The sequence below is a fragment of the Cryptomeria japonica genome, chromosome 5 (genome assembly GCF_030272615.1).
Source record: "Cryptomeria japonica chromosome 5, Sugi_1.0, whole genome shotgun sequence".
NCBI classification, from domain to species: domain Eukaryota; kingdom Viridiplantae; phylum Streptophyta; class Pinopsida; order Cupressales; family Cupressaceae; genus Cryptomeria; species Cryptomeria japonica.
This window is the reverse complement of record NC_081409.1, coordinates 105,290,592-105,434,770: the sequence shown is the minus strand read 5'-3', so window position 1 is coordinate 105,434,770 and position 144,179 is coordinate 105,290,592. Positions and strand designations below refer to the sequence as shown.

The window sequence follows — 144,179 nt, the reverse complement described above, 5'->3', positions numbered from 1 at the left end:
AAAAAATTTGAAATCTCACAATGAATCGCAAATAATGTGATGTCAAATTATGACCCTTTCAAATCAACTTGATTCTTTATTTTTCGATTAGCAAAATACAAATTTCAATCTATGAATTCAAATCCACATCCAATGAGAATTAATCTAACCTTTTTTTTGCTAGAGACCCTAGTCTATTTTGAAAAAACTAATTTCATCAAATTCATTCAAAAATTTGTTTGTTCTCCAAGCATACTCCTGCACTACAACTTATTCTTCTTCAAATTCTCTCATGTGTTATCAACACATTCTTTCTTTCAATTCCACATCCCACTATAACTTAGCAAAAATTGTTCTTTTTAAATCTTCTTTTTTTATAAATATTTTAAATGAATATGCATTTTTATATTAAATAGTATAAAATAATATACATTAATATTAATATTTTTTATAATTCAATAATAATTTAAATTTGGACTATCATATATTAATAAAAAAGAACCATTATAGAGCAAGAAGAACACCAGTCCAAGAATAACTTACAACCAACTTGAAAGTGCCAACCCAAAGAGATCTTAAGACGACCCAAAAATTAATTAGACATGTCTTTGAAAACAAAATTCTCTAAATCTTGCAAATACTCCATGGGTATTTGACCCCATTCACTAACATTCCACCCTCCCAAATGATCAAAAGCCCATTTAACCAAGCAATCTACTACTTTGCTCCATTCTCGCGAAATTTGAGACAAGTAAATAAATTCGAAAGAACCACTTAGACTAAGGATTTGTTTGACCAATGAGGGCAAATTCCAATTAACTCCATTCAAATTCTGAATATCCAACATATCTACTATAGTGTGAGAATATAACTCACAAATAATCTTGATCTAGCTTAAACCACAACCTCTTTCCAAAGCGAGGAGAATATCAAGAGCCTCCATCAAGTTATTAGTTTATTGTCCTTTATATATAGAAAAGAAAAATTGGACAACTCTATGATTATCTCTACCAATACCTCTAATCCGAACATGTCCAAGATTTCCCCTAGAAGAGTCATTTGTATTAATATTTAGGACTCCTTTAAGAGGGAGAGACCCCCCCCCCTCCCTAGATCTTTCTTTTAGCATGCATACACATCTTCTATGAGGAAAAATTTGTACCACAACCAATTAATTTCAAATTCTGAATTATATCCAAGTCATCAGAGTCCATAGGAATAGAAAAGTTATACTTTGCAGATAAGGTTTCCTGAATCATATTAGCAATGGACCCCTAAATTCTTGGTCTAAAAAATCTTGCAATTTATTTCTAACCAAATTTGCCAGATAATGAAAGTGGGGTTGACATCCCAATCAACATGAAGAAAGGGAGTCTTAGTTGGGAGTCTCCCCAAACCACTCCAAAGCTCCACCATAAAAGTAGCATGAACAAAAAACCTATTTTCAAGCCCCCACCAAAAGTACAAAATCTCTCTAGCAAGGGCACATTGAAAGAAGATATGTGAGACACATTCCTCATTATCGTTGCAAAGAACATAGAGGGAAAGACCTTGGAATTCATGCTTCCATAAATTCTCCCAGTTAAGATACCTATTTTATGTGGTCAACCACATTAAAAAAATGCATTTAGGCCAAGAAAACTTGTTCCACACTTGTTTACACCAGGGAACATCAACTCTCCCTTTGATCTACCACTTTATTTCTTGATACACTAAAGCAATCGTGAACTTGCCTTTTGGATCAAGATCCCAAGAAAGAACATCCCTTCCCCTCAATGAACTACTCACTCTTTTAATGAAGATCCTAGCAAGCTCCAAACGAACCTCCTCTAAACCTCCTAGAGGCCAATCATCTGATTCTTTCCATCTAAAAATATCCACTTGATTCAAGGCCTGGACTATTTTAAAGTCCCCAATTCTACTTCATCTAGCTTCAGCAAATCTATTATAAAGAGATTGTAAATGATGATACATATAAATGATAGGGGGTGACCATCACATGCATCAAACCACAAGAGAGTGTCATAGCCCCTATTACAAATCCAAAACAATCCCTTCTCGATTAAATTAGCACAAGTCCCTTAAGATTATTCCAATTCATAGAACCCTTACCCACAAGGTTGAACTGGGGAACATCTTCCCTATCTGCCTCGCGTAGATACTTAAAAGTAATGATCCTACCCCGTTCTTGATCCTGATTAGAGAACCTCCACTAATAAAGCTTCACAACCAACACTTTTCTACTAACGCTATCCCAATGAAGGATAAGACCAAACTCCCTCTTCATCCTACATACAGACTCCCATTTCACTAAGATCCACTTTGTTGAGAACAAATTTCCAGCCGATAGAAATTAACGAGAGAGAGCCTAAATCTCTTTAATGAAACTTAGAGGAGCAATCGAAATGAAGAATCTCTAGAGAGGGAGGGCCTAAACCATATATTTCAAGAGTGTAACTCTCTTATCAATCAAGAGCCTTCTACAAGTCCAATGTCACACCCTCTTGTGAAACTCATCCAACACATCCTACCACAACCTTCTAGTTAGAGATCTCACATCAAGAGGAATATGAAGACAAACAAATGACAAAGAGATAATATGAAATCTCAAAATATGAGAAATCCTATTATGTATGAGTCATATGACATTAAAAAATAAAATAGATGACTCGTCCTCATTAATCCTTTAATCAAAAGAAGCTAAGGAAATGTCCAAAGTGTTTCTTAAGTTAAGTGCCTCATTAACTCTAGCTAAACTTATTAAGCAATATCATCCACAAACTATAAATGAGAGTGAGGAGGCAAACTACTACCCCAACTCCACCCATCAATCAAACCTTGTGTAACATGAGACTTAATAAATCTCCCAAATCCTTTAGCCACTAAAATAAACAAATTAGGAGAAACGAGATCACTTTATCGAAGGCCCCTGAAAGATCCAAATTATTTTTAAGGCTCATTGTTGATAATAATTGAGAAAGAAGAGGTGACACAACTAATAAACCACTTAATCCACTCATTGTCAAACCCAGAAGCCAAAAGAACTTGATGTAAAAAATCTCATTTTATATGGTCATTAGCCATGACCATATCCAACCTAATGAGCATAACCTTCTCCTTAGAATTTTCCATCGAATGGATAGCCTAAGAAGTGACCACAATATCATCCAAAATATACCTACCAAAAACAAAGACCCCTACTCCTCAAAAATTAAACTATTAAGCCATGGATTGAGTCTCTCTCTAATCAATTTAGTAATTATTTTATAGACCACGTTATAGAGAGCTATAGATATAAAGAGATATAGAGAATTGGACCCCTATCTTTTAGGAACAAGGGCATGGAATGTAGAGTTCATGGCTCTCACATTTTGTTTTTCCTTGTGACTCTTGCACAACCTCCAAAAGATCAAGTTTGATATTTTCCCTAAAATCTTGGTAAAACTCTATAGGAAAATCATTAGGGCCAAGGGCTTTCCCTTTTTTCATTTGGATGACAATTCCCTCCAACTCATCCAAGGAGATAGGTCTAACAATGGTCTCATTCATCTCATTAGAAATCAAAGAAGGAATGCAACTCAAAACAAGATTTTCCTAAACTTTAGTAGGAGTAGAAACTTAAAAAAACAAAAACAAAAGTTGAAAAGAATCAAGTAGCCTCCCTATAAATTTCACTACGAGATGAGAGTTGAATCCCCTTAGAGGATAAGAGAGAAGAGATTGAATTCTCATGTCTCTCGTGCTTAACTAATTTATGAAAAAAGGTAGTGATTTTGTCCCCTTCTTGAAGCCAGCCAATGCAAAAATTTTGCTTCTAGAATATCTCTTCATGTAACTCCCATTCCTCTACCTCCTTATTGGTTGCAAACTCCTCTCGATATGGTCACAAATCTAGAGAGTAATGGTATCTAGATGAGATTGAGCATTCACTTTAACCAAAAAAGATTACTATAACATTAATTGTTCCACCTTCTAAGCTTGTATTTAACAAACTACAATCTCTTAACAAAAGAATACATTGCAATACCAAAAGAAGGCCTCCCTTGTCACCATCACTCCATCATGATATCATGGAGAGAAGACCCCCATTGCCACACAAGTTAAAATTTAAAAGAGGGATTCCTAGAATTTTGAAGATATAGCAGAAAATATGATTGGCTAGTGATCAAAACCTCTCCAGTAAAAAAATCTAAACTTGTAGCTTAGTTATCACCAACCTAAAAATAGGAAACTAGAAACCTATCTAACCTTTCAAAGATGACATCCTCTCCACATCTCCTATTGTTCCAAGTAAACATGCTATTAAATGACATTATGTCCACCAACTTCAATAAGCTTATATTACCTCTTAGAAGCCTAGAGGAAGGTTCAAGCCTACAATTGCCACCCCTTTTCTCCTCTAAAATGGAGATAGTATCGAAATCTATATCTAGAATCTAAAGAAGAAATGGAGCAGTAGGACAAACATATTTGATATACGATCATAACAAGGATTTTCCTATAAACTTGATCAGAGCATAAATGTTGGATAAAAGAGTAACTTCCCTAGATTCCAAGCTTGAGCTAGCCATAAAAATAGAAGATCTACTAGAGATCCACCAAAGTGGAACAACTTTGCGATGATCCTAGAGGCAGCCAACCCCGCCTAAATTATGTTGAGTCCCAATACACTAGCACTGACCTCTTACCCAAATTCTAGAAGCCATATTAAGCATAGTACCAATAGATAGTTTGGTCTATCAGATAAATACAATAATAGGAGACTAAGTTGTAATAAGTTCATAAATAGCCTTTTGTTTAGGGATTCTATGCATACCCCTTGCGTTCCATTAGAAAATAATCGTCTAGAAGAGAAGTGCAAATCAATAATTTACACATATCTTGATGAACTACCAATGTCTCTCCAGCTAATTTCACCTTATCTTGATCTTTCTTATGACCCACCTTGGGGGGATTACCTAAAGCTCCCTTTTTTAGGGACTTTTCTAGAGTTCCAAAGTAAGCGAGGCCCACTACCTCTTCTAGAAACCAATACTCCCTTCTCTAGAAGAGGAACAACAATAATCAAAATTGAACCATCCCTTGAATCTTTAATTTTATGTATTTATGATTCTCCAATAATATTAATAGTTTGATTTGTTTCCATTTGTGTATCTTGGGAATCCACTTGAAGCATGTTATTGCTGTCAACCTATCTAAGATTTAATAATCTACTTCTAAGGAATCAATCCTAGGAAGCAAGTCAACTGGAATCTCATCCTCTTAAACTAAATCTTCTAGGGCATCAAACTGATTGAAGATCCCATCTTCCTATCTATCTCTAAGGGTTCTCTTTAGTCCTTTAGTATGCAGTTTCATTAGAATGAAGCCCTCATTGTCTGCAGTCCTTTCCATAGTAGGGATTTCTAGATTTATCAACCTTTGGTGCAAAATGAGAAGGACCCTTGGTTTAATTAGTTGAGTGGTTGAATATCGATCATTTCCTTTACAAATGACCTTAATCATGGCACATCCAACATCAAAATAGAAGGGTTTCGTAGTCAAGTTGTTGAGTCCAAGAAGATGACCCAAGACAAATTTCCATAGAATCTGGTAGTTGGTTATTCGAACCAATCTTAAAACAAACTCAGCATAAGAGATTAAATTTTTGTCAAGCATCTATTGCAATGGGCCTATTGGCTTCCCAAGCAAGAGACAAATCATGTGGAAATATCATTCCTCCAAAACTCAAGTGGAAGACGCACCTAGATGAACACTTGTGAATTAAAATCCACATGCTAAGGTTCAATGAAAAGACCAACCTCATTGTAAAAACAATGACCACCCTCAAAAGCCCTATTTCTATCCACCAAGCATGAAAATATTACCATAAAAAGATTATTTGCAACCAACGTAATCTTGATATCTCCCACTAGATTCAATGTCCTATGAACCCACAATTCTAAGAATGGAAGGGATTCTCAAAATATCATGAACTTACAAATAAGTGCACAATTGATTAGATAGTTGACATCCTCTACAATAGACTTTGGTTGAATCACCAAGACCATATTATCCAAGCTCCTCTCAAAATAATGATTCGCTTTCAACAATCTTAACCCCTCCTTCACAAAAGAGCCTTCACTAATCAAATTCTTATTCAACTAATCCAAAGCTTTTGCATGTAATTAAGGAGATGAATATGTCTATATCAAGGCCTCGAGAAATGCCATGGTTGGATTGAGTCCAAGCACTACCATTGGAAACAAGACAATAGAAAGAATAACTAAAAACTCACTTGAAAAAGTCCTCTCTAACCAAAGTTGGGGTAGATCGAAATAAAAACCTCACAAGATTCTAAAAACACTCAAAATTGGCTAATAACCCACAAATCCTCCCCCAACATGCGTAGGAGAAATCCTCGAACTGCCCCTCCCCCCCCCCTCGAGAAAGTTCCACACTATGCAACAAATACTCCCCCACACCAAGCAAACATCACAACAAGATGATAGAAAGCTTTTGGCTAGGGTTGAGAAGCCCTAGCTCATGATAAAACACCCTATGAAGACTCTCATTCACATCATCATAAATGTAATCCATCCACCTCTTTGAAGGACCATTAAATTGTATATTAGATGTTATTCTAATATATTAATAAATATATATTTTGATATAATAAATATTATATTACATTTAAAAAATCCACTATACTAAACTAATAATATAAATTTTATTTTTTTTATCGATAAGGAGTTGTAGCCGAGATTTGTATTTTATTTAAATATTTTTGGGATTTAATCGTGGCTCGAACCAGATGGGGCTTCAATCCGGGAACCATCTCCCCAAATAAAAAATTTCCAAAAGTCAAAGACCCATTCATAGGTCATACCCAGGTTATCGACTAACTCCACATGAGATGAGGGGGAAAGTTGATTGAATAAGTGAGTCCCCCTTCATTGTTCACTTGTTCTTCTTCCCAATAACCTCTATCCACCCATCCTCATTCTCAATTACATCTTGAGATGCCTTTACAGATTCACAAGAGGAAGCCACATTTCCTTTCCTCTCATGAGATGTGTCATCAATCCAACTTCCCCAAGTTAGTCCACAACCCACCAGCTCATTATTTTTGAATGTAGGCTTTGATTCCCCTGAAACCTTAGATGCCTTGCTCAATTTTTTTCTCCCAGACTTAACAATAGTTGACTTTGTTGCATCCTAGCTTAGCTTATCCTTAAAAGATTTTCTGGAATCCTTATCCTCAATAGTTTTTCCAGAATCCTGCATGATCTCTCCCACTTGAATGTTGTCATTATTTTTCATCACATAATGGTGGGGGGAGACTACCTTCCACCAAGTGGCCACCTCATTTGATTTATTCTTGGCACAATTAACTGCCAAATGACTAGTTTGGAAACACCTTATGCATCTAAAAGGAATGTTTTCAAAATCTACTGTCTGCGCCCATGACCCTTTTGCAAGCTTTAAAGACAACTCAGCAGGAGGTGCTTTGGAGAAATCCATCTCAACTAGAATGTGTGCATAAGTAGTATGGAAATAATCCAAATAACCTCGATCCACTCCCAAAAACTTCCCTAAAGCATTACCTATGGCTTTGAAACAAGCTTTGAACCATAGTTGTAAAGGCAAACTAGGAAGCCTCACCCATACTAGGATTTTATCAAAAGACTCAGTATTAGAGTTAAAAATAGGATACCAGGGTTTCAGAAGTAGCATGTGCTTTTATTTCCAGCTCCAGAGCTGCTCATAGAGGACTTTCTTCTTGTCCTGCATGCTGTCAAAGACCACTACAAAAAAACCCCGAGCACCAGGGTAAATCTGGACAACACCTATCAATATGGTTTTCCAACATTCAGTAATCCATTTGTTTAAATCAACCAAGCTTGGCCAAAACCCTTGAAACCGCCCAATCAACCCCATTTCTACAAAATATTGTTCATTCTCCTTCACCTCTTCAAAGATATATGCATCAAAGTTCACCATTGGCCTCTCAGGAGCCGAATGTTCTGGAGAGAGGGACAACATTGATGCATTGGATCCTCCCACATCGAGGCTCCCTACAAACATAAACCTCTCATTCACTTCAAATGCTTGTTTATCCTGAGAACCCTTACCAAAGATCCACTTCCTAGGCTGTGATTTCGCCTTAAAAGAGATGCAAAATTTGTTTCCCCTCAGTGAATATCGTTCTTTCCGGCAGGGATGGAGGAAACACGAGAAGATCCATTGTCTCCGCGCTCATCAAATCCCAAGTCCCTATAAGTCAAGACCCTAGAGGAGGTACCAATTGAGGCCGAAGCAAGAGCGTTGTCTGAAACCCTAGCATACGAAACAAAGCACAGTGACTACATCACGAGTTTTATTGCTAGACTTATATTAATTAATATTTAAACAAGTACATAAATTGTTATATATTATTTCATTTATCTACTAGATAACAAATATTATCAATACTTGTCGTTAGGCTAGTATATCAATTTATTAAGTAATTAGTGATTAAAATTATTTGTTTGGACCAATTACAATTTAGTATATAGTTTTTGTTATAAATTTAATATTTTTCTACGGTCTAAATGTAGTTTTTAAAAGTTTATCATTTTTTTAATATTACATATTCGAATTTATCATTTTTTTTAATATTACATATTTGAATTTATTACATCAAATGTCAAATCATCTTAACTACAATTTATTTTATCGTGTGAAGAGATTACCATGTACGACAAGAAAACACATTTAATATTTATACTAAATACTAAATATGCTGAGAGGTACTTTTATTTGTAATGTTAATTTAAATTAAAATATTTCGACTAATATTTCAAACCTGGATTGAATGGAGCGGTTGCAATGATCAAGAAGGGTAGGTTTTCGTAGACACCAGGGCTTGGATTACAATGGTCAATCCAGATGGGGATGGCCTTTCAATCGAAGGAATCAACCTCGATTCCAAATCTTTACATGGAAACACATGAATGGTGTTGGAAAGGTCCCAGTTATTGGCGATCAGGCTTTTTCAGTGACGACCAGGGATGGTAGGAGATGGGATAACTATCAACAGAAGATTCAACTTCACAGGGGGCTATTTTTGGTTCAGAGGGACTTTAACTTCTAGTAGATTGTAAAGAAGTTTTGGCGCCCTAAAACCCAGACCATTTCTGCAAATGAAACCCAAAAGGTGAGTGAGAATGTGGTGTGTGCTAGGGCTTCTTCTTTGTTAGTTAATAACAAGCAATGGAGTGATTCCATTTCCTTCTTAGAAGAAAAGGCTTTTGTCATGAAATGGGTGGGTCCAATAAAATAAGGAAGTGGTGTAATGAACAATGGGGAAAGGACTGCACTCTGAAAACTCTGGCTAATGGGTTTTATCTAGTTACTTGCTCCTCAAAACATGACAAGGATTGGATCCTTAATAGTGGACCACACCTAATAGATGGTAAAGGACTCTATCTAAAGGATTGGGCTCCAAACTTCGACCCCATTAAAGAGAATATCAAGGAGGTCCCCATCTGGATTAAGCTCCATAATCTTCCACAGTAATATTAGGATGTGGAAACACTTAAATTGATAGGGGATATGATACCTGAACCTTTGTTAATTCTGAGGATGTTGTGGATCAACAATATTTTTTAGTGTGTCCGAGGATCTTGGTGCTATGGCAAGAATGCAACCAGCTACCAGACTATATTGTTCTAGGTTCTGAGAAAGGGGAGTGGAGGCAACCTCTTGTAGTCGATATAGGTGAGGAAGTAATTCTAAATGAGAATCACAATGTTTTAGATAATATGGATAAGGGTAAGGGTTTAGAATCTAATCGGCTAGCAGGTGAAATTATTAAGAATACTAAAAGATGTGATGGTAATGGCAACGTGGATTACAATTTCTGGGAACCCAAGATGTGATGCAAGCTTGGAATGAAGGCCAGATGAAGGAGATTACACAACTCTTCTCACTGGGCATGAATAGTTGGGCTAAAGCAAGTGAAGAAAGCAGCTCTGTCCAAATGGTGGAGGAGACTCCTTTCTCTGAGAATGAAATTTTGAGGTGAATGCAATTGGGGAAGGAAATGATGAAATTTTCAGTTTGGATGGACCTAAGGAAAATGAAGTTTTGAATAAATTTATCGACATAAGGGAAAGGATGGGACAAGTGGTTCAATCTTATGAAGCCAAGGAACAAAGTGGAGTGATAGTGGTAGAGGTAATTCTAGATTCTTTACAAGTTATTGATTCAGTTGTAAACTGTGGTGAAAATCAGAAGTGGAGTGACAGAGTTTTTAAACTGGTGGAGGAATCGGATTTAAATTTCCAGATGGCTAATGGGGTGACTCTTTCATCAGCCTTGGAAGTAGAGGATTCCTTGTATAAGGATATTCAATTCTCGCCTATAAGAAATTTAGACAACTCCTTTGATGGTGTAAGGGACAGTGGGGGCAATATAATCGCGTGTGATTCAGATTATGGCTCTCAGGAGGAAGGAGGGGATGAGGATGATTTGGGCTTATTTGACAACCTTGGCATCATGGAGACAAGAACATTGGAGCATACCCCCTTTGCTCTAACTAAACCTAAGATAGGGGAGAAAAGGAGATGATGCAGAAGCATCCCCGATTCATAGCAATCTTGTGTCAACCAAAAATATTTCCTTTCTGTTTTGCTTTTTGTTTGCAGTTTCAACATTTATTTCTTTGTGTCCCAGATTTGGCTCACTGGAACCTGTGGAGTTGTATTTTGCTTGAAGACCTGATCATCTTCCTTATTTCCAAATCATGGAGCATTTGGATCATTTTTCGGCAAGTTATCGCTATCAGTTTCCGAGATAGTTTTCTATTACTAGTTGCTTGGACCTATTTGCATTGGTGATCTATCGGATCTCTTTCGTAGCTTGCGGAGCCCTGAGCGTTGATTCTAATGTTCCTTAGCATGTGACTAACCTTTTCCCATGATATACACTTCATCCTTTGGATTTTTCAAAAGAATTTCTTTGGCGGAGGCCAACCTTGTTGGTTTTGCACATTAGGTCTTGTTCTTCGGGTTTTGATCCTTTTTTTGGGCCGATCGAATCCCCTTGGATCGTATAAATAATTTAATAGAGCTTTAGAATGTAACCGAGAAGCTAGACTAAGCATAGAAGATAGATCTTAAGATTTAAGGTCTCGGTTGTGACATGTTTTGTATTTTGAGCATGTTTTAGCAAGCCTATGAGCCGGTTTATGTAACCCGATTGTTACCGGTTGGTTGTGATCAATTTTTATGATATAATTCAATTTGTTCTACATTGCTTCCATCATGTCCTTGTGTTTCCATTGTGTTTACTCTTGCTAACCAGTCTAGACTGATCTCTTTGAGGTCCCTCCTAGCCAGTGACTGCTTCAAGTGGTATTAGAGCGAGTTTTCATTCCGGAGATTATGTTGTCTTGAGAATTTTGTTGTAGGGTGGCAGACTGTGGATCTGACCTACAACTGTAGAGGACTGGCATAAAGATGGTGTGAAGAGGAACTGGGAATGGTGGAGCACGTGGGAATGTAGACCCTGCTATGATGGAAATGTTGTGAGGAATAACAGCCTGGTTGGAAGTCGTGGAGATAGCCCAGAGAAGAGGCTGACACATTGAAGATGTAAGTGAAGATGAAGGAGAAGAAACCCCTGCAGCATAAGTAAACCCACCAGCGATTGATCCGAATGAGGAAAGGTTTTTTAGGGTTTTGAGTAGGGCGAATACTAAACCTCATTTTATCCCACTGGAATATGATGGAAAGTTGGATTCAGATGAATTGATGGATTGGATCTCAGAGATGGAGAAATATTTTGATTTTGAAAACACTGCAGAAGAAAGGAAGGTGAAATATGCCTGTTCCCGGTTGAAAGGTCATGCATCTCTTTGGTGGGAGCATTTGCAGGTTGATAGACAAAGGTAAAGAGAAGAGCAAGACATGGGATCAGATGGTTGCTAAGTTGAAATAATAAATTTTGCCAATTGATTATCAAGTGAATCTATTCTGGAAGTTGTAGAATTTGAGACAGAAGGAATCTAGTGTGAATGAATACACCGAAGCATTTTACAAGTTGAATATCAAATCCGAACATGTTGACGATGAAGTTGAACAAGTTGCAAGATATTTGAATGGATTGTGTGTGTCTATACATGATGAACTCAGTTTGATCAAATTACAGAGTGTGGAAGAGGCTTACCAGTATGCCCTGAAGGCAAAAGAGAGGCTAAACAAAAGACATGAGCAGAGGCAGAGGTGGAAGGTTTTTCAGAGGAAGATTTCAAGGAGGAAGAGGATATATCGGAGGTAGAGGAATTTGTATAGACTGGAACAAGGACAAAGAAGCGAACAAAGAAGGTAATTCATATCGGAAAGATGATAGAAATTTCTACTGGAGGAGAGAACCAGATGGCTACTAGAATGAAAATTTTGGAAGAGATGATAGAAGACAAGATGAGAGAGTATTTAGATGAACTTGATATAAGCGTGGAGGAGAAGGACATCATGCTTTTGAGTGCAAGAAGACAAAGAATACCAAAAGAGCAGCGGTGGTGGAAGAAAACCTCACCGGATCAGATAACAAACCAGAAGATGAAGAACTGTTGATGATAAGGAGAGCTTTGTGTCATACTAGGAGAGATGAAGAGCCCTTGCAGAGAAAGAATTTGTTCAAGACCAGATGTAAGGTATCTAGTAAGTGTTGTAAACTTGTTATTGATAGTGGTATTTTAGATAATACATAAGAGATGGTGAATAAGTTGAATTTGACTAATCAGATAGCATGGATTCGGGATGAACATAAGTTGTTAGTAAGTGAGCAATGTTTGGTGAAATTGAAAATTGAGAATTATCATGATGAAGTCTTGTGTGATATTATGCCTATGGATATTTGTCATCTTTTGTTGGGTAGACCTTGGCAGTTTGGTAGATAGGCAATACATGATGGGAGGAAGAATAAATACACTATTGTGGCCAATGGGATGAAGCAAACCTTGTTGGCCTTGGAGGAACCTTTGAAGAATGAAGTCTGTACGAATACTATAATCTGTTTGGTGGATGGAAGGAAATTCTTGGATGGATTGAGACATGAGAATGCGTGTTTTGCCTTAGTTCCTAAGAAGACTGAGAATCTGAAGCATGAAGAAGAACAATCTGAAGAGATAAAAGATTTGTTGACAGAATATGAAGACATCATTTCAGATAATGTGCCTGATGGATTGCCACATGTGAGAAGTATCAGTCATTGCGTGGACCTGGTTCCCGGAGCTAGCTTACCTGACAAAGTTGCACATCAGATGACACTGACAGAGAATGAAGAGTTGAATAGACAAGTGTAGGAGTTGTTGAAGAAAGGTTTGATCAGAGAAAGTTTGAGTCCTTGTGCAGTACCCACAGTATTAGCACCTAAGAAGAATGGAGAATGGAGAATGTGTACCGATTCTAGAGAAATAAACAAGATTACAGTGAAATACCGGTTTCCTTTGTCTAGGATGGATGACATAATGGATTGTTTGTGTGGAGCCAAATAATTTACAAAGATAGACTTGAAGAGTGGATATCATCATATCATGATTAGAGAAGGAGATGAGTGGAAGACAACATTCAAGACAAATGAAGGACTGTATGAATGGTTGGTGATGCCTTTTGGGTTAGCTAATGCACCGAGTACTTTCATGAGGCTGATGAATGAGGTATCGAAGAAATTATTGGGTAAGTTTGTTATTGTATATTTAGATGACATTCTGATTTTCAGTAAGACAAAAGAGGAGCATTTGTTGCATTTGAGGCAAGTTTTGCAGAGGCTGAGGGAAGAAAAGTTGCTAATAAATCTTAAGAAGTGTACTTTCATGAAGGAAGAATTAGTCTATTTGGGATTTGTGATATTTGAGGATGGTTTGAAGATGGACCCTGAGAAAGTAAAAGCAATTGTTGAGTGGCCTACACTGAAAAGCATTGGAGAGGTAAGATCATTTCATGGATTGGCTAGTTTCTACCAGAAGTTCATCAGAAATTTCAGTTCATTTTGTAATCCTATGAATGAGACCATGAGGAGAGCTCATAAGGAATTCAAGTGGACCACCAGAGAAAACAAAAGTTTTGAACTATTGAAATGGAAGGTGATTGAGCAGCTTGTGTTGGCTTTACCAGATTTCAATAAAGTATTTCAAGTGGATTGTGATGCAAGTGGAACAACAACAGAAGCAGTCTTGAGTCAGGAAGGGAGAGCAATTGCTTATTTCAGTGAGAAATTGAATGATGCCCAGAGGAGATCTTCAGTGTATGATCAAGAGTTTTATGCCATAATTCAAGCCTTGAAGAAGTGGAGATATTACCTATTGCCTAAAGAGTTTGTGTTGTACACGGATCATCAAGCCTTGCAGTATTTGAACAGTCGGAGTAAGTTGAATCAAAGAGATATGAGATGGGTAGAATTTTGCAGAGTTACACCTTTGTGTTGAAGCATAGAAGTGGGAAATCAAACAAAGTTGTTGATGCATTGAGTAGGAGAAGGAATTTACTGACAGAGCTGAGAGTGACACTATTAGGATTTGCGGAATTGAAGACCTTGTATGATGATGACCTGGATTTTGTAGAACCTTGGAGAGCATGTAGAGAACCGGTTACGGTAGATAGAAGCAAGCGGTTGGATTACTTCATTCAGGATGGGATGTTATTCAAAGGAGTTTAGTTATGCATACCTAAGAGTTGTATGAGGGAGAATCTGATAGAGGAGAAACGCAGCGGAGGATTAGCCGAACACTTTGGTATTGACAAAACAATGGCATTGGTGAGTGAGCATTACTTTTGGCCCCATATTCATAAGGATGTTAGGAGATATGTGCAAATTTGTAGAGTTTGTCAAGTTGCAAAGGGTAGTAGTCAAAATGTGGGATTGTATAAACCTTTGATAGTACCGATAAGACCTTGGGAGAATATAAGCATGGATTTCATACTTGGATTGCCTAAAACACCGAGAGGGAATGATTCTATATGTGTGGTAGTAGATAGATTATCGAAGATGGCTCATTTCATTCCTTGTAAGAAGACATTAGATGCATTACATGTAGCAGACCTATTTTTTAAGGGAGTAGTGAGATTGCATGGATTACCTAAGACCATAGTTTCAGACAGAGACACTAAGTTTGTTGGCTATTTTGGAGAACACTTTGGAAGAAGATGAAGACATATTTGAAGTTCACTTCTACTTTTCATCCACAGACTAATGGACAGACATAAGTAGTTAACCGGAGCTTGGGAAATTTGTTGAGATTTTTAGTTGGAGATAAAACTGGAAGTTGGGATTTGATTCTTGCGCACACAGAGTTTGCCTACAATAATTTAGTAAACAGGAGTATCGAAAGAACACCTTTTGAGATTGTTATCGAAAGAACACCTTTTGAGTTTACTCTTGTTGTCCGGTTTGGATTGATCTCTTTGAGGTCCCTCCTAGCTGATGACTACTTCAGGAAAAGAGGTGTTAGGACCACTAGAATGAAGCTAGTGATTGCAGGTAGTGCATCAGATCAAAGAAAACTTTTGAGATCGCGAAAAGGCTATGCCTTTTCCTAGCAGTCATGAAGGTCCTATCGTGGAATGTCGGGGGTAGAAATGCCCCTTACAAGATTTGCCTGATCAAGAGATGTCTTGATTAGGCTAGGTCGGATGTAGTTTTTTGACAAGAAACTAAAATCAAAGGTGATGATGTGGATACTTTCATAAGATCCTTTAACAGATGGAATGGGACCTTTGTTGGTTCGGAAGGTGCTTCAGGGGGATTACGTGTCCTTTGGAACGAGACTACAGTGGAAGTGCAACTTATTGATCACGGTAGCAACTGGAAATGGATCGAGATTAGTTCAAAACAATTATTCTCAGTCTTTTGTTCTTTGAATGTTTACGACCCAATAATCCATCTTCAAAGAGAGTCTTATGGCAGGAACTATCCAATAGTTTTAGCAACAATGGGGATGATCTGTTTCTCGTTGGGGGGGGGGGGGCTTTAATGCTATTCTCAACCCTGCGAAGAAGAAACGTGGCCTAGGGTGGGCTGCTTAGAGCCAAAGGGATTTTGCTGATTTTATTTGTGCTAATGGTTTGGTGGACTTGGAACTTCCTAATGGGGATTTCACTTGGACAAACCATAGAAGTGGCTTTCATAATATTGCAGAGAAACTAGATAGGTTTTTATTGGTTGGACATTGGGAAGTAAAGGATTGTTTTTGCACTGCAAAAATCTTACCTTTTCTGGTTCAGATCATTATCCAATTTGTGTAAGAATTCAAGAGGACTCTACACCCGATCGGGCTCCTTTTAAATTTAAAGCCATGTGGTTGCGAGTTGATAATTTTATGGACAAGATTTCTCATTGGTGGTTGGTAGGCCCACAAAGGTCAGGTAATAAGGTTTTTATCTTTTTCAAAAAACTACAATTTGTCAGGGAACAACTCAAAATATGGAATAGAGAGGAGTTTAAGAATATTTTTGCTGAAAATTTAAAGATTGAAAATAGTCTGCCTGAGATGAATTCTAGAGTGATAGCATATGGTATGGGAGTGAAGGAGTATGTCATTGAGAAAGAGTGGTCTAAGCAATATGTTGAAGTGCTGGTTAGAGGAAGTTTTTTGGCAACAAAAGTCTAGAGAGACCTGGTTGAGAGAAGGGGATAGAAACACAAAATATTTCCACAACTCGGTCAAGGTGAAGAGGTCTCAAAATAGGATCTTTTCCATACAAGATGCAAATGGTAATACCCTTCAAGATGCGAAGGCTATTAATAGGGAAGCGATGAGCTACTTCTCCAATATCTTTTCAGTGGATCTTGCAAATCCTAATATAGATTTGAGTATTCTAGATGTCATTACGAGTTGCATTTTTGAAGCACAAAATGTTGCTCTAATGAGACTAGTCTCTATGGATGAAGTCAAACATGCTCTTTTTGATCTTGGAGGGGATAAGGCCCCTAGGCCGGATGGCTTTCCCACTATCTTTTTTTCAGTAAGCTTGGGATATTGTCGGAAAGGAGATGTGGGAAGTGGTTGAGGAGTCAAGAGCTAGTGGTTTTTTTTAATCTTGAAGGACTTTAATAACACCTTCATTGCCTTCATCCCCAAAAAGGCTGAAAGAGTGACCTTTGATGACTACTGACCGATTTCCTTATGCAATACTATATATAAGGTTATTGCTAAGGTGATGGAAAACAAACTTCAACATGTTTTAAACTCTCTTATTTCTTCAGAACAAAGTGGGATTGCACCTAATTGATCAATCCATGAAGGTGTGATTGTCGCTCATGAGGACATTCACTCAATAAGACCTAAAATGACTGAGAGAATGATGATTAAATTGGATATTAAAAATGCATATGATAATGTGAATTGTGATTTCTTGTTGAAGGTTCTAGAGAGATTTGGTTTTTGTGTTGATTGGATCAAGTGGATTGAGGGATGCATAAAGACACCAAGGCTTTTGGTGATGGTGAATGGGAGCCCATAGGGTTTTTTTGAGTCAAACAAAGGTATAAGGCAAGGGGACCCAATATCTCCCTTCTTGTTTATCATTATGACGGAAGTGCTAGGAAGGTTGATCTCAAGCAAAAGGATGGATGGCCAGTGGAAAGGAATTAAAGTGGCAGAGGGCATTGATCCTTTATCCCACTTACAATTTGTTGATGATACATATTTGTTGGGGGAAGCCTCTATTCAGGAAGCTAGAACCATCAAAGCAACGATAGATAGATATAGTGATGCTTTGGGTCAGAGTGTGAATCGGCATAAGTCTACAGTATATTTTTTCAATACGAATGTTAAAAAATAGAGACACATCTACGAAATTTTAGGCATGAAAATGGGGAAACTACCAAGTAAATATCTTGGCATTCCTTTGTTTGAGGGGGCTTGTAGATCAAATCTATGGAAAGATTTAACTGATAGTTGTGTTAAAAGGTTGGAAGGGTGGAAGAGTGAATGTTTGACTTTGGCAGGAAGGATTCTCATGTTGCAATCTGTCATTTCTGCCATCCCAATTTTTTCTATGAGTTGTCTTAAGATCCCTAAGAAGATAATTAGATATTTGGAGCAAAGAATGAAGGATTTTTTTTTGGAATGGAGCTAACGACGAGGACAAGATTCCTTTACTGGTGCAGGATAAAATCTGCAAAGCAAAGGTGTGTGGGGGTGTTGGTATTAGGAATTGGCATATTATGAATATGGCGTTGGGAGTCAAGTTGGTTTGGAGTATTTCCACAAACCCAGATATGTTATGGGTCAAAATACTTAAGGCAAAATACCTAGACTCTGAAGACCGGGAGAGGATTCTAACAATTAGAAACCTACCAAAAGGATCTACAATGTGGAATTTCATCATTGAATATCAAAAGATTGTTACTGATCATTTGACTTGGAAAGTTGGCAATGGAAGGAAGGCCTCCTTTTGGAATGATTTATGGAATGGTTGTCCAACTATTAAAGATAGAACAAAGTTTCATGATTTGAAGAATTTGTTTTTGGATAGATGGGGGGATAGAATTTGCGATTGCATGGAATTGAAACAGACCCAATTCGGTCAACAATGGGGCTAGAAGAGTGTAGCAAATATGGGACTCTCAGAATAACAATCAAAATTAATGCATGACCTTTTTCAGAGCAGGGAGTTTATAGTGACAGGTAATGAGGATAGTCTAATTTGGTGTGCTGTGAAGCTCGGATATCAAATTATGGATAGAGCGAATGACATGAGGGGATGGCCAATCAAACTCTGTTGGGGGAGGGACTGCCTACCCAAGGATGAATCCTTTGCTTGATTAGCAATTAAGGGGAGAATCTTAACAGGTGAACACAAGAAAAAGTATGGCTTCATAGGTCCTACTAAGTGTGTTTTATGTGGGAGTGCAATGGAAGATGTTGATCATTTGCTACTACAATGTGAATTTACTAGGGAATGTTGGGTGATGTTGAGGTCCAAGTTGGGATGGTCTGGGTTACTGCAAAATACAGTGAAAGAGGTCTTTATTAGCTGGCCAACTGATCAGAGGAGGTCAGTGTTATCAAAAGTTTGGCATATTAGTCTTTCAATTGTGATTTGGGAGTATGAAAGGAGTGTAATCGTAGGATTTTTCAAGATAAAATGGAGCCCCTAGAAAGGATCAAGGTAATAATTAACAACTCAATTGAGGAGGTGATGGGTGTTGCCATAGCACATTTAAATCCAAGTGTTCCCTATACTACAGATGATAAGCATATTCAATTTGAGTGGCCAGGGATCAAGATTAGATTTGAGAACAATGGGAATCATAAAGTAATCCAGGGAAAGTGGAGGGAGGAGGTTAAATGGGAAATGCCTGAGTTTGGATGGATTAAACTTAATTTTGATGGGGATGTGAAAGGTAATCTTGGGCCATCGGGAGCAGGGGCTATAGTGCGCGATTGGCTGGGAAACATATTGTTTTTGCAATGCAAAGACTGAAAGAGGGAACAAATAATATGGCGGAGGCAAAGGCAACCCTTCTAGCTCTCTAGGTGGGTAGGTTCTTAAATTTGAATAAGATTCATATTGAAGGTGATTCTCAAATTATAGTACAAGCAATCTAGAAAGGTGAAACTTAGGCTTGGCCTCTACAAAATGCTATCAATGCTATGAGGGAGCTGCTATCTTTTTTTTGAGGAGTTCAAGATTAGTCATGTGAGGGGGAGTGGCAATATGGAGGTTGATAAGCTGTCGAAATGGGTAGTTACCTTTGAGAAGGAGAATGAAACAAGAGTGGAGGACTTGCATTTTTTGCATTTAAATTGTTAATAGTTTTCAAAATTATTTTTAGGAAGCATCGCCAAAGCTTTTGATGTGATGCCAGGGTTGTGGCGAGAAAATTTCTTGGGTGTGTTTTTTGAAGAAAAGGGACAATAGTAATGTTTTTTTTGGATGTTGACATAATGCAAAGTGTAGGGTAATGAATCCCTGACTTGTTGTGGCTTCGGTGGAATGACCGAGAATGTAGTGGTGGATGGCGGGCGCGAGCAAGTTGCTGAAGAATGCTTGGAACGATCGGGGTGTGTGTTGAAGCCTCTCAAGCTCCTTTTGATTTCGATATAATTTGGGTTTTCTAGCCATTAAAGGGCTATGTAAGGACTCTTGTCTATAGGAGAATAGTTGGTGTCTTAGGTGGGTGACAACTTTATGTGTCTTCATTCCATAAGTGGTTTATAGTGGATAGATGGGAGGGCTTTGGCTGTTTATGAATTATGATGACACTTTATTGTAAATCTAATGTAAACTTTTTTTATTATTATTAATAAAATTTTCACTGTTATCGATAAAAATAAATAAAAATATTTGGACTAATTAAGGATATGTAAAGTAACAATAAGTATAAATATTAATATATTAAGTGCTCGCCACTTTTTGTTTAAAAAAAGAAAAGTATAAATATTCAATGAGTAGACATTATATTTAGTTATAAAATTGGACGTTATATTTAATTGTAAAATTAATTCAAATTAAATAAATTCATGAGTATAAATACTAAATAATGGGTGGATTAACCAAGAACATATAAAATAAAATATTTAAATTAATTACAATATAATATAGATATAAATATAAATAACATATTAAGTTATATAAGTGTAAAATAGTAAATGAGTGGAAGATAGATAAACTAAAGATATATAAACTAACAAATTATAGGGTGTTGGTTAAATTGTGTTGTGGTCCTTGTCATCAATGGTCTTTGGTTTATGGTCTTGTCTTATTGTCCCATGGTTAAAGATCACATTAAGTATAATATTAGGGTGTTGGTTAAATGTCTTGTGGTCCTCGTCATCAATGGTCTTTGGTTTGTTCCCATCTTATTGTCTCATAGTTAAAGATCATATTAAGTATAATATTTATTAAACACTAAATATACATTATCTTTTAATTTTTCGGATGTGAAAATTATGAGTAAATACAAAAAAATAATATTTTAACTAAATTCAACAATTGATATACTTAATTAAAAAACATCATACCAAATGCTTTTTAGTTTTCTACTCTAAACTAACCACACTATTGAGATCTTGCCCCCCCTCTCGCTCTTTGTCCATCTATATTTTTTTATATCTAGTTCTCTATCTCTCCCCCCCTTCCCCTCTTTCTATATCTCCTTACATCTCTATCTCTCTATCATTCTATCTCATAATATATATCTCTCTATCTCTCTCTCTCTCTCTCCCTCTCCCTCTCCCTCTCCCTCTATCTCCCTTTCTCTCTTTGTCCTCATCTCTCATTATCCCTCTCCCTCTATCTCTATTTATTTATATCCTTCTATATTCCTCTCTCCCCTTCTATCTCTAGACATTTCTCTGTTACTCTATCCAAACGTTTTTTTTCCTACTCTAAACTAACCACACTATAGACACTCTATTGACAGGATGCATTGTCTCTCTTGTTTTTTAAAAAATAGAATATTTTAAAGATATTAAATATAATTATAATTCATTGCTTTTATATTTAATAATTATTAAAATAAATATTTTAATTATGTCTTATGTTTAAAAAAAATCATACTAATATTATATTATCTTTTTGTCTTATGTTATAATAAAAAATGTGGAGTTGTAATTTATTTTGATAATTGTTGGTAATTATCATGGATAATTCCATGACTAACTCCTCAACGCAAATTTTACAATAAGACAAATTAGTTGAGTTGTTTCTTTGTTTCTTTTTTTATTTTTATCGGTGAACACTTTTGATTGGAGCTATGAACCAGTGAGGTCACAACGAGAGACCCCATCCCCAAGAACATTTGAGGCATTAACACCTTCGTTCAACGAATTGTTGTGGGTTTCTTCTTTTTGCCTATCATCCTCCATGCACCTTCTTCTCCCTCTGGTCTCTGCACTGGCCATATTGGCTCTCGCCACATCTCTGACCACCACCTTCTATTTCCTACCCTTCTCTACTCTCCGTACTCCATCTTCCACCTCCAACCTCCAACCTCCAACCTTCGTTCTCCATCCTTTACCAACCATCTTCCATCTTTTGTCCTCTGTGTTACCCTCAACCGTCTTTTTCCTCTCCTTCCTCTCCATCCCATTCTCCATACATCCTTACTTTCTGCACTATCTCCAGTCACTGTTATCAACTCTCACACTCCTATCATCATCATTGTTGTTGTCGTTCAAACCTCCTACAGACACATTCTCTCTCTTCAATCTTCTTGCACTCTCTTCCATCACATATCTTCCCCTGAGCACCTCATCTTCTTCCTCTTATCTTCCTATATCTTCTAGCCTCCAACCTTCATGCCTATCCATGTCTCTTGTCATGTCGGTCCTCTCCTCTATCGCCCATCACTTCTGTGACATCCTCCCTTAGCTTTGCACTCTGTTTCTGTCTTCAACCTCCACCCTCCATCAACCAACTTTCGTCTTTGTCGCAACTCCGCCAAACAATGGCTCTAAAGGGATTCAAACCTCGGAAGCAATATCAACACCACTCTTACAACTGTTGTTGCACTACGAGGCCAACCCCTAATTGAGATGTTTATTGCTCCTATCTGATTGTTCATTATTTTAGGATTTGCAAACCAATTAATCAATCTATAAAGCCACTCTTCTAACAAGTCATTTGACTATCAATATTTAAAAGTACTTTAAATCAACTAATCAATCTAGTATGAAGGTTTTTTAACTAAAAAATCACTCATTCATCAAAATTTAACAAATACTTGTTCTTAGAAAATGTTTGACTACTAGTCATAATTATTCCTTGTGTGAATCCAATTTTAACCCAATGATAAACATAATAACTATAGTTTTCATCAACCCAATAAAATTATGATATACACAAGTTACAAGAATCCATTGCTTTCAAAGTATTATTTTTTATGGGCTTGAATTAGTACTCTATAACTCATTTATCAACTAGCCATCAAATAATATTAATGCAATACTACCTTCTTGGCTGGCAAGTTTTTTATTAACTTTTACTCCATTAATTGCAGTTATAACCACTTTGCACGATACTAACTTAAGTTGTCCATTACATGGTACATCTCAAGACTAGTCTCACCTCAACTTGCTCCAAATGGATATTGGCTAGAATACCCAAGTTGACTCAAAAAAAAAAAAAAATGTACTTGCCACTATGAAATGTACCCAAGTTGATTTAAAAATAAATAAAAATGAAATGTACTAGTCATAGTTGTGCCTAGTATGAATCCAATTTTAACTCAATGATAAACCTAATAACTATAGTTTTCATCAACCTAATAAAATTATGATACAACTTGCTTTCAAACTATTTTTTTTTATAGGCTTGAATTAGTATTTTGTCACTCGTCAAATACTATTAATACAATACTAACTTCTTGGTTGGCAAGATTTTTATTAACTTTTTACTCCTTTATTTTAATTACACACTGTGCACGATACTAACTTAGGTTATCCATTGCATGGTACATCTCAAGACTAGTCTCGCCTCAACTCACTCCAAGTGAATGTTGGCTAGAATACAAATTGAACACCCCCCCCCAAAACAAACAAACAAACAAACAAACAAACAAAAAAACAAGATGTACTTGCCACAATGTAATATTTGTTATTAGTACTTGTCATAGGCAATACTATTGCATTCAGTGAAGTTGTTTTATTCAATTAGTATGCACTAATCAAAAGTAATTATTATTTTTTCTTCAAAAAAAATAATTGGTTTTTGTAAAGTTAAGATTTATATATATTTTTTTGATTAGTAATTTTTGTAGTATATTAATTCAGAAATAAAAGATATACAACCACCAACATCCATAGGCCAAATTAAAAGCTGTAAACAATGGCCCAAAATATCCACAGTCATAACCTATTCTAAAGCCATTCGAATGTAAAAACAAAGGAGGAACCAGTCCTGTGCATCTCTTGCACCAAATATTACAGACATATGACTAAAAACAACTAATAAATAGTATATTAAAAGAGCATGAAAAAACAATGGCCACATTGCCACTCACTTGCTCTCGCTCTGGTTCACCTTCTCCCCGTCTACCTTGTCAGCCGTAGCTTTACCCTTTGCAGCTTCGCTTTTCATCTTTGGAATGCATTCCAAGCATCCAAAATCGGGGTCTCCTTCCAAACTTGCTAGCAATTGAACCACCCTCCCTTCCTCGAACCTATCTCGCAGCTCTCTCCCAACCTCCATCCGCACCACCACCTTTAGAGCCTTCAAGACTTCATTCGTCCTAACGAGTTTTACATAGAGCTTCATGGCTTCCCAACCAATGTGAGCTCGTTCACGACATTGGTCCTTTATGTCATCCTCTGGTCTGCAAACAAACGACAACAACTCCTCCTGGTCATCACTCTCCTTAATGCGAATACCTGTCCGAGGCACCACCCATTCCAGAATGGAGTTGAGGTTGATTAGGTACTCCCTGTCAATCAATTTTGTCAGAGTGAGTTTGATTTTCTCCACCTCCAGCTCAAACTCGCATGCCCATGCCAAAATTAGGGAATACACCTCCATGTTCGTCCGATAGTGGAAATGGATGTGCGACACCTCTTCTCCAAGCATCAGGCGCACCGCACTCCACAATTTCTCCTCCCTGTACCTGGAGAGCCCCTGCATCCTCTTCTCCGATACTGTGCCCAGGAATGACACCAACTTCTTCTCGGTTTGCAAAGTGAAATTTGCTTCCATGAAACTTGCACAAAGTATTTACTCCAACTTCTACAATACAAATGACATGAAAACCATTAAAATTACACTAAATACAAACTTAGCCACCAGCTTGCAAACCAAAGGAATTAAATTCCTCCACCGTCGTTTGAGATAGGTAATAAATGAAAGCGTGATGGGGTAAAGGCCATGAGATTTCACAACAAATTTGTTGCACTCCGCCATATTCTCTAAAACGTACTGTCTACCATGGACAACTGCAACTTTTAATGCAAACACCGGCTAGAAGATGTACTTGTCATAACGGGCTTCCTTGCGTGCATGTTGTTGGCTGCATATTTCTAGGACTACATTTAAGACCACTTCCACAATCTTCCTTCTCCATTCCACCACTTGGCCATGTGACTATTCATGTCGCAGCTTATATTGGAGAGTAGATCTGCCACTACATTTGCACCTTGTCTGACGTGGGAGACCCGAAATTCCTCAAAAGATTTGAGTTTCTCTCGAATGATAGCCACCTAGCGAGATAATTTCCAAGATGGGGTGTTGCCTTTAGTAATTGCATTGATGACCACCTGAGAGTCTCCTTCCAAATGCAACCGTTGGACTTTCATATTTAAGGCCAACTCAGTTGCCAAAAGTGTCGCTTGAGTCTCCACTTCGTTATTCGTACCATCCTGCAGACGGCGTGCTCCTTTGAAGATGATGGATCCTTTATCGTTCCTCGCCACTACCCCCACACCTGAGATTCCCGGGTTTACTCTAGAAGCACCATCAAAATTTATTTTTATCCATTCCTTGCTAGGTGGCTCCCATATGACCTCCCCTTTAACTGGTGTAGGATTAGCCCCCAAAGACCCATTAACAGGGTTAAGATTTATATTTTTAAATTTAAGATATTGTAAAAATTATTTATCTACACTATGATTGGTTTAAGAAATTTGGTGTTATAGGAGCAAATTTTTAGGGATGACAAATTTTTTAGGGTTTTTTTGGATTTCTTTGTATTTTAAAAACTTAAATGTATATTTTAAATAGTTTTTTTTATTTTTTATTTTTTATATTATTGTAAATAAAATATATTTTGTAAATAAACATATAAATTTTAATAATTATTTTTTAATCTCAAAATATAGATAATAAAACCAATTATAAGGATTTCATTCGGTTTAAATGAAAAATTAAATACAAATATTTCTATTAAAAAAATAAACCTAATTATTACATGTATTCTTTATAATTATATTTTATATATTTTTTGAAATCATTCTATTTTTAATACTTTTTTTAATCATAATTTTTTTAATCATTTTAATATATACAAAATAATTTAATAATTTTTAGTCATAAATTTAAATATTTTTCATTAAGTTATTTAAAAAATGTCTATTTTCACTTTTATAGTTATTGATAGTTATGTTATTAAAATTAATTATAATTAATATTACAAAAATAAAAATAATAATATAATATTATACTATAAATTAATAATTATATTTGAGATTAATTTAATTGTTATAATTATAATTATATAATTTTTAAAAATTAAATTAGGACTATGCTCTTAAGAAAAATATATATTTTCACTATAAAATTTGTATTATAATTTTTATGTTGAAGCATTCCCCATATGAAGTCAACCACCTACTTATTGAAATCAATGGTTTAAAATTGGGGAGAAGAATGAAGAGTGTAGAATTAATCACATAAATTTTATTAATTTTAAAAAAGAGACCTTTTATAATAAAAAATAAAATATATAAATTTTAATATCATTTATTAGGAGTTAATTTTTCATTAAGTTTAAAACTTATTTTAATTATTTATGTCTTTTAATAATATTTTTTTTTAATAATTTAATCTATAATTATTTGTCTTATTGATTTTTAATGATTTTATTGCTCAAAATAACGTAAGTACATAAGTGTAAAGAACAAAAACCTCCATACAACTAGATCAAAAATGCCTTTACGACTTCTACCTAAACCCATCCAAAAACCGACACAAGTCATCTACAAATACCTTCATGACCATCCACCTACAAATATATCCAGAAAAAACCCCAAACAACACATAACTACATAATAACCATATTTATAACCATTGTCATAACCATAAACATCCAAAAAAATGAATTACGGATAACCGCAGAGTTCAGATGAAGAAAATATTTCAAAAATATAAACTGATCACACCTCGATACACGGGTAATCCAAAAAAGAAATATGCAGTAGAATCAACCCCTGCACTACGAGCTCACCACACCACCCAAACCAAAGCCAACCTTAGCCTTTCGCAGACGGAATACGCGCCTTCTAGCTCCCGCCTCCTCTGCCTTCGCTTGTTTGATCACCATCTCTAGCTCTTTAATCTCGATCAATAGTTTCAGAGCTTCCCAGCCTCACCGTGCCTCCAAACTGCGATGATTTTTGCATTGCCCTCGTGCCCATCTCATAAATGGTTTAATTACCTGCTTAATGCCTTTGCCTTCTTGCTTAATTCCCTCCCCAATATCAAACCCAACTCCTGGGTCTACCCACTAAAGCAGTGAGTCCAATTCACCTAGATAGACTGCGAGAACTAAGGCTTCCATCACATGCCTCACCGTCTCTGTATTTTCTCCACTCTACAAACCCCAAGCCATCACTAGCGAATACACGTCCATCCTGGTTTTGTAACAATGCTTTATTCCTTCCAAAGCACTACCCACAATCAAACAAATGTATGGTACCAGGTATTGATCCTAGAATTTAAAAAATCTCTTCACCCTGCGAGTAGTTAGCTCTCCATGGAACAGGCATAGCTGTTTCTGAGTCTTGAGGGTGAAATTGGCTTCCATCTCCGCCCCTGCACTCCAAAACTCCTCCGCCACCTTCCTACAAATTCACCACCGTCTATCTCCTCTCTGCAACTACACCACTGCACTCTGCAAATTCTCCTCTGCACTCGAATATTACTTCAAATCCTCTACTATCGTCTCCTTTTTATGCGCATTAAATGGCATTAGGCAAGTAGTTAAATCTCCCCTGAGCATGGTTCACACTCCCTCTTTAAAACTCTGTGTGGCATTAAAATAACACCGCCTTCCAAGCTGTCCATCACCTGCATTCGTACTAAGCACCGTCTCGAGGTTCTAAATACTGCCTTCACCTGACATCATCCCCTTGTCCGTTAATCTTCAAATTTTAGTTGGCTCATGTCTTCAATTCTCACTTCACCTATTTCATTAAAACCCAACGCCCATTTAGATAAAACATCTGCTTCCATATTGCCTGACCTTTTAATATGACTCACTCTGAAATCCTCAAAATAATTTAAGTCTTCCACAATGTTAAGAATGTGATTTTGCAAATGTCACACCTCAATCGAACCCTTCGTGATTGCTTGTATGATCACCAACGAATCACCTTCAAGATGTAACTTCCTCACACCCAATTGCCTACAAAAGCTTACTGCCATCAAAGTTACATTTACTTCCGCTACAGTATTAGTTTCGGATTCAAGTTTTTCGCTCCTAAAAACAAAACCTTACCACACCAATCTCCAACAATAAAACTTGCCCCTAACGGTCCTGGATTACCCTTTGAGGCACCATCAAAATTAACCTTCACCCAACCTTCCGAAGGTTTTTCCCACAACACTTTAGGCTGCACCGAAGAACTGGATTGAACCTAGCCATGCCCATTAATGGGCCGGTCTTATTGAAATTTTAATAATGATAGAATAATTATATTTTGAATTAAAATCTTTCTTTTCTTACTATTTTCTTTTAATATTTTCTTCTTTTATTAGATATTCTATTATTTATTTATTCTAATTTTTCCACTTCTTTTAAGGGTTGACTTTTTATTAAGTTAAAATTGTATTCTAATTATTTGTGTTTTTTAATGAAATTACAAATAATAATTAAAAGATATTAGAATTTATACATTTTGTCTTATTTAAATTTTATTTATTATATAAGAATTATATTTGCGTTTTATTTTAATTTATATAATAAAATAAATTTCAACTTAACACTTAACTTAAATGTTTGGAGCGAGAGAGAAAGAAAGAGTATCTAACTTTTGATTACTCATTTCATGCCAATAATTTAAGGATACCATATGTCCTTGGGGAGTTATGCTGATGGTAGCATGTCATTTGATTATTATCTCCATCTCCATCTATCTCCTTTATCTATATCTCCATACCTCTCCCTATATCTCTCTCTTTTCCCCTTCTATCCTTCCCCACCCCCTCTCTCTCTCTCTCTCCCCCTTTTTATATCTCTCCACTTCTATATCATCTCTCTCCCTCTCCTCCCCTCTATTTTTTTGTATATCTTTCTTCCTCTTTATATCTATCTCTATATATCTTTTACTCACACACATTTTGTCTTACTCCCTCCTTATCTTTATATCTATATCTCTCTCACTCACATAAACACACACTCCAGCCTATTTCTCCTCCCTATCTCTATTCTATCTCACTATCTCTAAATATTACACACTCCTCTTCCTTCATCTCTCTCACTTTTTCCATATCCCTCACGACGTCTCCATATATCACTTCCTATATCATTATCTTTCTTTCTCTCTATCTCCCCCTCTCTAATTTTGACCATCTTTCTATCTTTATTTCTTCCTCTCCCCCTTTTTCTCTCCTTCCATCTCCCCCTCTTGCTCACCCCCTCTATATTTTACAAGTTATATTTACTCTCTAGATCCTTTCTATCCCTATATCTATCTCTTGCACAATATATCTTTTTCTGTATTTCTCTCCATCTCTTTTTGGCTTGTCTATCTATCTCTTTATATACATATACATACACACATACACACATAGATATATCAGTTTCCCCCACTCTCTCTCTGGGCCATCCCTCTCTTTACCTTACCCTCCTCTCTACTTCCTCCCATCTATCCCTCCCTCATTCCCTTCCTATCTCCCCCTTTATCTCTTTATCTCTACCTCTCTCCCTTTTTCTTCCTGTATATCTCTATATCTCTCTCTTTCTCTTCCAATACATATATATGTCCTGTATTTCTCTCACCCTCTCTCCAACTCTATTTGTCCATTTATTTATCTCTCTCTCTCTTCCCCTCTTTATATATCTCTAACTCTCTAGTTATATATATATATATATATATATATATATATATATATATATATATATATATATATATATATATATATATATATATATATATATATATATATATATATATATATATATATATATATATATATATATATAATCCCTCCCTCTTCCTTTATATCTCTCTCTATCTCTTCCTCTTTGTCTATCCCTCTCTATCTCCTCTCTTTCTATCTTTATCTCCCCCTCTCCCTTGCTATATCTTTTTTTCCATCCTCTTTTGCTCTATTTTCATCTCTACCTCTATCTTCATCTCTCCCCCTAATCTCTAGACATGCCTCCTTCTATCCATCCATCTCTCTCTTATTCTCCCTCTTTTTGGACCTCTATATCCATATCTCTTTTCCTCTCTATATCTATCTCTCCTTATCACTTCTTTCATCTCTCCCTCTATCTCTATCTCTCTCTACCATTATATATATATATATATATATCACTTCCTATCTCTATCTTTATCTTTCTATAGCTTCATCTTTCTCCAACTATTTATTTTTCTCTTCCATATCTATATATTTCTCTCCCATCTCTCTATCTCTCTCATATCTCTCTCCTTCTCTCCATCTTCCTCTCCCCATTCTCCATCTCTATCTTCGACTCCATCTATATCTTCATCTTCTTCTCTCACTCTTTATCTCTCTCACTCTTACCCCTCTATATATCCCTCTTTCTAGCCCTATCTCAACCTCACTCTTGCGTTCACCCTATGGCAAAGATAACATGAGTCCGTTGCTAATAAAACTTGATTATCTTCTCAATTCAAAGGTTTCATTTCAGTTATGATTGAATCCTTGTAAGTGGATGCATAGTTGATTTTAAGCTATCACCTCTCTATCAAGTCCTTTGTTGTACAAACAACATCATGGCCACAAATTGACCTCATGCACTTCACAAACTTATCCTAAAAATAGACTAGATTTTCTAGTTGACCTTCCACACCTCTTTGGCATACCCATTGCACATCAAAGTGCAATTGCTAGTTTATATTAATGTATTAAAATAAGAGATGTAGTTAATATTACATAAATATTATTATTCTAATATAATTTTAAAATAACAATAATTCAAAATTACAATAATTAAAAATTAGAACGAATATTTTTATTACGATACCATGATGACAAGTACTGGTCATACATGGCACTCGTTAATAAATACATTACTCATTTCAAATCTGAAAATATGCTTTTAAATATTCATATATGATTTAGATTTTAAAATTAGAGTTAAAAACGGTTAGCATTTTTTAGTTCCTATGCAAAACCTTTCGCCTTCTTTATTTTCCATTTCAGGTATGTAAGTTGCAAAATATGATCCTATTTATCCTTCTCGTCCTTCCAAATCAGATTTTTACTGCACGTGTCCAGCCCAATAAGTGACACATCACAACTTCATGACACGCATTCTTTATACACTGGTCTAAAAAAAATCAAGAAAATAATCGAGCAAAGCAGAAGCTAAACGAATCCAACACTCGAAGGATTTGAATCCTACCAGCTACAGAACACCTTGACGTAAAAAATGGGGGCTACTTCCTCCAGCAGGGAATTTTCTACAGAAGAAAGGGAGACAAAAGAGCTAGAAAGCTGTCTAGCTGGTTCAGGGGTTTTGTCGATGCTACAAACAGCATTCTTTACCTTGGCCGGATCTTCCGATAAAAATAGCACCAATTTCGCTAAAGCTAGCATTTCTGCTTCTGCCTTAGAGGTAACTAGCCTAAAAACCCTAATTTCCTACCAATGGATAAACTTGGCAGAAACTTGCATCCATCTTCCAGGTAATAAAAGTTAAACTTGTTATTATTGTTCTTTTGTATTACATTTATTGATTTCTATTTGTAATTTCAAAACAGGTTTTGGAAAAAATATCTACACCATACTTCAGGAGATTTTAAGATTCTTTTAAGTAATTATCGTTTAATATGTAATTTTGAAATACCCTGTTGAGCAATAAATAATATACAATATATGTAAAACAAATGCTTTCCTGGCATGCATCTCTCATACACATTAAATTGGCGTCTCCCTTGAAGCAAACTTGATTTTCATATTTTAATAAATAAATTTGTAGATAATTATTGAAGTCCAAGGGGTTGAGATCAAGGAGTTATCATTTTGGAGATTCAAGTGATGTTAATGCTTTTTAAGAAACTAAGCATTAGTATCAGTTGTCTTGTAAACTATCTTAAATATGGATTTTTTTTTTTCTAAATTCTTGTAACAGTAGCATTTGTTCCTATTAGGTTTCGTGGATCGCATTCATTATTTTTTACTTTTTAACTCCCTTGATATATATTATTAAATAAATTTTCCAATAATTATTGAAATTCTTGTAGCAGCAGCATTTTTTCTTAATGATTTTTGGATCGCATTCTTAATTTTTAACTTTCAAACTATCTTAATTTTTTATATTTAAACAAATAAATTTGTAAATAGTTATTGAAATTCTTTTCGTAGCAACATGCTTTTCTATTAGGCTATTGTAGGGATAGAAGGACTCCCTATGGACTAATTTGGAGATCTAAGATCCCCTAAATTAATATTGAATTAAAAATGATAAATGAAAAGAGGTTTGAAGATTGCTCAGCTCTTTTCTCGAATTGGTGTCAATGTTGAATATGTACCTGTATAATGCTTTAGAGAATCAGATCTAAGAATCTAGAATTGGATCTCTATTGTGAACTCAATCACAGACGTGTCTCTAACCTTTGCCCTGAATCTAGATGCTATTTGTACTGTTAGAAGTTCATCCTCTGTTACTGCAGCCTTTTGTGACATGTTTGCCTGCAGCTTTTGGGACCAATGTGGCATTGAGAAGTGCCTTTGGAGATTTGCTATGAGAGGATTGGAGTATGAAACTTCCTTTGCTCTAAGTCAAACCTTGTTTCCAATCTACAAGACTGAAGACACGAGATATGGTGATGCAGTTACCTATATGTTGTAGTATCTATCAATGGTTTGTTTATGCAAGCTTGATGTTGCTACTTAATTAATGCTTTTGGATGAATTTTTATTAATGATCAATGCATTCATGTACTAATTGAAGAAAACACACGTAATACTAAAGAGTGTCATGCCCCTGCCATTACTTGTATAGGCACTAGGGCTGCAAAATTAAGAAGAGCTGACCTAGGGCTTAGGTGAAGATAATAAAGATCACGGGCTGACTCCCCTTTGTATTATGAATGAAAAAAAAAGAAAACCCTATGCCAGCCGACCTCATGAAAATAAAATAAAATGTATATAATGCTAGAAGGGCCGACTTAAGTTATGGCACCCATTTTGGGAGAAATAAGTTTAATTTAAATATCTTTCAAATGCTCCTTGGCCGACCTAGTTGAGGTGATATGTCTTTTGGTTGAAGAGGCCCATTGGCTGTATAAATAAAGGTTGATTGGAGGCCATTTGGGCAACCATTCCCTGAATATCTTGTCACTTATTGCTTGAAGTGGTTCTTTGTCCAAAGCTGAAAATATATTAATAAGCTGAAAATATATTAATAAGCTGAGGGACTACTTGTGTTGTAAACACACACGCTCCATTGCAAATGGGGACCTCTTTTTCGCTTGTTAGCTTAGTTGTTTAGCTAAATTTTTGTGCAAGAAATGAAGATCAAGGATTTTGGAAGGGTTTGTGAAGCGTTTTTGTGAATTATTGATGTTATCTTAGGATACAATTTGTTTCACAATTTTTATTTGAAGAATGATTATCATGAATTTCTTTCTAGAGTTCTTTAAGATGAATTGGAAATGCAAGTTTTGAATTATCATTTTCTTATCACGATTTCTTGCATTTCACTTAGGGAATTCTAGATTTGACATATGATTTGCATTCACGATTATGATCCAAGGTATTTTCTATCGTTTGCAAGGAAACTAATGGCGAACAAGGGAGGAGAACTCAACAATGTGAGGAATGACATGAAGAAGAACACTTCAAGAAGATGACAAAGAAGGATATCTTAACAAGAGGAAGAAAGTCAAGGTCCAAGATATTGAAGAAGCGGATGGAGAAAATTGGAAGGCGAGATGATACGAAGTCAAGAGATTTGCTAAGGATGAGAAGATCAAGAACTCTCGAAAAGGATGGCAAAAGATGAAGATAGAATTGCGTAATGGAGACCAAGGAAAGCATTTTGAAGTTTTAGAAGAGTTAATCAAAGTTAGAAACTCATGAGGCGAAGATGCAAATACTTATTTATGATGATATAGAAGTGGAGTTGAAACAAAGAGCTAAGTAAAGAAAGAAGAAGGTTTGCAAAACATGCAAGCTAAGGTGGCTCACCTCCACCAATGACAAGTTAAGGTTAATATGTCTAGATTCATTGGACCTCACTCCTACAAAGAAGGAAATTGGCATGTGGAATTACATTTAATATGATGTTACAACTCATTTTTTATTGGTCCTTTACCTAAAAGGACATGTATTCAAAAGTTGTGTAATTTTCTCATCGGTTGACTTTAAATATATGAGGTGGTAGTTATAACTATATGAGGTGGTTGACATTTGAAACTTATATATGATATGCTGATACAAAATGACATGTCCAGAAATACAATATTAAATAGCCAACCTTTTGTAAAGTGCTGTTGACAGATCAATCAGCAATTACATCATATCCTTATACCACTTTATGATTTGTATGGCGCCAATAACGATTGTTCAGCTTCATAAATGATGTTACGACAACTTAAAGCATGGTACGACAGTCCACAAAGGGTTGCTGCTCTTTATTTGTATGCTGTGTTAGACTTAGACAAGCCCTTTAAGGCTGCACTAGGGAGAGAATAAGGCTTTTACGCCTTCCAATATACATCACCACTTTTTTATGATTAACATGTACAATCCTCTTTTGGGTTTCCAAAATGGTACGGCTTGGTATTTACCCAGTTGAGACAAAATATGATTTTTTATTTGCTTCTTCACATGCATATACAAACCCTGCAATATTTGATCTACTTTCCACTTGCACACGCAACACTTGAAAAATTATTATTTTCTAGCAAATCCCAATAAATTTGTTACCTATAATTCCTAGAACTTGCAAAATGGCAACTTATTTCTAAATCTCTATTTCTTCATTTAAGTGCAACTATGAATCCTATCTGTAAGAGCCCCTGTCCCTTTTCCCCTTAATTTTTTTCAGTTTGGGGTGTTTGACATTATGTCAAACACTTGGCATATTTTGTCTTAAAGTCTGATTTTTACTTCTGGTTCTTTGAAGTTGCTTGAGTTTTGCAATAAAGGGATAGATACAAATTCAACCCACAATGATAACTATATTGCTACTTGAGATATCATCAACAACAAACAGGCAGATGCAAATACACAGATATACCAACAGTAATTAGGCAAATGCAAGCTGATAGTTCAGCTGGAGTACATTGTTATTATCTTTCACTTATGTCTTCAATGAATACTTCATAACAGTTCATTCCAGTGATTAATCAATGTCCAACATCAATAACAACTACAATGCCAAACATACCAAGTTTGCTGTCACAGCATTATATCAGTCATTCTGTATGTTGCAGCAGCTATAACATCACCATGACTCCTTCCCTAACCCCTATGCGGCAGATATCTGAGCAGATACAACAATGTTCCTCAGGTATGGCAGCCTAATGGGCTTGTGCTGAGCATTCACAGTGTAGTTCGAACTGCTAACATCTCTGATGGAGTTTGCAGACCTGTACAGCAATAATGGGCAAGTACGGCACCCTAGTTGTGATTCCCAGGCAGTATGGCACTGCTGCAAGGAGTCCTGAACATGTACGGCAGCCTTGGGTTGCAATTAAACAATGGAATCACTCAATCTCCAACATGCAGAACAGACTTAACTCTTGGCACTCCTAAATCAAACCTCATGAAGTCGGAAACTCATTCATATGAAAGCTACAGATTTTCTTCAAATCGAACCCTCCTGGCAACTGGATATTAGTAATGGTGACTATCACAAACTTCTGATTTATCTTGAAGCTCAAACCAAGATCCTCCTTACTGTATCTTACAACAGTGGAGAGAATGTTAGCATATAGGGATTTCATCCTCCAGGCCCAATAATCAGATTTCCAAGAAATCTAACAACATAACATTGATATCATCAAAAGCATGCTGAAAGTGAGCTCTTCAATCCAATTTATAACTTCTTCATAAGGACCCACTCACTTGTCTTGTCAATGTGGGATAATAAAACACTTTATTATATTTTATGATTATCCCTCTTTATGTGTGCAATGTACTTTTAAAAAATGAAAGGGGACATTTAATATTTATGACTTAATACTTTATTATCCCACTATAGTCATTTATTAAATAAAGAAAAACATTTAAATTTAACTTTGTAACTTGCTTTAAATAATAAATATTAAATGATTATAAATGTCTGCCAACCTCCCAAATATTAACCATGAAATCTTTGGCTCCCATCCTAGATCTGGATCACTGTAAAGTGACTTACTATAAATAGTAAGCCAAAACTGCATCAAATCACCTCAGAATGACCTGCAATTGAAAATGCCTAGGCGAAATTCCTCCAAGATCCCTTTTGTGTCCTGGTTAGTCTACGGGACCATGAGAAAATAGGCTAACGACAAATCATGAGCTAACTGGTTAGAAAGGGGACATTACACTATCTGAATCCACCTCCAATTTGTTTAGGAAGAAGTCACTTCTTTGAAGCCAAATACCCGTAGGGTTTTCATCATAGGGTTTGAGTCAAATAAGGATGTCCAAACTCCTAAATGAGAAAATATGAAAATGACCAAAGATTTCCAAATGGGCTCCTTCATCCTCTTTTTATAACCTCCAATGGAACTTTTTATTAAAATAGTAAATCCTTTAGGCTCTCATAAAGTGACTTTATATTAGTTTTGCTTTTTGGTCTCGACTAAGGTCACTTTATAAAAATAAAAGATCTAATTAATTAAATACAGACTATTGCCCAAGCGACTCGCCTTTCTTTGGATGGAAGGAGATGGAAGCGGACGAGTCATGTTGCAAATAGTGACGACCTTAACTGATTCTTCAAGGGAAAGGAGGCTCCTGTCAAATTATAAGGGGGCTTTGCCAAAGAAGAACTCCAACACTCGTGGAATTTGGTATGTTTAATGATCAATGATCATGAAATATTTTACCCTTGAGGGCTGCCATAAAATTTATTTTTATATCACTTGCTCTTGTTAAATCATTTTAGGAACCATGATCTTTTATGCCTTCCTTTCTATCTGCCGCATTCTCTGGAACGCTCCATTAATGAGGCCCTTGATCCTAAAAATGAGGATAAGCAACCTATCCCTTCTCACCAGGGTGTGATATACAGGCTCTATCGTTATCACTTGGCCTCCCCTCTGCATGCCTCCCACCTTTTGATGGCGTTTGTAGGTGGAATGGCCCCTTCTAGATTCTTCCAGCTCTCTAATGATGTCTTTGCTTCCTCTTCCCTCCCCTCCTCTGTAACCATTACAGAGCTCAACTCCCCTACCTTTCCCTCTCCCTCTGCTACTAAGGAGCGGAAATCCATTTGCCCTAAGGGCAAGGGCAAATCCGTAGGTAAAAGTTAAAGAATTGTTATTGATAACTCTAGCTTTAAGGACATAGATGAAGAAGACCCTATTGTGGAAACTGAGGGAAGGAGAAGGTCCTGAAGAATTGCCTCTCGAGGTGCTCATGAGAAAAAAGATAAGAATTAGATTGTTGTCGATAATGAAGAAGATATTGAAGGGGGTGCGGGTGGTGGAAATTTAAATGAACTTGAGGGTGAGGAGGTTGACATTGGGGTTTTGGATGCTAGTAACGTGGGGGACCTTGGCCCCCTATTGGGATAAAACAAATGTGCACCTTGCAGATAAGCTAGAATATGTGGCTTTGGAGGAAATTCTACAGAAAGTGGACCCAGTCATTAGGATGGCATCTAATTTTGGCAAAGGGGTTGAGGGTAAGGAAGGAGTCACTGTGAAAGAAATTGACAAGGAAAAGAATGGTGGCAAGAAAAAGGGGGAGAAGGAAAAAGATAAAAGGTTTTCTCTTGCGGAGGAGGACCAACATGATATGAAGACTGAGGAGAATGCAGAGCCCACTATACATCCCTGGGATGATGAGATTTAGGCCCTTAAACTCGAGGTCCGGGAGCTGCGGAACCATCTGGACAGTCTTGGGACGACAATGAAATTCATAATTTGAAGGAGGAATTCAGGGAGATGAAATGCCAATGGGACACCAGAGATAGGCAACTTGTCATTATCAACAAGTTCTGGATTAGAGTCATGCACAACTCGGCGACAACCCTTTGCCTTCTACAGGACAAGATTGCTGAAGAAGATGAGGATAAGAAGGCCTGCAAGGAACTTTACAAGCTCCTTATTGAAGATTGGGACAATGTCCTTGGTATGGGTGGGCTCCGTAAGCCAACTCCCTAGGTCTAGGTCTGTTTTGTTTTTGCTTATGTTTTTGGTTACGGATCTTTGGACTTACGAGGTGTGCCCCTGTTGAGCTTTTATTCACTATTGTAAGACTCTCGCTTTCAGTTCTGATTTTGTGCTGTTAATGTGCCGTTGATAGCATCTTGGCTATGTCAAGGGTCAGTGCCCTAGCTAACGCTGCTTTTATAATAAAAACATTAACTTAAGGCAGTTTAATTTAATTAATTAAATTATTTCCATTCCAACTCGTTGATTTAACTTGTGGGAATAAAATAGGAGAACACAAAGCAAAAAGGTGGATGAGGTGAACCTCTCTTCAAATTCATAGGGGAAGGTCCTTGATATATTCTACTTTAAATCTAAAACAGAAACAAATCTACCAATATGAACATTGTAAAATCCACTCTTTGGGGTTTTACATAAGAATAAAATAAATAAGAAAACTTGACCTATCTATTTTTGATCTTAAAGACTAGAGCATAAGACTTTGAAAAAACCCTTTTCTCACCAATGAATGTTCTTAATCTATGACAACTAAATTGTAAATAAGAATACTATTGAAGGATTAAAATAGAGATCCTTTGGAATCTTGTCAAGGATTTGATTCGGAAAAAAGAAGAAAACACATGGAAATGGAATTGATGAAGACAATTAATTATCCCAAAACATTCAAAGCTGCTTTATGTTTTCAAACGTTGATGCCGCACAAAGTTAACATATCTTATTAATTGGATTCTTCCTTAACGGATACAACATTTGGGATTTTACATGAATGGAAATCTTAGCAGCATAAGCAAGCTTCAACTTTGCATTCTTTATACAAACTCTTAAACAATCTAACCTAACATAGAACTTGAATGATAATTTTTGTAGCATATGCTTGGCATCAACTCTCATTACATTCTATGTGTAAGTGAAATATATTTATAGCCTTTTAACAAGCTTCAACTTTGCATTCTTTATACAAACTCTTAAACAATCTAACCCAACATAGAACTTGAATGATAATTTTTGTAGCATATGCTTGGCATCAACTCTCATTACATTCTATGTGTAAGTGAAATATACTTATAGCCTTTTAATTGTAGCTCCTTGAAGCTTCAAAAATAATAAAAATAATTGTTTTGAAGGCAATTCTATCCCCATCCTTTGAAAATAATATAAAATATTACCGTCTTTCCATTTTTGCTTCTCTTCTTGAACACCCATCCAAATCAAGGGCTTTGATCTGTTGATTTTGTTTTTAATTTACTTTAATTGATCCTTAATTTTGGCTTGGGCATCATTTTTCATTAAGGGATCAGATTTATTGCATTTTCTCTTTTATTTCACTTTATTTGATGCCCATTTTTTACTTGGGCAGATATACTAACTTGGTGCTGCTTTTGCTTTGTTCCAAGTTTGATTTGATAAGAAAAACATGTTATTTTGATGCTTGATTGAGTTTAGGCGCCCATTTTCGTTTTGGTGGAGAGGTTCATTAATGCTAATTTTCAAATGATTAACTCACAAAGTTTGAATTTATTTCTTTTTTTCATTTGTGAATAGTGATTCTAATAAAAGCTCCACTTTCCATTACCTTTCATCTTTATGAATTCCTTTTTCACGTGACAAAGCTTGAAATTGCTTTGGTGACTTTCTGCCTCTGCTATCCATTCCTTTTTGCCAAAAATGATTAACTCTCAAAAAATAGAAAGTTGTGATTTTCATCTTATCTCCTCAATTCTGGACATAACTATAAAAAGCAAAAAGCAGCTTTTCCTAAAAATAATAGAAAATTTGATCTTTGAAGTTTACTGGAGTTACCTAACTTGAATATTGGACCCACTGAACTGACAACTTTATGCTTGGAAGATGATCCTATATATGATTTTATCTCAGTGTGCTGGAGAATATTTCCCTTATCCTCAATCATCCTTGCTTGTGCTTGACATTTGCCATCATACTTTTTCTTTGGCTTTCACCCTTTATTTCCTTTGTTGGTGAGGAGTTGAAGCCTCTTTTAGGATTTATAGCTTGATAATCTTCGTTATGAGCAACCTGCCTATATTGTTAGTAGACCAAACAAGTAAGAACGTAACCACTTTGATAGGAAATCACTTAGTTGACTAACATTGTCTTGGATTAGAAATCGACATGATTATATATCTTCTTACCTTGGGTGTCTTATCCATCCTTGATAGTTTTCAGAATTTTTGTTGAATCTTCTTCAATTGGTTGGAATCCTGCCATTTTCTGCATGGTTATAGACTTATGGTATCATATGTAATCGTTCTTTGTTAGGGTTGCTTGTATTTTTGTGTTTATGTGTCATTAGCCTAGAGAATGTCAAGTACTAGATGCCTACTTGCTATGTAGATTGATTATTGTAAATCTCTCTATCAATAGAAGTTTATCTGCTGAATAATGCCTTAAGATTTTTTTTCAATATTTCAACTGAAGCAACAAATTCTCAATTTATCTGTCTTTCAGCTTGTTGTCTTTTAACCTTTTTGCTCAATTTACATGTTTCTAACTGGTTATTGAGGTTGTTTTGTAACTCATTATGATTATACTAACTTTGTGTTCCTGTCTTTCAGGAATGTTTTCGTTGCAGGTTCCTAAATTTCGAAGCAAAAGATTATTCAGTATCTGCAGAATTTCCTAAGTTGCTTGGTGAGATAAGTGCAACAATAGTTTCAACACATTTTACATCAGACAATGGACAAGTATTTTGGCCAGCATTCTTGAAAGGTTATGATAAGTGTTGCAAAAAGACACCTGTGGCTCTATCCATCAATCTGCTAATCAGGCTATTTCATGATGTCAGGAGAAGGACTGATATTCCTTCAAACATTGAAATTTCAGAAGATGATGATAACGATAAATTTGGCGGGCATCTTAGTGAAAATGATATATGTGACTTTTTGTGGTTCTGTTGGGTCATGGAGCATAATGCAAAGTATGTGGATTTCTGTGATAATAAGATGAATGAAAATACTATAAAGCTCCCGGATATAAAATGCCTTGTAAGTTCTGCAATTGTAGCCTTTTCTGGATCCAACCTGGAACAGCTGCACATAGAGGATTCAAAAGATACAAGAGCATCAAACATTGAAATACCAGTACAGAGTCTATATTCTTGGATTCTTGCAACAATTCCAGGCCTTGCTTATTGTTTACCACAATATGTTGAAAATGCTCTTCAAAGAACCAGTTTAAGTTCCTTGGTAAACATATTTGTAACATTGCTGAATGATAGTTCTTTCTTCCTTTATTTTGATGCACTTTAACTAAAAGTAGTCTCCAAGATATGCAAGAAACAATTCATTCTAATTGGACGATGGATAAGATTCCTTTCCTTTTGTCTTATTCATTTTTTGTGAGTTGTACGACATAACCTTTGAGAACAAGAAGAGATGTTTGCTTTTATATATGTTTCTTTGGAGTGTTATCAATTTTCCAATTTTTTTGCGTTAATCGCCTTTGTTTTAGGGATTTTGAGTTTCCTCTAATGACCTCAAAGCATTCTTGCAAGCAAGGCAATGGGGGCCACCATTGTGCATTAAAATGGCACATGTGGGGGTTGCAATGCAAACTGCTGTTGTCTGGTTCCCAAGCAAGGCAATGGGAGTCACCATTGTGCATTAAAATGGCACACGTTGGGGTTGCAATGCAAACTGCTGTTGTCCGGCTCCCATACTAATCTTCTCCTGCCACAATTATCATGTAGTGTTTGTGGGCCATTTCTGGCAGTTGTGAGGTTGTTTCTTCATGTTTTTGAGTTAATTTTTAATTTTTTATGTTTGTCTTGTTTTGATTTTGTGGCTGTTTTAGGCCCATCTCAAGCCTATAAAACATGCATTTTTTTATAGGACATGATTGATTTTTGTCAATGCTTAGATTTATCTTGCAACAATCTTGTGCCCCTCAAAGCATGAGCATGGAAACTTTTACAGGTGTGCAAATTGAAGCGTAAGACAATCTGTGGGGTTGAAGAAGCAGTTCTGCATTTATTCTTGCTAACCTAACTTGACATGGAACAGAGATAGGGAAATTCTAAATTAAATGAGTGAAAAGAAAAATAGTTGATGCACTAGAACAGTTATTCTCCTGCTAAACCCTCATGGAATATCTAATACAGTATTCAATAGTCTATAGAAAATTGAAATTGAAATGTAAGCATAATCACAAAAATGTAAAAAACCATACATAATCATTAGCTAAAGAAGGATAGAATCAATCGTGGTTTCAAATATATTGATTATTTTAGATCTTATCACGATAACATACTATGAAAAGCTAGAAAATCTTGAGACACATGAATATAGGTGTTTAAAGGGCAAGAAGTTTGAGCAAATAATTTTGCATACAAGGCTCATAGAACTTGAGTTTACATAGAAAAACTTAGATAACAATGAACCAAAATCCCTTATTTATAGAAAAGGGCCAGCCAGTCATCTAATAGAAAGTTGTTGAACTAGTGAGGAAATCAAATCCACAAATACAGTTAGAAATTCATTTAGATACAATTAAAAATTGTTTTACTAGTGAGGAAATCAAATCCACAAATACAGTTATAAATTAATCTAGATACAATTGAAAGTTGTTGGACTAGTGAAGAAATTAAACCCTCAAATACAGTTAGAAATCCATTTAGATACAATTGCAACAAGGTGGAGGCATTGGTGCAAATTCTTGCTTAATTAATCCTCCTCTTAATAAATATAATTGCAATTGGTTGGATTGCCTAATTGCATCTCAAATGCTGTTAAATCCCAATGAAACCTGGGGATGCATCCTTGGGGTTTTTAGGGGCATCCCTGCTTTTGAGATGATGGGGAGACACCTTGGGGACATCCTTGGGCTGTCCCCAAAATCTAGCAAATTAAAGGAAATGTCCTCGAAATGGTGGGACGTGGAGAATGTTAGCAGGGGGTGGCCGATTGTTCCTTGTAAAAAGTAAGTGTTTCACAAAAAGCACTCAGAAAATAAAAATGGGCCACCACACCCCATTTCGCCCTAGATAAGGCAAAAGAGCCTCATTTTATTTCATTTGCATGTTTTGTTTGTGAAAAAGGTTGCAGCAAGGTTTGAAGGAAGAGCAATATTTTTTAGTAGGGATTGAAGGAGCAGCTGCAAAAGAGATTGAATCCAGGGCATCAGTGGTATTGAGTGCAATTTCTTCAAAGAGGTAAGTCATTCATCCTTTATTTTATTGTTTTCAAAGCTTAAAGCAAGAAATGTCTGATTTTTTAAATTTTTAAATTTTTTTTTAATTTAGCGTTTCATTAAATCTCACTAAACCAACATGAGCTGTAGTGAGAATGATAGTAGTGACAATGAAGTGGAAGAAATTGAAACAAATGCAAGAGTTTCAGCCTCATCAAAGTGTGAAGTGTTGAGAGTGGATGTGGATAGCCACCAAATTCATTTTAGTGCCCTTCAAAAGTTATGCAAATTGCCCTTTTAATAAAAAACATCTCTTCTCCAACTTGTGACTATCCCACATACCAAAGGAAAATATACAAGGGGGAATAGGGTGTGGCTTTGTCACATTTGCAAGAAAGTATTTAGAGGGAGCTACACAAGAATACGGTCTCATTTTTTGGGTGTTACAATTTGTGGAGTTAAAGTTTGCCCAAAAATAAAAGAGAATGAGAAGGTAGAGGCTTATAGATTGCACTTGGAGGTGGAAATGAGGTTTCAAGCTGTGACAATGTCAGCACATTCTTTTGCAAGTGGACAATCATCTATGCCTATGCCATCCATAGTTGGTAGTGGTAGTAGTGAAATTGCCACAAGAGGAAAGAGGAAGAACAGTGGTGTTGAGAGAGGTTAGAGACAATTGAAGGTATCTTTAATGTGCAAGCCCGGGATGCAACAGAGTCTTCCATTGCTAAATTATTTTATGCCCATGCCATCCCATTTCATGTGGTCCGTTCCTCTTATCTCAAACAAATGATCAAATATGTAGCCTCTATTGGTCCCTCATTTGTGCTCCCTAGAGATAATAATTTATGCACTACTTGCCTAGACAAAGAGTATTCTAAGGTTAATTTGCTAATAGAGGATATGAGGCGCCTCTATTGGTCCCTCATTTGTACTCCTTGGAGATCATAAGCTATACACTACCCGTCTAGACAAAGAGTATTCGAAGGTTAATTTGCTAATGGAGGATATGAAGTAAACTTGGATCAAGCTGTGTTGTTCTAATGTGATGGATGAGTGGACTGACATTTGACGTTAGCCACTCATCAATATCATAGTCACATGCCTTGTTGGCTCTTGTAGAGTTGTGGATTGTTTAGGGAAGTGTAAAGATGTAGACTTCTAGTTTAGCATTTTGAGAGAGGTCATAGAGGAGGTTGGGGTCTCAAATGTTGTAGAAGTGGTCATTTATTCAACACATGCATGCAAATTGGCTGGTATGATGGTGGAGAGTGCTTACAAACACCTTTTGGAACCCCATGTTGTGTTCATTTATTAAACAATGCATTGAATGACAAGGAAAATAGATTGGGTGAAGTGGTGGTAGAAGCTAGAGACATTCAAATGTTCATTTGTAAACACAACACCTCACTTGCTCTCTTCAGGACATTTTCAAAGGAGTTCCTCAAACTTGTTGAGACAAGATATGCTAGTTACTTCATTTTGTTAGAGAGGATGCTCGAGGTGCATGAGCCTCTACAATTGATGATGGTGAATTCAAAGTGGAGTAGATTGCTTAATTCAAGCTCTACTGAAGGAAAAACCATCAAACAAAAGATCCTTGATGACGATTGGATTGCGACTAATTCATTGAAACTTTTAATACAATCCTCAACATGCCTTTTACCTCATCAAAGGAATTGGATGATTGGGGGACAACTTGCTAAAACCCAAGAATAGGAGCTAAGACTAAATTAGACATTTGCATAGGGGTTTGGGGAATGAAAGGTGCATAAATCTCTGTTAATGGAAGCATAGATAGTCTAGGTGCAAGTTTCCCAGCTTGAATAAGATGATTTTGTGCCTTGACAATGTTGTCATAGGTTGCTCGTAAACCGTCTCCTCCCATTGATAGAAGCACATTATAATTTTGGGATTAAATGTATTTAAGAAATATGGAAATGCCACAGCAGGGAGAGCCCTTACCTCTCAAAGAATTCTGTTCCAAGCCATATGGAACCGAGTGGTGAAATCAGTTTTTGTCACCATGGGTGCCCTCTTTATTGTAGTCAGCTGCTCCACCCTATAAAGATTATCATCCTTTTCTCTAAACTGATTGTGTAATGCTGCTCCTAATTGATCCCAATTTGCAATAGAATTTGGGAGCAAATTTCTATATAAATCTAAAGCTTTGTCTTTAAAACAGACTGTTAATAATCTAAGCACTACATCATGGTGTATAGCATCATTAATAATATATAAGTTGGCAATATTTTGTATACAATCAGTAGGGGTTTCAAATTTTTCCTTGTGTAAAAGGGTAGGGCCTTTAAGGTAGATATTGGGATAGGATTCCAAGCAATTGGAGCTAAGGTGCAACAAGAGGGTTGGCATTATTTCATGAAATAAAAGGTTGATTCCTTTGGCTCTAGATTGCTTGGCTTGAATATGGTGCCGATTTATAGGAGAAACTTGTGATTGATTTGGATGAGCACTTGAAGGGGTTACTGGAATAGATTGAGGACATGGCCTTCTTTATTACATAAGTCTAAAGGGTTAGCAAGAACCACTTCAAGGTTTGTTTTTGATAAGATCTGATAATTATGCTTTGCAATAACCCTCGTAGGGCATTGGTTCAAATCAACAAGAAATTTTTGCAAACAACTCAAATTCCAGCTCTTTTTGATCACCATGTTCCAAATGTTGGGAAGTTGAGAGCATTCGAAGACTAGAATGAAGACAATGGAGTTACATTGAAAGATATTAGCGTCTAGCTATCCAATTTACAATATAAGAAAATCATAGAATTGATCGAGTCAAATTGGCTGATAATGAATGCAAATTTCGTTGAAGCCAAATTGATGAATACAAATAGAATTCTGTAAACGCCAAAATAATAGACTAATTCACCCCATTTTGGTAAATGCCTTGAAAGACAGAAATAGTACTAAAAATTAAAATAGGATCCAACAAATAAACCGACTGGGATCTATTACAATGAAAAGAATTGGGGGGATCCAACAGTAAACTGTCTAGTTTCTTCAAAATAACAAATACTTGCAAAAAGCCATTGAATAGTTGCAATATGATATGGTAAGCAATTATTTTCTTCAACAATTCCATTAAGGCATTTTGTCAAACAATTTATCCATCAACCAGAAAGTAAGCATTTCATCAAGCAACTGAAGGCGAATGCAGAAAAATAAGTTCACTTGATTACGTAAGCCACATGAAAATATGTTGCTGATCTAATTTGCTCGTCTGCAAATCTAAGAATAGTAGAAAATAATTGTTTTGTATCTCTTGACAGCTGCAACACTTTACTCAAGTAATACATACTGGTATTTTGAAGAAATGTGAGCCTCATGAAAATATATTGCTGATATAGTTTTCTATTCTGCAGGTCTGAGAATAGCAGAAAATGAACTTTTTTATATTTCTTGACAGTTGCAACACTTCCCTGAAGTAGTACGGCCTGGTATTCTGAAGGAATATGCTTAGCAAGTAGTAGTATGTTTCATATAACACTAAAAATATTTGTTCATTCAATAATTATTGCTTCCACAAACTGTACAGCCCTCCTTGTACAATACAGCTCCATAAAAACCTATCAATATGCAATGATCATGTTTGAGAGGGATTTGGCTAGACTCTGGAGAAGTAACAAAGGAAAAATGTCAATGTTTTAGTCATGCATGGTCCTCATCATAAATATAACAAACATCTACAGCTGGAAGAAGTCAAAGAGTATTGCTTGGATTAGATGTCAATAAAGGTATGGATTGCTGATATGTATGGCTTGTTGTAGCATGGACTCAAACAAGGTATTTTCTTCAAATTTTTGGACCCAAAAATATGTTTCAACACCTATATCTTTTATGATACTATTTCTATAAGGTAGGACTAGGAAACCCTATCAACCTGCTTCTCTTCTCATTAAAATTCCATATTTGGGTCAAGGCATCCGTTGTACCCTCCCCTGCACAATTTAGCTCTATACCTTTGGCTCCTCCAGCATTGTGAATTCCTTCCCTGTCAAAGCTTGATCTCTTTGATAATTTTCGTTGATAATGGTGCCCCAAATGATAAATGATTGCGGTGGGGCATTGAATCTATAGTAAATCTTTTGACAACATCCGCTACGTTTATGAAACCCACCTCCCAGTTTAGCCATAGGAATAAAATCATCCAACCCTCCCTCCATCTTTCAAACTTTCCCACACACAATATATCATTATTCTTTTTATTTCCTCCTTAGCATCCAACTCCAAAATTCAGACGAAGAACATAGTAGCAATATCCACATTAGTTCTATATTTATACTCTAGATTCAAGAATTCATCACCCAACAACATTATGATAGCTTGAAGCATCCTTGGGCAATTGCACTTGAAAACATGCTTTAAGCTCTCGTTTGTCACTTGCCCCCTCCAGCTTTGGTGGTTCTTGTTGGTGATGGCCACCAAACCCAGGAGCACAAATTGCAAACACACCTTCACACACACGAGACAAGCACGAGGCTGTTTCACCAATGAGATAGATGAATTGAGAATGAGATAATCAAAATATGTACATATGCCTTGTTTATAAAAGCAAGGAGATAGCAGGTAGAGATAACCGACATCCAACTGCCAACAACAAATATTAAGTGCACCCTAAACATTATTTAATAATGTTCAACTAATAACTAACAATGCACTATGTCGGCCCTATGGAAAACTTAAGTTCTAAGTAAATGGGTAAAACCACATTTACTCCAACATTTCTCTCACTGGTTTGAGCCAATTTAATACCCTCACCGCTGTCTAATGCCTATGTGCCAATGCAATTTGCCACCCAAAGGAGTACCCTCTTGTCTTTTCATCGCTTTTGACTCATTGTCCTCATTAATGGTAATTACCTCATTTGTTCTCTATAAGCATGAGAAACTCAAAAATCTTCAAACTCCTCCAACAATTTCTAGATAGGCATTACAAATTTATTTAGCTTCCTGTTGGTGTCTTCCTTTGTTTGATAGCATTGATCATGATTTGCAATTTCTTAATCCCAATTTTGCTCGTCACTTTCAAGATGAGCGAAGCCACTTTGAACTTTGTTTCGTTATTAGTTCCCTCCATCAATTTATTGGATTTGAATGTTAGCAAATTACCTTCCCAATCTCTAATTAGACACCTGGTCCCTAATGGTCCTGGTTTGCCCCAAGAGAAGATATTTTGGCTAAGTATGAAGTGGTGCCCAAAAACAAAAATGGAAACTATGTGAAGTGGCTTCATAAGTGAAAATAGAAACTTTCTTTTGAAATCTTTCAAATAAGAGTAAGTTGCCATTTTGGAGGAAATGAAAAAGACTAGGTTCGATGAATCCAAGGTAAAATATGAAGTTGCCAAAATGGTCGAAATTCTCAACCTTATATCAATCTTTACTTGTCATTTTCACTTCATTCTTCCTCATGTTCAAAGATTGAAGAGCTCTCTCTCAAGGACAAAATTTATCAACAATCTTCAGAAGTAAAGGACAGATTGTCACCAAAATTAGTGAAAAGTAAATTTCAGAAGTTCAAAAATCCAAATCTATTTGACTGATTTCTTTAATTCTTTTTCTGGCCTAGGCATGTATTTCATGAATTTTACCAAGTTGGACAGATTTCTTTCACTTTTACAGTCTGCTTTTTCACAGATTTTTAATCTTATGACATGTTGAAGGTGAAATTTTAAGGCAAAAGGTCCAAAATCAGGGTTAAACTTGAAGTTTTCTTGAAAATAATGTTAATTTTCCATGTTTTCTTACAGGTTGATGACCACTCAAGGAGGACTCTCGAGAAAAGTCTAGATGAAGTTTGCCAACAAAGGGTTGCAGCCTGAATCCAAAATCAATTCCAAGTGGAAAAAAGGATGGAGACACCAACCTTGGACATGTAGACTTCAAAGAGTTGAAAAGAAGAATGTATGGGCAGGATGGACTCTTACCCACACCGATTGCTCGACGAATGATGAGAAATGGCCTTGTCCAGGCATCTGGATTCCCACCAACTGTGGAATGTGCTGAGATGATAGTTGAATGTGCTATGCATTATAATGCTCAAGAAAGACAGATCATTGCGTTGGATGGGAGAGTGTTGGCTTATCTCGGAGAATTGGCCATCCAGGAAGCATTCGGGATCCCAAGTTTCAACCGGACTTCATTCAAAACCAAGGAGGAAACCAAAAGAATTTATGAGGGCCAGCTTGAGCCTTATGCGACAACTGTCAATAAGCTGTGGCTAGAGAAGCCAAGGCCCACCCTCAAAAAGGTGCCCACCCTCAAAAATGGTGATATTATTTTACTGCTGAATAGAGTAATGGGCAGCCCTCATGGTGCGCCATTTGAAATTTGGATGTACTACTTTATTGACGAGATCACCTCAGGTGTCAAAATGTTCAATTGGTCTCGGATAATCAACAACAACCTAGATGAACAACTGAGAAATTTGGAAAAGACAAAATCCTTTTACATGAGCTCCTATGTTATTTACCTACTGGCAAGAAACTACAGATATACAAGGCTGATTTGAAAAGGCGTAGTAGGTAATGGCAATAATGAATTCAAAGCCTATATGATTGTTACCCATAGTTGCAACTTGATGAAAAGTACCATTTCAAATGGTGAATGATTCATTTTTGATGTACATCACTAGGATAATGCAGGGGGAAACTCATTAGAGGCTCACTCAGGAAGCCAAGAACTTGATAAGCAAGTATGGATCCTGGTTTATCTAGTATCCGAGATTCACATATGTAAGAGTCCAGGGATTTACCGGATGTCCTTACTGGCTTCTGATTTATCCCACCGATAGAATGATCTTGCTTGAAGTTCTTAGGCAATTGGAGACATATGAGGGCTTCCAAAGAGCCAAGCACAAGACTGCCATTTCCTTTCCATTTTTCATTGGAAATATGTTGGAGTCCTATCCATTGGCACAAGCAGCTGAAGGTGCCAGCGTGGAGATGCAGTGGTATCCATTCGTACGTATTTTATCGATCTAGGGCTAATTTTGATCGCCACAATCACATTAGATTAGAAAATGGAGAGAAGTACAGTCATAGAGTGGATCTTGAGGACTTTTGGGCAAATGCTGTAGACGAATTTGTAGATGAATTTGATGTCAGGAAAAGACTATGGTCCAGATTACCTATAAGCTTGATCAGAACAACTGAGCTTTTCCATGTACCTGACCAGCTAGAGGATGATGGAGAGTACACTCAGCCACACATTAATGAGAATAGGCCTCTTCCTCCTGTGAGATGGTTAGAACCAGAGCTCGCAAATTTAGCCACCTTGATGCGGCTAGTTGTCAAGTATTCACAATGGTGGTTGATCAATAGGTCCACGAGTTGAAGCGAAAGAATATGACTCTCACTTGATGGGCGTAATATAATCATATTCTTCTAATGAAGGAGCGTCTCAAAGTGCTGGGCCAATTCAAAGCATTAATTCGAGGAAAAGGAAGGAAGCAGTTGATGATTCTACAAGGTCGAAAGGGAAGAAGGTTGTGAATGAGGAACTTGCCGAAAAGAGGCAGAAAACAGGCCCATCCCATTTTGCCACATCCAAGAATGTGAACAATGTATTAACTATTAAGGATGAGTCACTGGCCGAAATAAGGATTCCTTCCCCAATCCATAAGGGAAATGTGGAATCAATCCAGGAGGAGGATCAAGAGCCTGAAAAATAAATTGAATGAATGATTCAATAATCGGATGATTACATTGAACGATGTACACACATATGATGATTACATTGAACGATATACACGTATATATAGAGGTTACAAAACGATGTTCTATAAATAGAACTAGTTGTTAAAGTGAAATCAAATAAGCTAAAAGCTTAAAAAGCTAAATATAGCTTAAAAGGCTAAATAATAAAAAGCTAACTTAACAAACTAAATAAGTCGAGTAAAAAGCTAAATAGCTAAATAAGTCGACAACTAAGATGACTGCTAAAAATAAATGACTATTTTAGAAGATATTAATATTATTTTAACACCCTCCTTAATGGTCATCGTACTCAATACCCTACAAAAGACACTACAGGTGTTATGGTCACAAATGCAAAGACCATCTGCTGCTATGGAGACCCTCCCAGGATCTGCAAAATGTAAATGACTAAGAGTACCAAAAGTTATCCAAGTTAATGTAGCCTCCACATGCGAATTAGAGATCTGGCACACGAATTATTGAAGCTTGAAACCATGATTTTGAGGAAAAAATCAGCAAACCCTTTTGCAGAAGAGTACTGAGCATTGTTTGCTCCAACAACTCCTAAACAGACTGCAAGATACCACGGTTGCAGATGTTCGCCCTGGCAGGTGCGACCCAAATTGACTGCAACAAAGCACAATTTTTGAGGAGAAAAATCGATCAAAACCAGAGAACTTCGCGAATCACAAATCCCACGCGAATTTCGTGTATTACAAATGATTTTTGAGGAAAAAATCGTAAAAACCAGCAAACAATTTTTGAAGAAAAAATCGTGAAAACCTAGAAATCCCACGCAAGCTTTGCAGATAATAGATAATAATTTTTAAGGAAAAAATTCTAAACCCTCGAAAAGAGAATTTACGATTTTGAGGAGAAAATCGAAAAACCAAGAAATCTGAGGTTACAAATCATCGTTTTTGTGGAAAAAAATGGCAAAACCCAGATAACTAGAATCTTATGCGAATATCGCGGATTACAGATGAGATAATTTTTAAGGGAAAATTATAAACCCTACGAACATTTTTTGAGGAAAAAATCGTGAAAACCCTCCCATGCTTTTTTGTGGAAAAAATCAGAAAACCGACAAACAATTTTTCAGGAAAAAATTGTGAAAACCCTGGGACTTGTAATACAAGGTTTGGTCTAAATCAATGTGATAAAGGTAACGATATTCAAATATCGTGAACATGCACTGTTTCCATGTGTTGTGACAGTTGTTGAACTTTTGACTGTGTTCCAACATGATGTTGGTCAAAGATGCCATCACGAAAATGGAGGTTGAATGAGGTCAACCTAGTGAAAGCATGAGACAAAAGAATCTGATTAAAAAATTGGAATAGGAGTTGCACAAAAAATCTGAAACTATGGAGTGGAATTCAAGATACGAATCCCAATGCGCGAATTTTGAGGTTTGGAAGAAACCCTGAAATTAAAATTTTCTGGAAACTTAAAACAGCATAAACGGTGCCTAGAAGACAGCAAAATTCCCGACGTCCACAGAATTAGCAAAAATTGTGAACTGTTTATAAATTCCAAGGCAAATTCACTGGCACAAAATTAGAGGCACGAAAAACAAGGCACTCAGAAAAAAATGAGACCTACCTAGAAAAGCTTTCGAAAAACCCACCAAGAATCTGAAAAACATAATGCATATCCGACGGCTCAAAAATAGAGGCATGGAAAACGATGCACCTAGAAAAATCTGATGATGACCCAGTTGAGGTCTCGAAAAACCCACCAAGAATTTGCAACTAGAATAAAATTTCGACTTGAACTGAAGGGTCAAAACCCTAGGAAAATTTTCAACCTGCAAAAAAAAATCCGCCCAGGAAGAGAAAAAGAACCTGCTCTTTTTAAAAAAAAAACAAAACAGTTTAAAAAAAAATCTCTTCAATAAAAACTTCGAAAAATTTTAATAACAAAAACTTTCAAATTTTTTAATTTCCATGCTCTGATACCATGAAAAATAAATTGAATGAATGATTCAATAATCGGATCATTACATTGAACGATATACACATGTATATATAGAGGTTACAAGATAATGTTCTATAAATAGAACTAGTCGTTAAAGTGAAATCAAATAAGCTAAAAAGCTTAAAAAGCTAAATATAGCTTAAAAGGCTAAATAATAAAAAGCTAACTTAACAAACTAAATAAGTCGACTAAAAAGCTAAATAGCTAAATAAGGCGACAACTAAGATGACCGCTAAAAATAGAAGATGACCATTATAGAAGATATTAATATTATTTTAACAGAGACCCCATCTCCTACAGACACAAAGATACTTGAGTCAGACAATGTGATGGATGTTTTGGACGAAGGATTCCAAGAGGGAATGATTTCTGCTCTTCGAGGGGTCGGGGATAATCCATGTGAAGAAAGTAATCAGGAGGAAGGTATTGAACAATCCACAATTCCTGATTGGTTAAAAGAAAGAATGAAAATAAAAGCGCCTATGGAAGTTTAGGAAGAAGATGACATAGCTGATTTCCTGGCTAGATTAGAGAAGGTGGCAGTAAAGAAGACAACCAAGAGGTTTTCCACAATTTAGAGGGATGAAACGGCCTGCCGTTTAGTTCAGATTGCTGTGTCGAAGGTTGATAAGGCAAAGGAAGACATTACTCAGGAGTATGAAATCACCACTATCAACTTGGGACCAACCACAAAGGGTCAAGAAGTTGAGGACTCGGACGATTCATTCATTTCCATCAAGGCGAGACTGGAGAAAGAAATAGGGAAGAAAAGAGAATACAAGAACGAAATTGAGTGGTTAAAGAGGGTATATATAGCACTTGACCAAGCCTCTTGATCAAGAAGATACAGTGGCTCCTCCACTTTTGAATCTCTCACAAGATGCGATTGGAGATTTTGAAGAAGAAAAGGTGACAGCTAAAGAGGCCAAAGAATGGATGGCAGGCAACAATGAAGAAGATGTCACATTTGTGGAAAAGTTAATGTTGACATATGGATAGACTTCTTCTTTGCTCTCTAGAATTGCAAACATGGCAGAAAATTGGGATGACCGTCATGATGTTCATGATAGAATAATCTCGTGCCTCAGGGTGTTGAAAGGAATTCCTAAGTAGGAGTTAATTGATGGAAATATAATTGCAACAGGGGCTGCATATGATTTCAATACATTGTATTGGGCATTGGTTGCATGAAGTGAAGTCCTAGAAAAGGTGAAGGTTGATAGTATCAAAGTTGAGCAAATTAGAGAAATTCAGAGTAGGATTTTCCTTGTAGCTACTGATGTGCTTGGGAAGGAGACCATCTGAGGAAATGATATGCAAGTGGAAAATCTGAAGCTCAGGACCCAAGAGAATTTCTTGTCCATTCGGGATGCCTTCCAGAAGCAGGAGTTGGAATGGGAGAATGCTTTTGCCACACATGCAGATGATTTGGATGGAATGGAATTCAAGGTGAATATGTTGCCACATGTCACGAGGAAGAGGTTAGCCCGATCGTGTCCAAGTTCATCGAACATACTACCACTCAAGAGGACAAGGATGCGCCTTCCTAGAAGATAGCTCCTCGCGCCATTTGTCTTCCATGCATTTACTCTTATTACTATTGTGGGAAACCTTAATTAGGGCTTTGGTGTTTTGATCTTGACTGTCGATCTTTGATTGATCTTGGCCTTTCATTTGTTTTCTGGAACTCTATATAAACTCCTATTCTCATTTTATTTTGTGGAGAGATTTATGAAATTGTTGCTAAGAGCTACTTTGATAATAAAAGTTCATTTACATTTTGCTTTGAAACCTTTTTATTATCACGTGGTTGCATACTTTCTTCAACATAGAATAGATTTTCTTTGAATAGATTTGCTTACAAAGTTGTTAGATGAATGAAAGATTTGATAGTTGCTCATACTTTTTTTGAACAAATGATTTTTGTTCATTGTGTAAAGTTAGCCTGAGCTTATATTGTGGGTGCTTTAACTTCTACTTTGGATAAATATTGTTCAACTGATGGTATTATTCATAGTATGAAAATCTTCAGCACAACCCTTAAAGATTGCACTTACTTTGTGTAGTTGTCCTTAGTGTGGCGAAGCAAAGTGTTGTTAGTTTTACCTAATCTTTACCATCTCTTGAGTTCTTAGAAGTAGTATAGAACTTCTAAACCTTTCTCCTTTTATCCTTTTTTTTGAAATCTAAAATTAAAAATCCAAAAAAGAAGATAGCATTTATTGTCAAATTCGTCTAAGTCCTAACTTGTGGATGATATAAGTTGAGTGTAAGTCCCCCTTGTATTTCAGCAAACATCACCAAGGAAGCTATCCAACATAAAGTCACTGTTACAAGTCAATAACACATGTAGTTTGTAGTTGGGATGGGTGTTTATGTTTGGTTATGTTTGAGTTGCCGAGAGGTTCCCGTGGGGTAGTTGGTAGTTAGTGACGATTGGCAACTTGGCCAACCAGTGAGTCTATATATGATTCGGATGGAACCTCGACAAGGATGGTATTGTACTGACATATTCTTGAGAATTCAATAAAGATATCATTATTCTAGTATAGCTGTTTGTTATTGTTACTTATGCTTTGATATATGAATGTTTTGTTACATGAATAGTTGGTACGTGTGGGAAATCCTTGTTTTATCCGTGAGTTTATCAACCTCACATTAAGGACTAAACATTTTGGTGCCGTTGCCTGGACGAACCTGGAGATAATTATGGCGGTAGGCGGAAGGAATTAATGGGCCGACCATTCAACCAACAATTAATTGTCGTGGACAGCGACACACAAGAAGAAAGTAACACGGAAGAGACCTGAGAGGATCAGTTGACGACAGACTTGGTAGAGTTGTGGGACGTGTTGGTCATGCAGTACGTGCAGAGGGAGGCTCAGGAGAGAGCCGTCTCTGAAGGCACGGTACGTGGTGAATTCACCGTCAGCACTCCCGTCTTTGACCTACTCGGAAGTATTCCAAGGTTACTTGCTAGAAATTTGATTGCACTTCAAGACCGAAGGGAGGAAATTGCACGGGAACTCCATCGGCAACAAGTTCTCCAAAGGTACGAAGAGCGGAACCGTAGGGAGGAAGAGGAGAGGGAGACAAGCCGACACCGTACCTCTGGCACTTAATGCCCCTACGGCCAAACAAAGACAAACGTACCATTGCCCCCGAAGGAGTAGACAAGGGAACTGTACGAAGATCTCTTCGTATAAAAGAACAGGCTGAGCGGAGACGACGGCTAAGGGAGGGTGCTGACTCGAAGAGCCCTGAGAAACATAGTAGAAGTTGGAGTGTGAGTTGGAGTCATAGTCGGGAGAGACAAAGGCCGTGTACGTGGAAGGAGTTGGCGGAGGTTGCCAGGAACTTGCCACTTCTAGACGTAGCGGAGGAAGAGCTCGCTGACCAGGGCCCACACTCGACGTTGAGTGAAGAAGACTCCGGAGCCGAGTCGCAGAGTAACCCGTCAGAGTATTCTGAAAAAAGAGAGGAGGCGGTACGGGATTTGCACGAAGAGATCGCCTATATTTTTGAAGCAACATTATTCGACATCAGGAATTTGTCCTTGTTAGAGGGAACCAAAATAGGAGGGTCAGATCCGGAAACCCCGGGAAGGAGGGACTATAGGAGCGAGGGTGACCAAAGCCTTGCGGACAGGGGCCCAACCAGGTCGAGAGCGTACGGTACTTTCTAGACACATAATACCTTCTGGGCATATAGTAACTTCCAAGCGCTACATAAAACCCTCCAGACAAAAACAATGGCACACACCCCGAAGAAACAAAAGCTTCCAAAATTCATGGGTGACGGGTCGGAGGATCCCGTGCGACATTGTAAGACATGCGTGACCATTTGGGAGGCATATGGCCAGGACGACCGGGATTACTGGTTGAAGGCATTTCCAGCCACTCTGCGAGGAATAGCAATTGATTGGAATACAGACCTAGATGCCCAGTATAAAACGTCATGGAACAATCTGAAGAAGGCTTTCCAAGAGGAGTTCAAACTCCTACGGGATGACAATGAAATTGTGGCAGAGATTTACAATACCAAGCAGGGAAAAAGTGAAAGTGTGCGGGCATATAACAGAAGGCTTAGGGAACTGCTTAACAAAATGGAGAACCAGTCGGCTGATGGCCATAAGAAGAGATGGTTTGTTGAAGGACTGGTACCGTCTCTCAGACGGAAGATGAAGGTGGTCCCTTCGCCCTTGTATGACGAAGCATACAACCGTGCGATGGATATTGAGAGTGAAAATAAGACATCTCGAGGGAAGCACCGGGTGAGCGATGGTGATAGTACAGATGAAGACATTGATGGGGAGTCCAAAACCGTGCAAGCACTCCGAAGGGATATGATGAGGATGATGAAAGAACTAAAAGTTGACAAAGAAAGTGGCAAGGAAGGAAAGGAACTATGGTGCACCGACTGCAAGACAAAAGGGCACACTAAGGGGAGTTGTCCTTGAAAAGCCTTCTGTGACATCTGCCAAGTAATTGGACATTCATTAAGGAATGCCCATACAACTTGAAAGCATGGAGCACACAAGTGCTCTACGCCCAACCCGACCAAGTCACACCGCCAGCGACACCTCTGAAGCCGGCAGCAAACTCTGATACCTCCTTCTGGAGGGTACCAAAACAATCGGCGGGGTAACAACAGGCCCAATAATATGCCGAGTAGAATTCAATACGACGCAAAGGGATGACCCATGATCCAATGCCGAAAATGCAACGAATGGGGTCACTTTGCGCGGGAATGTCAAAATGGAGATGACGCAGGAAGTTTGCTATGCAAATGGTGCGGTCCGGGGAATCATGAGGACATAGAGTGTCCAAAGCAAAAAGGGGTGAATATGCTGGAGGTAGAGGAATCGGAGGAAGGCGTACTGGCAATCACGAGATTGCAAAACAAGAAAGCCATGTATCCTGACCCTTGCATGGAGAAGAAAAGACTCCAGGAAGCCAGGGCAGATATTGAGCGGGCAATGGCAGAACAAGGAAGGGCCTCGCACCTGGCTGCCAGTACCCCACTCTGGTCAGGACCAGAAAAAAAATATCATTAAGAAGATGTTACAGACCACTATACCCGTACTGGTATCCGACCTTCTACAGAGCATGCCACAGTTGAGGATGGCCCTGACAAATGCAGCCGGTGACATCACCGTCGGCCAGGAACACCGATCGGTGACAGAACCACCTAGTGCGGCTTCGGTGAAGGAACCTGGTACAGATGCCATGGACCCTATGCTGCTCACGGTAAGCATTGGACGGAAACCTGCCGTGGTTGAGATGGACATAATGGGACATAAACTCACAAACACCATTGTGGATGGCGGGTTTGGAGTCAACATGCTACCGAAAGAAACTTGGAGAGGTCTGGGCAAGCCTACTCTCTGGCCACCGACATTTCATCTAGTCAGTGCAGATCAACACATCAAACCCCTCGGGACTCTCATGGCACAAAAGGTGGTGATCGGACACAACAATTCCTTCTGGATTTCATAGTCATTCCATTGGAGAGAAAAGCGCACGACGCCCTCCTGGGAAGGGGGTGGCTGATCATGGCTAGAGCCAATCATAACTGGAAGAAGAATACACTCTCAATCGAGAGTGAAGGTCATAAGTATGTGATTGGCCCGAGGAATCAGTCCATCAGTGAAGAGCTCGCGTCGTCTGACTCTGACTCGGAGGACTCAAATAGATGGGAGTGGGGACTGAAGGAGACAAAGGAGGGAGGGAACCCAACGAAGGAGTGCTGGAACTGGATGGATGCTCTGAAGATGGAACTAGTCCGCTTGCCGGACTCTTCCATTGGCAGATGGAGGACTACGAGGTCTTCCACCTGGAGTTCCACATGCTGCAAATATGCGAGATTGGGGAATCAAGTGGCCGTATGGAAGAACAGTCATTTCCCCCGGAGTACGGTAGGTACCAGGAGGGAATGGCACGGGTGGATGACACGCCAACCCACTAGTTTGAACGAGACAAACCCATCAAGTACGAGGAAAGGGATGTGAAAAAAGTCAATCTAGGCAAGGATGAGGACCCACAGGTGATACTCGTAGGGGATGATTGGAACCTCGTACTAAAGGCGGTAGCTTTTAGGATATTCCTGGAATACAAGGACATCTTTGCCTGGACCTACAAGGACTTGAAGGGGGTACCACCGGAATTGTGCGTACATCGCATATCCCTTGTACCAGGAGCCCAACCCGTACGGAGGAGACTGTATAGGATGAACAAGAACTACGCAGCCAAGGTGAATGAGGAAATCAACAAAATGTTGGAGGCTGGGATCATATTCAAAGTGGAAACCAGTGACTTGGTTTCCCCAATAGTCATTTCTCTCAAGAAGGAAGCTAATTAGATAAGGATATGTGTGGACTTAAGGTACCTAAACGCAGTAACAATCAAAGATCCATTCCCAATCCCATTCACTGACAGCATCTTGGATGAAGTAGCTGGGTATGAGATATGCACATTTCTGGTTGGGTTCTCGGGATACAATCAGATAAGTATTGCGGAAGAAGATAAGCTAAAGACCACATTCGTGGTGGAGGGGGTGTACACCTAGAATCGCATGCCCTTCGGGCTATGTAATGCATCGACAACCTTCTAGAGAATAATTTTACAAATTTTTGACAAAATGTCCATAGGAAATTTCAGGGCATTCTTGGATGACTGGTCGATTTTCAGTGATCAGGACACCCATCTAAAGGCACTCAGAGAATGTATGGAGAGGTGCCGGAAAGCTAGGCTGGCTCTTAACCCGAGGAAGTGTAGGTTTATGGTACCGCAAGGAAAGCTTCTTGGCCACATTGTTTGTAAAGAAGGTCTGAAGATAGACCCAGATAAGATAGGAGTGACTGTCAACATGGAGAATCCAACGAATTTGACAGGGGTGAAGTCATTCTTGGGCCATTTTGGCTACTACCGGAGATTTATCAAAGGCTTTGCACAAGTCTCTTGGTCCCTAGACAAGCTAACAAGGAAGGGAGAGCCGTTCGTGTGGGGTACGGAGCAGGAAGAAGCCTTCAAGGAATTGAAAGATCGGCTGGTAAGTGCACCAATACTGGTTTACTCGGATTGGAATAAGGAGTTTCACATACACGTCGATGCCTCCAACTTCGCGATTGGTGCTACCCTCGCACAAGCAGGGACACAAGGATTAGATCATTCCGTTTTCTTGGCTAGCCGACTTTTGTCAAGGGCTGAATGAAACTACAGCACAACGGAGAGGGAGGCACTCGGGATGGTGTACACCGTACAAAAGTTTCGCCACTACCTGTTGGCTACCCCGTTCACGTTTTACGTGGACCATCAGGCACTAATGTATCTGGTAAATAAACCAATTATCCAGGGTCGGGTAAGTAGATGGCTACTACTCCTGCAAGAATTCACGTTCACCATTATTGTACCGCCAGGCAAGTCCCATGTGATAGCCGACCAACTATCAAGGATCGGATCAGGAGAACTGGCCGAAGGGGTGAACGAGGACTTCCCAGATGCACACTTGTTCCAGATTGCAGTACTACCATCGTGGTACGAGAAGATCGGCCAATACCTCTCTACTTCCACATTCCCAAAGGAGATGCCCCCGGGGGAACAGTGGAAGCTGGCACTGAAGAGTAAGACTTTCCAGTTAATCAATGGCTAGTTATATAAAATGGGCCCCGACCAAATCCTGAGGAGATGTGTTCTGGAGGAGGAAATCCCTAGTGTGTTGAAGGAAGCACATGACAGGTTAGCAGGTGGACACATGGGACCAGATGCAACTGCTAGGAAAGTACTTCTGGCCGGTCTGTGGTGGCCAACTCTACACACTGACGCCCGGGAGTGGGTGGTCGGGTGTGACACTTGCCAACATGCAGGAAAACCACTCAAGCGGGACTTCATGCCCCTCTTTCCCTCGCAGCCACAGGAGCTATTCGAACGGTGGGGTCTGGACTTTGTAGGACCCTTAAGCCGAGTAGCATGCACAGGTGCAAATATATTGTAGTGGCTACGGAATACCTCACCAAGTGGGCAGAAGCGAGAGCCTTGCTAGATAACACGACTCTAAGTACGACATGATTCTTGTATGAACAGATCGTCACGAGGTATGGGATACCCCTTCAAATCACCAATGACAGGGGAGTGCACTTTGTCAACCAAGTAATCCGTACCATGACTGTAGAGTTCAAAATCTTTCACAATCTCTCTAGTTCGTACTACCCCCGAGCTAACGAACAGGCAGAAGCAACCAACAAGGTGTTGGTGTCAATAATTTACAAGTCATGTGGGGTGGAGCAGGAAGACTGGGAGGAAAGGCTACCAGCCGTACTGTGGGCTTACCGCACAACCTACAAGGTCACCACGGGGCATACCTTGTTCCAGCTCATGTACGGGCAGGAGGTAGTGGTACCGGCCGAGTACACCGTACCTAGCCTTCGGGTGGTGGTGGATAATAGACTTGGTGATGAAGAAAGCTTGAGTGCAAGGCTTGACAACCTGTTTATACTGGACGAACGAAGGGTAATGGCACAATGGGCAACGAAGGTAGCGCAACGACGACAAAAGTGCTGGCATGACAGGCACCTACGGTGGGTCAACTTCAAGCCGGGGCAGTTGGTTTTAAAGTATAACGACCGGAACGAACTCCGATCGGGGAAGTTTAAAGTTTGTTGGCTCGGACCCTATAAGATCATAGAGGTTAGCAAGAACGAGGCGGTGAAGCTATCTACTCTAGATAACAACCCAATCAGGGACCTAGTGAATGGTTCAAAACTGAAAGTCTACCAAGAATGGAACAAACCTGTGATTGGGATTAACATGCTGGGATACGCTACAAAAGGGAATTGGACCATTGGCCAGAGCAAGGAAGTCGACGAAGACCCGATGGTAAAAGCAGAGCCCTATCGGAGAGATGAAGAGTGGGCAAAGCCTTTTGCAGCCATGGAAGAACAACTTGTGCCAAAGCAGGTGGAAGCTGTTGCGATTCCTAGGAACCACAAGCACCTCACAAACGCGTATTTCGGGGAGCTAGCTGTATGGGTATGGGTTTCAGGACATTGGAAGAAGTGGGCCCCATATGAAGGTCTTTGAGAAGGGTACGTAGCATACGATATCGATGAAGAGGCTGAAGCCCGAAGGAAAGTCGAGAGTGCAAATAAAGAGGAGGAACCTGTGGACCTAGAGGTGGAACTTGACTTAGGGGAGTACGGGGCAACCCTAGGTCCCTGTTTAAAAATGGTGCTGAAAACGGAAGACTTATTCATCATCGCCTCCCAGCTAGGCGAATTGGAAGCCGGACCCAATTCATTATATCGGGTGATCCCTAATCCCGCGGGATCACCAGAGGTTGACGGAGAAAAAGTGAAATGGTACCAATAGTACGGAGGCCGCTACATTGACGGGCGATATAAGGGGGCGAGACCCGCTCTGTTAGTTGACAAGATATGGGACTTGGAGTACGTAGGGTTGTGTTGTGCACAAGAATGCTATAGGAGGATGCCACATGTCTGTATGTGGTTGCACGATTCAGAGATAAAGCTGAAAACTCAGGATGACCCCTCAGGAATGAAGAGGAACATAGGAGATGAGGATGTCGAAAAAGGATTAAACAAAAAGTGGAAGGAAGACAAGACGAGTGACAAGGGAAGAGCAAGGAAGAAATCAAGTACCCGAACAACGAGGAAACTAAGAGGGTGGAAAGATCATTCAACAACATTGGCAGAGGCAATGAGCTACCCTGTGGATCACAAAGGGCCATCTAAACGATGCAACCTAACCCTGGGGTACCTTGGTAAACTGAAGGTACGAAAAGTTACATTTAAAAAGTGCTGTCAAATAAAATAATTAAAACAATTGATAAGAGACGGGATATTAAAAGTGGGAAACGAAAAGTATATGGAAGAGATAAAAAGGCAAGGGTTAGCGAGTACTAAAAAATTAAAGTGCAAGGCAAAAGTAATGGAAATAAGTAAGGAAAAAATACAATTAATAAAGAGGCAATTGTTTTATAAAAAATTAATGAAATATTTAAGCCTAACCCTAACCCTGAAAAGATCAAATGATTATTTAAAGCCCCACAGAGCTTATTTGTACACAACACAGGCAGAATCGGGACAGAGAAAGAGCTTGTCGAAGAGGAAATTGCAGAGGAAAAAGAAGGTGCCAAGAAGGGTCGTACAGGTCTATACACATCACACCAGTACAAGCACAAACCGTACGACCATCACGAGTTGAGGAATCCGTACGGACGACAGAGGCAGAATGGATTTGCAAGTTAAAGCTAGAAAATCCGTACGAACTTGACAATCCGTATGACGTACGACATGAGGAAGGAAGAGTGAGGAATCCATACGACGTTGATAGCCCATACAGTGTACGACCAGGCAAGACAAGGAAGAGTCACTACGGCGTACGACTTGCAGATAGTGGGTACGTTGATCACTCGTACGATGTACGACCGTCGAAGAGGGAGGCTCTGAATTACCTGTATGGTGCACGACAAGCGAAGGAGGAAATATTGAAACATCCGTACAGCGTACGGTCGACAAAGAAGGGAGTCTGGCATAGCCCGTACAGTGTACGGCCGGCGAGGGAAGGAATCCGTACGCGTAAGGGAGAAATACCGTACGACGAAACATTGCACCCACATGAAACTAAGCTGTACGATCTTGTACGGATACCAGAGGATAAGGTAGTAAGGTCGTACGGCCAAAAAACAGACATATTGTACGTGCAGGTGCCGTACAATCCCCTCCTTCGCGGCGTCCATACATGTAGGGAGCAGTTGCATAAAAAGTGTCATGTCCCCCTAATAAGTGATTATGAATGTATAGAATATTAATTATCTTATATTAAGTTCCCATTCACTTATATAAATAATTAATATTTATAAGACATATTTTGCGATTATATGTTTAGCCGTATTTAGCCTTAACCATTACGGGAATTTTCAACCAACTCTTGTTAATAAAAGGATGGGCTCATGATAGGCAGAGGATGGGATTATAATAAAAGCATAGTTTGAAGTGAAGACTGGATATTCGCGTGATATCAACCTTGATTGAATCATTCCTTTCGCTAGTCACTATTGGCCTATTGGAATCAGAAAGATAACGCAAGGAGAAGAATAACTGTGAGAGCGTTGACAGGAGAATTGCAGAATCGTGTACATCTTCGAGTACATCTCACATTGGACCAAAGTGAGATTGTCTACAGATTGGTGGCGGTAGAGTCAAGTGTAAACTCTTCGCAGATTACCTTCAGACCCCGTGTAACACGAACACAACAGCAACATCCATTCATTGGAGGAAACCCGATATCGGTTATATGGGCTACAAAGAACCTTTCCCGACCGCGTGAACCATCGAAGCATTCGCGAGATATAGTAGAAGTGTGGAGGCCGACGACATGTATCTTTCGCAGTGTTCCGTTTTCATAGTGTTTCCGCGCCGCACTTGATGAGTACTGAGTGATCGCGGAGAGAGCCAAAGGCAAGACATCACCTTCCCTTGTACACGCCGAGTCCATGAAAGAGAATTTCCCAGCGCAGATATCATAACCAGTATCGCCGTAATTGTCATTTGTTTGCGGATGTCTACGGGAAGAATCGGGCATCGTGAAATACAAAGAAAGCCAGAGTTCCATGTCATTTGATAGCCGATGTCTACAGGAAGAATCGGGCATCGTGGAATACGAAGGAAGTCAGAGTTCCAGGCCAGTATAACATAAGCCATGTATATCCTGATCAACGTGAAGTTAATCAAATAACCAGGTGCACTATAACATCAATCTTACTTCTGCTTCGTGTAAGAATGAATTGATTTCCATTTCTGCAGTGTTTGCACTAGTTGTTTAAAACTTAACGATGATTTCAAGAATCAATGCAAACACCACTTAAGGAATGTTGTTTAAGATGTTATTTTCTTTATTGGTTTTACTGCACCAACAAACTTCTATTGTGACCTGGTTGTAAATTGAGTATTAGCAAGAACCAAGTTAGGATTTTTACAAAATTTTTGAGGGTATCTGTGTAGAGATTCGTGTAGAGCTGAGTGCAGAGTTGGTGCAGGTTGAAGAGGCCGTACGGCCAGGGAACGGAAGTGCACGAGCTAATCTGTACGGTGTAGAGGCAACGGTTGGTTCAATGGTCTGTACAAATTGGTGGGACACACTTGCAAATTGTTATAATAACGGTCAAAGACGGGACAAAGACAGGAAAATAGGGCAAAGCAGCTGCAGTACAACCATGACCGCTACAGACCCAACCAACAACAAGAAGGCCAAAATTAGGCCAAAAGTGCAGAAGGATCCAGAGGGAATCACTGTGGAGAATGTAGCCTTTGAGAGCGTGATTGGCAGCGAATGCCGTACTTGGTGGGAGGAAACTTCCCCCGACCATGTGATAAAGGACTCCCTCAGGAAAGCACAGGTAGACCATGCCATTCAGATGCCAACATTCAACATCAAGGATTTTGAGCTGGTGCTACAGACTATGGTATCTTGATACAACCGCTAGGAAAGGGCTTTCATCATTTAGTTCCAGGGTTGCACGATACGAGTTTCCTTCAAGGCGGAAGATTTCAGGAGGGTATTTGGTATACCCGAGAAGGGGGCATCTGCAGCGAAACCAGCCAAGAAGCTCACCAAGGAGAAGAAGTTGCTGCTGGACTTGGTATGCAGAGATGACCTCACAGAAGAGCAATGGAAGAGTTTTTGGTCTGACAATAGGGGATTGAAGTGTGCGTTTATCACACCAGGAGAATGGAGAATGTTGACGGACTTGGTAAAAAACCAGCTCACGGGAGCCAGCCGTGCATCCGACATAGCCGTCTGGATGATAGGGTTAATGAATGGGATTAAATGTGGCAAAGTGTACAAATGGGGGCAACTTTTGGCGGAAAGAATTCATGATTTTCTCAAGCTGGAACACAAGACATTTTACATGTGCCACCATGCCATCAGCCTATCCTCGGATGTCATACGTTTGCAAGTATCGCCAGAAATGTGGGGGACTTTCGAACCGCGCGGAAGGGTGGAACCTAATAAGCCGACCATGTACTATTATGCCCATTTGGACACGCTTGGTGACACCGCGCAACCGACAAAGAGGAGGAAGCTGGACGTGTCTGTAGAAGTTGAAGATGACAACAGTACCGAAGATTCTGAGGAAGAGGTCGAAGAGACTGAGGAGCAAGAGAGTAGCGATGAGGGGTTCTGCATGGCACCACACACAGCAGGAGAGGATGAAGGGGAAGTGGAATCGTAGCAACAGGACAAGGAGGAAGAGGAAGAGCAACACAGAGGGCTATGGACATAGTGGAAGAGCACACGGGTGAAATTCACACCCCCAAAATTGTCCTCTTCAGCACATTTGGTACTACAGGAAGCACTTACAGTAGCCAGTTTGGTCGGGGACATACGACCAGTAGGGGTGTTGTTCCGGAAAGTCAATGAAGGAGAACCACCGGCACAACGACGGGTGTCACTGATCATTTTAGCGGTACTCGAATCGCAAGTTGCACCAGCCGCGGAATGTACCAGTGTGGCAGACCGGACGGTGGCAGAGGAGGCCGTACATCATAGTCCGAATAAAATAGCTCAGGAGATGGCTGTACCAGGGGAAGGAGAGGTCGTCGTACAGGGAATCGGTACTAGGACGACAGGTTCGGGTACTGGCACAACAAGTACTAGTACAATATCAGCAGAGAAAGATGAGTCAGGGGATGTACCGATGACGGGAGATGGTTTGGAGGAGTTGGCAGTATTGGAGACACTGACGGATGAGGATATAGATGCATCGTTGGATGGGTGGCTGGGGCAGTTTGCACTCACACCTCACCCTCCCCCCTCCCCCCTCCCCTTCACCACACGCCATGGCCGTTGGACCGCACCAAACACAGGACAGGACTACCCCTATCATAGATCAAGATGAGAGGATGTCTGTTGAGGAGAAGAATAGAGCAACAAGAAGTGGTGGGTAGAGCCCAAAGATCATCAATGTTGGGGAAAGCGGGCCTGAAGGACTATTGGTAGGACTTCACCTCACTCCACCAGACCCTAGCGATCCAGCAGGCTCGCTTCAGCGGTTTTTTGGGGAGCTACAGGGGATTTCAGATGTAGCACGTGGAATGGCACAGTTGACTGGGCAGATGGATGCCAACAACTCCGCCGACACTGAGAAACTGCGCCACTTCATGACTTCTGGATGTACAAACGAGTTTGTGCGCCACTTCGAGCCACAGGGGTGGCCAGACAGTAGTATGCCGGAGATGGTACATGAATGGATACGCATGCGACTAGTGGAAGGAGTGGGCATCTTGGGCGCCACCTTGCGCAATATGGAAGGATCCTTCCGGGATGTGTACCTGTAGATGCAACAGAGTCAGGTAGAGCAGCAGGTCCAACGGCTGTATGTAGCAAAACTAGAGAAGGAAGGGGAGAAGCGTGCACAACTAGCCATAGTAGAGAAGAACCTGAGGGCTGAGCTAGAAACGAAGGTGACTACTTATGAGGCCCATTGCAGCATGCAGAAGAAGGAGGTGCAAGTACTGGCATCAAAAGTGGCGGAGCTTACCTTATAGATGGAGCAAAAAGACAAAAAAACTGTTGGAGGCCGCACACATGGTGAAGAAGGCACGGGAACGACAACTGATGGTAGAGAAGAACCTCAGACTCCACACAAGGCAACAATCTTCTTCTTCGACCACTACAGGGATGCCTCCTCCCCCTTCTTAGTCTTAGTCTTTTGTTTTGTATTCTAGCTCCTATTGTCTTAGTCGTCTGGAAGACGACTACTTTTTTGGGGGGGCTGATGTTAGGGGTCAATAACACATGTAGTTTGTAGTTGGGATGGGTGTTTATGTTTGGTTATGTTTGAGTCGCCGAGAGGTTCTCGTGGGGTAGTTGGTAGTTAGTGACGGTTGGCAACTTGGCCAACCGTCGAGTCTATATATGATTCGGATGGAACCTCGGCAAGGATGGTATTGTACTGACATATTCTTGAGAATTCAATAGAGATATCATTCTTTTGGTATAGCTGTTTGTTATTGTTACTTATGCTTTGATATATGAATGTTCTGTTACATGAATAGTTGGTACATGTGGGAAATCCTTGTTTTATCCGTGAGTTTACCAACCTCACATTAAGGACTAAACAGTGACCCGTTCGCATATATAAACCTTGGAGTCGCTGTGTGATCTTCACGCTATCTTAGCACACGTAGTGATTTTGTTCAAGAGAGGGTAGAGTGTCCTTGGACCTTCTATTCTAATGTTCGGTGAATGATAAAATGTACACCAACAAGGCCCCATCAAAATTTCCTTCATCAAAGGGTCTCAAGAGTCCATTTAACCTCCGACCTTACTGTTTTCTGCAGATTAACTCGCTCAAATCCATTGACGGGTGATATATATTTTGTTTATCGGCAATTATGAGTATTACTGTTTTATACTTTATAATTTATAATTTTGAGAATACATACTCAAGCCACACATATACTAGGATAAGTAACTTACCCGTTAAGCATAAGTTTATACCTGTAGAATGCAGATATTTTGGCCCTGCTTTGGGTTTCGTGTATGATTTTCTTAAATATTTCAACTGTGGTTTCTCGAAATATCATATTGTTAAGCTGTCCTCACCCAGTTTTCTTCAAGGATGAAATGGACAAATTGAAGTAGAAGGATTTTCAATGGGTTTATGGTTAGCCTCATTCATGGATTGGTTTCTGGACTGAGCTACGATTGTTAAATGATGAACAGGTTCCAGTGCATCCTTCTTCACAAACAGATGAGGTGCATTCTTCAGGTCAGATTGTGGTGGATTCAGGGTTATTGACTTCTGGAACAGCATGGGCAATTGCTCTTTCATTTCGACCTTCATTAGGTGGAGGACTCCTGATGACATCTTTCATGTCTGTGAGCCATTCAAAAGTCCTTCCAGATCTTGTATATCGGTATATCTTTATCTTAATTGGATAGAATCTTTGTTTCTATTCAGTTTTTGAAAGTCTTTTAAAACAAATCTTGCTTAATGACATGTTCACTAAACTGATGATATACACCGAGTTATTATTCTAATCTGTTTTGTGTCAGTGTCATCACTATATTTTATTTTCTACTTCTTTTACTCTTCATGCTAAGAAATTGATAGATTTTAATGAATCATTTATATGTAAATGTGCTGTACAGTTCAATGGTGCCCACTTTCTGAATGAATACAACCTGCGCTAGAGAAGATGAAATTTGAAATGCTGGCTTATCCGTAATCTTAAGTTTTGGATGTGACTTGGCAAGCCAAAGATTAATTGTTTACTTATTACTTGGAAAAAGCTTCACAAGTTGGACTGAGGTTTTGGTGCATCTTACTTTGTTAGACAAGTTGGACTTGATTCATCCTGAGTCAGCAGTTATCTTGAATATTATCCATGTTTTTAATCTGAATTAAGTTTGATTTGCAACTGATTGTGAGTGAACATCACGTTACTATTCTGTTATCTATGTGTACATACGTGGAAAGGGATAAAGGATCTTTTTATTGAAATCCATTATTGTAATTTGAGGTTCCAAATAGAATTTGGTAGTTTCTTTAAAAAATTTAAAAACTGATTTGACAGTACAAGAATTGGAAATGACTGAAACCATTTCAAGTTTGGAGTGAGAGTAAAATAAACTCAGATTTGTCTTTGATTATTGTTGTGAATGTAACAGCAAAGAAAGTACAGCGAAGATCTGCAAGTGATGATTTAAGTGGTCTTGGGATATCCCAATTGGAAGCAATACCTGTTATCTTTTGTTAAGATGGTCTACTAACTCTAAGCATTCTGGGTGGCAGTTTAAAGTGTACTGTTGACATCCACATCAAAACTAATCTCCTCTGAAGCTGGAGCCTATACTGCCTTTTTGATGGACATTGAAAATGTTCTCTCCACATTGTCAGGTTTTCCTCCAAAAACTCTCCAAAAACTCTCTTTTTCAATCAATTTATCAACTGATCAAAAGTGAGCAACTTCAGTTGATTGCTTGTTTGCAATGATTCCAAAGAGGTTGGAAATATGAGAAGAAGAGCTTTAATAAAGGTTTTCATATATACATTAACTTTTCCACCAGAAACATCAATATCATGTTTGGTTGCTCGAATTTCATAAGCCAAACTCATTACATCATCATTTTTCAACTCAAGATTAAATAATTTTCAACTGAAATTGTATGATTCCAATTTTGAATGGGAATCATATTATCATACAAATTCTTCAAGATTTTAAATGCCTTGCACGATGAATTGCATCCTTGTATGTTAGGAGATATTCTCCATCAACTGAGGTTCTCATCAAGCCAAAGGCTTTTGCTCCATATTGGTACTAGTTTTGTGTCTAGAGGTTTAGCAGGTTGTTGATTTCCATCACGAAAATCATGCCATAAATCATTGAATATAAGAATATATTTTTCAAAACTTCTAGATCATTCTAACAAGGTTTCTTTCTTAGTTAAGGTTGTACTGACTATGGATGCTATTGAATGCATCTCTACTACAATTTATTTTCACTCTAATATGAAAAAGCTTCAAAAACATAAAATTGTGCACTTAGTGTCGCCTAGGCAATACCTCCTTATTTTTATCTGCCCTATTTTTTCTCCTTGGTGGCTCAAAAAATCTTCTCCTCAACCTTCTCAATCAAATGAGACTACTTGAAATATCACTTGCATGATGTTAGTGAATTGGCAATGTTTGTAAATCCTCTAGCCACTATAAGATCACTTGGGTGATATCTCCTTGAGATTAGCTGTTGTGTTTTTGACAAACAAAGACAAGATTTAGAAGATTATCTTCCATGAAGAATGTTTACCCATGACAATTTTGTGCCCCATCTATTGCTTAAGTGATATTTGCCGTTTGGAGAATTCCCATTTTCAATTTGTCCATGTATTGCTTAAGTGATATTTAGCAAATGGACTATCCTTTAACTCCAGCAATTATTGGAGAGGACCATTCAATTTCCGCCATTTCCAAAGATGTTGATTTCACTTCTATGATTTCTTGAATTTGTGGGAGGAAAACATAATTTTGAAATTGAAAAAATTCTAGGAAAAATGTTGAAGGTGCACCTTTAGGGATATGATCACTTGGCTAGAATGATATCTCTTTAAACACTACAGCTTCATTGATTACCTTTCTCACAGCTAGGTATGGACTTTTTCACACATCGGAAGAATTTCTTCTTCGCATATATGATTTTTGTTAGGGGATATTGTTGGTGTGGCTTTTGATGACCTCAAAAGATCATCCAATCCTCGCACCATTTAGTACTTATTCAATCAAATGCAGAAATTATTGTTTCAGTTGGCCTTCTTCCTCCTTTGATGCCACAACTCATAGAATAAACATGCATAGACATAGTAATGAAAAATGTTCAATCAAATGTAGGGATGAGTGTTGTGACGTTTTCACACATCACTCCATTGCAAATGGGGACCCCCTGTTTTCGCTTTTTAGGGTAGTGTTTAGGTGTCTTAGTTTTAGTCTCCGGTCTCTTGCCTATGCAAAGTGTCAAGTTCTTTTTTGGGGTGTCTCGTTGGGTTTAGAGATATCATCAAGTCAATGTTTCAAATGTCTTGGCTAGGAGGAGCGAATAGGTCACCCTCACAGTTCTATGGCCAGTGTTGGTGTTCAGATTGGTGCCAGCATGGTTGGAAGGATATTTTGATACTAAAAGTGCGTTTAGACAGGTTAATGGAGAAGAATGTAACTTTCCGAGATGAAATCGGAGAACTTTCTATTTTTAGAAAGTTGCTTTTTGCTTTTTTTCTATTTTTAGAAAGTGTCTTTTTTTTCACTGATGGGTCAATTGTAGAAGTTTCTATTTTTAGAAAGTGCCAGTATTAGAGGTTACTACTGTGGAAAGGTACTGTGAAAAGAAATTCCCCAAGGAAGTGTAGAAATTCTTGTTCCAGGCAAAGAGGAAATTCCACTTGGGAAGAAGGAAAATCCACTTGGAAAGAAAAAATTCCATTTGAGGTCCAATTTTCCCAAGTTGAAGCTAAAGAGGAAAATCCTCTTGGAAAGAAAAAAAATCTACTTGAGGTCCAATTTTCCCAAGTAGAGGTGAGCAAAAATTTTCTCTGTTCAAAACTAGAAAGTGAACTAGTTGCTCTAAGGAGTGAAATTGGAAAGTTAAATGTGATTTCAGAAAAAACAAGTTAAGTTTGGAAAAAGTTCAGAATTGTTAGGTGAAATGCTGGCTAAACAAAGACAGGATAATAATAAGTCAGGTTTGGGATTTGAAAAAGGTGAAAGTTCTAATAGTGCAAAAATTAACAAAAATTGTTTTGAATCACAAAGAGAAAAAGTGGTATCCTAGAAGATATATTTTTTCTATTGCTATTGTAAAAGATACAACTATTTTGGTCACAAAGCAATTAACTGCAAAGTTATGCCGAGAAGGAGAATCAATTTTATTAGCCAAAATTCATTTGATCCTTTGAGGAATTTCAATGTGGTTTGTTTTAAATGTCAAAATGTTGGACATACTGTGACAAATTGTCACATGAGTTTTGCAGATATTGGAGACAGGCTTCATAACAAGAAGGAAATAAAAGTTTAGAGAAAGGAGAAAAGATATCTTGTTGCTGAAACAACCTTACTTGCAACAAGAGAACATCTTTGGATAGTGGATAGTGGTTGTTTAAACCACATGACTTTCTACATTTACAGAATGCAATGGTGGTCCAGTGAAATTTGGAGACAGATCTTTAGTGCAGATTTGTGGTAAAGGTTCCTTGAGTATTGATGGTATTTTAGAAGCAAATAATGTTTGGTATGTTGATGAACTAAAATACAATTTACTAGTGTTAGTCAAATGTGTGACAATGGTTATTTTGTTAATTTTAATGCTCAAGGATGTGAGATAAGAAAATCTAAATTTGGGAAACTAATAGCTGAAGGAAAACAAACTGAGAGTAATGTTTATGACTTAAGGGAAGTAAAAGGTAGAAGTTGTTTGATAAGTCAGGTTGATGAAAGTTGGCTTTGGCATAGAAGACTTGGACATGTTAATTTTGACAACCTTGTGAAAATCAGTTCTTTGAATTTAGTAAGACATATAATTGTAAAACCTAAAAATATTATTTCCAAAGCATGTCAACTAGGTAAGCAAACTAGAACCGGTTTTAAACCAAAAGATTATTCAAGTTTACAACCTCTTGAATTAGTCCATATTGATCTTTGTGGACCAACAAGAACTAAGGGATTGAAAAATGAAGGGTTTTTTATGTTATTTGTAGATGATTTCTCCCGAATGACATGGTGACATTCTTAAAAGAAAAATTAGAAGCATTTGCCAGGTTTAAGATTTTTAAGGCAATGGTTGAAAAAGGGAGTGATTTTCAAATCAAATGCCAAAGATCTAACAAGGGTGGAGAATTTCTTTCGGATGAATTTGTTGCTTATTGTGAAGAGCATGGCATAAAGAGGCAATATTTTGCAGCTAGAACACCACAACAAAATGGCATGGTTAAAAGACGAAATAAAACAGTCAAGGAAATGGCACGAACCTTAATGAAGCGGAAATTTCTGAGAGGTTTTGGGTGGAAGCAGTTCATACAACAGTTTATATTCTCAATAGAGTCCAGTTGAGACCAAATAGTAAAAGAACTCCATATGAATTATGGTATGGTAAGTCTACTTTGGTTAAATATTTTAAAGTCTTTGGAAGTAAATGCTTTATTAAAAGAGAGGATGATGGATTGGGTACTTTTGATTCTCAGTGTGATGAAGGCTTGTTTATAGGTTATTCTACTCATAGTAAAGCCTATAAATGTTATAACAATAGATTTAAAAGAGTGGTTGAAAGCGTTAATGTAAAAATTGATTAAGATGTTCAAACAGATAACTGTGAAGAATCTATTGTTGAAAACTTGAAACTGATAATGCTGTTGAAATCAATCCTAATGCTTCTTCAAATAATTCTAGTGCAAATAATTTTGCAACAAATATTCCTAATAATGATGATGAAACGAATTCAGAGAATACCAATGAAATTTCTTCTGAAAATATTGCTAAAAAGAAACCTACCAAGGTTGTTAGAAGAAATCATCTAGAACATCAAATAATTGGGCATAAAGATGATGGAATTCAAACAAGGAAAAAGGTTGTTAAAACTTATAATGAGGAAACATATCTTTCTTTAGTTTCTGAAATGGAACTGTAGTGTCATAAAATTGCGACCCTTGCAATTTCCGACCACATTAGGGTCCTCACGCATGCGAACCGAATCCCTAGGCCTGATCGAAGACCGGAGACTTGCTCGGCACCTGGAAACTGCATCTTTCTTGCCCTCCGCACTGCCTAAACTGGATCCTGTCTTGGAAATAAGGGCAAGACAAAGGCATGGCGCCCTTGTCCCTGTCCCATTTTGGGTCAGGTCCCTTTTCAATTGTGCTTTGGTGGTTGTGCATTGAGCGGGAAAACTCCCTTAGTGTCGGCCTGTGACGGAAAATCGGTCAATTAGCCTTGATTGACAAGTATATAAGTTGCATTTGCCCTCTCATTTGCATAAGTTGGATAAACGATAACACAGATACATGAGATCACGCAGTCAAACATTCAAGAGCATTTAAGCATTCTTTTCCAGCATTGAGCATTCTCAAGTCTCCTTTCAAGGCTAGGTGTTGCATTCAAGTCAAGGATTCAACCATTGAAGAGGAGATTCATTCTAACATTCAACTTCATACAAACAATTCTATCAACATTTCTATCACAACCTCCCTTGAGGTGATTTACATTTCAGTCTTTCATTTACATTTACTTGCAAGTACTTTCTTTCATAATTTGGTTAATTCTAAAACTGGGGTTCGACCTAAAGGCAAACCCCCAATCCCAACCCCTTTTCCTCTCTTTTCTATGTGTAGGTTGTAGGTGCGCAGCTGTACTTTTAGATTTGGACTCCATTTGCAGAGGTAGAAAAACCCTTTTTGTTTCGCAGATTTTTTTGGAGGACCATGTACACTCCCGCCACGGTCCGGGCAACTTTTTCTCAAATTCGCAGGGCGGCTTCGTCTCGACAGATTATTGCCAAATCCAGGTGCACAACTTCATCCTACGCTTCTATCTCGAGTTATAATCAGATCTTTGTCGCTTTTTCACTTGGTTATAAGTACTCAATTCAATTCAAATCTTATTCCAGAAGAGGGGATTAACTTACCATTCTTACCATCACTCAGAATTCAATCTCCTTTTCTAGAGGTTGAATCTAGTGTATTTTCCCCCCCTTCTAATGTAATGCGTGAAAAGTGTTTGAAGGGAAATCCGAAGTGAAACTTTCATCTCTCCTCGGAGGGAAGAAAAACTTTCCGCTAGATCTCCATCATTCACCTTTTTCAACATTACATTTTGGTGAACCTGACGTCATACATGCTTTATTCTGAAAATCGTTGCATACTTTTCATTTGCAAGTTTAATTTTTATGCAAACTTAGTGGTTAATTCATTCAAAACCCTAGTTTTTAAAATTGACATTGAACTTGTGTTTTGTAAAAATTGCTGGTTATTGTCTTAGATCTGAAAATTGCTTTGTTTGTCAAATTCAATTTCTTCATTGCCTTGTTCAATTTGCAAATCAAAGTCACAAAATTAAGAGGTTAATCGTAAAAACCCTAATTTTTAAAAATCATCTTGAAATTGTGCAAAAATTGAATTTTCATTTAATTTTCAGATTTGTGACTGTTTTCAGACTTATCTTCTATCCTACAATTCAAATTTTCAATTTCCCTCCTTTTTCAAAATTCAAAATTTCAAAAATTTAGTGGTTAGGTCATAAAACCCTAATTTTCAGAATTAATTGGATTTTGTACAAATTTCAATCAATTTCATTCAAATTCAGGTTTCTAAAACATTCTCCAAGGTGTCCCTCCCCTTTAGGTGTGACCCTATTCAAATTTGTAGTCCAATTCCCTTTTTTCTTCAAAACCCTAATAGGATCCTATTTTCACATTTTAACCTTAATTTCGCCTATCTCGAAATCGTAAAATTCGCCAATTTTTTGGGGTTAGCTTTAAAATCATCGTAATATTCATCCCTGAAAATTTCGAAAAAAGGTGGTTGGACCATGTGCATTCCCACCACGGTCTTCAACTTTTTTCTCGAAATTTCGGGAGACTGTTATGACTGCATTTAATAACCTAAATCCTGAAGATGATTTTGTCAATTTTTGATCCCTCTAACATCGAAAATACTTCCAAAATTCAACATTTTAAATTTCAAGAATTTTTTTAAAATTAAGAGGTTAATTATAATTTGCCTTGATTTAAAATTTTTTGTTTTTGTTAATTTTAAAATTAAGTGGTATCCCATTGGCCCTAATTTTAAAATTCCAATTTCCTTTGATTTATTATTTTGGAAATTGTGTCATTTTCTTCTTCCAACAAAGTTCAAATTGTTTAATCATTATTTTCTTAAATTTTGCATTACTCAATTTGTAAGCTTTGTTCAGAATTCAAAATTTCAATTTTCCCTCTAGTGCATGAGTTTCACCACTATTAGTCCTACCTACACTATCCCCGTTAGATGAAGCATTATAATTAAGGCCTCCCAAGGTTTAATTACCAAGGACATGGAGCCTAATCTGGGTGACTTCTTTAATAGGGATAATGCTAATACTTCCCATCCTAATCATGAGCCCATTTATCCCATTGATGAATCCCATGATGAAGAAGAAGCTTTGACTAGAGTTTCCATTGATCAAATTTCAAAATTGGACAATCAATTTAATAACTTTCAACAATGGATGTCCCAAGAATAACCTAATAGTGAAGCTCTTCCACTAATTGAAGGCCTTAAACGCATGATTCAAAGTGATAAGAATGGAATTGATATATTGCGCGGCATTGCTCATATTGTTGATTCTAATGTCACGCCTATCAAGAGTTGTGCTGAGAACTTAGGTTATTCACAACCTTCAAATCAAATCAATTCTTCTATTCCTTTGACCACTTCAATGGCTAGTGTTCCTACTTTCACTTCAAACATCATGGCTACATCAACTCAAAATGTCATTCCTACAACCATTGGTCATGGGGGCAATCCCTCTTCTTCATTTAATCCTCCATCTTTACCTATGTCTTCCATAAGTATTCCTATTATTCTTCAACCAATCAATGTGACACAAGGGGGCAATTCATTCAACAATTTTGTTCCTCCTTTAAGTGTCCCGTTTCCTACGCAATCATCACCTATGCCTACTTATCATAATGTCCCACCACCTTATTTTCAATCCATGCCTTCCTTCAATAACATCACACCACCTTCTCAATCAACCATGTCTAACATCAATTCTTCTACCGAAGCAATCATTAACAACCTTGTTCAAACCGTGTCTTCCTTACAACAACAAATTGCTTCCATGAGTCAATCCAAGTTTAGTGTGCCCACATTTGATGTTGCGAGCCCACTTTCTCTTGATATTGTTAAAGTTGTGCCATCTAAGCATGTTGAGGTCCCTCAATTGGAACTCTATAATGGAAAAGGTGATCCTCTTACGCATGTCAAAACATTTCAAACATTGTGTACTGATTTTGCTTATGATCAAAGATTGCTTGCAAAACTGTTTACAAGAACATTAAGAGATAAGGCTTTACAATGGTATTTCTCTTTGCCTTCTTATTCCATCACTTCTTTTCAACAACTAACAAATACTTTCATCCAACAATTTCAAAATAACATTGGTCCTAAAATCACTTTGACTGATTTAATGCATAAACAAGGTGTTAAAGAAAAAGTGACTGATTTCATTGGTAGATATAAGCATTTGTGTGCTCAAATTTCTTTTCATGTACCTGATAATGATATTCAACGAATTTTCATTTCTAATTCGCAAAAAGATATCAGGGAAAAGCTTCTTTTGGCTGAGTTTACTTCCTTTCCGCAGTTGTGCGCAACACTCCACAATTATGAATTGGCTGTGTGCAACCATTTGCGAAGTTCAAACCAACAAAAAGCTTCATCAAGTTCATTGATACAATCAACAACAACAATGTGAATGCTACAACAGGTGTGCCTTCTATTTCTAAATTTTTCAAAAGAGAAAGACAATTTACTCCTTTGAATGAATCTCTACATGGTATTATGTCTCAGTTGTTGCAAAGAAATGTTATTAAACTTCCTCCTATAAAACAAGTTGATCCTTCTAAACTTGCATCCCCTTATTTTGTTAACATTCCTTTTGTCAATTTCATCGTCAACCTGGTCATGATACTGAGAAATGTTTCGCATTGAAAAATAAGATTCAAGATTTGATTGATAACAATACTATATCTGTGGCAGGTGTGAATGATAAGGGAAATAAATCAGTAGCTCATCCTAATCAAAATCTTAAATTTTTTACTGATCCTTTGCCTTCTCATACCTCTAACATGATTGAGATTGAGTCTACTTCTTTCTCCTTTGAGGAATTCACTTCTATGGCTTCGAACTTGGTAAATATGGTAGAAAAACAAGATACACTTAAGGATTCTTGTATTACATTTGACCCTAGTGAGACCATTAGAGCACCCGATGGCCCTTTATACATAGTTGCGAAGGTTAAGGATATGCCTTGCCGTGGTGCTCTTGTTGATTCCTCTTGTGTGGTTAACATCATCACTGAGGAGTATATTTTCACTTTACGATTGCATAAACCAACATATGATGCCTCTAATGTAATCATGAAGTTATTTGATGGATTCTCTTGTCCTACCATTGGCTCTATCACTCTTCCTGTTGAAGTTCATACTAAATCCATGGATGTTGACTTTGTTATCATACCCTCTTCCGAGCAATTCTGTGTGAAGTTGGGCTGTCCTTGGCTATCTTCCATGAAGGCTATTGCTTCTCCAATCCATAAGTATTTGAAATTTCCTCACAATGGCGAAATCATAACTATGAACCATAGCTTATTTGGACCATCCGAAAGAAGCCCTGGCATTCCTATTGATTTCTTTTGGCCTAAGCAATTTCAGTCTCTTCCATCAAAGAGCGATGCTCTTTTTCAATCTTATCAAAAATGGAAGAAAGATATGATCTTATCCTTAAGTCAACCTAGATCCCCAACATTTTACATTCCTATCATACTTGAAGATGAAGTTCTTCCCCTCACGGATAGAACTAATCTCCCTCCTAAGGAAGATCTTCAACCTATTCCTATGGATGTGACTATACCTTCTCCTAAGAAGAACAACAATATTCCTCCTAAGGTTAGACCTGTACCTCCTCCTCATGATGGACGTGGTCTTCTTCCTACACCTAACATTCCTCCTTTATATGGCGCAGTTCCACCTCCTTCCTCTTATAGAGAGAAGGCCCTGCTTCTCCTCTTGTCCAACCTAAAAGACCTCAACCTAAACCTTCAACTATCAAAGAGGAAAACATTCCTACTTTTTCACATGTTCTTCCTCCTTCTCAACCTTCTACTAAGACTCAATGGAATCGTTGTGCGAGAGACTGCCGATGAAGGCGTCGTGCTCGAGCTCGTGAAGTTGTCCCTCAAACTATCCCATCTCCTAAAACTCCAACAGTTGATATGATTCCCTTTTCTCCTAAGCAAGATGTTGAACCTACATCTCCAAATCATAAGTTGCAAAAAACATGTGATGGTTTTACTCCTATTTGTGTTCGTGCTCCTCTTTCTATGAATCTTGATGAAGAAATGAGTGAAAATGTTATTCATGATGGCAATACAACTCCTAATGCTTCTGATAGTGACTATGAATATGTTGATGTGGACAAGCATTTATCAGCAGAATTTTCAAAAACCCTAATCCTAGCTCCTAGAATTGAACAAAGTGACTTAGCACATGAGCATAGTCCTTGTTTGGATCTTGTGATAGCTCCATTTGCTGTGCTTGATGTCGCTCCTCTGGCGTGTTGCCCGCCTTCTCGAAATAGTGATCAGCAAGATCGGGAGGTGGATGACGTGCTATATTAGCAAAATTAGCACTGTAGATCTTCTCCTTCTCTCCTCTCTTGCTCTTTGTAACAATTCTTCTATGTGTATCCTTGTTCTTCTATTGTTCCCTTAGTGTCTATTTGGGGACGATGCAAAGCACTGAGATCTTTTCTTGGTCTCTTTCATGTTTTCTCAAAAGACATCCTCTCTTCCCTTTCTTCTAAGGCAGTGTCCTTTCTTTGGGGAATGACGATTATTATTTGCATATACATATATGATATACATGAGTTATCATACAACATACTGATCCCGAGGAAAGCGAAACTGCTTCGTGTTTTGTGTGCATTATCCTTGGGTTTATTGCTCACTTGAGGGCTAAATCCTTGCGATAACGTGCTCCTTCTCTTCTCTCTCTCTTGGGTGTATCCTACCTTAAAGAAATCACTCTTGATAAGGTGTGCGCGATCACTTTAATGTGGGGGCATACACTCTGCTCTTTTTTTCCTTTTCGATACTTAGAATTATTTAGTGAACTCGGATTTGCTTTATAACTTTGGTATCTTTTTCATGACTCGTAGTGAGGTGAACCTTGCTACTTGCAGTCATGGTTTTTCCCTTCTCGATCTTCCCTTTTACTTTGTCAATCGAAGTCGTAAGATCCTAAGTCCACTGGGGGCTTGGTGCATCTTGCCTCCTTGACGTGGTAGAAGTCTTTCAATCTTGTTTCCGTGTACTTTACTGATAGTATTGGCGTATGCTTATACTCCCGCTAAAGTGGGGGCTAAATGTAGTGTCATAAAATTGCGACCCTTGCAATTTCCGACCACATTAGGGTCCTCACGCATGCGAACCGAATCCCTAAGCTTGATTGGAGACAGCAGACTTGCTCGGCACCTGGAAACTGCATCTTTCTTGCCCTCCGCACTGCCTAAATTGCATCCTGTCCTGGAAAAAAGGGCAGGACAGGGGCATGGCGCCCCTGTCCCCCCTAAGACAAGGCGCCCCTGTCCTTGCCCCATTTTGGGTCAGGTCCCTTTTCAGTTGTGCTTTGGTGGTTGTGCATTGAGCGGGAAAACTCCCTCAGTGTCGGCCTGTGACGGAAAATCAGTCAATTAGCCCTAATTGACAAGTATATAACTTGCATTTGCCCTCTCATTTGCATAAGTTGGATAAATTATAACACAGATACATGAGATCACGCAGTCAAGCATTCAAGAGCATTTAAGCATTCTTTTCCAGCATTGAACATTCTCAAGTCTCCTTTCAAGGCTAGGTATTGCATTCAAGTTAAGGATTCAACCATTGAAGAGGAGATTCATTCCAACATTCAACTTCATACAAACAATTCTATCAACATTTCTATCACAACCTCCTTTGAGGTGATTTACATTTCAGTCTTTCATTTACATTTACTTGCAAGTACTTTCTTTCATCATTTGGTTAATTCCAAAACTGGGGTTTGACCTGAAGGCAAACCCCCAATCCCAACCCCTTTTCATCTCTTTTCTGTGTGTAGGTTGCAGGTGCGTAGCTGTACTTTCGGATTTGGACTCCATTTGCATATGCGGAAAAACTCTTTTCGTTTTGTAGATTTTTCGGAGGACCGTGTACACTCCCTCCACGGTCCGGGCAACTTTTTCTCAAATTCGCAAGGCGGCTTCGTCTCGACAAATTATTGCCAGATCCAGGTGCACAGCTTCATCCTACGCTATTATCTCGAGTTATAATCAGATCTTTGTCGCTTTTTCACTTGGTTATAAGTACACAATTCAATTCAAATCTCATTCCAGAAGAGGGGATTAACTTACCATTCTTACCATCACTCAGAATTCAATCTCCTTTTCTAGAGGTTGAATCTAGTGTATTTCCCCCCCTCTTCTAATGTAATGCGTGAAAACTGTTTGAAGGGAAATCCGAAGTGAAAGTTTCATCTGTCCTCGGAGGGAAGAAAAACTTTCTTCTAGGTCTTCATCATTCACCTTTTCAACATTACTGGAACCTAAAACATACAAGAAAGCCAGTTTAGATGCTAGTTGGATTGATGCAATGAAAGAGGAATTAACTCAGATTGAGAAAAATAATACCTGAGAGTTGGTTCCTAGACCTTCTAATAAAAATGTCATTGGTGCTAAATGGGTATTTAGAAATAAATTGAATGAAAATGGCAAAATTGTTAGAAATAAAGCTAGATTGGTTTGTAAGGGTTATACACAAATTGAGGGGATTGATTTTGATGAAACATTCGCTCCTATAGCCAGATTAGAAGCAATTTGTATGTTCTTAGCATTTTCAGTTTATAAGAAATTTAAAGTCTGACAGATGGATGTAAAATCAACTTTACTTAATGGATTTTTGGAAGAGGAGGTTTATATGGAACAACCAGAAGGTTTTGTGTGTGTAGGTAAGGAAGATTATGTTTGCAGACTAAAAAAGGCACCTAGGGCTTGGTATTCTAGGCTAGATCAGCATCTTCTACAACAAGGTTTTCATCGAGCTAATGCTAGCAGTAATTTATATTTCAAATCTATTGAAGATCAAGTGTTTGTTGTGGTTGTTTACGTTGATGATATTATTTTTGGTGGGAATAATGAAGTTTGTAAGAATTTTGCCAATCAAATGCAAACAACATTTGAAATGTGATAGGGGAATTGTCCTATTTTCTTGGATTGCAAGTATCATAGTTGGATGCAGGCATATTTTTGTCACAGGCTAAATATACCAAGGAGATGCTTAAAAAGTTTCAGATGGAGGACTGTAAACCTGTTAGTACACTAATGATTACTGGTTGCAACTGAGTAAGAATAATGATTCACTAGTCATAGATCAAACATAATACAGGTCAATGATAGGCAGTTTGTTGTATCTAACAGCATCAAGACCTGATATTATGCAATCTATTTGTATGGTTGTTCGTTTTTCAGTCTACTCCTAAAGTTTCATATCTTAATGTCGTAAAATGCATTTTTAGATATCTCAAGGGTAATATAGACTTTGGCTTGTGGTATCCCCGGACTAATGATTTTACTTAAATAGCATATACAGATGTAGACTGGGCAAGTTGTGTTGATGATAGACGAAGCACTAGTGGTGGTGCATTCTTTATGGGGAACATACTGGTTGCATGGTTGAGCAAGAAACATGATTTTGTCACTTTGTCTACATCAGAGGCCGAATATGTTGCTGCTGCTTCTTGTTGCACACAGGTTTTGTGAATGAAGCAAACGCTTAAGGATTTGAAGGTGATATTTGATCATCTTATTTTTCATATTTTGTGATAATTCCAGTACGATTAATATCTCCAAAAATCCTGTTCTTCATTCATGCACTAAGCATATCTCTCTAAAATATCATTTTTTGAGAGAACATGTTGCTGATCATGAGGTTTGTCTTGAGTATGTTTCTACTAGACAACAGTTGGCCGATATCTTTACAAAGCCTCTTCCTACAGCTACTTTTGAAACACTTTGTCAACAACTTTGTGTGGTGGTTTTGCCACACTAATTTTGATCACAGATCAGCATCTGCTTAGGGGGAGCATTGTCTTGTCCAACTTTGTTATCCCCAGGCCCTTTGTCATTGATGTCAAAGGGGGAGAAAGATATATTTATTTGTAGATGCAGGTTCAATGATTAGATTTTGATTTCAGTCTATGTTGATTATGTTGCAAGGTGAAGTATTTTGTTTCAAATGTCATACAGATATATTTGTTTGTAGATGTGGGTTCTATTATTATATTTTGATTTCAGTCTATGGTGATTATGTTGCAGGGTGAAGTATTTTGTTTCAGATGTCATATTAATGGACAGGATTGACATCAATGTCAAAGGGGGAGATTGTTAGTCTCAGGTTGAGTTACAGGTTGTCATTGATGTCAATGTATTGTATAGGGTTCAGACTATGCTTAAGGTGTGAACAGGTTTTGAAATGTATTTGTATTTCTATACACTGTACGGTCAAGAGAACTCTATGAATACCACTTACAGGTTCTGTTCATATCTGCAAAAGAGATAGATTTTGCTTCAGTTCATATGATGGTATAGAAATGGGAATGGTTAACAAAGATTTATTAATTACCCGAAACAAAAGCACAATACTTTTCAGATCTATATGACATGTATATTTTCATCATGATGATTTTTTTTTTTCAGTATCACTGGATTCTTCAGCATGACTTTGGCAACAGAATCACGGGTTCTAACACTTCAAACTCTCCTTATATTGATTTGATATCAAGATGCTCAAAGCAAATTTATGTGACGGTAATTGTGATCAATATTGATAAGATATGATATACCAATAAATATTGGTGAAACGCTGGTAAATGCTGTTGCGATTTGGTTTTTGGTAGTTGTGTTGGTTGATAGTTGTAACTGAGAACAAACTGAATACTAACCATACAACCGTTATAGACTTATTTATTTTTGAGTTTGGAAAGAGGAAATTATGGTGTTTTTTTTTAAGTTGTGTTAGAACACGTGAAGGACAACTTGTCTTTTCTTTTAATGATCTGGAAAGCGTTTTCTGCAGAATCATGAATATGTTTTGAGAGAAAAATGAATGATATATCTGTGAGTTCAAGAAGAACAGTGAGTACACACTTGGGTATCAAACTGTGTAGCAAGCCTTAAAGAAATGGTTGGTATGGATTAAATGAAAGGATCTTTATTGAAGACGTGATTATAAGGAAAAGTGCTTTGATAAGTGGTATAGTTTTGGGGTTTGCTTGAAGCTTTCTCAGTAAGAGATATATAACAGCTTTTGTGAAGATTTTAGTATGTTTCCTTGACTGATTGCACAGTGTTCGGATTACAGAAGCATACAGAATATACAAGGATATAGTAACTTTCAGACCTGTTTCAGTGACTCTTCTTCTAACAAGTTCTTTTGATAAGCTCATAAGTTATACAGTTATTGTGCATCTATGTCAATCTTTTTGAAGTTGTTTAACATTACATTGTGATGCATTATAAGTCCTCCTCCTTGTTCGTAACATTTGAACTGCGGAATGTAATTGAGCTTTATCAGATGATAACACTATTTTGTAATTGCTGAGAATAGGTTTTTTAGAAAGAGAAATTGTTTTTGAAGTGAGTCATAGAGAGTTGGAGCTCTTCTAAGAGAATTGATGATTTTGGATTGGTGCCCTAAACATAGTAAGTTTTTCAATTGTGAGGCTGGATTAGGATGGTCGATCCTAGCAGCATTTCTCACCGTGGTTTTCCCACATTAGATTTCCACGTAAATATTTTATCTATTGAGTTTATTGTGTTGTGTTGTTTCGATTTTCAGTTCAGTACTTTTCCTTCAGCGTACAAGTTCTAAAAGGTTTTAAAGTTTTGAAAATTCCAAGTTGATAAAAAAGTAAAAGTGTTATTTTCTACTGATTCACCCCCCCCTCTTAGTAGTAAACCTGTGTTCTACACACCCCTCCTTAAGTGCAACTTAGGGAGTAGATTATAATGCAAAGATGCAAGATTCTTATGATGGGTTCTGGCTACAAAACCATGTTAGGTACCCGTGTACAATGCAAATCTCTCACAAATGAAAAAAAGGAGAAAACCTAATGGGACAAAACTCCTCTCCAAAAGAGAAAAGATACAAAAAAGGATGATGTATGGAGGACTCAATGATACCCCCAAGGACTACATCCATCTTGAATATACAATCAATGATCTCCCATAAGAAGGAAAGAGAGAGAGTATATAGCCCCCTCACAAGAAATCAAACTATCTCATCACACATGATTACTTGTCTTCATAGTCACCACTCTCTTTTTTCTCATTTTTTGTTCACGATAATTCTTTATTATTCCTTACTGCAGCCCTCTTTTGCAGTATGGTTCTGATTCACTTTAGCTATCATTCTATTGACTCCATGTGAATTGTTTTCTTCAACCTGATTGCCTTGCCATTTCTGTTTCCATTCTTTTGCTGTCTCTACGTTTCATTATGAGATCTCCATCTCCATTTCTGCAAGACCCTGTCAAAAGCTGCATTTGACTTTTATCTGTAAAATAAATCTTTCTACCATCGCAATTCATGCAACCTTCTTATAGCTTATTCAACTTGTCAGCAAGTGCTGGTCACCGCACCCCATCCGCCCCCTCCCTGCTATATTTGTGCTATTGAGTCTGCTCTTTTCTTATCTCCTGGTTACATTCCTAAATTACTTTATCTTTTTCCTGCCCTTAACCATAAATTGTCATGCTCATTCCTGGAAAAATAAAAGAAAACTGAAGTTGAATATGTATTTGGATATTAAAAGTTTAATAATTGAGTTGATTGTTAAATCATAATTCTACAGCATATAATGTTGTGGGTCTGACATCGTCAGCATCTTGAACCCAAGATGAGTAAAACTTCTGCTGCTAATGAGTGTTTCAACAAATTTTTCGTTATTTTTTATTATCGTTCATATTTTGCAGCTAGACATCTCTTTAAACATTACATTTTGGTTTTCTAGCCTATTGTCATGTTGGGAGATGAACCTGGAATATTTGCAGTAATTATATTTAGTAGTTGTTGCGTCCCTCTTGGAGCAGGTCTTCTCAGCATGGCAAGGGAATGAACAGGTTTTGGTCTCAGGTTGATGGTTACAATGGGCCATTACTCGTTCTCATATCTGGAAGCTCAATGGAAGAAGAACATGACAATCTAGTTTGCAGAAAATGGATCATTGGAGCATTTACAAATCAAGGTTTTGAGAACAAGGATTCATTTTATGGGAGCTTTGGTTGTCTTTTTGCTGTAAAACCCATTTTTCGGTCTTTTTTACCAGATGGTAGGCAGTACATTCTTTCAACTTCTTAAAGTGTATTTATTGATTTTTGATGGCTGTTTGTAACTTTATAGTTATACACATCAATTGCAGTTTAGGTTTGATTTACGTGTTGTTCAACAGGGCGTGACAAGAACTTTGTTTATAGCCACCTGCATCCTCTTGGCAGAGTGTATGAACCGCGTCCCAAACCTGTGGGTATTGCATTTGGTGGAACCTTAGGCAGCGAGAGGGTGTTCCTTGATGAAGACTTTGCAAAAATAACTATTCGGCATCATACAGTTGATAAAACATATCATGCAGGTTATCTTGTTCCTGGTCAGGTAATCCAAATATTTCAATTCAATCTTTGTTGGGTAATTTACTATTATAACAATGATCCAAAGCTCATTTATCTTAGTCAAGCAATCCACATTTTTAGTTTGCATATGCGTGTACCATAGGTCATATGATTGATAATCTCACTTTATTATAGGAGTACTTGACTTTGGAGGCTTCAGTTTTAGATGTAGAAGCTTGGGGTTTTGGTGGAAAAGTAGCAGAGCAAGAACAAGCTATGCACAAGCAACGGGAGCAACTCTTCACAGAGCAAAGACGGAAGGTTAGAGATATATCTCATGTTGTGTTATATTTTGTTGTTTGAGACATTTGAGCACTTCTAATTTGCTATTATAACCTTCTATACTGTGAATCTCATCAACCTATTTTCATTATTTGCAGACATTAATATCATATCTTTCATTTGTTTTTTCAGTATTTGTATTGTATTTTCTTTATTGAAGTTGAAGAATGCACTGACTGTTTTTAATTATTAGCTAGCTCAAAGTTGCATCTTGCTTACGATTGATTGTAGGTTGACCTGAAAACTTTTGGGAATTGGGAAGACTCGCCAGAAAAGATGATGATGGGTCTAATGTCTAATCCAGATAGAGTGAAACGTGAGGACCGTTAAATGATTTCAAAGTGCATTTCCTGTTTCTTTTGTAGCAATTCATCTGTTGTCCACAACAGAAGTAGTACAAGGAAATAACTATTTTCAAACAAGTATATGCATGTCTTTAGTACATAACATTTTTCCTACAAGCTCTAGATGTAGGATGAATTTTGCAGCAAGAGATTGCAAACTCAAAGAGAGTAGCAGAAAGTGAACTTTTGGAAGACAAGTCATATGCATGAAGCATCCCCACCAGAATCAGTACCATGAACAACTGCGAGTCCAATGAGCAAGTGATATTGTGAAACATTCATAGAACAAACATAACATTAAGTGGAAAAATTCTTCCTATGGGGTGGGTCTCAAACACCCTTGAGGTGTACCTGCTAAGGGTCAACCATAAAAAATAGATCTTTCTCTTCACCTACAGTGACGGTAATATTATTTTGTAAATTGTTTATGTTTATATGTTTTTCCTATGAAATTCGATCAGAAGATGAGTTTGTTCTATGATTGGATTATTAATCTACTGTTGGTAGTACTGTAATTGCGGTAGCTAATGCAATTTAAGTTCTATGATCTTTATTTATTTGAGTTGCTGGTTTGCAACTCATTTTTTAGGAGTTTCAAGTAGTGATTACAATCTGAAATTCACCCAAGACCAAAAGCAAGAAAATAGAATTGCAGAGCTTTGCAGCCTCTATACTTGTAAGATAAAAATTCTTATTGTTATTAGTGTCGTTGCACGTAATAGACTATATAATTCCATGGAGCGTTTGGATCAGGGAATGAGTTTCAGGGATGGCAATTTTTTTTCCAAAATTTGGGGATAGCAGGGGCGACTATTCAAACAAAATATGGATAATTAATTTAAAAAAAAAAGTAAAAGAAGCCTACAATATATCATTTACGTAACACCATTGAGCAAAAGAAGCTGAAATTTGTACAAAGTTGTACTAATGTATTGACATTTTTGCATTAGGGACAACGAACCTTAATATGTCTTCATCCCTATCTTGAGTAGAATTGTATTATTCACTGAGATTCCACTGCTAGACTTCGTAGGGTCATTTACTGTTTTCAAAGTGGATGAAATCTTTTGATCATTTTAAAATACAGTAGCAGGTCCAGCATTATTCATCAAATGAATAGAAGCAGATGCACCAATGCTAGCCAAATTTTAAATGGGTCATTTAATAATATCAGTTAGGGGCTTCAGCACCTTTCCAAGTAAGGAATTCACTAGAGAACTTGAAAAAAAGGTCAAGAAGTAATCATTATAAGGAAAACCAAGAACAATTATTTTCTTAAATGTTTTTACTTTCTATATCATTTGAGTTTAAACTATAGTAGCATTACTTGACAAAAAGGTTAACAAGTAATCATTATAGAGAAAACCAAGAACAATTATTTTCTTAAATATTTTTACTTTAATCTTTTTAGTGTAACCGTAGTAGCATTACTTGAATTGAGATTGAATTGGCAAATTATAAGTATAAAAATTAGTAAATAATTACTTGGGATTTAGTTTAGCATAATCCAAAACATTTTTTTTTTACCCAGAATGGAGTTTTAGGGCAGCAGTCACAGAGTGGTCAAGGGGCAGTGCTCCTCGTGGGGTTTGAACCTCATCCCTAGTGAATCCCTGGTGTGTATTCCTTGTCATATGAAGCCCCTGCCACCAAATCTAAATTAATGGCTTCAAGGCCATAAGGACCTTCTTTATGGGTTCACTTTTAAATGTTAAACACTTTAAAAAAAAATAAATTTATATGGTAAAATGACTTTTTCAAAGTCTCTAGTTCACTTCCTCTCCTCATTTTTATTAGAATAGAACATGGGTTTGTGTAGGACCCTCTTTTAGTCTAGGGTATTTTTTATATTTTTTTTCAAACTGAGCATTCTTTGTTTGGGGTTTGTGGATGCTGTGTTATCCCCAGGATGTCCAAGGAACGTCTGCATTTCCCTGGTGTCTCAGAAATGCTTGTCTTATATAGCTCATGGATGATGCAGGTATGCTAGGGCCCCTATCACGAGTACAATTTGTATGTGACCTCGCTCAGTTTGGGAGGAACCCATATAGATAAGTTTGGCTCGGTGGAAATCCATACATTAAATTTTTTTATCCAGGTGAGCTTGATTTGATGTGAATATATATCATATGGGACAAATTCATCAAATATAATGCCCAAAGTGAAGCTGGATAAGATGATTACATATTAGAGAGTAGCTATGAAGTTAAACATGTTTAATTAGCCAAATGACAGGAGATAGACGAGGAACTATAACTTCATTCTTCTATACTCCTTCACATTAGATTTCTCTTGGCTGTTCTTTACGTTTCTCTGTTTTATACAAGTTTGATTCATTTACTTGCTGACCTTTAGTCTATCTAATTACTTCACTATCTTAAGTACATAAAATGCATATGATTGATATCTTTAATTTTTCTCATATGCATAGCAATTGTTTATAAGAACAACATTCAAAAGCAATTTTCAAGTTCACACAAAGAATTACCATGCTCTTATTAGCATCATCCATTTTGAAAATAAACATTAAAAATCATGAAATTTCCAGTCCCTAATGATTTTTTTGCTTATTGCATGTAGAATACAAGCAAAAAATAAACTTTGACAAATAGGTTTTGTTAAATTCTCTTGGGTCGACTTCTTAGGCACGGAATACACGTCTTTCATTTTTATGATCTTAACATGCTAAAGCTTGTTCATTGTAGACACTTTTTGGATTTGATACTCTAAAGCTTATTCATTTCACTTCATTCAACACTTAGCATAAGCATAATTTCATTTTCAAGTTAGAGAATCAACATTCTTTTATTGAGAGTAGATAGTGATAAAAGATAGTGTAGGAATCAAAGTTCTTTTTGGGCCAACTCACACACGAAATACATGAATTTCACCTTTTGGATCTCAATGCTAATCTTTTTTTCCCATTGTAGATTGTTACTTTTTGGATTTAACTGATCCAAAAAATGGGTTGAAGTTGACATTTGGCACTGGGGTCATGTCATTTTAGGTCGTAAATGCACAAGATTTCTCAGCCACTGTATGAGATTTTAGTGGTTGTGCAAGAGGCACAAGAGATCTTAGTTGCTGCACACGAGTTCTTAGTTGTTGCACAAAGGATCTTAGTTGCTCACATGTGAATGCTACGAGTGTGCTAAAGGTGGCTTTGTCTCTTATAAAGATGATGGATGAATAAATGTTATTATTTAATAACGTTCACGAGGCCAAACAACCTATGGGATCCACAGATAGCTAGCAAAGCATGCCAAGCCCAAACAAATCCAAACGAAAAACTATGACTGCTAAACCCCTTTCTCCTTCTGCAACTTGGATCTTCTACTATGTATCTTGGTTAGGAAATCTGCAACTCTAGTTATCTTTTCTTCGTCAAATAGGTTCATCAAGGTGTTTACTTTTAGTGTCTTAGCATAATTGATCCGAATGTCATTGTACGTTGGACACTCCATGATATAATGCCATTTTGTCTCCACCACCCCTTGAGTGCAATATCTACATCTTCTATCTTTCCATTCCTCTTTGGGTATCATCCATCTCCCCGTTTCACGTTTAAGTTGATGTGAGTTGGTCCTTATTTGAGCAATTAGCATTTTTACCTTCCACTTTATGTCCATTCCTATATAGTTCTTTGTGTATGATCATGTGCGGGGTTGAAATGTTTGGTATAGTATTCCTTTTTCCTCCCTATTTGACTTGTTCACATGCTTTCTTTGAATTTTTCTTGCCCACATTTCTTTAGTTCTCCATTGTTATTTGGGCAATCTTTTAGGTTAATGCCCCATTTATTCATCCACTTAATGTTTTGTTTCATCCATGTGCTCTTCCTTCTGTCTAGTCTTTCTCCCGCTGCCAACTTTGGCCGGCGATGGACCTCCTTAAGTAGCTTAGCAACCGGAAAATAGCTGATGTTTCAATAGGGAAATCCTTTACCTCCGCTAGGACAATCTTGTATGGGATAGATGACTTAATCTTAAGATTGGTTGTAATTAGATGTTTTTGTAATCTCTCTATTTGTTTCCATTTTCTAGGCCCTGTGCACTCTTTTCTAGGCAAATGCCATCAATTACTGGTAGTGTTCAAATTAATTTTTCTTGTTAGCGATAGTTGTTTGTCCTAGTCTAGTGCTATATTTTGTTATCATGTTGGTAGGTTGTTATGGTGATGATAATACTAAGTCTTGGCCCCATGCAACTCTTCTCTAAGCGAATGTCATCAATTGCTGGTAGTGTTCGAACTAATTTTTCTTGTTGGTGATAGTTGTTTGTCCTATTCTGGTGCTATATTCTGTTATCATGTTGGTAGGTTGTTATGGTGATGGTATTTAGTTATTCGCAGTTAGAGAGACAAATGTTGCCAAGGCAATTATCCACCTTCCCAATGGAGGTCTATGCCAAACATGGGTCTCTTGTGTAGGTGATGTAGTTTAGGCAAGGGGGTCTAATGAAAGACAAACTACTTGGCAACCACTCACACAACACATCACACACTAAGTAGAGGCCACAAACAATGCTATTTTCATTACATTAAAATAAGCTCTACCTTCACATGTTATAATAGGCTGAAAAGAGCCTAAAAATGATTCTCCACAAAGAAATTGGAATCGAATTGAATGTAAGGAATTATAATGACGTCCATGAGACTAGTAGTCTAAGGGACCAAGAATCACATCTTAAGCCATCTTCAAGTTCTTCTCGATGTTAGCTCTTCGATTATGAATCTTTATCAAGTAACTAGTAGTATTGTGAAGCCTTGCTTCCTCAAAAAGTAGTTTTAGACAACCCTCTAAGTTGTTTTCATATTGACCACAACTATCTTGGTAAGTAACATATTCAAAGATATAGTACCATTCAGTTTTAACTATACCTTTGTTGTAGAAATTACATATTCTTTGTTCCCAAACTTATTTGCAGACTGCCCATCTACCTATCTCACACCTTAGATGATGGGACCTTGTTCTTAGCTGCACCATTGACAATCCGGCCTTACCTTTAATTGTCACCTGCAAGTAATATTCTTTATTATGTTCCCCACGTGGGATTGAACTCTTTAATATAATGTTTTTTTTCAACCAAATTGCTTTGTCAACATGGCAACCCTAATTTTTTCTAATACAAATCTTTTTATCTCTTCATTAGTGTTGAGGCATTTTTGAAGGTTAATGTCCCATTTTATTATCCACTTCTTGTTTTGCTTCATCCATGTCTTCTTTCTATAGTCTAGCTTCTCCTCAACAACCATTTTAAGCCAGTGGTGTTCATCCACATTTTCAAATATTTTTAGATAGCTTAACAAATGGATTATCCTTGAAACCTCCACCGAAATCATTCCTGCTTCAACTAAGAGAATCTCATACAAGACCGTTTGAGGCTACTAGTGATAAGATGCTTTTGTATTTTTTCTATGTTTCCATCTGTGATTTGATAGGTTGTTCCCCCAAACCTCACAACCATAGAGAACAATTGGCATGACCAATGCCAAAAAGAGTTCTTGGTTTTTTAATCCCATAACTTTGCTTGTCTACACCTATTTTGCAATAGAAAAGAAGCTTTTCAACCCCCTTAGATCTGTTTTATTCTACAAGTGTCTCAGTTGAGCTTGTTGTGAAAATCAATTCCCAAGTAGTTGTATTCCTCCACAATCTCTAACAAACTTCCTTCAAAGATGAAATCTACCTGTTGCTTCTTCCTCTTTAAATAAAAAATAATGATTTTAGTTTTGTTGGTGCTCACTTGCATCTTAACCTCCTAGCAAAAGGTCTCTAAAGCTTTCAAATGTTCTCTCAAACCATGGGCAGTCTTTGCAGTTAGAGTGAGATCGTCTACTTAAAGAAGTAGCTTCACCACATAACCAACAAGTTGGACACCCTCCCCAATAGTTTTCTTTAGCCATTCTTCAAGTTTCTTAATATACAAGCCAAATATAGTGGGGCCGAGGGGGCATCCTTGTTTTACTCCAATATCATTGTCAAACTATTGTGACATACCTTCTTTACTTTTGATTTTAGCACTAACCTGCTCATAAAGCCTATGCATTACCACTGAAGCTCATCCAAAATCTTGAGTTCCTCCGCTCTTTTCCAAATTTTGTTCCTAGGCACAATATCAAAGGCTTTTTTGAAATCCATTAAGCAACAAAATGCTTCCCTACCTTGGATGTCCCCCACTTTTTTAATAAGATGCCTAAAAATGATGCAATGGTCGATGGTAGAGTGCCTTAGTCTAAACCCAGCTTGCTCTTTCGCTCTTTTTTCTTCCTCTTCTACCCAACTATTTATTCTACACTCTATCATGCTCCCAAATAGCTTTCCAAGATGTGGATTGACCATAATAGTATGGTAGTTAGATGGGTTATTAAGATTTCCACTCTTGTGAAGAGGGATAACCACACGTAGTCCATTCCATCGGAAAAACACTTTGAGTGTCTGTTGAATTTTTATTGAATGTGTAGGGAAAGTAGCTCCATTCTCCACTTTTATAATTTAGCTTGAAGCCCATCAATGTCTTATGCTTTATTACTTACTAAGCTCTTTATCCTTGTTTGACATCTTCCACCGAGAAAAGTTTGGTTAAAGTGTTAACAAAGGAGGACTGTCTTTATCTTGCACCCACTCATAAAAGACCTTCGTATAGTCTAACCATTGGGCATTAGTGATATTGTTTTCTATTTGTTTTCTCTTTTGCTAAAGCTCTCTCCAAAATCCTTTGGGATTAAGTTTATCCAATTAAATTTAACTCTTTCCTCCTTTAAGTGACATAGCTTCCTTTTTGGATTTTATCATTTTCTCATAGTTTATTTTTCTTTGCTTGTTTGATTCATTCTCTTTGACGCTTCTTTTTGTAGCCTTGCAATCTTCATCAGACCACCGGTTAGACAGGAAAGCATTGTTAATTCTTTTATTAGGCTGAGATCTTTTACATAGTTTTAGAGCCTTGTGAATCAAAGGACCAACAAATTGTTGTAGATGGCCTTTTTCTTCCCTATTTTCCTTGCACGAGATGTCAATATTTTCTATTTGAAGATGTTGATCCAATGCAACAACAAATAGCTCTTCATTTTCTTGGTTCATGATGATTTTTCTTTGTGAGTGGTCGTTCTTATGCAAGTGTCGACTCTCCTTTTTTAGGGTTGTTAGTGTGGATGCCAAACTTAACAAGGAGTGGCATGTGGAATGAGCTGGCATATACTATAGGATGCATAAAATCTCCTCAATCTAGTATCTATGCATTCTTTGTAACATCAAAAAATGGCATATCTTTGGTTCCCCAAATCTGCATGCTTGAGCCAATGGGAAAAATCAGCCAAAAAACCTAATTTTATCTTTCCCTTTCATATTTTAATATTTTTTGAATGGTTTTCTAATGCCTTGTTCCAAAATGGTCTACCATCTGTCCATACATTTGCTCCAACCATTTTCCTTCTTTCTTGTCTGTTTGTCTTATTGGTCCTAAAAGCCACATGGATTATTGGGTAAGTGATCTTGATCATCAAGTTTGATATGCCACCTTCTAAAATTGATTAAGCTTCTTGTTGGGTTTTTTAAAACAAGATTATGAGTTAAAACATGTGACCCACAAATGCAAGATGAAGGCATAAATTTAGACAATTTGATAAAAAAATAATGCCAAATGTCCTTTATAGCCCATGTTGCCAGATTTCATCTCTATTAACTATCAATTTCACTATATTTGTTGATGTCATTTCTATGTTGCTAAACTTAAAACTTATAGATGTGCAAGTGCTACCCACAATATAACAATATACACATTTTTGTAAAAGTTACTACATTTCAAGTTCATGTGAGGAAGTTACAACCTTGGGAAGTTGTTATTGAAATCTTGTCTAAGTCAAAATTTCTACATTACTAGTGAAGATGCTAAGTGTTCTATATTGCTACTAAAGTTGAATGGAATAATTCTTAAACCTTTTGGACTCGTTACTTAATGCCAATTCATTAAAAACCTGGACACAAAGCCAAAATCTCTTCACCTCCTTTATTATGTTTCTTAGTGGTGTGAGATTACTTGTGGATTTGAATGCATTACACCATACACATTGAGTAAGAAATTTTGTGAGCATAGTGCTCACAAAGTAGAGTTGAGTGGTAGAGTTGCCTTTGTAGAATGCACAAAATGTGTAGCTTGTTTCATTAGACTTTTATAACATTTTTGAAGAAATACCTTCATCTCTTCTAGCATTTAGTTAGGATAAATCTTAACTTCTTTTGCTAAGTTTGGCCATTTAACTTCCATTCCTCTAGTGGACCTCTAATCACCACAGCTTGATCACCTATTTTTTTATCTGTTTGTAAGATTTAACCACTAACCACCTACCACAATATGCTTCTCTCCTCTTATGGGATTTGACCCACCACTATTAATCCTCCTTTAAAATTCTCTCTTTTCACCACTCATCATTTCTTCTTCTACATCATTCACATCTTGATGCACTTGTTGTATATCACTCTTCATCCTTGGTTAAATCTATTGTTACTTACAAACCTATCTCGCAACACTCTTCTTATAATAGCCTCCACATCTACATTCTCATGTAGAAAAATATATAGACATCTCCTTTTCCTCTTCACCTACTTCCTCATCCACTGACACCTTAGATTCCATATTTTTAACACCTACTTGTACTATCCCAAGGCACACTTTCTCTTTCTTCTCTTGTACTTTGTTGCACCAAGTCCATGGACATTGCCATGTCCTCCAAGGACAAACTACTATTATTGTTACTCTTCAATTAAAATCTCATTCACTTCTTCATAGGCTCGGGGTGATCTATCCCGATGACAATTTGCCTCATATTCCTCTTCCTCGAATAGATGTTTTGTTGAATCAACAAGACACACCTCTATTTCTTCCTTCACCTCTATCTCATCTTCTCTTGTTTTGCCTTCCTCAAAACTTGCAAACTAAAGAATATTAGATTATAATGGGATTCATCATTTCCAATCCTCTTCATGGTTGCCCCAATGGCATCATATTCTTTTTGCAACACAATAGCTACAATTTCTCCCTTTGCATAATTATTCAAAATAGGCTTAAAGTTGATCACATGCAAAATTAACTTGCATTGCTTCTCAAAGCAATCTACCAAATGTTCTTGCAAATATACTTGCAATTTCAACCAAACTTCTTTCCTCTAAATTCTTTTCTATATACTCCATGAATGAAAAGCTTATAGCCCTCCTAAAGCTACTCCATTCCTCCTCCTAGAAGACATCTTCTCACATACTTTCAACACATCCACAATCACAAACACACACACCTTTGAGACAATGACCTCTCACTCACACTACAACCCACAACCTATTTTCCCTTCAAATAGACTACACATGCTCAAGATTGACCAACACTTTTATTTGATGTAGACTTAAAATTCCCTTTCGCCATGTTTAATTCAATGGAGGACATTCCTTCACTTTGTATCCGACACTTTTTTGTTAGGATGATAATAAACACATTATCATTCTTGACACACTTTTTTATATCATTTTCCCTTACTACTCTTCACAATTATAAAAGACACTTGCACTTGGAACAAATTTTTTGGAGCCTCTAAAACAACCCATTGAGCATAATAACCTCTTTTTGATACCATTTGATAAATCTAGATTAGTAGTCTAATGAAACACACCATACCTAGGAACCACTCACATGCCAAGCAAAAGCCATATTGCATTAAAATAAGTTGTATCTATATTTGCTATTATATGGTTAAAAAGGCCTAAAATCAACAAATGGACTAATCTATTTTCAAGATGGGTAAAATCTCCTCAATGCGATCTCCACATTAGCCATAACATTAAAAAAATGACCTATATCTATGAGTTATTTTATTCTATTTCCCATTGACTTGATTTGCATGCTTGGCCCATCCTCTTTATGAAAGAAATCAAACAAAAAAAATGGTTTTACCTTCCCTTCATTTCTAATATTTCTTAATAATTTTTCAATGCCTACCTTGTCCTAAAACAATTGCACCATTTGTCCATGCACTCACCCTAGCAATTTGCTTTCTTTTACTGGCTATTTATTTATTTTTCACATTTTTGGTCATCAATTTTTATCATTGTCTTATTGGTCTTAAATGCTACATGGATGACTAAGTGATCCCAATCATCAACTTTGATTTGCCACCACCTAAAATTGATTGAGCTTCTCGTTGGGCTATTCTAATTAAGATTATTTGAGTTGGAAACATGTGACCCATAGGTTGGAGGGATAAGATAAGATAAGAGGACCTTGGAATTATTCAAAATGTCTTTGGAGTCCGTTAGCATTTTTATTCCTTGTTATCTATCATTTTTCTTTTCCATTCATTCTTGTGTTTTTGAAGTGAAAATTTGTTGTTATGTAAGTGCCATCTACATATTCACATTCCTCTAAAAAAATTAGGCACTTCAAAAAGGATATCAGATTTTGAGTTCCTTTGAAGAAGCTATAGACTTGGGAAGTTATAAAAGCTCTACTAAAAGTGTTAGTGAAGTGACACATTTTGTTTCTAAAGTAGATATAAGATGTTGTAGTCTAGAACATTCTTTAGTCCTTTTCAACTCATCTAGGTTCATGTTGATTCACCAAAAATCTACACATGAAGCCAAAATATTACCCGCTTGTATTATGTTTTTGGTGATGTACGATATCTCATGAACTGAGATGCTCTTGCATTAGTAGTTATTTAGAGAGGGATTGAAGGAAAATAAGTCAAGGGTAGAATATGGAGACAAATAAAAGGATATGATATTGTGTGTGAGCAAGGGAGTGCTTGGGATTATTGTACCTATGCAAAAAAATTGTATTATGTCAAATTTCATCTAAACCCTTCTCCTTTTGTGAATCACTAGTCATTCTTTTGATATTTGTTTTGTTTGTTTATGTTGTTTTGTTCTCTTTTTCTTTTTTGTGTGGGAACAATAAGTAGATTTTCAAATGTTGATTTGGCGAAAGAGAGGGTTTAAAAGATCAAGTAATAGTTAATATTCATCAAAGTTGTTATTTAAATGCATAGAGCTCACCATAGAAAGAAGGAGATGAAAGGTTCGAGAAAATGAGTTTGTGTAGACACCTAATAATAACATCTCATCAATCCAAACCATATCTCTTATAATTTATCATTCATGTTTGATCAACTATTTGACTTCACTATTATTAATCAAATGATATTATATTATTTAATTAATATTTTCTTGATATTTCTTCTATATATTTTCATTAGTCCCAAAATCTAACTCTCGGTAAATAATTATCCAATATTTATTACTGGGGCCTTTATCTCCTTCCCTCCAAATTAAAATAAATATTTAACCTGTCTAATTTTTCTATTATCCATTTTTGTTGATCCCTCCTAATCATATTCAACCACGTAACTTTCTTCTAATCATTTGCACGTGGACTTAAAAAATGATTAATCAAGATTTGAATCATCCAAGTCCCCATGTGGATTGACATGTCATAGCTTGTACATGCATACCATACCATGAGGTACTTGGGACATTGATCAAATCTTCTATTCCTTGCAAATTGGTGCAGTCACAGATGGACAACCCAAAGGACTTTTCAAGTATGCAACTTAGAGTTAACACTGTGGAATAGATTCAAAATAGTAAATCAACTTATCATCGATTCAACCATTTAATGATTACAATTTGTTCATTGGCCTATCTGATGCGAATTAAAGATACATGATGGCTCATAGGCCACCACACATTTATTATAATCTCACATGTAAAGAAAGAACTATTATTAGTTTACTAATATGCTACTATCCTCTTAAGACAATGTCTTGATTAGATCTTCAATTGAAGTTGCTACCTCTAAATGGGTTCGAAGGATGTTTATATATCAACTCCAAGCATTAGGAATGATCCATGTTGGCCACAAGATGTCCCAAATCTCAATGTACAATGTATTGTGTATAGGTCAACCAAATCTTACTCACAAAGTATTGCGTGTTGAAGAAACTCAATGTGGTTTTATTTGAAGATCCTAGTCTCATACTTCCTTAAGATATGTTAAATTGAACTTCATAATGCACATAATGGTTTCACAATCCTTGCCTGATGAACTCGATGTTGCCTATCCTAATTGTGATATTCTAATGGGGATAACATTTTGTAATCTGCTTCAAAAATCTTGAGATTTATATGTGACATTTGTGATCTGTTTTAAAACTTTATCTATGTTGTTAGTGTTGTTGCATTAGTGTTGATGAAGAGACATTGGTGAAGCGGGGTGGGTCCCTACTATTCTATGGCATTAGAGGACATGTGTGGGGCAACATGGTGGGGGGGTTATATTACTGCCATAACTATAACTCCCAATGTAGGGGTGGGTGGGTGGTCCTTTTATCCTAGCGTATTATAGCAACTATCAAGTGGAGTGAGGCCCCCTACAATTCTACGAGGGTATTAATGAACACATCCATAGAATTGTAGGGCACTACAATCAAGACTCGATTCTAGCAGGTTTATTAATTAGGCATCTCCTCAACTATAAGTGTTACTCTAGCCCTATGGGCTCCCCTACAATTCTATGGTGGGAGGGCTAGTAGGTTATTCTAGCGGGCTAATTAATTAGTGTAAGCCATAATGAGCTTTTGTGGTGAAATGCAATAGGTTTCTCTATGATGTCCTTGCATCATAAATCCAAATTTTAAATTCATCCCATGTACTTGGACTATGAAAACAATCCAAATCCCCCTTTTTGAGATCCTTCCAAAGTACATTAAGGTAAACCCTCACATCCCCACCATCTAGTCTTTCCCAAGCTTGATCACTACCCTCTATTCTCCTACATTTGGAGCCTCTCATCTCAACAAATCCACTCCATCAACTTGTCTATCTTTTCTTCCTTGAGATATCTCAAGCATCTTGTGTTCTTTATTTCCCCTTCAATCTTAGCCCTCTTTCTCTCTCTCAAAAACTCTATAAATTAGAGACTTCCATTAGCCATTAACAAGAACTTTGAATGTAATGTTATGCTACCTAAGTGAACACCTAACATATCCCCATAGTCATAATCACTTCAAGCACTTAGGCAAATCTACTATCACTAGTGTAACAAGGGATTTCAACATTACTATACTTACATGCTTTTGTTTATTATTTGAATTTGAGTGTTTGCTTTGATTGTAAATTAGGTTGTGTAGCTTGGTTTAGATTATCCTCTCGTGTTCACTTTTTCACTTGTACATACTTTGGATATCAATGCACTTGTATGAGCGACACAATGAATGATATTTTTTTCAAGAAAAATGGCTAAGGCACAAGGTCAAGGGAAACAAATAATAAAAGGAATTGACCTAAATATTTCATAAAAAAATGTCATTATTGTTGGACATTGTTGCTGCTAGGATGTGTTGTTGTCATTGATGTCAACATATTCCTGTGATTTATTGCTCCATGCTTGCAGATTGGTTTATTGGGACTATGGTTTGGTGTATGGAGTATTTATAGTATCATTATATTCTTCTGTATTGGTTTTGGTGATCCGAGAAGCTTAATTGTTCATATCATATGATCCGATTTTGCAGTTTGTTTTTCTGATCAGTGCTTTGCAGAGTTCAGTATTTCCTCAGGTATATTCCGATGTGATCAGATCTTGAGTTGAGATTTTGGGAGACTGTTTGAGATGGTCTTGTGTATCTTCATTACAGATGGTTCGTGATTTGGTTCTCCGCAAGTTATCTTTCTTCATGATAGTTGTTGCAGTTTGAGTGTTCTTGAGTTTCAGACATTGACAGATGAAGATTTGATAAGTGGTGTTGGTGTAGTTGTTACTGATGATTCTAACGTTCTTGCTAGTGTTTCCTAATTATGTCCTATTTGTCTTGATGATCTACATTGATCGTTGTGCTATTTGTTGGTGATTTTGTTGAACCAGTGATGTTCTTCATGTTATGCAGTTTTCTTGGTGGTGTAGCGTGTTGCGGTTGATCTTGGTGTGATTACCAGTGGAGATGAGCATTTGGAAATTTGAATTAGGTCCATGTTATGTCATGTATATCATTATATTGGTCAGGTGGTTGATCCTTGTATCGTGTGATGTAATTTTGTAATTGTGAGTTGAGGGTTTAGTCGACCTTGTTGTCAAGGTTGATGAATTGTATAAATAAGTGATATTGTCATATAACTTATGTGTTGAGGTTGTGTCTGCATTATCAGAGAGTAGTATATGTGCGAATAATGATTCATCCTTCAGTGTGATGTATTGAGCAAAGATTGGTGTTGCAGAGCAGATAATTGTGCTTAACCAGAACTGTCATCAGGCATTTGGAGATGTTATTATTGTAGTTCATTTCTTCTAGATTGTAGTCGGAATCTTGTTGTAAGTCAGTGAGACTTCCCTGAGGGTTGTAGCCTTCTGGGTCATTATCTTTTTAGCAGTGAGCTCTAGGTAGTGTGCCTGAATGCATGTGCATTCCCCATTGTAATATTTACACATGCTACTGCGGAGTATCATCATATTGTGGGCAGGTTCCCGCCGTGGTTTTTCCCTTAATCGGGTTTTCCATGTCAAAATATTGGTGTTGTGTGTTGTGTTATCAATTTGCTTATCTTTGTTATTGGTGCAATTTATTGGATTTGTATTTGTGATTAAGTTTGTAGATCCAATGAAAATTGATTCACCCCCCTCTCAGTTTTCCTTCATTATTGTTGCTAACAATTATGAGGTGCTCCCTTTGACAAAGGAGAATGTATAAATGAGGGGCACACCTACATAATCAAACAAAGGGATTATAGTCTAATTCAAAGGGGTGCAACTCATAAAGACAAATCCATTAAATAAATGTTAGGTGAAACTTTTCACTATCAACCTATGAGAAGTGTAGTTCAAAAAAAAAAAGTAAAAAAATAATATCCATAGACTCACAATAATATTGATATATTGTTCTACCCTAGGAAACCCTTTTGGAAAAAAATTAACCTTCAAATCTCAAATGAACTAATTCTACTATCAACAATTGTTTTGGTCAAACTACAATGAAAGGCTTAAGTCTTCACAAGAAATCACACATAAATTAGTAGTTTTGGAGATATTTTGGTAGCATAATGGTACCTACAATATAATATGATAACACTTCCAACTTTAGTACTCAATATAGGAGAGACCAAAATTGTAAACCGTTAATAGTTTCAAAAACCATGAGCTCAACTACACATCTAAATACATGATAGATTCCAATGCCCAAAACCAAGTTGAGTTAATTGATAGTAAATTGGTAAGTTCCATCACTAATTTAGGTGTATGAACTAGTTTTATCCTCCATTTTGGAAGCATAATCATGAAAATCTTAGTTAACTGAAAGATTGTTAGAACATAATGTTATTAGGGGTCACATCCTAATAACATTTATATATAATGTTCTAATATAAGGTTATAAAACCTTATATATTATATGCTTTATAAGCATATCCCATTTGAAATAATTAGAATCTAATAAATATTAGATTATTGATTATTTATGAATGGGGGCTATTGAAAAGGTGTGACTAGTGAAGCCACCCTTCCTCCTATATTTAAGGAGGTTCTCTCTCATTTGCAATGTGTGTGAATTTGGAGCCTTTATGGTGAGTTGAATCACTATGCACAAGAGGTATTATTGGCCAATGGAAGTATTGGAGAAGTATCCATAGGTTCATGTCTATTTTATGATAGACAATATTTGTAAGTGTTTTAAATAAATGATGCTTTATGGGGTTTTTTACCCGAAAAGGTTTTCCCCATGTATATCTTGTGTAATGTGTACATTTATGCATGTATGTTTCTCATTTCATTTAGTTTATGATTTTATTTATAATGATTAGTATCCTAAGATCCTAATTTCTAACATTGTATCAGAGCTAGGTCTAGGCTAGGAGCCCCAAGCACACGAGAGGTGTGGCTTAAGGGGGGGTGTTGGTGTTGGAAATAAGCCACACCCAGACCGACGATGGACTGGTCCAAGAGGGGCCAGTAGCTCAGTGGTAGAGCACTCCAACAGCGTATGGAAGGTCCTACGTTCGAGTCCTAGCTGGTCCATGTCTCAACATGGTATCAGAGCAGGTTAGGCTATACTAATCATTTTACAAGTTATACTAGAAGATACATATAATTTGATGGAAAATTTTCTCATGGCCAATCAACACATATGTAAGGCTATGTTTTTTTAAAATGCATCTAGTATGTCCTCTCCTTATTTTAAAATCAATTCATCAAGGCTAAGTTAAAAAATTCTAATCATTTTTTTTTAAAGTGATACCTAATTTTTTTTCATATTAGCATCTATTTGATTACTAAGTAAAGAATGATGTTTATTCTTATGAAAATAAAGAAAACACAATGAATTTTTTAAATAGATATCATAAATTTTCTTTTATTTTGAAATAATTGACACATTAATTTTTGTTTACATTTTTTTTTGGAGTGAAGAAGTTTGAGATAGAAATTCCATCAAATTACAGTCCTAAATGTTTTTTAGGTTCATTTGAAACCTTGATTCATTATTACCAATTCTCAAGTGGTCTTCATAATCCTTTTTGTCTTATCATTATGACCTCCATCTTCAAGTAAAAGATAGAAAATAAATTATCAATAAGAACCACATCATCTTATAAAGATACCAATAATAAATATGACTTAATAGTTCCTCCTCATGAGATAAATATGACCAAATATTTTTCTACATCTTTTTTTGAGACACTACTCAACAATCAATCAAAATAATTTTTTTTATCTTCCCAAATCAAATTAGAATTAAGTGAATGCTTGATAAGATACAAACCAAGTCAATTAATAACCTTTGAAATGTCGATTCTAATATAAAAGGACTTATAAATAAATCCTTCTCTTTTCATTGTCATATGTTTTTAAATTCAGACGTCCTTATTCAATATTACAAGACACATTTTTTTAAAGGTTGAGCGTGGCAACGCTTATAAATGTCATGACTTTCTATGAAATTACGACCTTCTTTGAAAAATCACAACCTTCAGTACAAAGAAGCATGACCCTGTCCCATAGATAAATATGTATCATTCCTTTTTGATGGGAACGTTGATTCCCCTCTCTCTCTCTCTCTCTCTGGCTCAATGATAGACAATGGAAAGGACACTTGCATTACCATAGTTTTGGTTGGGGATTTCTTCTTTCAATCCCTCTCAAAGCCGTCCTCACCTATTCTCATTTTGCAAAAGGATTCGGTCTTTGCTCATTTGGTTAGCCTCATTTGTTACATGTGTGTTCAAATATAACAAGGGGGAACTCTTCATGCAATTGTGTACCATACTATGGATATGTTTCTTCTTATTTGTTTGGTGGATTATATTAAATCTTTAAGGAAATATTTTGATGCCATAGTCTAAGCTGCTCTTTGGAAAGTTTGTTGTCATATGCACTTGTTAAAGCCTTCAATTGTTTTGGTTGTCTTTAATTTTTATTGATATTAATCACGACTGATATTTGTAATATATAAGTATCTATATACATTTATTTATACTTTGTACAGTCAAATAACTATTATTTGATTAAGATGGGTATGATATTGGAATTGTTTTTTTCTCTCAATAATATGTGATATTGATATAATATCAAGCTTTATTTGAGACTAATAAGGTTGGGAATTTGATTTTCTTATATCTATCCAAATGGTTGTTTCACCCAAATATTGAGTCTAATACAAATTTTTTTTAAACACTCATCCCCACATATAATGTATAATGGATCAATTCATATAACTTATGTTCAATTTCCTCACAATAAAGATCAAAATGGTGACCTATTACTTATGAAGAAATGTGATTATCTCATGAGTAATCATATGTACTCTATGAAATGTTTCATTCCTTCATGTTGTCGAATATTTTAAAAGTCTCCACCAAACTTGTACACTTCACATACATATAATTAATCTTATCTTTAAAAATGGTAAATGTAAGAAAATCACATTCTCTATGATTAAAGTAAGATTATAAGAACATTCTTAAGGGGGTTACTTTCACGATGTTATAAGAGATGGTGTGGAATTGTAATTTCCTAGATCATCCATTATATGTGTTGACACTTCATAATTCCCTTGTAAGTGTTTTATAATGTTTTTTATGAAACATATAGGCTAGTAAATATGCATAAGTAAATTTAACCTTGATAAATTTCTCATTAGAATCTTTTTCAGAGATAGAAGTGATTTTTTATTCTATTCTATTTTTGATCCATTTTTTTTTTCAATTTTACTATTATAATGGGTGGCTATCACCCTTATAACCCTTATAAACTGTCTAGGGAGCAAACCTAGAAAGGATAGCTCACCCGTTGCTTTAAATTTTTTTATGGATCATTACTATGTCTACTTCTCTTAATTATTCATGCTTATGCTTATGAAAATATTTGTTGATCTCCTTCCTACTAATCATTGGATTATATTCTAAATTTATGAGGAATATTATATGATATTTGGAAAATGACAAATGTATAATATTATGCTCTTTCTTTGCACCAAAAAAAAAATCAAGTTTAATTGATTATTATGTTAATGTTGGTATTATGGATGTGTTGCATTGGTTTTGTCATTGATGTCAACAGTTGTCAACACTTATCAACACTGGAGATCTTTGGTTATGTTCACTGGCATGTTCAGTGACTTATGCACAATCATCGGTATCTGGTTCACCGCTAGGTTATATTGTTCACCGATACTAAGGATGATTTGTTATCATCTGAAGATTACTTGGTTATGTCGAAGACATTGTTTGGACACTTTGTTTTGGTGATTTGGTTATTGGTCTAATCGAGTTTGCATATTTGCTGTTACCGGCAAATAGGTCTAGGTTATGGACCGACAAGCGTTATCTATTCCAGATCAGCACGAAACGTTATGGAGATGTTTTATTGATTGACTATTATTGTAAATGCATTGAGCCGACATGATGCATCACATATTGATTCATTTGTAATTGATTTAATTGTAATATTCCTAGTGAGCCGACCTACACATTTGGTCTTAGGTTTTGGTATATATGTAAGATCTCATTTGTGAGATTAAGTAAGAAAGTGTGTGAAAAGGATTGTAATAAGGTATATGCGAATTCAAGCAGAGCTATACAAGAAGACATCATTTGAAGATTCAAGGAAGGTATGAAGAAGACAATCAAAGCTTAATTGGTACTGAATCCAACATATGAAGATGCTATTTTGAGTAGTACATTATGATTGGATTTAACCATCCAATTGTAGTCAGTGTGACTCCCATTTTGTGATTGAGTAGCGAGCTCTAGGTAGTTGGCCTTTCTGCATGTGCAGACACCATTTGTACACACATACTATCTGCAGTAGTATCATCTGATTGTGGGTAAGGTTTCCCACCGTGGTTTTTCCCCTTACAAGGTTTCCAAGTACAAATATCTGTGTTATGTGTTGTGGATGTTATTTGTCTTTTGTTTCATGCATTAAACTTTACCAGTACTGTTATTAATTGTTAAACTGTCTACCAACATTAAGTTTGGTTTACCGGTATTATGCACTAAGTTTGGTTAAGTTATATTTGGGTTGAAATTAATAGACAACTGATTCACCCCCTCTCTTAGTTGCCTCCGGGTCCTAACAATTGGTATCAGAGCTAAGTCCTCTTTTTGCAGAAGTTTAACAGCTTGAGGAAATTCTATGGCAACTAACTATTTCAGGAAGGACAGTCCGAAGCTTGATGGAACTTGTAGTCACATAAATCTGTCCATTTTAATTAAATGAATATTTGTTACTTATTTGATTAAAAATCCACTAGCCATCAGTTAATTAAATTAACATTTAATTAATTCATCTTCAAACATTCTCCTATTAATTAAATAAATTATTCAATTTATTTTAATTAATTCATTAAACTAAAATCACAATTAATTAAATGAATAAATTCTATTTATTTCATTTAATCCCCTTTCCTCTTTTAAATAAATTAAATGAAACATTTATTTAAATCATTAAATACCCCCCACTTGCATTCTCCTAAAAATGCAACTTGCACATATTTATTGAAATAAATGAATTTATTTTAATAAAAATCCTATTTTCCCTCACCCACCAAACCCACTTGCAATCCTAACCCCCTTCTAGATTCTTCTAAACCCTTCCTAATTAGCCTAATCCATCCCCTAATTATTGTCACATTTCTAAGCAACTTGGAGTCACTTCTCAAAGACTTCAAAGTCTTTGAAAAGCATTAAATGCTTTGTGTATTCAACAATTTAACCTCTAAAGTCTTCCAAACCACTAATGGCTCTTACATGACCATTAATGGCTCTTACATAACCATTTATGGTTAAATCCACTTGCACCCATGGTTAAAGACTTTAACCCCTGACTCAACCCTCATGTGACCCATGTGTCTTCTCAAGCATTTATTGCTTTGACCATGTTTATCCTCACTAACTCTTGCACAATAGTTTATCCATTGGATAAAAGTATTATTCTTTGAATAATGAATTTATTCACTCAACCCAACCTTAACCTTAACTCCCAAGTTAACTCTTAGGTCATGTCAAGCATTTAATGCTTCTTCCCTCTCCTCTCAACCCATCTCATGTTGACACTTGTCATCCTGGGATTGGGTTGAAAGCCTTCGCATGGATTGAATATCATTCAATCCCGACCCTTGTTGAGATTACTCAATCTCAACTATCCATTGCTCCATTTTTCTTATAAATAGAGCTTATTTCTTCATAATCCAGATCCTGAAAACTTGTATGCATTTACATTATAGCCATTTTTAGAGAGCATTAGATAATCAATCATATTCACTCTTTTGTTTTAAAATCAACACTAGCTAACTAGATAATCTCTTATTTTAGCTCTTGTTCACATTTGCATAACATTTTAGATTACTCATCTTTTCATCTTGAACCTCCATAAGGCATCCATAGTGCAAAAAGCTGCTGAGAGCTACACTAATTTGGAACTTGGAGAGGAGAAGAACAAGGAAGGAGAAGCTAACAGCATGGTAGAGAGCATATGGAGATGTTTAATTACTTTTTGTAGATTCCTTAAGCTTTCTATTTGTTTAGTAGTGTCTTTCTTGATATGCTTGCTTAGGATAGTATTCAATCTTTGATTTGCTAACAGTAATGACTAACTCTTGTCTCTTGTGTTTCCTTGTGTGTGTTTTGCTATCAAACCAGGTTTTTACTAATCCTTCCATTTTGCAGAGCATCATTTGGTGAACCTAACGTGAATCAAGGAACAACTTTTTGAAAAAAAAACTAACTTGTTTGACTGTTTTGCTTGACTCATAGGTCGCGCTTCGGCGCTTTTGTTCGCACTCTAGCGCTATCGTTATTTGGTCTTCTAGCGCTTTTGTTTCTACAATAGCGCTATTGTCCACAATTTAGCGCTATTGTCTATAGTCTAACGTCGTTGTCCCTTAATTAGGGCTTTTGTTTCTTTATTAGCGCGTTTGTCTTTTGGTCTAAATATCTTCTTTTGGCGCTTTTGTACTTAGTTTCGCGCTTTTGTGTTAAGTAGCGCTTCTGTTCTCACATAGAGTAGTGCTATTGTAACAGAGCGTTGTAAAAAAAATACCTTGTAACCAAAAATCAAAATTTAGGCTTGTGGAAGCCCACCTAGACTTCATTTCATTTTTTTTTAACTTGTTTGATTATTTGTGTAGGTGGAGGAGTTTAGAGTAGAAAGTAGTTGCATTTATTTCTTTCACTTTACTTTTTCAAAGTTGGATAAAATGAATTCATCTTCTTTTTTTTGGCTTAAATATTAAACTCACACTTCATTTTGGGTTATTAAAAAGAAGCACACCTTTTATTTGAGCTTAAAACGAACTTTATTTGTCCAAGTTAAAAAGAACAACAAACTCAAAATCCCACAAATTTACTTTCATTGCAAGTTAGGAAACACTTTATTTTGGTGCTTAAAACAAGACAAACAAATCTCATTTCTTGCATCAAACTTAAGGAAACTCACAATCAACACTTCAATTTTTGTGCAAGTAAAAAGAACAATCAAATTTTCAAGGTTTTCATGTTTCAAAGCGATTTACTTCATGCATACGTGTTTCAAGTTCAGTTGACCAGGATTTCAATTTCCTAGTTTACTCAACACATTGCCTTTGAAGGATAAAAAGAACACCATGGTTGTTGGAGCAACATCTCCAAATAGTTAGATCACCATTGCGATGACAAGTTAAAAAGAACAAGTGTATTTTGTGTTTGGCACACTTGTGCAAAAGAGTTTGTCAAGTGGTCCTACTTCTAACACACACTATCCTCTCCCTTGACTTTCGTGGTCCTAGGTGCAAGAGAAAAGTGTAGTAACACTCAAATTTTATTTTTTTAAGAGAGGTCTGCTAAGAGACACATCACTCTTGGGAATGACCTTGTGCAGTAAATCCTTCGAGCCGCTATAGAAATTAGGTGAGAGTGAAAGTTGTAGCCTTGGGTATAGTTGTTCCTACAGTGTAACTTGTTGAAAGGACAAATGGGCCCCACCACAAGTTACAAGGCTCTTAAGTGAGTCACTACAGAATGAACTTATGTCCAAAAACATCAAAAATTACTAAACACCTTTAAGTAGTTGCCCACCTGTTCTATTGATTGAGGATATTTGTGATAAATTCAGTGCAAGAGCATAGAAGGTTTTGTTCCCAAGATACTCACCATGCATATTTCCTTGAGTAGAAACATAGCTTTTTGAAAGGTTACTTGTAGCCCAATAAAAGTGGTGACTCCCCCATCATAGGGATCATCTATTTGTTATGCTTGTGCAAGACTTAGTATATCACATCCTTACCTGCCACGACGGGATTCATAAGGTATGTAGTACCAAAGTTGAAGAAATATCAAGATGTGGGCTGAAATTATCGCAACTGGCCATTTGACCTTAGGGATAAAGAGTGTTTGAAGTGTTTTTTCATTTTGAGTCAAGACCAGTGCAAATTGAGCTGACTTCAGGCTTTGGAAACACTTAAAATACATTTGAAGGAAAGGGTCATAAAAAGTTCAAAGGATTGGGTTGATATAGACCCACACCTATTTGTGCCTTTTGAGGCAACATTCTTGTGTTTGTGTGCTTGCTTTGTTTTCTTGTCAAAGAAAAAATCAAAACTCAGTTCCAAAAACAAGTATTCATCCAACATAAACACTTTCAAAATACCAACAAAAAATCAAAAACAAAGAGCAAACAACAAAAGTATCAGACTATATGACCATTCTTCACATCTTAAGAAAGAAGAATCTTCATCAACATGTCAACTTGAAGAGAAGACCATTGAGCTCAAAGGCTTTCATCAAAAGGAGGAAATTCTTCTATCTTAATAGACAAATCTTTGTCTCTCATAGAACCTTCTTACATCACATGCGTCTATACCTTCAAGGAAAATCAAACGAGTTTGATCAAGAGTCATTAAACCGTAGAGCTTTTACTCAATATAGAGCTTTGAGTTATCATCAAAATAAAGGAGGCAAGATCAATCCTGCCTTCTTTCCAGATATTTGTATCACATATAACTCAGCTAGGGTAGAACCACCAACCCCTGAACAAGAAGAGGAAGAGTTTGTTCCTTTTGTAACACAAAGTTTCTATTGAAGTTAACATTTCATCCATTTCCCACATTCACATCTCATCAAATCCATTCCAACTCTCAAGACATCAAGAGGTTTTTGTCCTAAGTTCTCTTTTGATATTGCTTGAATCAAACACAATACATCACTTTTTAGAGTGTCTCTATATCTAGGATAAACTCATCCTAAGAGGCATTTCTACGTAGGTTAAAACTAGTCTATGAGTGAATCCTCTCACTACTAGGTAGTTGAGTCTGTAACACATCTCAGATCTCTCTAAACCTTATCACATCAAACTTTGTCAATCAAACACAACAAGCAATTCAAGCAAGAACTTTGGTAACATCCACCTTTAGTGCTAGGGATCCGTATGCAAAACACCCCACCAAACATCAATCTTTCATTCCATCACCAACTCATCATCATTTTTATCAAACTTCAACAAAAACTTATAAACAAAAAGGCTCAAACTATATCAAGGTCTAGACAACAAGAAATTGAAGAGGAAGAGGAGGAAAATATCAATGAATTCCAAGAAGCCCTTGGAGGAAACGCAAATGATGAAAATCCAAGTACTCCTACTCTTGCGGCAATAGAAAGGGAACAACACAACCCTCTCTTTAATAGACTTTTTGATGAAATACTCAAGAGCAATGCTGATGCTCACTTTTTAAGACTTGCTCAAGAGGAGGATAAACTACCCTCTGACTTTGATGTTGCACAACTAAGACAAGCATCAGAACGCCAAAGTCGTAATGAGGATGAAAGAGGTCGAGATCACATCAGATATAACCTTCATCAAGGTAATCCCCCACCACCTCCTCCTCCAAATGAAATAGACATGTTGCGGCAACAAGTCAAAAATCTCACCCAACAACTTCATAGTGGTGTAAAAACTAATCAATTTTCACTCAATGACATTTGTCCCTATCCCTTTGATAGGAATCTTCATATGCCACCTTTTCCATGAGGGTTTGAAACACCCAAGTTTGAAAAGTACCGAGGAAAAGGGGATCCTCGCGATCATGTTAGAGAGTTCCATGCATCTTGCCTCGAAGTGGCATACGAGGACACATACCTAATGCGACTTTTTCCCCAAAGTTTGAGAGGAACAACCACATCATGGTTTTCCCAACTACCAGGTGGCATTAGGACCTTCGAAGAACTAGTCCAAAAGTTCCTAGCATATTACTCACACAATATTGAACGTGATATCACCATGGCTGATCTATGTAACACTAAGCAAAAACCAGGAGAGCTATTTTTAGTTTTTCTGCAACAATGGTGTCAAATGTCTAGCAGACGTTCCCTTCAATTACCCGAACAAGAATTAGTGGAAATTTTTATTTCCAACTTAAACAACGAAATGGAATTTCACCTAGACATAAAAGACACAGACTCTTTCAATGGCATGATCACCAAAGGTTTAAAATGTGAGCGGGCTCTCATCAAAAAGGGGCTTATCAAGATATACAATGAGCCAAAGGATGGCCCTCGCCCACTCTTCAATAGTGATAAGCCTAATTTCTGGAACCAAAACAAAAACGTCATCAATGACGGGGTTGTGGATGCAAGAACTATCAAAAGTGCACAACCTGTGGTCCGATTTGCAGGACAAAATCCCCCACCCAAGCATAACACAATTGCTCCTCCAAATCAAGGATACAATGTACCTCAAGAGGAACCCAGACAACGTCAACAAAATTTTAAACCAAAACAAACATACACTCCCTTAGGGGAACCTATTGAAACGGTGTTAGGTCAGTTGGTTTCTCAAAATCTGGTGACCTTACCCAAAACATCAAATTACGAACCTCATGTTAAACCTTCATGGTGGAGGGATACTAAACATTGCAATTTCCGTCAAGGGAAAGGGCATAAGACAAGAAATTGTCATAGATTGAAAGATCTCATTCAGGATCTTATTGACCGAGGTGAAATCGAAATCGAAGGACATGACCCAAAAACAACAAACAATGATCATCTCATGTTCAAAAATTCACTTCCATCACAAGATCAAAGGGGTCCTTCCACTTTAGGGAGAAACATAGATACCACTGATTATACGCAAGCCACGTATAATTACACTGTGAATCACCTATATGAGGCCAATGAACAAATTGCAACTATTACCATAAAAAATCCCTGCTCCACTTGTAATTTTGTTACACGTCGCAACAAGATCACCATAAAAGAAGCTCCACAAGGCACCCCATCTATCCCAAAGTAGTATAACCTTGTGGAACAGTTAGATAAAACATCCACACTGATATCTATTTTAGAGCTATTGCGCCTATCCCCATCTCATAAAACAATCTTGGATCAAGCTCTCCAAGAGGCGTCAGTCCCTACAAACCTAAATATAGATCAGTTCCAAGCTATGGTTGGAAACCTAAGATCATCACTTTGTCTCACTTTCTCTGAAAGTGACAATGCATCCTTCCAACAACCTGATAATGCCTCACTCCACATTGAAGGGTTTATCAACCAACATAGGATCAAGCGAGTCCTGATCGACAATGGAGAAGGCTTGAGTATTTGTACACTACAATTGGTCACAACATTGGGATATGCGATTGAATCAGTGGATCCCTGTAAGAAGATAACAATCAAAGCCTATGATGATGCAAAGCGTTCATCCAAAGGGGCAGTTGTGCTACCAATGCGAGTGGGCCCAGTGGTGAAGCACATCATCTGTCAAGTTCTGGACCTTCCTCTGCCATATAATTTATTGTTAGGAAGACCTTGGATACACACCATGCAAGCCGTTCCATCCACCTACCATTAGTGTATCAAGTTCCCTCATAATGGTGTAGAAATTACAATCCTAGGTGATGCAAATCCCTTTGCATATTGTCACAATATCAATCATCAACTAGAGATTACCATTCCCAACAACATAGAAGCCATCTCATCCACATCATATGTAAGTCCAGCCTCTCTTTCCAGTTCAAACACCACTAAACCCAAGCAAGAGAAGCTCAAGATGAAAATAGCAGAGGAAGGTCCAGGGGAATACAATCTTAGCCAACTCTTTTGTGTTGGACAAATGCCTACTTCTCCTAGAACTCATGGTAAACCTCAACGGTTACTTCAAAAGCCCCTGGTCAAGCCAGCATGCACTTTGACGCTTTTCATCCTTGGAAAGAGTCAAGAAGAAGAGACCAGAGATAAGGACTTAGCATAATGGATCTATAAAGATCCCATCACCACAAACATTCCACAAGCTAAGATTCCCATAGATCAATATGGAAAAGGCCTTCTCATTATGCAAAGAATGGGTTATGATGGTCAAAGTGCTTTGGGACCTTGCAAGCAAGGAAGACATGAACCGTTGCAACCGGAATTAAAGCCCAAAGATAACACAGGCTTAGGCTTTCAAAAGGAGATTCTTCCTAAGCTCAGATTCAAAGGAAAACCCAACAAACCTCTATATAAGCCCACTACAAACATAAAGAGGTCACCTTTGATTATATCAGCAACACCACAAACCACACCAACTACCCCACTACGGCTAAAAATCCCAGCAAAAACATCCACAATACCAATCATCCCACCAATCAAACCAGTGATCCCATCAATCACAACAACTGCATCAACAACACCACTAGCACTATCAGAACCCCCAGCAGTATCTACAACACCGACAATTCTAGCAGAAGCAACAGATTCAACACTACCAATCCTCCCAGTATTAGATTTTTTGATCCCCATAATTCTTCCTGCAACACTAATCATTTCATCTACAATGGTACATCAACCAATCACACCTGCAGTGTTTAACTCAAAGGACATCCCAGTATGGTATAGTAATCGGATACTGGAAAGCGACTCAGAGACTGACTCACATGAGTGGGAATTTGATTCTGTCCAACTTAATACTTCAGATGAGGAAGACACATCACTACCTCCACCTCGTAAAGACATCCATGTTTATGGAGAAGCACAGATAAAGACCTCTTGGATTCCTGATTTGGAAACTTCTTCCATAGACCCTACGCCACATCCTATGCTTGATTCTGACAGGGAGAGTACTATCAATGACCTTCACCACAATGTCTTAACCCTCATTGACACATCTAACGAACTTAACCTAATCGATGAGGTAATGCCCATTATCCATCTTGAACTCATCGAATGGAACCAACCTAATCCCCCATGCCTTGACCATTTCCAAAACGATGAGGCGATCATTGAATTTTTGGAACTACGAGATAACATACCAAGCGGGGATCACAAAGTTGGATTCACCATTGAGCTTAATAGCGCAACATACTTTGGGGTAGATGCGAAACCTTTCAATTGCAAAAATATAACAATAAAACATGGATCTTCCAGTGAAAACCACACTGTGGCACTGTTTGATCCCAAAAAAGTAAAAAGAAAGAGCGTATCCAATGGTGAAAACCTCTTCGAGGCGCCGGAGGATGAAAGGTTTGACATTCTCCCCTCTAGTACACAACAAGGAAGATCAACAATTCTCATCGAGGAAACAAAAGAATACAACATGGGGACTTCTGAAACTCCTCACCACATACATTTGGCATCTCTTTAAACTCCAGAGGAACCTAAGTTTGTCGAATTCTTCAAAAAGAGTCAGATCAACTTTGCATGGTCATATGCAGATATGCCTGGACTTGTTCCTGATTTAGTCATGCATTATCTCGCCGTAGCAGAAGGAGCCAAGCCTGTCAAGCAAAAGCTTCATAAGGTGCATCCTCAGATTGCAGTACTAGTCAAAGAAGAACTTAAGAAACTCCTGGATGTTGGTTTCATTAGACCAATTGATTATGTAGATTTGATCTCCAATATTGTACCTGTTGGCAAACCAAATGGGGGCATCCATATCTGTACTGACTTCAGAGATCTAAATAAAGCATGTCCTAAAGATGACTTCCCCCTACCAAACATCGACATAATAGTGGACCTAACAACAAGACATGCCATGCTTTCACTCATGGATGGCTTTTCAGGGTACAACCAGATAAAGATCGCACTAGAGGATCAACATAAGACGACCTTCACATGTCCATGGGGAACATACTGCTGGAATGTAATGCCTTTTGGTCTCAAGAATGCAGGATTGATCTATCAAAGAGCAATGACCACCATCTTCCATGAAATGATGCATACCATAATGGAAGATTATGTTGATGACTTATTGGAAAAATCACTCATAAGAGAAGGTCATCTGGAAATATTAGATAAACTCTTTGATAGACTAGAACAATATCATGTTCGACTCAACCCAAAGAAATGTGTCTTTGGAGTAACCTCAGGGAAGCTTCTAGGATACATTGTCTCAAGCAAAGGCATTGAGGTCGACCCAGCCAAAGTCAAAGCAATCATGGACATGCCACCTCCATGAAATATTAGTCAACTAAGGACATTATAAGGATGACTACAATCCATCTGAAGATTCATTGCACAACTAGCGGATACGTGTCACCCTTTTACACACTTATTACACAAGAACATCCGCTTTCAATGGGATACCAGATGCCAGCAAGCATTCCAGATGCTTAAAGACTATCTCATGAATACACCATTGCTGATCCCACCAGATCCGAGCAGACCTCTATTGCTCTATATTTCAGCAACAAGTACAACATTGGGAATACTACTAGCACAACACAATGCAGAAGGGAAAGAGTGTGTTGTTTACTACATCTCTCACACATTGGTTGGCTATGAACTCAATTACACACCTATTGAGCAAGCTTGCCTAGCAGTAATCTTGGCAGCCACTAAACTGAGGCACTACTTGTTAACACATAAAGTACAACTCATTGCAAAGATTGATCCACTAAAGTACTTACTCAACAAAGCAGCATTGATGGGCTGCTTAGCCAAATGGGTGATGATTCTAAGTGAATTTGACATCAAGTATGTGGACCGTAAGGCTATCAAGGGTCAAGTTATTGCAGATCGGTTTGCCGATGCACCACTCATAGGCGATCATCCTCTCATTTCCAATTTTCCAGATGAAGAGATCTTCATGATCATAGAAGCACCACCATGGAAACTATACTTTGATGGTTCCTACACTAGGCATGGCTCAGGGGCAGGCATTCTATTTATCACACCTCAAGGTGACAACATCTCGAAGTCTTATAGGCTCACATTTCCATGCACAAACAACATAGCTGAGTATGAAGCCTTGAATACAGGACTCGGACTAGCCATACAATGGAAATTGAAAGAGCTACAAATATATGGCGACTCCCAACTGGTCATTCGACAAGTAACAGATGAATAGCAGACCAAGGATGACAAACTCATGTTGTACAAACAAATGGTGGACAATTTAAAGGCATCATTCACTACTATCACCTTTGAGCAGATACCTAGAGATCAGAATCGAGCTGCTGACGCTATGGCTATCATTGCATCTCTCCTAGATCTTCCACAAAATTCAACACGCTACGAGTTCCTGGTCGAACAGATTTGGATTCCCGCTTATGATATCCCCGAATCCGAGATGATATGTCACCTTGTCGATTCTGAATCCCCACGGTATGGTGAGTTCTACACCTATCTCCGTGATCACACACTTCCTCCCAACCAATCGAATAACCAACGTAAAACCTTCATTCTCCAAACCACTTGATATACCATAATCGATGATACCCTATACCGACGCAGTCTTGATGGTACTCTCCTTCGATGTCTGGAACAAGATGAGATAACAAATACCTTGGAAGAGGTACATGAAGGAATTTGTGGAACTCATGCAAGCGGCCCGTCACTAGCCAAGAAACTCATGCGCACTGGATACTATTGGCCATCCATGGAAAAAGACTCCTACTATTTTGTCAAAAAATGCAAGTTCATGGAGACCTGATACATGCGCTAGCACAGGAATTGCAACCAATCACAACACCATGTCCTTTTTGTCAATTGGGACTTGACCTTGTGGGTAAGATTCATCCATCTTCATCCAACGGCCACAAATTCATCATTACCGCTATTGAATACTTCACAAAGTGGATCAAAGCTATTCCACTTACCCAAGTCACGGACAAGAAGATCGCCTCATTTATCCTTAATTACATCATCTGCCGGTATGGTGTACCCATGTCCATTATCACAGATAACGGGCTTCCATTCAAAAATTAGGATGTCTGTGAGCTCTGTGAGAAGTTTCATATCCAACACCGCTTTTCCACTCCCTATTACCCATAAGGCAATGGTCAGGCCGAAGCATCGAACAAGAACATATTAAGAATCCTCAAGAAGACAGTCAATGATGTTGGTCGTGATTGGCATGTTCAATTGAATCCAGCACTATGGGCATACCGAACTAGCATTTGAACCCCTACAGGCGCAACTCCCTACTCACTGGTCTATGGTGTTGAAGCTATCTTACCTATTGAGTTTGAGATACCATCTCTACGGGTTTCCTTGCATAATCTGATAGATGATGAAGCATGCAGAGTATCACGTCTTCAAGACTTAGAGCTACTTGATGAGAAACGACAAGCTGTATACAATCACCTCAAAGCTTATCAGCGACGCATGAGCAAAAACTATAATCATCGAGTTAGACCTCGCACATTTGAGGTAGGTGATCTTGTTCTCCTTGTAACCAACCCAACCGAGAACATCAAGGAAATTTTGAATCAAATTGGCTGGGTCCATATGTTATTAGTGTTGTATTTGGGTCCGGGGCATATCAGTTGGCTACTTCAGAAGGAGAACTGCTAGCAGATTCAATCAACAACATGTACCTCAAACGGTTTTATACCTAAGCTGCACAGAGCATCAGGCTCCCATACATATCAGGAAAAGCACCAAAAACATTCAGAAAAATGTCTTGAAGAAAATACAAAAAAATCAAAATAGTAAAGAAAAATCATACATCCAAATGGTGAACAACCACTCTGGTGGCACCTTGGGTAAGTGCGATGGTGAAAACCTGGCAAACAGGCGCCACTCATAACGACTATGGCTCCATTGTCTTTCAGAATTGTTGCGATCACATTCATTTCATCCATTCATCCATCTGTCCAAACCATGACTTGTTATTGATCTGCAATCAAGGATAGTACTTCATGCGTCTTGCATCCCGCTTTTTCATAGTCATGTCTAAACTGGGGGCAATGCCCTTAATCTGTTTGATGGAAGTGAATTATGCATTACTTGTGATTCATTGAGTTCTTCATTCAGAACCGTCTCACAAAATCCAAAAACATTCAAAATTGTCTCACAAAATCTAAAACATTCAAAATGCTCACAAAATCCAAAAAACATCATAAAACATCAAAAATCAATCAAAAAATGGCAACGCTTTTGTACATACGCATCCAAGCAGATACCAAACACACATTCTGAAATACTCAAACGATGACCACTTCTCACATCAACCACACAATCAACATCAAAATGTAAAACTGTCTTCACAAGGATGCATCCTTCCTTACCAAAACAAAGACAAGATGACATTTTCTTTGACAAGAAAATTATGTTTAATCTATCAAGTACTTGGTCGGTTTGTTAGTTATTTATTCATTTATATCAGGTTCCTACACTACTCTGGGATATCCACAGGTTATTAGAGTGGTCGGGATGGTTCCTAAGTATCATTTTGTTTGTGTGTCTTCTGCGAATTATTCCAATGAAGTTCTGGGGCATGTACTAATGGTGTCTACGTGGGAAGTTCACTAAGCTACGTGATCTCATGCAAAATACAGTCATGAATCACTATGGATGGCTGACTACAACGTATACCTTGACCATATGAGCATGAACCATTATGGAGGGTCCTTTTTCTTTATGCTTTATTTATGTTGTTTTTTTGCAGGTACAAAGCTCCATCCTTGGTTCCTACTGCCTCATCCAAGTTCGATATTATCATGCTCAATGATGAAAATAAAGCACTATGGATCATCATTCCATCTCATCTGTTTATATTGTATTCCGTTGCATATCACCCATCCATTTGATCATTCATTATTCATATGCATAGTTTTGAATACAAATGTGAACAAAGTTAATATGAGAATTTATGTGAAAATGAGTGGGTCTTGGATACAATCACGACAGAGTTCTCTGATACATCATCAATGCATCATGCAAAATTTTCAACAACCTTGCACTCATTATCATAATCGCATCTTCATTTCATTACATTTAGTTGCATATGCATAAACCTAGTTCATTATCATTTACTTGCATATAGGTTTATTAAAAAATTAAAATCTTCATTAGCATGCAAATCATATCATTTAGTTGCATTTAAATACATATAGTTCATTATCATTTATTTACATTAACATCATTATATCATTTCATCATTGCACACATCACAACATTTAGATTCATTTATATGATAATTTCTTCATCATTGCATTTACTATCATTATTAGCCATTACTATGCATTCATTTAGTGTCATTTACTGATCATCATTTACCATCATTTAAAAGCTTGTTTACCATACATTTGTTTAGATTCCCATAGTTGCATGCATCTATATATCTATCCATTAGTTAAGTGCATTCATCTATACATCTAGTATATTCTTATACTCATTCATTTCATTTCATTTAGGATTCATTATAATGCATTCATTCCCCTTTTAAATTGCATTAAGGTGCAGATATTCATTACCCATGCGTTACATTACCATTACATTACCATTTTCACTTAGCTATATTTTACCACCATTTAGCTCATAACACAAAAACCAGGTGTTTTAAACATTGGTTTATACATTACACATATACATTCATTTAGATATCATCCTATAAACATTTGTACTTTACATTTGTTTATCCATATTGCATCCATTTTTAACCATCTAGATGTATTTACATAAATCAAACATATAGGGCATCAATCATCACTACATATCATCATCTCATTATCTCATCAACATAAAATACAAGTACTATCTATATCATCATTAGCATCATTTCATTATGCATACATACTCATCATGGCATTACATACATAAAACATTTTACCAACACATCATGCCTATATATATCAACCTGCATCCACATGTTAGCATCCCATTCATAAAACATGCATATAGACATAATATAGGAATAAATCATCATGAAACATGCATAAATAAATCATCTCATCAACACATCCATATAGCAAGTACAAGTATCCATATAAGCATAAAGCATAGATCATCATCCTGCATAACATCCATACATATCATCAAAATGCATATCATCACAAAATATGGGATCTCCTCATATATCATATCATATCGAAAAAAACATACATGTATCAGAGTACAATGAAGTCCAAAATATCGGCTACCAAGAGCCATCCAAGACACAGTCCAAAATGACAATGTAAAAAGCATACAAGAATGCCCTCTCAGATGCCACTCTGACCGGATGCTGCACCACCATCACCACTTGCTCCCCCACTAGCCCCCGCACCACCTGATCTATCTCTCCATGGAGGACCCATCACACCACCACTACTCTACATCCTCTGAGACTGCTCTGATCTCCTGACACATCTGTGAATAAATCAGTGCCCGCCGACTAGATGGCACGTCCTGCTCATATAGACTCCACCACTAATCAACCTCTACACCTGCTCTCCATAACTCTCTCGCTAGGGAATCAGTCGATGGCCCATGTCCTTGTACTCCCTCCAAGGCCCGAACTCTCTCTTGTAACTGGATCACCCTATCCATGGCCTGATCTCTCTCCCACAACACTACAGTCAACTCTGACTCTCGTGCAAATAGCTGCACATCTCTAGCTTCCACCTCTGCCTCCATATCCTCTAGTCGAGTCTGCAAAAATAATATCATATGATCTCACAGATCTCCACCCCCTGTCGCTCCCTCCCCTGTATCCATAGGCGCCTCTCCAGTGGCTCCCTCTACAGTGGCTCCCTCCCCTCTCTCCATAGGTACCTGTCCCTCACCTGCATCCCTGCCACCTAATCTCATGCCTCCCTGCATCAAAGGTCCCTGAGATAGCCGCAATGTCTTCCCACCTCTCCCTCTCTGTTGTAAGCATCCACCACCCCCACCTCCACCTCTGAATCCACCACCTCCTCCAAAACACCCGCCCCCTCCTCCTCCTCCTCCTCCATCCCCACCACAACCATCTCCTCTCCCTCATACACATGTGTGACCTCCTCTCCTCCTTCATCCCTGTCTCCTCTCCTCCTCAAAGGATGGAATAGGCTCCATTGGATCTAATATCCGAGGAATCAGATGTGCTGCAATGTACTGAGTGTACTCATCTGACACCCCAACATCTACCACCCCCGACCTCATCTACCATGGTTTCACCTGTAGCGTGCGGAACTCTGCCAATGCCTAATCATAAGGTAACACTAGTCCCCATAGGAACCTCTCTCGGACTACCCTAGCATACTCTCTTGATCCACTCGGCAGTCCCTGCCTCTGCCCAAATTGTCTCAAAACTCTACCCGGAAGCTGTCTATCCACAATGTAGGTTGTCCTACCAATAAGGTATCATGTCATAAACACATACGAAAACACCTATGCATCATCCTCTCACGGCTCACACTTAATGTACGACCTCCAGATCACGGTATCCAAATTGTCCAGTGCCCGCCGCCACCACTCTAACTTCCCCAGGTGGGGTTGACTCATCATACCTCCATACATGTATACATATGGCTGGTCCACTACTCAAAATCTCAGATTCATTGGTCGGGTAACAGGTAAGTGCTCCCATGCCTAAATATGAAGCAAAGTGATCCCCACTCCCAATGAGCCCACCCCTCGGTATGCTACCTCATGTAGATCCCTATATAAGTGCGATAGCACGCACGGTCCCCATGCAAATCGGGTCCCCTCTATCATCATCTGCTCGATCACCTGACTCCAAACGACGACAAGTCCATGTGATCATCGATCTGGACATAGCAGTCCCCCAACAATCCCTGATAGCAGTGATGGTAATGGCTCATACAAGGCTGCTATATCCACCCAGGCTATTGACCCATCAACAATGAAGACATCATCATCAAAGAATCTCTGCATTGTTGTTGTCCCCCAAGCTCGACCATATGTCACCAGCTCTCCTCGAATGAGAATGTGCAGGATGCGCCATACATCCTCCAGTGTAACTATCATCTCCCCCTGCGCCAAGTGAAACGTGCATGTCTCACTATGTCATCACTCTGCCAATGTTGTGATCAACCCGTGATTCATCTGAATCACTGGCATATACATAACATCATACAAACTTGTCACTGCAATGCAATCCACCTCGGCCTCTGTCAATCGATTGCGCAACACCTGTGTGGCGGGATGTCTCTCACGCATATGTAAGACGCAAAGATCCTCCTACACACGTGCATCAACAATCATCATCAGTTGTTTTGTTTCAAACTTTCTTAAGTTTAAACCTAGACTATCAACAGATACTTTGATGAAGTATCTTCGGGTCTCAATAGGTAAGCAATCATGACACACTTAGACTATAACAGGCATTCATCTTAGTGACCTAAGTCTCATCAGGGCTGCTATGGTTCAAAACAACTCTCAACTTACATCTCCATCCATCCATCATTGGCATCAGGAGATTCTTGTTCAAACATACTGGGGCATCTACCTTCCTAACAAAAGCGCTATTCTGTACACAAAAGTGCCAAAGTACTGACAAATATGCTAAATCAACTACCCAATAGCGCTATATCAACTATACAATAGCGCCACCTAACAACAAAAGCACTCAATCAACTATACAATAGCGCTAACAATGCAACAACGCTAAACCAACTATGCAATAGTGCTAAACTTGACACAAGCGCTATAACGACTATACAATAGTGCCATAGCACCACAAAAGCACTAAATTGGTTGACAATAGCGCCAAAACATAGTTTTAGTGCTATTGTGTTGACTCTGTTGGCAAATGCACACTCCAATGAGATATTGTAGGTGATTGAAGGTTTTGTCATTGATGGCAACCTTGCAATCATATGATACCGACAAGACAATATACTGGCACCGACAGCGACAGACTCTATACCGGCACCGGCAGCGACAGACTCTATACCGACACATAGGACAGTGACAGACAAAGGAAGGATACCGACACCCTGGCCGACAGGAATTTTGTTTATAATGTATTTTTTAATTAATTGTAAAATCATTGTAAGCCGACATGGCGAGTTGTAATATGACTCATATATGTATGAGATCATTGTAGAACATTTTGTAATTGTGTGATAGGCGAAATAAGGCAGCCCTAACATGCGAATTATAGGTTAAGGGTTTATGTATGAAGCAGAGCTAAAACCGGTACTGGATATGGCATAGCAGATGCTAATTTGAAGCAATATAAGACATTGGATTTGTATAATCCATTTTGTAAGTCAGTGTGACTTCTTATTTTGTATTTGAGCAGTGAGCTCTAGGCACTTGGCCTTCCTGCATGTGCAGGCCCCTATTGTAAGAGTAATATTCACTTATTGCCCAGTAAGTGAATATTGTGGGTCACAAATCCCACCGAGGTTTTTCCCACACTGGGTTTCCTCGTTAAACTACTGTGTTATGGTGTGCTTTTCATGTGGTTGTTGTTATCTTTGTTTGTTGCATTATTTCTGGTTTACCGGTATACAGTGCTGATATGTTTTACATGTTTTAAATCAAGTAAATTATATAACCGGTTAGATACTGATTCACCCCCCCCCCCTCTCAGTATCTTTGGGAATCCTAACATACTCAACTTGGACCCAACCAAAAACATATAAAATATACATGAAATTCAAAAATTCAAATTCACATACCGCTAGTCCGTAGTCGTTTGGCCGCTGGAATCGACAGACTTGCTCTAGTCGATGATGTGCTATGGGAATCGACATCTTGACTGTTGCTTGCTCTTCCAAAAGGTCACTATCAGAGCTCAAATTTCACTATGGAGACAAATGTAAATGAGCCTATTTTCACCCCTTCCTCCCCATATATACCCTTCGTCGTAACCCTAATTTTACCCCATTCACCACTGTGGTCTCCGTGAGCTTCCAAAGCCTCCCATTTCTCCATTTTCTCTCCGATTTCTTCTATTTTTTCACAAGTATTGCTAAATTCCTCTCTTCTACCACCCCACCAATTTTCATTCTTTTTTGAGAGATCGCTCGATTTTTCAAAATTTTCTGGCCCCATCTTTCGAGGGGGCATACCACCCATTAACTTAACATTTTATGGGGCATATTTCTTCACACCTATTTTTCTTTCTTTGAAACGACGCGATAAACTGCACCGTCTCAAAGAGGGGCAAGTGTAGTCACATAAATCTGTCAATTTTAATTAAATGAATATTTGTTATTTATTTGATTAAAAATCCACTAGCCATCAGTTAATTAAATTAACATTTAATTAATTCATCTTCAAACATTCTCCTATTAATTAAATAAATTATTTAATTTATTTTAATTAATTCATTAAACTAAAATCACAATCAATTAAATGAATAAATTTTATTTATTTCATTTAATCCCCTTTCCTCTTTTAAATAAATTAAATAAAACATTTATTTAAATCATTAAATCCCCCCCCACTTGCATTCTCCTAAAAATGCAACTTGCACATATTTATTGAAATAAATGAATTTTATTTTAATAAAAATCCTATTTTCCCTCACCCACCAAACCCACTTGCAATCCTAACCCCCTTCTAGATTCTTCTAAACCCTTCCTAATTAGCCTAATCCATCCCCTAATTATTGTCACATTTCTAAGCAACTTGGAGTCACTTCTCAAAGACTTCAAAGTCTTTGAAAAGCATTAAATGCTTTGTGTGTTCAACAATTTAACCTCTAAAGTCTTCCAAACCACTAATGGCTCTTACATGACCATTAATGGCTCTTACATAACCATTTATGGTTAAATCCACTTGCACCCATGGTTAAAGACTTTAACCCCTGACTCAACCCTCATGTGACCCATGTGTCTTCTCAAGCATTTATTGCTTTGACCATGGTTATCCTCACTAACTCTTGCACAAGAGTTTATCCATTGGATAAAAACATTATTCTTTGAATAATGAATTTATTCACTCAACCCAAACTCTCAGGTCATGTCAAGCATTTAATGCTTCTTCCCTCTCCTCTCAACCCATCTCATGTTGACACTTGTCATCCTGGGATTGGGTTGAAAGCCCTCACATGGATTGAATATCATTCAATCCTGACCCTTGTTGAGATTACTCGATCTCAACCATGCATTGCTCCATTTTTCCTATAAATAGAGCTTATTTCTTCATAATCCAGATCCTGAAAACTTGTATGCATTTACATTATAGCCATTTTTAGAGAGCATTAGATAATCAATCATATTCACTCTTTTGTTTTAAAATCAACACTAGCTAACTAGATAATCTCTTATTTTAGCTCTTGTTCACATTTGCATAACATTTTAGATTACTCATCTTTTCATCTTGAACCTTCATAAGGCATCCATAGTGCAAAAAGCTGCTGAGAGCTACACTAATTTGGAACTTGGAGAGGAGAAGAACAAGGAAGGAGAAGCTACCAGCATGGTAGAGAACATATGGAGATGTTTAGTTACTTTTTGTAGATTCCTTAAGCTTTCTATTTGTTTAGTAGTGTCTTTCTTGATATGCTTGCTTAGGATAGTATTCAATCTTTGATTTGCTAACACTAATGACTAACTCTTGTCTCTTGTGTTTCCTTGTGTGTGTTTAGCTATCAAACCAGGTTTTTACTAATCTTTCCATTTTGCAGAGCATCAGAACTAACTATGGTATATGGAAGGTCATAATGGAGACACATCTGAATTGCATTGGAAGAGACATATGGGATGTTACAAAGAATGGGTATGTTGGTCCTACACAGAGTCAACCTAATCCACCAACCTTGGATAAAGATCAGGAGAATGATTGCAAAGCAAGAGAAGCACTTTTGAGCGCATTGTCAGATCAACAAATCATGGGATTATCAGACCGATCTACTGCTAAAGCTATTTGGGATAAATTGGAGACATTGAATGAAGGTGATACCATTGTCAAAATTGCAAAACTCGAATGCTTTCGGGTCAGGTATGAAAATCTGAAAATGGAAGAAGATGAAAGGATTTATGCTTTTATGGAAAGAGTTAATGAAATTGTTTTGGGTATACAATGTTGTGGAGGATCCTTAAGTGAAGATGAAATTGTCTCTAAAGTTTTAAGAGCATTGCCACCGACATACAAAATGAAAGTAACTGTTATTAATGAATTGAGAACAATGCCTAATACATCAGTATCTAGAGATACTTTGGTTGGAAAACTTTCAACTTTTGAACTTGAGGAATTTGGTCATGTTGCTACAATTAAGACAGATTTGGCTTTCAAAGCTTCATCATCTGCAACATCATCATCATCTGAAAAATCTGATTGGAAAGAACTCTATGCTAGAGAACTTGAAGAAATCAGAAGAGAGAATGAAGAACTTGAAGAGCTTGAAGCACTATTTACAAGGAAAATGCCTAAAGGTCCAGCTGGGAGTAAGTATGAAGGTAAAGCACCATTTAAATGTTTTAACTGCAATAAAATTGGTCATATGGCATCTAGGTGTCTTGATAGACATGAAAGATTGAAAGAAGAAGCTAAAAGAACATATAAGCCTAACCCTGAATATCAGAGATACAAAGTTAAGAAGAATAGAGACAAATCATGTTACTATACTGATGAAGGAGTTACTGATGATTCTGATGAGGAACCAACAGACAATGGATGGGCTTTTGTTGCAATAATAGAAGATCAACTGACACCTACTATTCAACCGATAGAACAGGCCCTGGCAGCTAAAATTGAAGAAAAAGATGAATGGATCATTGATTCTGGATGTTCACATCATATGACTGGTGATAAAAGTAAATTCTTAACCTTTCAGGAATACAATGGAGGTCTAGTAAGATTTGGGGATGACAAAGCTTGTTGGATTAGAGGAAAAGGCACTATATCTTTTGATGGTAAGCACAATACTGACAACGTTTATTATGTTGAAGGTTTGAAGCATAATCTTTTGAGAGTTGGTCAATTAGTTGAAAAGGGATTTCAGTTACAATTCAAGAATGGTAAATGCAAAATCATGAATAGAACTGGTTTGGAAATTGCAACCGGTAATCGGACTAGAGGTAATATCTTTCATTTGAATAACAATGAGAAGACATGCTTGATTGCACATAGTGATGACAGTTGGTTATGGCATAAAAGACTTTGTCATGTAAATTTTGATTGCATTGTGAAAATCAGTACAACTAAGGCAGTAAGGGATTTACCTAAGATTGTTAAACCTCACAATCCGGTATGTAAGGAATGCCAATTTGGAAAGCAAGTTAGAGCAACTTTTAAGAGTATTTCAGAAAAATCCAATAATGTTCTTGACTTAATTCACATTGATTTATGTGGTCCAATAAGAACTAGAAGTTTACAAGGAGATAGATATTTTATGCTAATCATTGATTATTATTCTAGAATGTGTTGGGTTACTTTTCTCAGGGAGAAATTAGAAGCTTTTGGGAAATTCAAACTATTCAAGGTGATGGTAGAGAATGAAACCGGTAAGAAAATCAAATGTTTGAGATCAGATCAAGGAGGTGAATTCACATCTAAGGAATTTAATACATTTTATGAAGTGAATGAAATGAGAAGACAATTATCAACACCTTAAACACCTCAACAAAATGGAGTTGTGGAAAGAAAGAAGAAAACTATTTTGGATGCAGCTATAAGCATGATATCAGAAGCAAACCTACCTCATCTGTATTGGAGAGAAGCAGTCAATACAGCTATTTACACATTCAACAGAGTTCACATCAAAGGTGAAACCGGTAAGACCCCTCATGAACTATGGGTTGGTAATACTCCTAGTCTTAAATATTTCAGAATATTTGGAAGCAAATGTTATATTAGGAGAGATGATTATATTGGCAAATTTGATCCTAGAAGTGATGAAAGAATATTTCTTGGTTATTCATCTAAGAGAAAGGCATATAGATGTTTTAACAAGAGATTACAAAAAATCATTGAGACTGCAAATGTGAAGATTGGTGAACAATTTAGAGGTAATTCAAGGTCTATGAACTCTGAACCGGCAGTTGAGATAATCATAAATGAACCTACAATGAGTGCACCGGTACAGAATGTTGATCCAGTCACACCGGCATCATCAGAGAATTCCACGGTGACTGAAGAACACCAGCAAGTGAATACACCCAGGTATGTAAGATTGAATCATTCTAAAAGTCAAATAATTGGGAATAAGTATCAAGGTGTTATGACTAGAGGAAGACTGGAAAATGAAGAGGTATGTCTAATTTCTCAAATTGAACCAGCAACTATTAATGAGGCATGTGAAGATAAACATTGGATTAAGGCTATGGAAGATGAATTAGAACAAACTGAAAAGAATAACACATGGACATTGGTTCCCCGACCTAAAAACAAAAATGTAATTGGAACTAAATGGGTATTCAGAAATAAACTTAATGAAGATGGTAAGGTAATCAGAAATAAAGAAATATTATTGTGTAAGGGATATTCACAGAAAGAAGGAATTGATTATAATGAAACCTTTGTACCGGTAGCTATAATTGAGGCAATCAGATTATTCTTAGCTTTTGCAGCACACAAGAACTATAAAGTATATCAAATGGATGTTAAATGTGCATTTCTGAATGGTGATCTTGAAGAGGAAGTTTACATTGAACAACCTGATAGATTTTCTTTGACAAATGACAAAGATATGGTTTGCAGGTTAAGGAAAGCTTTATATGGATTGAAGCAAGCTCCAATAGCTTGGTATGCTAGATTGGACAAATGTATTTTGAAGCTTGGTTAAACTAAAGGTAATATTGACAACAATCTAAATTACAAAGTAACTAATGATGACATCTTGGTTATTGAATTTTTTGATGATGATATCATTTTTGGAGGAGAAGGAGGATTGTGTAAAGACTTTTCTAATAAGATGTAGGAAGAATTTGAAATGTCTATGATTGTGGAGATAAAATTATTTTTAGGACTACAAATTTCACAGACTGATAAAGGTATATTCTTAAATCAATCAAAGTACTTGAAGGAATTACTTAAGAAATTTGGCATGGAAAACTCTAAACCGGTAAGTACACCTATGACTACAACTGATAAACTATCATTGAAGGATGAATCAACACCTGTTAATCTGACAAGATATAAATCTATGATTGGATGTTTATTGTATTTGACACAAACAAGACCTGATATTATGAATGCAGTATGTATTGTTTCAAGATTTCAGAATAATCCTAAGAAAAATCATGAATCAACAGTAAAAAGGATTTTTCGGTACCTACAAGGCACAACAAATCTTGGTTTATGTGCATACACAAATGCAAATTGGGCAGGAGATGTAGATGACAGAAAAAGCACCACCAGCGAACTTTTTTTTCTTGGTAGCAGACCAATTTCATGGTTGAGCAAGAAACAGAGTTGTACATCACTATCAACAACAAAATCAGAATATGGTGCAGCAGCAACTAATTGTACACAAGTATTATGGATTAAACAAATGTTGAAGGACATAAAGGTAAAATGCAAAGAACCTATAATCATTTACTGTGATAATATGACAACAATTGATATACCAAAGAATCCTATATATCACTCTAAAACTAAACATGTTTCTATCAAATTCATTTTTTTGAAAGAGAATGTTGAAGCAAAAGAAGTGAAATTGGTTTATGTGAATACTAAAGAACAGATTGCAAATATCTTTACTAAGCCTTTGCCTAAGGAAACTTTTGAATATCTAAGAGAGAAGCTTGGAGTTATACCCTCACCAGTAGAAACTTAGATAGTTGGAGCATGGCATCAGACCGACAGAGTCAACAGAGAAATATTTTTCCGGCTTTGATGAAGGAGAGATACTTCTCAGGGGGAGTAGATTGAATAAATTTGGTTATAACAATTGGTATTTGTAATAAGTTCTTTGAACTGATTATATTTGATTTTGTATTGCTTTGGCATTTGATTTCAAAGGGGGAGAGATATCTATGGAAAAACACATTATCTTTTGGGGAGAGATTATTCATTGGGAGAGATTGTTACTCTTTGTATCTGTATTTTGATTTTTGGTTAATGATCTCTTTGGGAGATTGTTGGTTTTTGGTTTTTGGCATTTCTGCTTTGGCACTTAGATGGTTTTTCCATCTTGTGTTGCCATCAATGCCAAAAGGGGAGATTGTTGGTATTATGGATGTGTTGCATTGGTTTTGTCATTGATGTCAACACTTGTCAACACTTATCAGCACTGGAGATCTTTGGTTATGTTCACCGACATGTTCAGTGACTTATGCACAGTCACCGGTATCTGGTTCACTGATAGGTTATATTGTTCGTCGGCACTAAGGATGATCTATTATCATCTGGAGATTACTTGGTTATGTCGAAGAAATGTTTGGACACTTTGTTTTGGTGATTTGGTTATTGGTCTAATCGAGTTTGCATAGTTGTTGTTACCGGCAAATAGGTCTAGGTTATGGACCGGCGAGCATTATCTATTCCAAATCAGCACGACACATTATGGAGATGTTTTATTGATTGATTATTATTGTAAATGCATTGAGAGACATGATGCGTCACATATTGATTCATTTGTAATTGATTTAATTGTAATATTCCTAGTGAGCCAACCTACACATTTGGTCTTAGGTTTTGGTATATATGTAAGATCTCATTTGTGAGATTAAGTAAGAAAGTGTGTGAAAAGGATTGTAATAAGGTATATGCGAATACAAACAGTGCTATACATGCAGACATCATTTGAAGATTCAAGGAAGGTATGAAGAAGACAATTAGAGCTTAACCGGTACTGAATCCAGCATATGAAGATGCTATTTTGAGCAGTGCATTATCATTGGATTTAACCATCCAATTGTAGTTAGTGTGACTCCCATTTTGTGATTGAGTAGTGAGCTCTAGGTAGTTGGCCTTTCTGCATGTGTAGACACCATTTGTACACACATACTATCTGCAGTAGTATCATCTGATTGTGGGTAAGGTTTCCCATCGTGGTTTTTCCCCTTACAGGATTTCCACGTACAAATATATGTGTTATGTGTTGTGGATGTTATTTGTCTTTTGTTTCATGCATTAAACTTTACCGGTATTGTTATTAATTGTTAAACTGTCTACCGACATTAAGTTTGGTTTACCGGTATTATGCACTAAGTTTGGTTAAGTTATATTTGGGTTGAAATTAATAGACAACTGATTCACCCCCTCCTCTTAGTTGCCTTCGGGTCCTAACAGTTAATAACTATATTGTTTCTTTTATGGTGAGGTTATGCCTTCAAAACTTCTGGTGCAATACTTTAATAAGAATATCTTCTTTATGTCTTTGAATCAAATGGGAAAAATATGAATGTAGCTCCTAAAGAATCAATATGGCCTCAAAGATTTATGGAAGAGTTCCATTTGGATACATGTAAAAGTATCATCTAACTTGAAGTTACTTTACTCTTTCTAGAGAATATCATTTCTAAAGATCAAAATGAACATTGAAGTTCATGGTCACGTCACTTAACTGAAATCATTCTATAATAAAGACACCTTGAAGATCATGGGCACCTCACTCAAGTGAAATCATTCTATAGTAAACACACTTTGAAGATCATGGGCACATGCTATATATTGGAATTTTAGCCATCACTTTGAAATCCTTTCTGCAGTGATTGGTGTTAGGTGATGCCATTGAGGGGGAGTGTACATGACACCACCCGGTGGCTAAATCCTTGATGTAAGACCTAATAGGAATAAGACCTTTAGGAACTATATGCTCCAAATTCAAATAATTCTTGGCCTTAGGTGATGCCATTGAGGGGGAGTGTGCATGTCAATGACACCACCTTGTGGCTAAATCCTAATTTTATTTTCCTACGGGCATATTGTAAATTCTTCTCCTTGTAAATCTTCCAATTGCAAAAGCATTGTATTAAGTCCTACAGGCACTATGTAATGAACCCGGGGAGAGGCTAATTTGAGGAGATCGTGGCTCCAATATAATTGTTAAGACCTCGTAGCATCACTTTTAAAACACTGGGATTATAAATTATGACAAGATGACTTTCATGTAGTCCGGAATGCATGATCTTCATTTTGACATATATTTGTGTCCCTATTTATCACTGTGAAAGAAGACCTACGTTACTGGGGTACTTCATTTTTTTTCCTTTATGGAAATTGACATGTGATCCCCTATTAACATTAAGGGGGAGTGTTAGAACATAATGTTATCAGGGGTCACATTCTAATAACATTTATATATAATGTTCTAATATAAGGTTATAAAACCTTATATATTATATGCTTTATAAGCATATCCCATTTGAAATAATTATAATCTAATAAACATTAGATTATTGATTATTTATGAATCGGGGCTATTGAAAAGGTGTGACTAGTGAAGCCACCCTTCCTCCTATATTTAAGGAGGTTCTCTTTCATTTGAGATGTGTGTGAATTTGGAGCCTTTATGGTGAATTGTATCACTATGCACAAGAGGTATTATTGGCCAATGGAAGTATTGGAGGAGTATCCCCAGGTTCATGTCTATTTTATGATAGACAATATTTGTAAGTGTTTTAATTAAATGATGCTTTATGGGGTTTTTTACCCGAAAAGGTTTTCCCCATGTATATCTTGTGTAATGTGTACATTTATGCATGTATGTTTCTCGTTTCATTTACTTCATGATCTTGTTTATAATGATTAGTATCCTAAGATCCTAATTTTTAACAAAGATCCTCCTTAATTTTATTCAAGTCTACAATTTATTACATCTTATTATTCCCTTTCTATAACAACTCTTACACACACCTTGCATTTTAGTTCAATTTAGCAACTTTCATTATACTAAATGAATCTTGTTGTCATCGATGTCAACAAATTCATGTATTCCTATGTTTTCGTCATTTCAAAGAGTTGATCTGGTTGGTATGTTGTAGATATGATTGTGTGGATTTGTGATTTCGGTAATGGAGTTTCTATACTTGATTCAGTGATGATTTCATGATGCTATGTGGTGATTTGATTGAGTTATGGATTTCGGTGTGAGGATTGGTTTGATCAAGTTATGGATTTCAGTATGAGGATTGGTTTTTCAAAGTTTACTGTTGCAGTGTTCTGGTATTTGATCCGTTGTGCTCTGGAATGATTATATCTTGAGTTGTGGATTTGGGAGAGTGTTTGGGATGTTCATGTGTATCTTCAATTCAAATGGTTCGTGATTTGGTGCTCTGCAAGTTATCTTACTAGTCCCAATTGATGTTGTTTGAGTGTTCTTGAGTATCAGTGTGTTGATCAATGAAGATTTGATTAAGTGGTGTTGGTGCAGATATTGCAGATGGTTCTAATGTTCTTTTTGGTGTTTCCTAACCGTGTCCTATTTGTTTTGTTGGTCCGCATTGATCATTGTACGCATTATTGAAGATCTTATGGGTATGGTGATGTTCTTCATGTTATGTGATATTTTCGGTGGTGTAGTGTGTTGCGTGTTCAAATATTTGATTTGGGTCCATGCTATGTCGGCAATGACATTGTATTGGTCTGGTGGTTGATCTATGTATCATGTGATGTAATTTTGTAGTTAGGTCTTAAGGGTTGAGCCGCCCTTGTAGTCAAGGTTGATCTATATAAATAAGTGATATATTCAAGTAATTTAGACATGGTTGTTATGTCTACATTATCAGAGAGTGGTGTATGTGCGAACAAGTGAATTCATCTTTCAGTGAGAAGTGTAGAGCATAGATTGTTGCAGGGCAGACAAATGTGCTTAACCAAAACTGTTAGTAGGAATATGTTATTCTTTTAGTTCATGTAATCTATATTGTTGTTCGAATCTTTGTAAGGCAGTGAGCCTTCCCTAAAGGTTGTATCCTTTCAGGGGTATCTTCTTATTTTGAGGAGTGTGCCTGAATGCATGTGCATTCCCCATTGTAATATTTTCACATACTACTACAGAGTATCATATTATTGTGGGTAGGTTCCCATCGTGTAATTTCCCTTAACCAGGCTTTCCACGTCAAAAAGCTTGGTGTTAAGTGTGTTGATGTTATTGTGATTATCTTTGTTCTTGCTGCAGTTGATCAAATTTGAAGTTGTGTTTAATTGGTTAGAACTGGTGAAAATTGATTCACCCCCCCTCTTAGTTTTCCTTTATTGTTGTTGGCAACAATTGGTATCAGAGCTAGATCCTCCGGAAGAAGCTTGACCGCTTGAGGAGATCCGGAATGGCAACCTATGTTTTCAAGAAAGAGAGTCCAAGATTTGATGGAAGCAACTAAACTGTATGGAAGGATCAGATGGAGTGTCATTTGAAGTGTCTTGTAGATGAATATTGGAAGATTACAAAGAATACCTACAATGTTCCTCAGAATGGTCCAATTACTACAAATGAGATCAAGGATGTGGGACATAACATAAGAGCTAAATAAGCATTGTTGAGTGCCTTGATCAATTCAGAGATGACTAATTTGATGGGATTGTAGACTGCACATGAGATCTGGGAAAAGTTAGAGACCTTGTATGAAGGAGATAAACATGTCAAAGTTGCTAAGCTGCAAAGTTTGAAGGAAAGTATGAGATGTTGAAGATGGGAGAAGATGAGAATATATCATCCTTTATGGCTAAAGTGAATGAACTTGTCATGAACATCAGATGTGCTAGTGGAACTCTTGAAGAAGATGATATTGTTGCTAAAGTATTGAGATCTTTGCCTCCTACTTATAAATCTAAAGTTGTTGCTATTGATGAGATTCAGACTGTGACCACTGTGACAAGAGACATGGTGGTTGGTAAGCTTGTTGCTTTTGAGTTGAGTGAATTTGGAGAATCACATGGTAAATTTGAGACTACATTTAAAGCCTCTGTAACCGAGAAGAAGAAGTATGATCCGGGATAGAGTTCATCTAGGTTTTTCAGATATGAAAGAGAAATGAGAGAGATGGAAGAATAGGAAAAAGAGTTGGATGAGCTTGAAGCACTTATTGCTAGGAGATTGCCTATGGGAGCCGGTAAGTATGATGAGAAGTTACCTTTGAAATTTTTTTCTTGTAATAAGATAGGACATTTTGTTTCTAGGTGTCCTGAAAGAATGTCAAGATATGATAGGCATGATAAATTTGGCAAGCATGATAGATATGAGAAGCATGATAAGCCTTATAAGCCTAACAAAAAGTATAGATATTATAAGAAATATTATTATGATGTTGATGAAGATGTGATAGATGAAGAATCAGAGAATGAGAATTCAAAAGATGATTTTGTATTCATTGCTATCAAGGAAGATAATCTGGTACCAGTGAATTCTACAAGCTGCATTATTGAGGAGAAAGCTTCGGTTGCTAAGATTTAAGAGAAAGAGGAATGGGTAATTGGCAGTGGTTGTTCATATCATATGACAGGTGATAAAAGAAAATTTGTGAATATGGAGAGGTATGATGGTGGTATAGTAAGATTTGGAGATGATAAAGCCTATGTAATTCATGGTAGAGGTTCTATTTCCTTTGATGGTAAGCATAATAATGATGATGTCTTATATGTTGAAGGTTTGAAGCATAATCTTTTGAGTGTTGGACAAATGGTTGATAAGGGATATGATTTTCAATTCAAGAATAGTAAATGCAAGATTCTAAATGCCTTTGGTATAGAGATTGCATCAGGAACTAAGACTAAAGGTAATATCTTTCATTTGAATGCCAATGAGAAAAGTTGTTTGATTTATCAGATAGATGAAAGATGATTGTGGCATAGAAGGATGCGCCATGTTAATTTTGACTGGATGATATGGATAAGTTCTACTCAAGTTGTTAGAAATTTGCCTAAGATTGTGAAACCTTCTATTCTGGTATGTAAAGAATGTCAGTTGGGAAAGCAAACAATAATTTCATTTAAGAGTAAGTAGTATACATCTGAAATATTATTAGATCTTGTGCATACTGATTTGTGTGGTTCTATAAGAGCGAGAAGTGTACAGGGTGATAGATATTTCATGTTGTTGATCAATGACTACTCTAGAATGACGTGGGTTACTTTTCTAAGGGAGAAATCAGAACCATTGGAGAAATTCAAGATATTCAAAGATAAGGTGGAGACTGAGACAAGATTGAAGCTGAAGTGTTTGAGATCTAATAGAGGAGGATAATTCACATCTGGTGAGTTTGATTCATTTTGTGAAAAGCATGGAATTAGAAGACAGTTATCAGCTCCTAGAATCCCTCAGTAGAATGGATTAATTGAAAGGAAGAACAAAACTATCTTGGATGCTGATAGGACTATGTTGATTGAAGGGAATGTTGCAAAGACATTTTGGAGAGAAGTTGTTAGCATTGTTGTATACACATTCAACCATGTGCATATAAAAGGCGATTCCGGTAGGAATCCTTATGAGTTATGGTTTGTCCATGTTCCTACAGTTAGATATTTTAGAATTTTTGGAAGCAAATGTTATATCAAAAGAGATGATGATATAGGAAAGTTTGATGCAAGATGTGATGAAGGAATCTTCTTGGGTTATTCTACTAAGAGAAAGGCCTACCAGTGTTACAATGAGAGGTTGAAAAAGATAGTGGAAAGTGCAAATGTGAAGGTTGATGAATGTCATAGAAAGAAGATCCGAGCATGTGGATATGAGTTTGATGATCAAGATATTATTTCAAAGCAAGTGCAGGCTGATAAGCTAAAGAAGAATGATCCGATAGAGATAGTTAATCCAGATATTGTTGCTTCCGATGAAGAAGTTCAAGAACCTGAGAATCAAAATAATCAGAAGGCTTTGAGGTATGTTAGATTAAATCATTCAGAAAATTAGATTATTGGTGACAAAAATAAAGGTGTGATGACTAGAAGAAGAATTGTTGCTGAAGAAGTATGTTTGATTTCCAAGATTGAACCTAAAGATGTTGTTGAAGCTTGTAAAAATGAGAATTGGATAAAATCTATGGAAGAAGAGTTGAATCTGATTGAAAAGAAAAACACATGGGAACTTGTTCTGAGACCTAAAGACAAGAATGTGATTGGTACAAAATGGGTGTTCTAGAACAAATTGAATGAAGTCGATGAAGTGGTTAGAAACAAAGAAAGATTGGTACGTAAAGGATGTTCACAGAGGGAAGGAATTGATTATGAGGGTAACTTGGGTCTGGTAGATATAATTGAAGTTGCTAGATTACTTCTTGCATATGCTTCTTATAATAATTTTAGGGTATATTAGATGGATGTTAAGTCAGCCTTATTGAATGGTGATTTGGAAGAGAAAGTCTACATTGAGCAACCGGAAGGGTTTTCATTATCAGATGAATGAAACATGGTATGCAGATTGAAGAAATAACTATATGGAATTAAACAAGCCCCTAGAGCTTGGTATTCTAGATTGGACAGGTCTTTGATGAAGTTGGGATTATGTAAAGGTATTGCTGACAGTAATTTATACTTTAAGGTTAATAATGATAACATTTTGATTGTTGAAGTTTTTGTTGATGACATTATTTTTAGAGGAGATGATGATTTGAGTATGAAGTTTGTTGATGATATGCAAAAATAGTTTGAGATGTCTATGATAGGTGAGATGAAATTCTTCTTAGGATTGTAGATTACACAGACTGGTAAAGGCATTTTCATTTCTCAATCTAAGTATGTAAAAGAATTGTTGAAGAAGTTTGGATTAGCTGACTCCAAACCTGTTGGAACTCCTATGGTGATTGGATGCAAGTTGTCTAAGCATGATGAATCTTTGAAATTTAATTAGACTTTGTATGGATCTATGGTTGGTAGATTGTTGTACTTGACTCAGACTAGACCAGATATTATGCATGTTGTTTGTCTTTGTGCAAGATTTCAAGTTGATCCTAAAGAAAGTCATGTTACTGCTATGAAGAGGATTTTCAGATACTTGAAGGGGACAACTGACTATGGTTTGTGGTATCCGAAGAATGATGACTTCATGTTATGTGCTTATACTAATGTTGATTGGGTAGGTAATGTTGATGACCGAAAGAGTACCTCTAGCGATGCATTCTTTTTGGGAAAGAAGTCGATTTCATGGATGCGTAAGAAGCAAGATACAATTTCTCTATCTACTACAGAAGTTGAATACATTGTTGCCGCTAGAAATTGTACTCAAGTAGTTTGGATGAAGCAGATGTTGAAGGACATTCGAGTTGTGTATGATGAGCCTACTATCATATATTGTGATAATTCAAGTGCTATTGATATTTCCAAGAATCCGATACTGCATTCTAAAATAAAGCATATATCAATTAAGTATCATTTCTTGAGGGAGAAAGTCAGCGAGGAAGAAGTTAAATTAGAGTATGTATCTACAAAGGATTAGATTGCAAATATCTTTACTAAGCCTTTTCTTGCAAATACATTTATATATCTGAGAGATAAGTTGGGGATTTTTGCCCCTCCTAATGAGAACAAGATTCTTTGAGATGCATCAATCCGGTGGACTTCATAGTCTTATCTTCTTAGCCAGATTGATGAGAAGATGTTGCTACTAAGCAGGAGTAGTCAGTGTGTGTTTTTTAGATGTTCACATGTGTGAGTTTATTCTAAGGAGGAGAGATTGTCCTTCTTAGAGGGAGAAATGTATGATCTGTATGTATCTTTGGCATTGTTGTCAAAGGGGGAGAAAAGCATGTGAAAAACAACATTATCTTGGAAGCTTCGTGTCCTTGATCTTAGGGGGAGATTGCTAGTGTTGATTTTTTTTCACATTCATATGTTGCCATCAATGCCAAAGGGGGAGATAGTTGGATATTGTTGCTGCTAGGATATATTGTTGTCATTGATGTCAACATATTCATGTATTACTGTATTTTGGTGATTGCAGAGAGTTGATTTGGTCGGTATGTTGCAAATGTGTTTGTGCAAATTTTTTATTTTAGTAATGGAGCTTTTATACTTGATTCAATGATGATTTTGTGATGCTATGTGGTGATTTGATTGAGTTATGGATTTCGGTATGAGGATTGGTTTTTTCAGTGTCCAGTGTTATAGTGTTATGGTATTTGATCCGTTGTGCTCCAAAATGATTATATCTTGAGTTGCAAATTTGTGAGTGTTTGGGATGTTCATGTGTATCTTCAATTCAGATGGTTTGTGATTTGGTGCTCCACAAGTTATCTTTCTAGTCCCAGTTGTTGTTGTTTGAGTGTTCTTGAGTATCAGTATGTTGATTGATGAAGATTTGATTAAGTGGTGTTGGTGCAACTATTGTGAATGGTTCTAATGTGCTTGTTGGTGTTTCCTAATCATGTCCTATTTGTTTTGATGGCCCGCATTGATCATTATGCACGTTATTGAAGATCTTATGGGTTCGATGACGTTCTTCGTGCTATGCGACAGTTTTGGTGGTGTAGCGTGTTGCGGATTATCTTGGAGAGAATTTTGGTGGTGTTGCATGTTCAAGGATTTGATTTGGGTCCATCTATGTCATCAATGACATTGTATTGGTTTGGTGGTTGATTTATGTATCGTGCAATGTAGTTTTGTAATTAGGTCTTAAGGGTTGAGTCGACCTTGTAGTCAAGGTTGATGATGTGTATAAATAGGTGATATATTCATGTAATTTAGACATGGTTGTTGTTTCTGCATTATCAGAGAGTTGTGTATGTGCGAACAAGCAAATTCATATTTCGGTGTGAAGTGTAGAGCAGAGATTGTTGTAGGGTAGACAAATATGCTTAACCGGAACTATCATCAGGCATTAGAAGATGTTATTCTTTCAGTTCATGTAATTTAGATTGTTGTCTAAATATTTTTAAGGCAGTGAGCCTTCCTGATGCAGTAGCATCCCTGGTTCATAGCAATCTTGCATCAACCAATAACATTGTCCTTTATGTTTTTCTTTATGTTTGCAGTTTCGACTTTTCTTTCTGTGTGTGCTGGTTTTGGCTCACTGGATCCTTTGGATTTGTATTCTACTTGAAGACTTGATCATTTTCTTTATTTCTAGACCACATTACATTTGGATCATTTTCCGGCAAGATATCACTATCAGTTTCCTTGACAGTTTCCTGTTAGTTGACAATTCTTGTTACCGGTTGCCTAGACCTATTTTTGGTGATCTACCAAAACCCCTTCTGAAGCTTGCAAAGCCTTCGGCATTGATTCCAATGTTCCTTAGCATGTGGCTGACCTTTTCTCATGATCTACACTTCATCCTTTGGATTTTCCAAAGGAATCTCTTGGCGAAGGCCGACCTTGTTGATTTTACACGTTAGGTCTTGTTCTTTGGGTTTTGATCCCTTTTTAGGTCGACCAAATCCCCTTGGATCATATATATATAATTGTAATTGCTCATTAGAATGTATAAATCGAAGAATCAAATAGCTAGACTGAGCGTAGAAGATAGATCCTAAGATTGAAGGTCCCAATTGTGACCTATTCTATATTTCGAGCATGTTCTAGCAGGACTATGAGCCGGTTATGCTATAACTTGATTGTTACCGATTGGATGTAATCAATTTTCATGTTATAATACTATTGGAAATGTGCCTCGAATTAAATTGACTTGTGTTCAAACTGATCGGAGTAACCTATCTTGATGGAATAACTGTCGGTGTGACTCTTGCCAATGGGCCGATGGAACCCTCTTCTTGTGATCGGCTATCGGGTGAGCAAGTCCGAGATGATCAAATGACTGTTGCTATACCACGATGGGAAGATGATCAAAATTTATTCCTTGCGGCTTGGCGACAAAGTACGTGCAAAAAGAAGCGAGTTAAAGATCATGCAGGTTGAAGGTGGATCAACGATTGTCGCTATTCTTAACGTTCTGTAAAAGTTTTAAACTGCATTCTTCCCTATTAATTGACATTAGGAAGGCATTTCCGCACTGTGCTTTCCTTACAAGTGGTATCAGAGCTTGGCTCGTTTTGTTATCCTTTTTGGGTAGGGTTAGTTTTTTGTGTCAGTTCTGTTTCAGTGGGAGTCTTGCAGAGTATCTATTTGTTTCTTTTACAGGTTAAGATAGCGAGCACCTCAGGGCACATAGACATGGAAAAATTTGATGGTTCCAGTTTTGAACTATGGAAACTCAAGATGGAAGACTTGTTGGTCGACCGAGACCTTTGGATTGCTATGTCTGGGTAGAAACCTATAGGCATGAAGCAAGAGGATTGGGAATTAGCCAACCAGAAGGCAAGGGGTCTAATTAGGCTATGTCTTGCTGATTTTGTTTTGTTAAACGTCCATGAGGAGAAGACTGCACATCTTCTCTGGAATAAGTTGGGAGATATTTATCAAGGCAAGTCCATGGTGAATAAAATTTTCTTGAGGAAGAAGTTGTACTCTCTAAAGATGGATGCAGGAACACCATTGGCAGACCACTTAAATGTATTCAACATGGTTCTTGCATAGTTAGCTTTTGTTGGTGTGACCATTCAGGAAGAAGAATGTTGCTGGTTGTTGTTGTGTTCATTGCCTGACTCTTGGGATCACTTAGTGATGGCTATCGATAGTACTACGACCCAGTTCAAGATGAATATTGTGGTTAATACTCTTTTGTTAGAAGAAATGAGAAAGAAGTCTTCTGAGATGACAAAAGATGCACTCTCTGTTCGATGCAGAATGAAGGACAAAGACAAGAAGAAAGGAAAGAAGTCCAAGTCCAAGTCTCAAGAGAGATCAAAATCTCCAAGCAAGAAGTCAAAGGTGAAGTGTTGGAACTGTGGGCAAAAAGGGCATATCCGAAAGGATTGCAAGGAGGAGGAGAAGAAGAAGTATTTTGACATTGAATCTTCTTAGAGTGATGCATATGCATTTGTAGCAGCCCTGGAAGTGCCTACCTCATATGTCACCTAGTTAGTAGATTTTGGTGCATCTTTTCACATGACCTCCCACAAGGAGTGGTTCTCGAAGTATCAACCGTATGTTGGTGGAAAGGTATACTTGGCTAGTGATTCTACGTTGGAGATTGTAGGGAGAGGCAGAATTAAAATTCAATTCCCAGATGGTAAAGTGAAGGGGATCAATGGAGTTATTCATATACCAGGTTTGGCAAGAAACCTTCTCTCTATAAGTAAACTTAATGATGTTGGAGTACAAGTTAGATTTGTATCTGGTGGTTGCAAGATGACTAGGGGTTCCATTGTATTGGCAAAGGGTGATCGCATTGGTACACTGTATAAGTTAAATGCTGAACCTATATGTTGTAATGTAACCTCTGAAAAGTCTATTAAGACAACTGTAATGATGCATAATGCTAATTCATTGGAAGCTAAACTTCCTACTGAGAAAACAATGCTCTGGCATAATAGGTTAGGCCACATAGGTGAAAAAGGTTTAAAATCTTTGAAGAATAAGAATCTGGTTGAAGGTCTAGATGATTGTTGTTTTGAGTTTGATTTATGCAAAAACTACATATATGGAAACATAACCATGTCCAGTTTTATTCCAGTTCTCATAAGTCTTCTGACATTCTGGATTATGTTCACTCTGATGTGTTTGGTCCAGTGGATGTTCCTTCTCTGTCTAAGTTTAAGTGCTATGTATCTTTTGTAGATGATTATTCAAGAAGGGCATTTCTATACTTTCTTAAAAGTAAATCAGAAGTGTTCACTTGGTTTAAGGAGTTTAAGAACGTTGTTGAAAATCAAATTGGGAGAAGGATTAATGTTTAAGAATAGAAAATGGTGGTGAATACTGTAGTGCATATTTTGACAAGTACTGTGTTGATCATGGAATTAAGAGACATAAGACTATACCTTACACTCCACAACAAAATAGAGTTGCTGAAAGGTTGAATCAGTCTCTAATGGAGAAAGCAAGAAGCATGTTGAGCGGAGCTTGGCTGGAACAAAAATTCTAGGTTGAAGCATTTGCTATAGCATGTTACCTGCTGAATCATTCTCCTACTTCAACATTGGTTGACAAAACACCTATGGAAGCATGGTCTGGTAAGAAACCTTCTTTAAGGCACCTTCGTGTTTTTGGTGCTGAGGCATATTCTCAT

General features: G+C 37.2%; 1 protein-coding gene across 1 annotated transcript; it reads left to right on the top strand.

The window, feature by feature from the left end:
- Positions 1 to 31,086: 31,086 nt before the first annotated feature.
- LOC131067399 (uncharacterized) lies at positions 31,087 to 88,213 on the top strand. The gene is made up of 7 exons (XM_058002386.2): positions 31,087 to 31,467; positions 40,759 to 41,388; positions 68,772 to 68,965; positions 86,465 to 86,703; positions 86,824 to 87,023; positions 87,176 to 87,301; positions 87,554 to 88,213. The coding sequence occupies exons 1-7, from the start codon at positions 31,282 to 31,284 to the stop codon at positions 87,650 to 87,652; spliced, it is 1,674 nt and encodes a 557-aa protein (XP_057858369.2). The 5' UTR covers positions 31,087 to 31,281; the 3' UTR covers positions 87,653 to 88,213.
- The last annotated feature ends 55,966 nt before the right edge of the window (positions 88,214 to 144,179 follow it).

Excerpts from the sequence above, each read along its gene's own strand:
- LOC131067399 (XM_058002386.2), top strand. The coding sequence starts at position 31,282 with ATGGGGGCTACTTCCTCCAGCAGGGAATTTTCTACAGAAGAAAGGGAG. Across the intron at positions 68,966-86,464 it reads CTTCCAGATCTTGTATATCG|GTCTTCTCAGCATGGCAAGG; the intron begins GTATATCTTTAT and ends CTCTTGGAGCAG. Across the intron at positions 86,704-86,823 it reads TCGGTCTTTTTTACCAGATG|GGCGTGACAAGAACTTTGTT; the intron begins GTAGGCAGTACA and ends GTTGTTCAACAG.